We start from the raw sequence: 144,179 nt of genomic DNA, 5'->3' as shown, positions 1-144,179 counted from the left end.
CTGGTATAAAGTCCAAGTTGAATTGTGGGTTTTTATCCCCAAGAGTTTATACCAGCAAGGTAACTTGTGCTGGAGTCTACTGTGTACTCTGTTCCATGTCTTTGGGAACTAGAGTATAGCATTGTAGGCTTTCTTTGCATACTTTACTTTTTCTGTCATATTGTATTTTAGTCATTTGTAATACCATAAAGGGCAAAGTAAAGTTGATATACAGCTGATTCTTTTATTATCTTTAGTGTTTTACAAGAGTTTACAATTACAATACATTTACAAAGTATACAAGTAGCAATGGCAGCAGCTGTTAGGTTACTCTGGCAGAAGATTTTATACATTTAAGTATAAGTATCTCAAAGTATATCACAAAAGTATTGGACTAGAGCACATGTTTCAAGTATTATCAAAGTATATCAGTTAAATACGGGCAAGATACCTTTAGCAATTAATATTATGTAGTAGGTCCTATGTCTATCTCCAACTCGCTCCCTCGCTCCTACTCGCCCCTCTACCCTCTCTCCATCACGCTCACTCTAGAACGACAGAAAAAGAAAAAGCGCATAAAAAAGTAAAGGTGGGGAAGAGAAAGAAGCACTAAAGCAGACAGACACTAACAGACAGACACACCATCCCAGCACGTTCGGCTGCGCTGAGGACAGGCAGACAGGACAGACGGAGAGGAAGATGGAAGTGGAAGGAAGTCCCCCTTTCCCGCCTCCCCCCACCCCACCTCCCTCCCCAGACCCACCTACCTGCCACACCCAGCCTAGTATGCTGGGAACTAAACACACACACACACACACACACACACACACACACAATCACACCCTAAAGGAAAATACAAAGAAAAATACAACCTGTCACCTGTCCTGTCCGGCGCTCCGATCTCCCTGCAGACACTCCGGTCTCCCCTGGTCTCTCGGCCGTCTCGTCTCTCCCTCGCAGCCGTCCCTGCATCGCCTGGGGAAATACAGGAACATCAAAGGTGCCTAAGGAATGCAATGCCTACCAGAGTAACGCTATACAGGTGCCGCCACAGCTGCTGCTACCCTCCCTACCACATCACCTATCAGTACAAGCTACAACACACGCTGCACCAGTTCCTCTGCAGGGCTTGCCATGTTCTCGAGCGGCCATCTCGTCGTCTACAGCTGCCATTTCTTCCGTAGTTGCCACCCCTTCTTCTGAGGTTGCCATGTCTTCTGAGGTTGCCATCTCGTCATCTGAGATTGCCATCTCGTCTTCTGAGGTTGCCATCTCGTCTTCTGAGGTTGCCATCTTGTCTTCTGGGGCTGCAGCTTCGTCTTCCCCCTCGCCTGCAGTTGCCATCTCGCTGGCCAGGGTTGACATCTCGTCCTCCGTCGTTTCCATCGTTTTCTGTGGAGCAAATATCAATTAGGCCAAAGTACGCACTATATGCTACTGCTGAGCCTATGTCCCGTATTCTGGGTGGCATAGGAGGCTTCGTAGCGCATTTCCCTGAGAGATTTATTTTCCATAACACCAACATTATATTGCAAACTTACGTCAATGCCTTCTAACCCCAACTTGTCATCCAATTCCTTCCCATTCCACACATCCTTCCTTTAAGTTCTTCACAGCCATACTGTACCATCACCACACCCACACTACCACCACCACCACAACCACACTCCATCATCATACAACCACCAGCACAACTATCACCACTACCACAACCACGTACTACCACCACCATCACAACCACACACCACCACCACCAACACCGCTGACATCACCACCGTCACAACCACCACACAGCTATCAGTGCTCTCGTGCAAAATTTGAGAGAGAGAGAGAGAGAGAGAGAGAGATGTGTGTGTGTGTGTGTGTGTGTGTGTGTGTGTGTGTGTGTGTGTGTGTGTGTGTGTGTGTGTGTGAAAATCACTCTTTTAACAATAAACAAAATGCATGACTAAGTGTACGATGTGAGAAAAGCTCAGAAAAAAATATTTTAAATTTCAAAAAGTTTAAAAATGGTTCAAATACCTTTTACTTGGGGAGAAAGCTATTATTTCCCACTCCTGTCGTCTGTCGTGTCGGTGTAAATATCCTTTGCTTGCCTGGCCGTGTAAATATCCTCTGCCTGCTTGATAGTGCGAAAATCCTCTTCTTTCTTCGTGTCAATGGAAAAATTCAACCTGAGAGGTGGAGAGCAGAGGTGTGAGGGTAGGGGAGGTTTGACTGGTGGCAGGGAGATGGGAGGGGGGGGGTAGAAGGAAGAGGTGAGGGGGTAGGGAAGAGATGAGGGGGTAGGGAAGAGGTGGGGGGGTAGGGAAGAGGTGGGGGGTAGGGAAGAGGTGGGGGGGTAGGGAAGAGGCGAGGGTGTAGGGAAGAGGCGAGGGGGTAGGGAAGATGTGAGGGGGTAGGGAAGAGATGAGGGGGTAGGGAAGAGGTGAGGGGGTAGGGAAGAGGTGAGGGGGTAGGGAAGAGATGAGGGGGTAGGGAAGAGGTGAGGGGGTAGGGAACAGGGGAGGGGGGTTGAGGGAAGAGGTGAGGGGTAGGGAGGAGGTGAGGGGGTTAGAGGGAAGAGGTGGGGGGGTAGAGAAGAGATGAGGGGGTAGGGAAGAGATGAGGGGGTAGGGAAGACGTGTTGGGGTAGGGAAGAGGTGGGGGGTAGGGAAGAGGTGGGGGTAGGGAAGAGGTGGGGGAGTAGGGAAGAGGTGGGGGAGTAGGGAAGAGGTGGGGGAGTAGGGAAGAGGTGAGGGGGTAGGGAAGAGGTGAGGGGGTAGGGAAGAGGTGAGGGGGTAGAGGGAAAAGGTGAGGGGGTAGGGAAGAGGTGAGGGGGTAGGGAAGAGGTGAGGGGGTAGAGGGAAGAGGTGAGGGGGTAGAGGGAAGAGGTGAGGGGGTAGAGGGAAAAGGTGAGGGGGTAGAGGGAAGAGGTGAGGGGGTAGAGGGAAAAGGTGAGAGGGTAGGGAAAAGGTGAGAGGGTAGGGAAGAGGTGAGGGGGTAGGGAAGAGGTGAGGGGGTAGGGAAGAGGTGAGGGGGTAGGGAAGAGGTGAAGGGGTAGGGAAGAGGTGAAGGGGTAGGGAAGAGGTGAGGGGGTAGGGAAGAGGTGAGGGGGTAGGGAAGGGGGGAGGGGGTAGGGAAGGGGGGAGGGGGTAGGGAAAAGGTGAGGGGTAGGGAAGGGGGGAGGGGGGTAGAGAAGAAAGGAGGGGGTAGAGGGAAAAGGTGAGGGGGGTAGGGAAGAGGTGAGGGGGTAGGAAAGAGGGGAGGGGGGTAGAGGGAAGAGGTGAGGGGGGTAGAGGGAAGAGGTGAGGGGGTAGAGGGAAGAGGTGAGGGGGTAGAGGGAAGAGGGGAGGGGGTAGGGAAGAGGGGAGGGGGTAGAGGGAAGAGGGGAGGGGGTAGAGGGAAGAGGGGAGGGGGTAGGGAAGAGGGGAGGAGGTAGAGAGAAGAGGTGAGGGGGGTAGAGGGAAGAGGGGAGGGGGTAGGGAAGAGGTGAGGGGGGTAGAGAGAAGAGGTGAGGGGGTAGGGAAGAGGTGAGGGGGTAGAGGGAAAAGGTGAGGGGGTAGAGGGAAGAGGTGAGGGGGTTGGGAAGAGGTGAGGGGGTTGGGAAGAGGGGACGAGGGTTGAGGGAAGAGGTGAGGGGGTAGTTAAAAGGTGAGGGGGTAGGGAAGAGGTGAGGGGGTAGGGAAGAGGTGAGGGAGTAGGGAAGAGGTGAGGGGGTAGGGAAGGGGGACTGGAGTAGCGGGCATAGAGAAGGAGGGAGTTTAGAGATGGTGTGTGCAATTAGCCACTGCTACGACGCCAAATCACAAAAATCTTCCTTTGGAAATATATCAGTGTGGTTGTTTGTAAATGTTGGCAAATTTAACAATGGTATTTAACATATTTTCCATCGGCTGTTTAATTAGCAAGGAGTGTTTGGGAGTTTTCATAAACCTCAGGGCACCTTCGAAATAAACAGCTGTTAACCAGGATTATTGTATCTCCCTTGCCGGACGGGTGTGTGAATAATGAACATATTTCTTAGTAGGGATTGTCACCGAAAAAATAGTTTCTTTAGACCCAAGAGCACCAGCATTGTCAACAGCTGGTGTCATAGTGGAATTGCTGTGCCGTGTAAATATGTAGTTATAATACGTCCACATCCACGTCATCCAATAGAGTACACGCATTATTTCTTTTAAGTAATTTCTTGGGGGGTGGGGGTACAGACAATCTTCACCCCCTCCCCCCGTAGTTCACACAACGCACGACGTCAGAACGCATGCCCTGATCAAGGAAGGGTGTAAATTACTATCTTAATGCAAATATGTGAACGGTACATTCATGAGAGCCAACCTGAAAGCCATTATGGTCAAAGCCCCATCCTGTCACCGACCATGACTACCAAAATTTCAGTCAGTTATCGAGAAGGTGAATAAATCGGATAATGTCGGGGCAAATGATCATGTTAGTGTTAACCCATTCAGCCAGGAAATGTTGTTCATTATATTCTTGCAACAACCTGATGATTTTATTCAGCTTAGGGTACACTTTTCAAACTGGAGGAATCAGATACAGTACGAATAAAATCTTTAGTACGAGAGGCTGCTCGTAAGCTGAATAAAATGGCTTGATACCAATAAGAATAAAATAAGAATGATGTCACTCTGGTTCAGGGGAATAAACGAATCTTTACCTAACCAAGGTTTTCGTAGCCAACACATTTCGTACAGAAATAACAATGATTAGATGGACGTGTAGTTCTTACTTAAATGCTAGGCCTGGGTTTGGGGGGAGGCTAGGTTTACTATTGACGAATTAAGAGGAGGGATTGGGCAAAAGTGTATTGTTGTGATGAGGAGGGATACATTGAGATGTTTAGGACATGTAGAGAGGATGGAGGATGAAAACTGGGTGAGGAGAGAGAGGTGTGAACGTCGGAGGTAGGGCTGCGAGAGGCATACCGGAAAAGGCCTGGGACGAGGTCATAGTGTGTGACTTCAGGGATAAGGGAGTGAATAGGGAGGCTGCAAAAGATTGTGCAGTGTGGAGAGCCGCCATTATGTGACCAAGGCCGACGACGCACGCAAGCATGTTAGATCCTTTATAAAGATACGACACGAACGATTCGATGCAAGTAAGGTTCAGGGATCACCATTTTATATAATTCATCTCCTGCCACTTTTGCCTTCCATCTCTACAGTATCCCCGGCCATCCTATTGCGTTGACGAACAGGGGAATTTGGAGGAGGAACACGAACAACAACTGTCTACCCTCCTCCCTGCCTGACTTCCCTCATGTCCCTCCCCCCCGCTCTCTCTATCTTACCTCAAGCCTCCCCCCCCCCTCTCTCTCTCTCTCTGTCCTATCTGTCTATCTCCACACTCCGACACGTCAACTAAATATGACCCACCACCTGTTTAGTGGCTGTTTGTGTGTGTGTGTGTGTGTGTGTGTGTATCAGTGTGCGTGAACCTGTAATTCACCGTGTCGGTCAGGATCACTTGATGGTCGTGATCGTCAGCTTTTACCCTCCCGGAAGGGAGCTGAGAGCTCATATAGTCCGATCTAAGGGCAAGGCTGTGACCTTCACACACGCTCACACCCGTCCCCTTGCTCGAGGGAGACAGTAACCACCCACTTCGTCAGTGAAACTTTTCGCAACCTGAGCGAGGCGCGAACTCCCGTCTACCAGATGGCAAGCGAGAACGTTACCACTGCACCAGCAAGCGGTGTGTGTGTGTGTGTGTGTGTGCATGTGTGCGTGTATCTACTGTATTTACTCGTATCTGAATGTGCGTGTATCAGTGCCTGTGTATATCAGCGCCTGTGTGTATCAGTGCCTGTGTGTATCAGCGCCTGTGTGTATCAGTGTGTGCGTATATTAGTGTGCGTGCGTGCTCTGATCAGTGCTGGTATCAGTGTTTGCGTGAATGAATACGTGAGTGCATTAGTGTGTGTCTGCTCCGTGTGTGCGTGTTTAGTGCGTACATGCAGCAGCGTGTGCGTGCATCGGTGTGTGCGTGCATCAGTTTGTGCGTGCATCAATGTGTACTTGCTAAGTGTGTACGTAGTCAAATTGTGCGTGTTCAGTGTGTACGTGTTCAGTGTGTGTGTGTGTGTGTGTGTGTGTGTGTGTGTGTGTGTGTGTGTGTGTGTGTGTGTGTGTGTGCTCGTATTTGAGTGTGCTTGTATCAGTGCCTGTGTGTATCAGTGTCTGTGTGTATCAGTGCCTGTGTGTATCAATGCCTGTCTGTATCAGTGCCTGTGTGTATCAGTGTCTGTGTGTATCAGTGTCTGTGTGTATCAGTGCCTGTGTGTATCAGTGCCTGTGTGTATCAGTGCCTGTGTGTATCAGTGTCTGTGTGTATCAGTGCCAGTGTGTATCAGTACCTGTGTGCATCAGTGCCTGTGTGTATCAGTACCTGTGTGTATCAGTGCCTGTGTGTATCAGTGTGTGGGTGTATTAGTGTGCGTGCGTGCTCTGATCAGTGCTTGTATCAGTGTTTGCGTGCATGAATACGTGCGTGCATTAGTGTGTGCCCTGCTCCGTGTGCGCGTGTTTAGTGCGTACATGCCACAGCCTGTGCGTGCATCAGTGTGTACGTGCTAAGTGTGTACGTAGTCAAATTGTGCGTGTTCAGTGTGTGCGTGTTCAGTGTGCACGTGTTCAGTGTGTGTGTGTGTGTGTGTGTGTGTGTGTGTGTGTGTGTGTGTGTGTGTGTGTGTGTGTGTGTGTGTGTGTGTGTGTGTGTGTGTGTCGGTATGTGCTTGAACCTGTGTGTGTGTGTGTGTCGGTATGTGCGTGAACCTGTGTGTGTGTGTGTGTCGGTATGTGCGTGAACCTGTGTGTGTGTGTGTGTCGGTATGTGCGTGAACCTGTGTGTGTGTGCATCATTATGTGCGTGTATCTGTTCTCGTATCAGTGCCTATGTGTATCAGTGCCTGTGTGTATCAGTGCCTGTGTGTATCAGCGCCTGTGTGTATCAATGTGTGCATATATTAGTGTGCGTGCGTGCTCTGATCAGTGCTTGTATCAGTGTTTGCGTGAATGAACACGTGCGTGCATTAGTGTGTGCCTGCTCCGCGTGCACGTGTACAGTGCGTACATGCCGCAGCGTGTGCGTGCATTGGTGTGTGCGTGCATCAGTGTGTACGTAGTCAAATTGTATGTTTTCAGTGTGTACTTAATCAAATTGTGCGTGTTCAGTGTGTACGTGTTGTGTGTACGTGTTCAGTGTGTGCGTGTTTATTGTGTGCGTGTTCAGTGCGTGCGTGTTCAGTGCGTGCGTGTTCAGTGCGTGCGTGTTCAGTGTGTGCGTGTTCAGTGTGTGCGTGTTCAGTATGTGCGTGTTTATCGTGTGCGTTTTCAGTGTGTGCGTGTTCAGTGTGTGCGTTTATTGTGTGCGTTCTCAGTGTGTGCGTACTTACTGTATGCGTGGTGTGTGCGCGTATTTACTGTGTGCGAATACCAGTGTGTAACTCAAACTGTACGCATGTTTTTAAGAGTGAAGGTATGAAAAAAGTTAATGATGATGATGATGATGATGATGATGATGATGATGATGACGGCTACGATGGTGGCTGTGGTGGTGGTGATGGTGTGGTAATTTTGATGATGATGATGATGATGATTTTTTCTACTTCTTTTTAATCCGGAAACTTTTGTTATCAAGGAGGATTCTGTACTCTACTCCTTTCACCTTAACTTGGCCCAAATTTTCGTCCATTTCCAGCTTTCCACGTGTCTCAGTTGCGTCTTTGAAACAGCACTTTTTCGTGACTAGCATAATATTCTATTGTTACAACTCGGCATTTGAGATAAAGAGATTGCAATTTAGGCCAAGTTAGAGTAAAATGAGTATAGTGAAGGGGATGGGATGGAGGGATGGAGTTGGGAGGTATACGCGAGAGAGGGTGTAAAATGGGGATGGGTAGCGAAATGGCAGTGTGCAGGGAGACATGGAGGCGATTTGTTTATGGGCACCCCTTACGGGTTTAAGGCGTCTGGCTATAGATAACTAGACAATTAGGGCTATAGATATAAGTGACGATACACGACTATTAAAATTACATCCATTTCCCTTATTTTCTACAATTTCTTTGGCCTACAACGCTTCCTGGCTGACCGTAAGATATCCCCGTGTCCTAATTTAGTCACCTTAATGGCAAAAACAGCAAAACCCAACACTTGCAGCAAGAGGAGAAGCCTACACACCATCACTACCATCTAACCAGCAAAACGACGTCTATTGCCCTCATCTGTTGAATCTATTTGACCTATGTCACTTCCTGGTTGGTAGCAAGATACCTCTGTGTCCTATATGAATCATCCTAATGGCAAAAACAGCGAAATTTAACCCCAAAACAGTAAAATTTGACACTTACAGCAGAACACGGAGACGACGCAGCCTCACCCTCTTATCGTCCGAGTACCACTGACTGACCAATGGAATGCCATGCTTGTTCAGCCCAGAAACTTGTGTGAAACTTTACCCAACTACTTTTACGTCCACTAGAGGGTACGGAAGCCCTCTCATCTTCAGGGTAACTCTAGTATTTTATTCTAGCTAATACAAGAGGCTAATATGCACCTGTGAGCTATTTATAAATGTCTGAGAGCGTTCATGCTGTAAATATTAACCCTCCAATGATCGTGACAACTCTAGTACTTTTTTTATTAGACTCCAGACGATTTTATTCAGCTGGGAATGGGTCTTAGGAGTCTGAGTGCATAAGAGAAAACCGTCGTAGAGGAAGCATCAGGGACCGTAGCAAAGTCAGAAATTATTCTTAGATATTTACCATACTCTATTCACTTTCACTTTGTCTAATATTGCCATCTCCTCACCTTAAATGCTGAGCTATAAGGATACATTAACACTAGAATATAGAACAATACTCTCTTTTCCCTAAATGGACCTAAAATTACTCTCTCTCCATATTGAATGCTGAGTTGTAACAATAGATTAACACCAAAACATGATGCTAGTCACGAAGAAGTGCTATGTAAAGGATGTAGTGATATACCATTGTCATTTCATGGCACTGGGCTACGTGAAATGAGTAAAATGATCTACACAAGGATGGAAATCTGGCCCGTGTTAGAGGAAGACCGGCATAATCACGAAAAGGTGATATGGAATGGATACAGAACTTCACTTTAACTTGGCCTAAAATTGCCATCTCACCATCTTGAATGCTGAGCTGTAACAAGAGCCTGACGATACAATATGATGCTAGTTACGAAAAAGTGCTGCTGAAGATATGTAGAGCCGTGTTATCGTCTTCTGCCTGTAATTATGCTATGAGAAATAAGCAGCAAATATAAGATCTCAGCCATGTTAAGTCTGATAAGCTATACATACAGATTAATGGAACGCTCTGGTAAAAATTACAGCTATAAACTCATTCTACAACTCCCTAGCACATCTTCCTTAGCTATTTATTTTGCTTATTACACCTTGCTCTCCTACTGTGCTGTATAAATACTTCAAGCTTTACCATAATCTGCTTAAAAAACGTACAAAAGGATGTTAATCAGCCTTGTCCAAAAATATATCCCTAAGGAAGTCTTGGGTTGACTAGTGGGAGGTGCCTGTGTGTTACCATGGTAACCTCTCACACCACCAGTTACATACACACATTTTCCTATCAGCAAGTTCCATTAGTGTGTGTGTGTGTGTGTGTGTGTGTGTGTGTGTGTGTGTGTGTGTGTGTGTGTGTGTGTGTGTGTGTGTGTGTGTGTGTGTGTGTGTGTGTGTGTGTGTGTGTGTGTGTGTGTGTGTGTGTGTGTGTGTGTGTGTGTGTGTGTGTGTGTGTGTGTGTGTGTGTGTGTGTGTGTGTGTGTGTGTGTGTGTGTGTGTGTGTGTGTGTGTGTGTGTGTGTGTGTGTGTGTGTGTGTGTGTGTGTGTGTGTGTGTGTGTGTGTGTGTGTGTGTGTGTGTGTGTGTGTGTGTGTGTGTGTGTGTGTGTGTGTGTGTGTGTGTGTGTGTGTGTGTGTGTGTGTGTGTGTGTGTGTGTGTGTGTGTGTGTGTGTGTGTGTGTGTGTGTGTGTGTGTGTGTGTGTGTGTGTGTGTGTGTGTGTGTGTGTGTGTGTGTGTGTGTGTGTGTGTGTGTGTCACCGCAATGCTCCGCCAACACCCACGACACTTTTCTCCTTAATTTCTTACCACAGAGAACTCTTACATTCCTGGATCTTTTCAAAAACTTGCTTCAACGTCGTTCTTACATATTATGAAGGAAAAAAAAGGTAACGATATAAATGTTCGTACAAAAACATTATATATAAACTGCGGGAGATGTATTCTTTTCACTTTCACTTGGCCCAGATTTTCGTTCTTTTGCAGCTGATTTCACGTAGTTCAGTGGCAGAAAGTAGAATGCTATGGCTCTACAACCTTGTCTCAACAATTGCCCCAACCCCAGGTGATCAGGGAAAGGCAACTACATTGCGGGCGGAGCAACTGTCGTCAGAATAGGGGTGGGACTGAACAAGTTTCAGTCCCAGGTAACACCGTATTGACGGCTTTGTTACACCCTCTAGGGCAGGAGGCCCAAAGCTACGGCCTAACAAAGTTTACAAAGGGTAAGACGACCCAAGGCACCGGCCTTAGTACACCAGAGAGAGAGAGTTGCCCCAGTGCATCCCTCTCTTGCTGTTCTCCCCTTCAGGAGCAACACCGCGCCGACGGTCTATATACGTGGCGGGGAAGGGACGGCCTAGTACGCCCTTCAGTTGTTCCTGATTGGACAGATCAGCTTCCGGCTACGGCCAGAGTACGGACCTGGGTAAAAAGCCCCTGCTACCGTACGTGTAGCCCTTCCCTATTACGGGAGCAACACCGCGCCGACGGTCTATATACGTGGCGGGGAGGGGACGGCCTAGTACGCCCTTCAGTTGTTCTCAGTAAAACGGGTAGGCACTCGGCTCCGGCCGGGGCACGTACCAGGGTAGAGAAGCCCCTGAAGGTAGTTTCAGTTCGTACTGGAGAGTGTGTGGCCTCTGTGCCCCTCACTCCGGCTTGTCCCCTACTACGAGAGCAACACCGCGCCGACGGTCTATACACGTGGCGGGGAAGGGACGGCCTATAAAAAAAAGGGGAGGTCTGACTAGTAACCAAGGAGATTCTAGAGTATCATCGTTGGGGAGGTTTGAGTTGACAAATAACCATGGAGATTCTAGAGTATGATCGCTGGGGAAATTTGATTTGACTAGTAACCAAGGAGATTCTAAAGCTTGATTGCAGGAAAGGTTTAATTTCACTAGTAACCAAGGAGAGTGTACAGAACGATTGCTGGAAATAGGTTTGATTCGACTAGTAACCAAGGAGGCTGTTAATGAACTTAGCCTATAATATTTTTTTAACCCAGAAATTAATTTGGTTTGAATAAAAAAAAGACAGGTTATAAAATACTTAGCCACATAATAATAATAATAATAATAACAATAATGACAAGCTGCTCCTCCACTTATGTAATAATAATTATCATCATCATTGTCATTATCTATCTATCATCTGTCTGTCTGTCATTGTTCATTTATCTACATTAGTTTATATATCACTATCCATAAATTATCTATCACCATCTATCTATCATCACCACTACCTATCACAACTGTCTATCCATCATTATCACCATCTATCTATCATCACCATCATCACAACTGTCTATCCATCATTACCTATCACCATATATCTATCTATCATCATCACAACTGTCTATCCATCATTACCTATCACCATCATCACAACTGTCTAGCCATCATTATCACCATCTATCTATCATCACCATCATCACAACTGTCTATCCATCATTACCTATCACCATATATCTATCTATCATCATCACAACTGTCTATCCATCATTATCTATCACCATCATCACAACTGTCTATCCATCACAATTGTATCTATCACCTATCTATCAATCTATCTATCAGAGGAACTCAATTTAGTGGTGAAGCAACTCTCAACATATCTATCCAACTATGTCAGTATATCTATCTATAACATTTATCTATCTGCCTATCAGTCTACCTAAAAGGTGAAGAAACTTTTTACATTATCTATCCACCAATCTATCACTATGTATCTATAACATTATCTATCCTATCCTCCAATTTATCAGTCTATCTATTACATTTATCCTAGCCACCAATCTATCAGTCTGTCTATCTATAACACTTATCTATCCTAGCCACCAATCTATCAGTCTGTCTATCTATAACACTTATCTATCCTAGCCACCAATCTATCAGTCTGTCTATCTATAACACTTATCTATCCTAGCCACCAATCTATCAGTCTGTCTATCTATAACACTTATCTATCCTAGCCACCAATCTATCAGTCTATCTATTACACTTATCTATCCTAGCCACCAATCTATCAGTCTGTCTATCTATAACACTTATCTATCCTAGCCACCAATCTATCAGTCTATCTATTACACTTATCTATCTGCCTATCAGTCTATCTAAAAGGTGCAGCAACTTAACATATCTATTTCACAGCAGCTCATATGGTGGAGAAACTCACATCTATCTATCAATATATCTATCATAAGTGGTGGTGCAACTGTCAACGTACGTTAGCTTGGTCAAAGAAAACGCTTGTCACAATGAAGTGCTATGGAGGGATATATTGCATAGTAATAACACTAGAATATGATGCTAGTCACAAAGAAGTGCTATGGAGGAATGTACAGTATAGCATAGTATTAACACTAGAATACGATGCTAGTCACAAAAAAGTGCTATGGAGGGATGTAGAGTATAGTATTAACACTAGAATATGATGCTAGTCACAAAAAGGTGCTATGTGGGGATGTATTGCCACAAAATTACAATATATTGGCCAAGTTAAACTGAAAGAAAAATTGAATAATTCACGATTTTGACGCATTGTAGTGGTGGTGGTGGTAGCAGTAGTAGTAGTAGTGCTGACAATTTCATCATCGTCACTACACAGGATGGCCTTGCAGGAGTGCTCCTTGCCTGTGGTTGATGGGTCTGCTCCTTTAGACAACTGGGGTCACCAACAACTGAAAAAAAAATCTGATTTTAGCAAACAATATCAAGTTAAGGAACTCACTCTCTCTCATGGTAGGTTTTATCTAACCATCTATCTACGGTACCTATCTATCCATCTGATCTACCTTATCTATCTATTCATGTATCTATCGAGCAAACAATCACTCTACCTATCTTCTAACAATCAATTCATCTACTGAACATAATAAACAAACAATAACTTTGTGTGCAGGGAAGGCATCATTCATTCATATCGTTTCAGTAACATATTATTAACATATTACAATCTTTTGAGTAACATTATTAACACATTCCTATCACTGAGTAACACATTAACACATTCCAATCTTTTCAGTAACACATGAACCCATTCCAATCATTTGCGCATCACCAATAACACATTACGATCTTTTGCGTATCACTAACAACACATTACAATCTTTTGCATAGGGTGTGCCTGTTGAGACAGATGAGAATGGCAGTGCTTTAGTGGACATTTGTGACCGGGAGGGGGTTGTTGATAGCCAATACCCTCTTCAGGCACAAAATGATCCACAAGTATAAATGGCGAGTGATGATAAGGGTGGGTGGTGAACTGAATGAAATGAAGGCAATGATTGATTATGTGTGTGTGGATGAAAGGATGCGAAATGTGTAATGGATGCAAGAGCATATAGAGGTTGGGGGGAGTGGACTTTCTGACCACCACTTGGTGGTGGTCAGAATTAAGGTCCAAGTAAAATGGAGAAATAGAAGAAGAGAAGGACAGGAGGAAGAAGTAGGCACAAGGAGAGTGGAAAGGTTACAAGAGGATGAGAAAAAGGCAGATGATAAGGGAGAAGTGGAGAAAAGATTGGGTAAATATGGAATGGAGCAGATGGAGGATGTGGAAGGTGTGTGCAAGATATTTACAGAAGAAATCTGTGCAGCATGTGAGGTGGTGTGTGGGATGAAGAGAAGACGAAAGGGGGTGCAAGGAACAGCATGGTGGAATGAAGAGGTGAGACAGGCTGTGGCACAAAAGAAGAAAACATATAGTGAGTGGATAAGAAATAGGGTGTGGAAGAAGTTCAGAAACGGAAGAGAGAGTTATAAGTACAGAAGTAGAGAGAGGTGAAAGGATTAGTGAGAGAGAGTAAGAGGAGGGTGGATAAGGAATTTGGAGGGTCTGTAAGAAAATGTTCTGGAAAGAAGTAAAGAGTCAGACAGGGTGGAGATGAAGTTAGTCGGGGAGTGAAAGATGAAAACGGTAAATTACTAGTGGAGAAGGGAGAAAAAGTGAGCAGATGGAAAGAACCCTTTAATAAATCGTTGAACACAGAAAATGAAAGTAACGTGAGTATAAGTGGCTGGCGAATGGCTGGGAGAAGGAGGAATGTGAGAAGAGAGGAAGGAATCAATAGGATGGAAGTTGTAGAAGCAATGAAGGTCAAAATGGGGAAAGCCCCAGGAATTGATGAAGTGTGTTGTGAAATGCTGAAGCATGGGGGAAAGATAGTGCAGGTTGGCCCGGGAGGAAGGCAGAATCCCGGGAGGATTGGAAGTCAGGTATAATTATTCCCCTGTACAAAGGGAAAGGGGGAAAAAGAAGTGTGTTGTAATCATAGGGGCATTTGTCTTCTCAGTGTAATAGGGAAAGTATATGGCAGAATACTTATTGACAGAGTTAGGGAAATAACAGTGGAATTAGTTGGAGATGAACAGGGAGGTTTTAGGAAGGGAAGAGGTTGTGTAGATCAGATATTCATTCTTAGATCTTTAGTGGAAAAGTTTCTAGAGAAGAGAAAGAAGTTGTATGCGGCCTTCATGGATTTAGGGAAAGCAAATGACAGGGTGGATAGACAAGGATTGTGGAAAGTATTATATATGGAGTTGTTGGGAAGTTGCTGAATGCAATGAAGAGTATGTATTAGGGGGCTAAGACTGCAGCGCTTGTGGATAGTGAACTGAGTGAATTTTTCTATCTGAAGGTTGGGTTGAAACAGGGATGTGTCATGTCTACATGGTTGTTCAATCTGTATATGGATGGGGTTATAAAAGAGATACAAGATAGGGCAGTGGATGTTGGAGTGGCCTTAATGAAAGAGGGCAGTGTTTGGAAACTCCCTGTACTGTTGTTTGCAGATGATACCGTGTTAACTGGCGATGAAGGGGAGCTGCAAGGCTTGGCGGACGAGTTTGGGAGTGTGTGTAAGAAACGGAATCTAAAGGTGAATGTACGGAAGAGTAACGTTATGATCGAGAGAGAAGTGAAGTCAATGAATGTACCATACTAATATATTTAAAGATAAAATACAGTCCATTACGGACAAGGGGATCACCCATACACAAGAGAAAGATATTTGTGAAGCACTAAATAAAAATTTCCAATCAGTTTTTACAAAAGAAAATAATTTTGAGGGAGATGATATGGAACATGCATGCCCACATATATTACCAGATATGCAAATATCAGAAAAAGAAATACAGGAGGAGTTAAGTTAATTAGACAGGGGAAAAGCAATTGGTCCTGACAAAATTTCATATTGGATGCTACATGAATGTGCCAAGGAGTTAAGCAGACCATTATATTTAATATTCAAGGAGTCCTTAGGTCAAGGTAAACTACCTGATATTTGGAAGAAAGCAAACATTGTTCCCCTATTTAAGAAAGGTAACAGACAAAATCCACTCAACGACTGACCAGTATCACTAACCAGTGTTGTAAGATACTGGAAAAGCTGACAAGAAAAGTTTGGGTAAACCATCTAGAACACAGTATGATAACAGAAAGGCACTTTGGTTTTAGAAAGGGAAAATCATGTGTTACTAACCTATTAAGCTTTTATGACAGAGTTGCAGAAACATTACAGAAAAGAGAAAGATGAGTGGACAGTATATAATCTATCAAGATTTCAAGAAAGCATTTGACAGAGTACAACATCAAAGACTGTTATGGAAACTGTACCATCAAGGAGGAATCCAAGGCAACCTGTACTCTTGGATGCAAGATTATCTCAGAAAAAGGGAAACGAGAACAGTACTAAGGGGAAATTATTCATCATGGAGGGAAGTGACCAGCAGAGTTCCACAGGGCTCAGTGCTGGCACCAATTATGTCTTTAGTATACATAAATGACACAGACAGTTGACACAGACAGCAACAATGGAATCGGAAGCTACCTAAATATGTTTGCTGATGATGCAAAAATACAAAGGAGAATTACTAAGACAGACTCTTGTAGAAAGCTAGAAGAATTAAATAAACTTCATGAATGAAACAATAAATGGCAAATGGAATTCAATGTGGTCATGTGTCATGTTTGTTTGGTAAAAGCGGAAAAAGACCTGACTGGGATTATAAGTTAGGAAATAAAACCTACACACATCAGAATTGGGAGAAAGATCTGGAGTAACAGACTATCTCCAGCTGACCACATCAGTGAGAAGGTACAGAACATGTATACTATCTATCTATCTATCTATTGCCAGACGCCATAATCCCGTATGGGGTGGCCATTTGACTCTGAGTTATTTGTTTTACAGGGAGGGGCACTAACCCTCCACCAACCCACTTGACACGTAGGGAGCACGTATGGTTTAGTTATATGGTTACCACCCAGTGTTGTAAATGGTTTCTTGGCTTACATGAAACCATTTGGCTTGTCACTCAATGTAAAGCCACCTGTAACGGAAAGAAAAGCATTAAGTAGTGACAGGAAAGATGGGAGAAATAGGAAGAGAAGAGGGCAGGCACAGAAAAAGAATGATAAAGAATAAGGAAGAAGTAGGCAGCACTACATCAAGTGAGTGGATGATGGTCGCCACCACCTACCACTAACATGTATACACTGCCTGCAAATATGAGAATAGCATTCACATACACAGATCAAGACATGTTGAGAAAGATAATAACTTCATTCATCAGACCAACCCCGGAGTATGCATCAGTAGTCTGGAATCCTCACCTCATGAAACACAGATAAGATTGAAAAAGCTCGAAGAGCCTCTACAAGATGAGTACCAAGCTTAAGGGATCTAAGCTACGAAGAAAGACTACAAAAACTGAGTCTGCCAACACTACAGGAGAGAAGGAAAAGAGAAGACATGATTATGTCATATAAATGCGTCTCAAGGAAAAGGAAAATTGACATAAATGAGTATATAACCAATGGGGAAGCATCAGCACGAGGACACCGAAAAAAACTACATAAAAAGAGAGGTGATAAAGACATAAGAAAATTCTGTTTCCCAAATAGGGCAATTGATCTGTGGAATGCACTACCGAATTAAATAGTGTGTGCCAAAACAGTTCATAAATTTAAGGAAATGTATGATAAAAGTGGTTTAATACACAGGACAGTACGAGCTCGACTCATTCCTGTTAAGATATAATTAGGTAAGAACAATTAGGTAAGGTAAGAACACACACACACACACACACACACACACACACACACACTTGTACACAGAACGGGCCAAACCTTAAGTGCGACATCCGTTGACTTTCACAGACCACATGTAAATATTAGATTATGATGGGCAGATGCGTGGTTAGGTTAGATGGGTGGAATTGGTTGAATTAGATCATTTTAGGTTGGGTTGGGTTCACTTTGATTAGGCATAGCCGAATTAGGTTAGACTGGATTAGAATAAATCGGTTTAGATTTGTTTAGGTTAGGTTATATTATATTAGGTAGGCTGGATTAGGTAATTTTAGGCTTGAGTTTGGTTAGGTTAGGTATGGTTAGATTAACCGAGAATGGGTGAGATTAGGATGGTTTAGATATGGTTAGGCGGCGTTAGGTTAGGTTGGAGTAGTTTAGGTTAGGTATGGGACATTATGCGTGATTAAATAAAATTTGACTGGGTCAGGTGAGGTTAAGTTTGATTAGGTTGGATTAATCTTGGTGTGATTAGGTTATTCGAGGTTAGGCGGAGCTGAATAAGACCAAGGATGGATAGCTTTGTTTAGATATGATTAGGTTGGGCTGGGTTTGGTAAAGAAGAATTAGGTTAGGTATGGGTAGGTTTGGTGGGATTAGTACAGAGTAGACCTAATCTGACCTACACACACACACACACACACACACACACACACACACACACAGTGTCTGGTACCAGCAACACATACTGGAGGTAAAATAAATAAAATGGATAGATAGACAGACATTAGATAGATAGATAAATAGATATATGGATACATGGATGGATACAGACAGATAGATAGATAAAACAGGTGAGAGAAAGTCTACCGTTTACCTCTAACAAAGTGGAGAAGAGGAGAAATGCTGTGGTGCGGGAGGTATACCAACTTTCTCTTCAGAACGTAACATTATCGTCGCTCTCAGGATCCACCGTACCGATGGAAACTTTAGTGAAAGTAACTCAGCGCCTCTGTGTGAAAGTGAGGGAGGAGGAGGTTCTCTTGGTGTAGGTGTCAATTTATTCTGTTCTGGAATGACGACGAAAAACGAAATTCTCAGTCGTCTGTACCCCAAGTTCTGTCGCTTGTTACACAGCCTCTTCTTAAATTTTCAGATTTCCGAGAAAATGAAGCGAAAGCAACTGAATAAAGGCAACAGCAGTATCACCATAAAATGATAACGATACTGATGATATTGCTCAGACGCTACACAAGGAACTAACTTTATCCCATACAGACGTTGCTGTTTCAGTCTGTCTTAACGTGAGGATCTGGAAAGTACAGCACATTATATAAAGGGGGTTGTTGAGTGGGAGGGAAGGTGAATAGTTGGTTGAGTTGGTGGTTGGGTGGGTGGGCAGGGTGTGTGTGTGGGTGGGTAGACAGAGAGGATGGATAGGATGAGTGGATAGGCAGAGTGGGTGGGTGGGTGGATGGAGTGAGTGCGTGGGTGTGCACTGTGCAGGCAGGGTCAATGAGTGGGAGATGTGGGTGGGCTGGGTAGGTAGGCGTGCAGGATGTGGTGAATGGGTGGGCAGGGTGGGGTAAGGGTAGGTTGGCTGGTGGGCGCGGTAGGTTGATGGGTGGGCGGGGAGGTTGGTGGGAATGTGGGTGGGTGGCTGTGCAGGGCAAACGGGCGGGTAGGTAGTCAAGGCGGGTGTGTACGGGGGATGGATGGGTGGGTGTGCAGGGTGGATGAATGGGAGGATGAGTGAGTAGTTGGGTGGAGTAAATGGGTGGATGAGTGGACAAGATGGGCTTGCAGGGTGGGTAGGCTGGCAGATGGGTAGGTGACGTCCATAGGTGGGTAGATGGGTGGGTGGGTGATTAGGTGGACAGGGTGAGGGGGTTTGCAGATTGGTTGTGCTGGGTGAATGGATTGGTTTCAAGGTCGGTGGATGAGATGGGTGGAGCAATGGACAGACTGCCACGCAACAGTTATCCTCTCAATCAGCATGTCCACCGCGCAGTGTATCAAGCAGGAATCTGGACGACCAGCAGACAAACACAGCTTGTGGTTCCATCCCCACAGGATTTTGCCTGGACCAACAAGGTATCTGGGTCATGGGTACCAGTTTGGATGACTATTCCAGAAGTGTCCAGATTGTGCAGGGAACTGATCAAATGCTCTTGCAAAGGAGACTGCCCCGTCTGCAAGTGTGTTAAAGCAAATGTAGATTGTTCACCACTTTGCAAGTGCAAATGTATTAGATAAATAGGACAACAGTCCAGAGGAGAGGCTGACGGCACTGTGGGATATAGTGCAGGTATTTGCCTATTAGTTGCTGTGGGAGATACTGAATTGATTTCAACGAGTTTTCATAAACATCATAATTTACAATAAAAAAAAAAATTAAGTTCTTTCCCTACAATGATTGTTGTTATTTTTATAAAAGTTTAGTCAAGTACGTTTATTGTGAAAATATGTATTTTTAATGGATGTTTCAATAATAAAATATCACAGTACAGAATGCAATTTCCTTTCCATGTAATGCCTATAATGATGATAATCTTTAAAATGGGAAAATTTTATGAAATATTGACTCAACACCTAAAAAACCCTCAATATCTCGCAAACGGTGAATCAGATTAAAAAAAAAAAAAAAGTGTCACGAATAAAAAGTATGCAAAATGTAATTTCCTTTCTAACAGTGGTTTCAAATTCAATGTACCTTTAACCAGTAAAGTTTTATTACAATTCAAAAAAATTAACTCAAAAACTCAAAAAAAAACTCATTATCTCATAAACGGTGAATCGGATCAGAAAAGTGCATAGAACAAAAAAGATGTAAAATTAAATTCCTTTCAGAAGTGCTGTATCAAATTTCATGTTTCTTCGACCAATATCGTCTAATCATGATTTTTATTATCTTAGAAAAATGCCATTCTTCCACCTTCAGTGTAGGGTATCTATATATTTTTTAAAATTTTCCGGAGGGCATCCCCTCTAAAATTCATCATTAGACCCTAAGGAAGCCTCATACGAAATTCGGTGCTTTTATCCGCCGTGTAACGATAATGGCAAAATTTGCCGCTAAGCCACCTATTAGTCCTGTAAGGTACCGTACGGATTATCCTGCTTCTTCTACAAGTCCGTTCAGGGCTATTTTTAAAACGTAAACTACAGTATTACTGTATACTTCATCAAGATTTATGCAGGCTTACTTCAGAATACCCATAGTTGTAATTTATGAGTGGCTCAAGAGAATATTCTGTCGTTTCATCACATTATGCAAGCAGAATCAGGATTTACTGTATACAGGCTTTCTTCTGAATGCTCAAGATTCATCACATTATGCAAACAGAACTACAATCACGGTCGCCTATCTACAGTATCTATCTATCTATTGCCAGACTCCTTAATACCGTAAGGGGTGGCCACAAACAAATCGCCTCTATGTCGCCCTGACGCCGGCCATTTCACTGCCCTGCTCTCAGCTCACACACCCCTCACGGTTGTACAAACCCCTAAATCAGGAGGGCAACGGAAGTGTACACCGGCAACACAGTAAAAGGTACACCACAGTACACTGTTGTGGGAGCACCGGAGCATCCGTACCGTGATGAGCAAGATCTACGGTAATGCCTCCCTGTGCGCTGATGTCTGTAGGGAAGGTGAGCAGTGTGTGCTGGCTGACACAACTACGGTGAAGAGTGAGCTCCATAACTATAATCCTTTTACTCTAACTTAATCGAAAATTGCCACCTCTCCATCTTCAATGACGAGTTGTAACAAGAGATTAACACAAGAATATGATGCTGGTCACAAAGGAATATTATGGAAAGGATGCAGAGCTGTAGTATTGTCTTTTTCTGCCACTAAGCCATGTGAAATAAGCTGCAAAATGACGAAAGTCTTGGCCAAGTTGAGGTGAAAATAGCATAACATCAACCCAAACAACGTTATCATCCCATATGTGAACCCAGTCGCATATGTCTCACTGACATCATCTTGTCTTACTTCACCAATTTTTGTTTGGGTTCTTACTGTTACGCTGCCAGGATTAGCTTGTTCTGCAAATCAATCGGTCAATCAGGTTTTGCAAATTTTAGTTTATTCTTTACAGACGAAGGGTTGTGTGTTAGCGGTGGCAAATGATCAGAATTAAAGTCAACGTAAACTATGACCCAGAGAGGAGAAAGGTTCGGTTCTGCTACAAATAAAGTTTCAATCTCTGTTATATGGAAAATCTATACCAAATCATGAGAGAAAACGAAAGAATAATCGAAATTTTTTTTTCCCCACCCAGTTACCCGTCGCAGTACTGTACATTTATCGAGTGTATTTGCCGTGGTGAAACGTGATAAACCTTTCAGTCCGCCATTAGGCCTACATTACCTAGCCACTTCCCGACCACCACCACCGCCGACTTTCCCATCAAGTGTCATAAATCTTCGGCGAAAATGCGACCTGGGGACTGCTGACAGGTGCTGAGGTGTGCTTGTTTTGAGACACGTCGGGCATGAACTGAGATGTGCTGGTGTGTGCTAGTCTTGAGATATGTTGGCATGTATTGAGATGTACTGGTGTGTGCTAGTGTTGAGATATGTTGGCATTTATTGAGATGTGCTGGTGTGTGCTAGTGTTGAGATATGTTGGCATTTATTGAGATGTGCTGGTGTGTGCTCGTGCTGAGATATGTTGGACATGTATTGAGACGAGCTCGTGTGGAGATATGACAGGCATACATTGAGATGTGCTGGTATGTGCTATGTTGCGATATGTCCGGTATGTATTTAAATGTGCTGGTGTGTGCTGTGTTGAGATATGTCGGCATGTACTGAGACGTGCTGGTGTGTGCTGAGATACAGGTGAACTTCGAAATGTGACTACGTGAGCTGTGATATGACAATAAGGATGAGAAATTCTAAGAGAAACTAAGAGACGGCAGAATAAAATATACAAATTTCGTGGAATATGCGATTATTTCACTGCAAGAATTACAGATGGATACTAATAAAGGCCTTATACACTGCAACAATTAATAACAGAATCTTAAAAAAATAAATAAATAAATAAAAATAGCTGATACAGGGTGGCCCATTATAACGCTCCTCTTCCACTCCGACGGGCGATTTCTCGTGTGTAGTGGTGTAATCGGGTGTATAAAAGCCCGCGTTGCTCAGAGGAAATGTGGGGATTTTTGGCCCAGTGGTAACGTGCGCCCGTATCAAGTACGAGGGCCCGGGATCGAATCTCGGCCAGGACAGTATTTAATTTGTTAAGTTTCATTTCAGTTATTACATTGAGTGGCAGCGGTGTGGGATGTGAGGCGAGGCCTTGAGGGCAATGTTGTTGTTGACAGCCTTACATCCCGAGGGTGAGCTGTCTGGTATGGTCCGCAGCGCCCCTAGGTGGCCTCCAATGCTACGCTACCACGTGTGTTCAAAACTGATCAAATCAATCACCAGAGGGAGAAAAGAGTGATGTAAAAGGGTGTATAAAATCCCGCGTTGCCTCGAAGTTGAGCGGGGATCATTTCTTTGGCTCAATGGTAACGTGCACGCACATGAAGCGTGAAGACCTGAGTTCAAATCCCGGCCAGACCAATGATTAATTTGTTGAGTTTCAGTTTGGTCCTTTACATTATTTAAGTGCGAGGTCCCAGGACTGAATCCCGGCCAGACCAGTGATTAATTTGTTAAGTTTCAGATCGGTCCTTTACATTGGTTGGCAGCGGTGTGGGATGTGAGGCGGAGCTTAGAGGGCCATGATATTGTTGGCAGTATCTTAAGCCTTACATCCCGGGGATGAGCCGTCTGTGTGGTTCGCTGGCTCCCCCTAATGGTGGCCTCCAGTGCGCTATGCTACCAGGTGTGTGTTCGAAACTGACCAAATTAATCACCAGGGGGAGAAAAGAGTGATGTAATGGGGTGTATAAAAGCCCGCATTGCTTAGAGACAATGTGGGGATCCTCTCTTCGGTTCAGTGGTAACGTGCGCGCGTATGAGGCGCGAGGGCCTAAGTTCAAATCCCGGCCAGACCAGTGATTTATTTGCTAAGTTTCAGGTCGGTCCATTACAGTGGGGACGGCCCAGTCAGTGTTATTAATGTCTGTCTTGCATCATCAATTCATTACCTACTCCCGGTGCCACATCCACGCCCACACCAGCAGACTAAGCAATCCCCACAACACATAAGTTACCATTACGCGAGTGTTTAGTAGAATGTTATCTATGGACCACACTGTATTGGACTACAAGTGATACCGACAGATTCTAGAATATACTGGTAGCTATGAGGAACACGAGTGGAGGGAGGGATTCAGAACTGATGGAGGAAAGTACGCATGACGGGTGGAAGAGAGGAAGGGGAGGAGGTGTGAGAGGGGAGAGGGAAAATTTGATGTACTAAATGGAGGGGTAACATGTTACGGGTGGATGGGTGGAAGGTTCAGAAGGGAAAGGTGAGAGGGGAGAATTGACAAAGAGCTAGATAGAGGAATGACACAATAGGGGAGGGAGGAGTCAGAGGGAGGGGCGACAGGGAGCTACTAGAGAGGTGACAGTGCAACAACAAAAGGTGTGAGGGGAGAAAAAGGAAGGATGATTAGATAAAAGGTGACTGGGTAGAATAGGATGGCTGAGAGGCGACCTGCCAACCGCGTCATCTAGCACTGCAACTCCCCCCCACCCCCTTCACACCACTCCTTGTACCCTGTCACCCCCTCCATCTTGCACTGTCACCTTCACCTCTCAGCCATCCTCTTCTACCCAGCCACCTTTCACCTAGTCATCCTTCCTCTTTCTACCCTCACACCTCCTCCTCTTCCACTGTCACCCCTCCATGTAGCTCCCTGTCGCCTCTCTCTCCCACCGTTGTGTCTGAAACATATTCTTCATTAAGATAACGTCTTTTTATTTTAATGATAGTTACTTATTCTTTGCACCTAAGGTTCTATGTGACCATAACTTGAGTTTCACGTGTACCTTTTTATTAAGAAATCTGTTATTGCATATAATATTCGTGACAGATTAGTCTTAGACGCTTAATGTGGTTCTGAAGGGTTCGGCGGGCCGCAAAAGTGAAATCTACATCTGAGTGTGTATGCTTAAATCTTGTGTTACAAAGTAGAGTGCAAAAATCTTAATATTGTAATCTTCGGAGCAACTGTGTTTATTAGTTACCATCAGCCTGCATCCCATATTATTGAGTGCGGTCAGCTGCCATGTAGAAGGGCTAAACGTGTTCCATCTTACCCACTTGCTTCAGAATTTGTCGTAAAAATAGGGACCTTGCATTCCACTTACCCGGGTAGTGTTTAAGCATGCGATCATGAGATATTGCAGTACGTAAATACATATATCTGTGCACCTTACATGAACCATCAATGACCCTGAGAGATTAGTTACACCTCCACCTGACCTAAAAAGACCGTCTACCTCAACGCGCAATGCTAACTACAATTTTCAGAGCATGTTTCGGTAAACATTTTAAGCAGTACTTTTGCTTCATATCAGAATACCATATAACAAACTGCCTTTTTGGAAGAAGATAGGGCACTTTTTTGTCCATGTGCAGGAGTCCTCCAAACGGGACGACCAGCAAACAATAAAAGGAAGTGCTTTGGCAAAGATAACCACGGCTGAGGATATGGCTTGATATTTTCTGTGACGGATGGCAATCACGCCGTCACATCGTTCAGTTCAACCAGCAGGCTTTACCGTACCTTCACCTCTCCTCACTATGAGAATATCTTATTTTAACTACTCTCACTACCGACAAAGGCGTTTTACTGGTTTTAATCTGAATAACATCATCTGGAGACTGCAATGATAAACTACAAACAAAAACGACATCATACAGGTTAATGGGGCTAATTTCTCATTCCTTCATATATAAATGTAATGAAAATCATACGAGGACGGTATACTGTACATGAGACGATCTCGTAATTAAAAAGTACGCCGTGACCAGTGTACTTATCATAGGAGGGAAGTCTCGTAATAAAGAAAATAAAAACAATCCCTTTTTATTTTAACTTCCAGTACGGTGACGCCCATATCTTCTCTCTCTCTCTCTCTCTCTCTCTCTCACCTCCGAATCTTTTTTCATATTAAGGGGGATCTGTCACAGTGAAAGAAAAAATAAGGGGAAAGCGTGTCACCCTATTGTCCGACCTTGACGATGGCTCATATGCGTGATGACTGACGCTAAGAGAACGGCGGCACAATACACGGCTGCCAAATATAACGGAAGTATAACAAAGATTATACTTATATATATATATATATATATATATATAGCAGGGCTTAGTTGTACCCTTCATTAACATTTTCATTATTAGAAGTCTGTCCAAAGATCAATAAATTTGTTTAGCGGCTGAGAGAATGTACAGTTATATCAATTACTTCATGGAAGTGAAGCGGTTAACCTTATTCAACAACAATAATCCAAGCGAGAGTGAACCATTAAGTATTGATGTTCTGAATTAACCGATTTGAAACGGCGTATGCACCTGTAAGTGGATATAATTATCGGTCGCATGTGACTGAGGAAAATTAGATGATGATGGTGATGATGATGATGATGAGGAGGAGGAGGAGGAGGAGGAGGAAGAGGGAAGGACTACTACGAGAAAAGAAAATATGTGGTTAAATGTGTGTGTGTGTGTGTGTGTGTGTGTGTGTGTGTGAGAGAGAGAGAGAGAGAGAGAGAGAGAGAGTGTGTGTGTGTGTGTGTGTGTGTGTGTGTGTGTGTGTGTGTGTGTGTGTGTGTGTGTGTGCCTATTTGTGAGTGCATGACGAACATAGTGCTGCTCGTATTACGTACGTTTACCTGTGTTTCCACGGTGATTTATGTACGTACTCCGTGTGCGTGCACGGTGACATATGTGCGTTTACCAGTGTGTGTTTATCGGGTAGTGTGAGGCGGAAATAAGACACCGCCCTTACTCGTGACACACATACACTCACTCCAGAACTGTGCTGCTGTAACAAAGGGCTACGCTCTCACTCTCTTTTACTCCCTGCATCACTATTTATCCTACTCCCTCTTTGCAAGTATATGTCTGTCTGTCAATCTGCCTGTCTGTCTGTCTTTCCGTCTGTATGTAATGTATATGTGCAGGTATGTAAACGTGATTGAACGAAGTAATGGGTGTTGAAAATTCTTCCTGATTCTGTGTATATCTCCTAAAGTATTCATTAAGCCCTGAACATCGTTTGACAGTGACAGAATGATAAGCACATACTGAAAGCGTAGTAATTGCGATGATGCAACAGTTTTGGTCCAATTTGGACTCTTCGTGCTGACACTGCAATATTCCTCATAATCAAGATTATTTCAGCATTCAATTGCAATCTTCCCATTACATAATTTACATGAATGTGATATCAAAACACATCTGATGACAGACCCTTATGATTCAGCTACAAGGGAAACGCATTGTCTAATGAACGGTCTGTGTCAACTGTCTATTCTTCTTTCACTTACCAACAACTCTGTCATGAGAGGGTTCATTTACATAAAGGTATCATTCTCTTCTCACTGTACCAACAGACACTCAGGCTCGTATTTTCATCGGTTAAGGAGGCTCCCTAGCACCTCCTCCTTAGCGATTTATTTTTGGATACGGCCGGTTACTATCCGTTTGCACGTTATCTATGCAGAGTACAGCGATATTAGAATGATTTGTATAAGATAATGGACAGAAAGGTGTAATGTATCAAAGTAAGTTGCTTAGAAAAAGGTGTTAGAGAGATCCCTTTGCCGGCGAGAATACGAGCCTCAGATCCGTAAGTTTGGTGAGGCCTTATTCACATTATCCTTCTTACCTACGATTCTTTTTCAAGTTAACTAAGATTTCTCCTACTAATGGGGTCACTAAAAGCTGTACCTAACTCTAACATTTCGAAAAATCTATTAAAAACTGAAGACAATTGTCTAATGATACTAAAAAACAAGACAAAACGTCCTCGTTTGGATAGTAAGGTACCACGTCACTGTAGATGCAATAAACGTTGAAAAAATAGGTAGCTGAAATAACTGTATATATGGAACAGTATGTGTGACTGACCTGTAAGGTCACAAGCATTAGGTCCGGTGTGTGTGTGTGTGTGTGTGAGTGTGTGTGTGTGTGTGTGTGTGTGTGTGTGTGTGTGTTTTAGTGTCAGAGATACACAGCTCAGTGGAGGGGTGTTTTTTAACGCAGTGTAAAGTGGGGTCTTGAAGTAGGGAGAAGTCTCACAAATACACAAACATACACAGCTGCTGCAACTCCCTCACACACACACACACACACACTACTCTCTAGGGAATTTTAGCAGACTGAATACACAGCAAAACCTTTTATATGAGGGAGTTTATCTATTTATTTATTTACTTTTTATATGACTCTACGACGTCCATACCCAGTCAGACAGGCTTGTATCCACCGTCCAGTATTTCACCCACGACACACGAACAGCACTCACACGCAGCTGTGTCTTATTCTAGGTCGCACAATGGGCTTCGTAAAACCTCTTCCTTAGTCATTTTGTTTTGCATAATTTGTATGATACCGATGTTATTTTAATATCAACGTGGTTTGCATTCATAGAGTACAAGAGGACCCTGAGGTGTTATGTAAAAAAATCGTTAAGAAAAAGGTGCTACGAAACAATACGACACTGCTGTATGCTACTCACCGTTACTTCTGTTATACGCTAAAAATAACATATTTAGATTTGGAGGTACGGTGTTACTGGTGGTGGCTTAATGATATGTCAACTGGACAGAACTACATAAGACACGGAGGAGAAAAGATACAGAGTATCTTGCGGACAAACACGAGACCCGTGTAATGAGCTGGCTTGGTCAAGAGATGGCATCGTGGTCGCCGGTGTGTCGTCAGTTTGTTTACATAAGCTGACAAGTGGGATGAGAGGGGGCGTGGCGGTACAAAGAAACATGGCTCCAAACGCTGGACACAGCTGAGTTGTTTGTGGAGAAAAAACGACGAACTGTAACTAACCTACGGTTTCATTTCCTCCCAAAGGACAGAAAGGGGTGCGTAACACTGATGTGACAAGCTATTATGCATAAACAAGTATACTACGGCCATAAATGTGGGTGAAAATTAAGAAGTCACAACAGCTGAAACTGGGCCTCGGCACGTACGTCTAAGAGAGAAATATGTAGGGATTACTATGCTTCATTACACATGATTAAGGATACGTTGGACATCGACGTGGGACACGTGAATTTGCTGAGGTAATACCGCTACATTCGGAACATAGGATATTATTTACCGGCCCTCACATCATCAGTATTTATTGACAATATTCATATACTTTGCCCTATTATTGATCTTGTGAAAATGACAGTGAAGATACACACCATCTATTATTAAAGGATATTACCCGTATACCGATGACGGGACAATACTATTGCATGCAGGTAAGAACAATGTAATATATATATATATATATATATATATATATATATATATATATATATATAGAGAGAGAGAGAGAGAGAGAGAGAGAGAGAGAGAGAGAGAGCCTCTGTGGTAGTGTGTGCGTTTTCGTACACTGAAGAACGAGGGTTCGCGCCCCGCCAAGGTAATAAACTTTGGGAGCGTCCTTCTGGCCACGTACTGCATTGGCGGACATCAGGGGTGCTGTGGTTGAACCAGTATCGCATACTATAATGTATGCTTGCACCCAGTCGGCTTGCGAGGGCTGATTACACTTGGTTCACAGACTACACACACATCCAAAGCCACTCCAACACTACAATACACTTACAAGTACTTCTCACCCTACATACAGTCTCTACCAGACAGCCTAAGCCACTTGGTAGAGATACATTGGCTGTATCGTCCCCGCTTCGGTTGGGATAGGCCGGTCCTGCAGTGGACACTTAAACGGTTGATGAGATGAGATGAGTATATATATATATATATATATATATATATATATATATATATATATATATATATATATATATATATATATATATATATATATATATATATATACACACTATATTATTCTTGTCTGTATTATGAATACATCCATTATATTCCGAGTCGCATACTTTTATCATGGATATGAATCTTTGCCATCAAAATACAGTATATGGGACACTATTCACCCACATGGCATCAAAGGTGAAGGATGCTCAAGCACCATATAATTATCTATTGATAAAACTTAGTTTCACGTGGTGGGCCTATATATATGTTCCCGATTCAAAATCTAACCATTGTCTACCCTATAACTGTTTCCTTTTATTCCCGTTCTCCCTTATCTAGCTTGTGCACTAGATGGTGTGAAAGTAAGGGTCTCGCAATTTTAACGCTGAGTCGTTACTCCGTATATTTTCTCCTCCGTGACATAAGGATAGCAATGAAAAAGGCGGTATCGAATTCGGTCCAGTCACGATCGAATCCGCAAGTTCCGAAATCATACAGTCCTCATGTAGCCGTTTTATCCTATGCACCACCAGTTCCCCCTGAGACCTAAGCACCTAACACCGATACTCTTTCATGGTACATTTTTTTTCCCCTCATACTCTTCAAACACTCTTATTGTTACTGACTTGCAAATGGTAAAATATCACAATAGGTCCTATACGAAAATATACTGTGTGGCGGTAACGAGGACGAAATTGAAAAACAGGCATCATGGTGAATAGTGGAGATTTTTTAATCCCTTCAGTAAGAGAGGCCTTTTCTAAAACTGAATAAAACTGAAACAACAAAACATAAAGTAACTGTAGTGAATGAGTAAACGCCATCACAATATCTACTTTTGCTAATTGGTTTTGTTCTACAGGCGTAATGTCTTTTTATTACCACACATTTACAGCGACTCATTTTCACCTCTTCCCCACCATCCCATCGTCACAGTCACTACAGCTGTCATCACCATCCCCGACACATACACCGTAAATACCAGCACCATACTACTTAGCCTACATGCACCGTCACTGTTACGGTCTTTGCCGCCAACTCTATAGCATCACTTCGAATACTGTTACTTCACCACAGTTCTTCGCCACCACCACCACCACTACTACGAGTACTTTTATCCGGTCGGATGTGTGGTGTGGCTCGAAATTTATCCACCACTGCCCTATTATTCATTTCAATCTGAAAATGTATTTTATTTTATTCATGTTACCCAAAGACGATTTTATTCAGTTTAAGAAGGATTCTTGAACTGAATCTAGACTTCACTACACCTTCCACAATCATCACCACCACTACTACTACAGTGGTGGCAGGTAGTGGCGATCATCATCCACTCACTTGATGTAGTGCTGCCTACTTCTTCCTTCCCTTTACTATTCTGTCTCTGTCTGCCTTCCTCTCTTCCTTTTTCTCCCTTTCGTTCCTGTCACATTTTATTACTCTTCTTTCCACTTCAGGTTGCTATACATTGAGTGAAAAGCCCAGTGGTTTCCTGTAACCCAGGAAAACACTTACGACGCTGGGTGGTAACCATATAACCGGATAACAGGATGATGTGGAGCCTCCTATGATGCCCCTGCTAACTTAGTGGAGCGACGCAAATGTGTGAAATGTGGGCCAGTAGATTTACCATCAGGATTTCAAGTTACACCTACGGAGTGCAGTTGATCTCTCTCATACAAACTTCCAGGGTACAGGTAGTGAGTTTCCTCTGTGTGTTGCCCAATGTCATGACTACACTGTGTACTCATAGAACTGTCTCATCTGCAAATTTGGCAAGAAACAGCTGGCCTCTGCTGATTCATGAGATTCCATCCCGTCTGAGTCATAATGGATATGCAACAAACATCCTCTAGCTTATTTGTCTCCTCGGGAAAATAAGATGTTTCCCGACATGTTATAGATGCAGGGATTAACAGAAGACAATCTAAATAGTAAAACAACACCTATATCACTAAGGGAATGGTAAGAAAATTGTATGACAATATACACCCTTCATCTTAACTATAGCGTGCATTTGTATGAAGACGTGTGGACCCCTAACGAATTATGTGAACATTATTTAATTACGAGACCTTATCCTCTCACGATACCATTGTGATTCCTGTTGAACCAGCTGTTATGTAATGTTATTGCTCATCATTGTAACATATATTAGTACCGTATTGTATCATTATCTTATATATGTGCTGTACATTAGTTAGATATTCTCCCTGTTAACTAATATTCTCTTATTATTAATATAATACAGTATACTGTCATATAATTTTCTTAACATTTACTTATGATATCGGTGTTGTTTTACTATTTAGATTGTCTTCAATTAATCTTCGCATCAATAACATGTTGGGAGACATCTTGTTTACCAGAGGGGAGACAAATGTAAGCGAGAGGATGTTTGTCCTTATCCATCATGACTCAGACGTGGTGGAATCTCATGAATCGGAAGGGGCCAGCGGCTTCTTGCCAGATCTGCTGACAAGACTTTTCTATGTGAAAACAGTGTAGTCTTGACACTGGGCAACACACACAAAGGGAACTCTCTATCTGTACCCTGATTGTATGAGAGTTAGAGATCAACTACACTCCGTGGGTGCAACATCTGAGCCCCCTATAATGCATCCAGTAAATCTGCGGGCCCACATCTCAAATATGCACCGTCCATCCAGGAACCAAATTTCCACACTTTTCCTTCTCCCTCGCTGTTGCGAGTCGTTGTCATCCGCAAGAGAACTTCAGCTCAATGCACAGGACGGCGGTGTAGGGGCAATTGCTTGCCTACGGTTAATGTATTTGCTCGGCCAGACCGAGTAGGGGTGACCAGCAACAACAACCATTATTACTATCACCACAATCCTTGCAACCACTACTACAACCACTAACACCATAACTAAAACCCCTACCACTACCACAATCACCACTACATCCCACTACCACCACAACACCATCATTACATTCCTTGCAATCATTACAACCCTTCACCACCATCATCACACTACCACCATCATCACAGTCCTTGCAATGATCACCACATTTCAGTACCACCATATCACCACCACCACCACCCTTACCAACACAACACTACTTGCAACCACCACACCCAACACTGATACCGTATCACCATTATCAGCACCACAGCCTCCACAACCAGCTCAACCATCACCATCCACAACCACAACCCTCTCCTACAACCATCCAGTACCATAATACACTTTCTATAGCGTCCACCTGTCCCATACTCTCCATCCCATTCCTATACTTTCCCCTACCACAAGCCAACGCATCTTTTGGCGGTGTGGGATGGGGGTGAGAAGATTGCCAGGGGAGGGGGAGGACGGGTGGAGAAAGAAAAGAGGGGTGGAAAGGGAAGGGGGGAGAGAGAGAGTGGGAGGGAAGGGACGGGAGGAGGTGAGCAAGATGGAATTGCCAGTGCTGGTTTCCCTTTTCTTGCTTTCTCTCCCGTTTTCGCTTTAATATTTTTCATTATTATTTTACTTTTTTAACGGCAGGTATATCATTCTCTCTCTCTCTCTCTCTCTCTCTCTCTCTCTCTCTCTCTCTCTCTCTCATTCATTCCTTTTCTCCGTAAAGTTATTTAAAAACTCTGATCCTGCTTTTGATTTCTTTAAAACAATCAATTTCGTCGGGCCATTAAGTTTATGGAAATCGTATTATTTAGGTGAGAACAAGGTTATTTAAGGAAATGTTGTGGCATTAAACACACACACACACACACACACACACACACACACACACACAGAAAGTAAGTGATAAAAAAGGGAACAGTTTTCATCATTACATTTATAATTATTACGAGATGACACAGGTAATATTTGTCTATTTGATAATGAAAGTCATACCTAAGGAGTCATAACTAAGGAATATACAGCACCGTAGTAAAACTGTTGTCTCAGATTATGGAAACTTGTCGCCTAAAGGTTAATATAAGTTTGGCTTGTGCTGCAGAGTGATGTCGTAAGATAAGGGGTTGCTGTATAAGTAAAATCAATTCTTCATTTAGGCCAAAAACTGATGTGCGCTTCTCTGCACCTGCAATATTCACTAGCACATGGTAACTGCAGCTAGAACATTTTCTGATCCACAAACGATGCTCAAATGTCAAGTTACTGGTATTGTACAAGGGCATATGTAGTTCTACTTGAATAAATTTGTATCGATATACTGTACTGCCTCATAACTAAAGCTGTATCGGATAAGGAGTGCACAAAATAAGACTAACTCGCTCCTTTCCAAATTAATCCTGATATTTTTGGTTGTTGCTCATAACCTTCATAGCCCTGATATACTTAAGCTTCTAACACTTCTACAGCCGGTAATCCAAGGACCTGAATAGGGAATGAAGGTGTTGCTTACCTCACTATGTAGGTCTACTTTGTTGATAGTTTCTAGCCATGCACCTTCGAGTTTTCCTGAATTCCTTCGACTCCATGTACAGGATATATGGGTCAGAATAATTATGATACTAATTACGTCCACACCTTTCACGACTTCTAACCTCTCTCTACCGCCCCGGGTGAGTCCATCTACGTGCTGGCGTATGAGTGGTGAGGTCAGTGTTCCTGGCCCCCTTGACTGTTTCAGCTCCTGCACTCCCCGTTTTCTTCAACACAACACGAACACACCGAAGAGGATCCCTCAGAGATTTATTCTGTTCAGTTTAGAAGACGTTCTAGCACCTGTTTCTTAGCGATTCATCTTGAGTAATGCACCTCAGTATTCCCTTGTACGAACAGATAACATACAAAGAATACCAACACTCTTAATTATAAAATAAATCGGCAGGGACGAGGTGCTACGAAGCCTCCTTAACCTACGAGTATACAGGCCTTAATGACCACCCACTGCTGACGTCACACTCCATCCTACTTCTCCCAGCGTCAGCAGGGCTCGTCAGTTGACAGAGTCAGTGTTCGCCCAGACGCCCGTGGAGGAGGACGTGAGCTGTCGCCTCTCACGCGGTGACCGACGCACGCATTCTCACACTCTTCCCCTAATACTAAAGTGGCTCGTGTGTAATTTTGGAGTGAGAGGACGGGCTAGAGATACTGACTTCCTAGTTTTACTGGACTTTTCTGACGATGTGTTTACTGTCATCTTTTCTGCGCATAAAACCTGATAACTAAGACGGAGCATGAGACAGTGAGAGGACAACAGACAGTGAATGACTGACAAATTAGCAGATCCGCCCAAGGCAGCCGACCAGAGAAAACGAGGAAGACGTAAGTTTCACACATTGATGACAATTCAGAAAAAGGAGAAGAAAAAAAAAAAGACTGTATGGAAGACTTACTTTCAAAACCATCATACCATTTAACTGTCTCATCTATTCAGTCTACAAACTTGCCATTTTGCCAATTTATTCAGAGACCATTTCATATTACATTTTTAAAATCAGTACCGCAACCATGCGACCTACTGGCATCTTTAATTTACAGATACAACGATGAGATGAGCGAATTTAATGAGTGTGGGTATGGGAATAAGTGTGGGCAGGGAATAATTGTTTGGAAGCCGAAAAAAGGCTGGCGAAAACGTACCGGTATGAATATTACATTATACAAAGGGGAACGTACAGATACTAAAACAGATACTAAAACATGACATGAATGGCTACCAAAGGTGAGGTTGACGAAACATCAAGGGTACACTTCCCTTAGGCTTCTCAAACCAAATTCGTCCAAGTACTATATGGTGACAAGAGATAATGATTGACTGCCTTCAGAATGGTAACTGGGAATCAGAAAGCATAATCCAAAATAACATGTGCCACTCTTTTTCATATGCACACTAATTTAACACTTCCTTTCTTTCCGAGCATGACCATCTTTGTATCATATGGAAGAAGTAACAGGTTTCTTCAGGCTGGCTGTTTCTGTGGGAAAGTTAAAGACAGCGCGGACGGTCTCTACATTTTTATTCACCGATTTGTACTTTCAACCTACATCTGATGGAACTCACACGTAAAGTTTTTTTTTTTTTTTTTTACTAAACGTTCAGCTGCCCGAATTTCATGCTCATCGAGATAATACTCTGACTAGGTGTTAATAATAATATGAGTGCAAGATTTAATTAAGAGTTTCCAACAAAGCAATTTGCAAGATCGCTAAGTCGGTCTAATTTGTAAAGGTAGGCTCTATAATAACGTTAAGTCGCCATGTCCCTGGCCGCTTCCACACTCTCGTCGACACCGAGTGATACAGAGACGTGATGCGACAGTACATTACAGCATAACAGTTAAGACAAAAGGCTGATGAGTCTCAAATTACGGTAGTGTCTTTATCATTTCAATGTAACGTTTATCATGAAGTATTCTCCATTAAGACTTGGCACCGCTGACACGACTGAACAACTGAGCGACAGCCTTGAGCACATATTTCTTTTAGAACGGCATCCTAGGTCTCATTCTTATGTCAGAGTGCAAAGTGTAGTGACATTTTTTACATGCACTTTGTCCTTCATATTATAAGTCTGGTAGCAATTTAAGATAATTTCTGAGCACTCTATACATACACATCTGTCGGCCATGTTCATCGATGGAACCTATCAGAGGAGTATCAATGCAACGGGAAGGAGAGTTTCGTACAACAGCAAGCAGTTCTCCCACATTTCTCCTTCCTCGTTCCTCTTCTCACTAACGCATTCCCTCTCGTTTCCCTGATCATCAATGTCATCTCCCACACTTTCATATCGTTATTAAGATATTTCTGTTTATTTTCTTACGTCCCTTGCATCTCTCTCTCTCTCTCTCTCGCTTTCCTGCCCGGGTGGAGGAGTGAACACAGGGCAAGGCTGGTTACACTGGTCGTGTGTGTGTGTGTGTATGTGTGTGTGTGTGTGTGTGTGTGTGTGTGTGTGTGTGTGTGTGTGTGTGTGTGTGTACATAAACTCAAAACTCTGCCATGACTGCTGATGACAAGGGCAATGGGGGATCCAGATAGGGGAAGGGGTGGATTTAAGAACCTAGAGAGTGAATGGAATGTCAGAGTTAGAGGCGACAGAAGAAAAAGAGACTGTGGAAGATGGAGGCAGAATGTAAAACTGTGGGATATCAACGCGGACTAAGTAGGTATGATAAACAAAGTGAGAGGCACAACAGTGATAAAGAGCAACGGTGAGCGAGAGGGTATGAGAGGGAAAGGGTGACGGCGAAAACATGTGAAGACGTGGTAAGTGGAGGTATGGGAGTAGGGTGAAGGAGGGATATGGGGGAAGGGTGAGGTGAGGGAGTAGGGAGAGAGAAAGAGATATGGGGGTTGTGTTAAGTGTGGACAGTAGGATATGGGTGACGTGTGAGGGTAGGATATGGGTGAAGTGTGAGGATAGGACGAGGGTAAACTTATAGGATAAGGATACGGTGTGAGGTTAGAGTGTGAATGGGGCGAGTGTTAGATGAAGGTATAGGGTGAATTGTAGAGATAAGGGATAGGGTGAATGAGGTGTGGGGTATGGGTGACGTGTGGGGTAGGGTGAGAGTGAAGTGTGGGGGTAGAGAAAGAACAAAGTGTACTGGAGGTAGGGTGAGGTGTGGGAGTAGGGTGACGGAGCTGTGGGGGTAAGACAAGGGAGATAGGGGTAGGGTGAGGAAGTTGTGGAGATAGGACACGAATTAAGTATGAGGGTCAATGAAGGTAGAATAAGGGTGAAGTACGGGGATAGGTGAGGTGCGGAGAATTAGCCAAAGGGACAGACTGAGGGCGAGTATGTAGGGTGCGTGACGAGTGTGTGGGCCTCATGCAACCTCACTCACACTAAAAGGCGCAACCACCCTGCCAACACGAAGGCGACCCATAAGAAGGATTGTTAAGTTCCGTGTGTGTGTGTGTGTGTGTGTGTGTGTGTGTGTGTGTGTGTGTGTGTGTGTGTGTGTGTGTGTGTGTGTGTGTGTGTGTGTGTGTGTGTGTGTGTGTGTGTGTGTGTGTGTGTACCTAAAATAGTGGGAGGTGTTTTTTTAGGACTCAGATCACTTTTTGCATGGGAGGAAAATGTGGAAGCTACGAATCAAGTGGTAGCACAGCAACGTGTTTCACATTTACACAAACACACACACACACACACACACACACACACACACACACACACACACACACACACAAAGGCATGATTCAGTTTCGTTACCTGTAGCAGGCTTAATTTTTTTTTTCTCCTCACTTTACATTTTCTTGAATTTTCACTGAGGTGACGAGATGCACTTTAGATGGTATTTCCAATAATCACCATAAATCATACGTTAAAATGCATACTTAGGTGGCAGAAGGCATAGTGTTGCGCTGGTGACCACATGCGAACGCAGTAAAAATATATACTGTCTCCGGTGAAGACAACGTCAGCCGGGTAACAACAGCACTTAATAACGACATAATTGTTCTTTCATCTTTTCTTTCTCCATCCTTCCCGCCCTGAGGCTACTGCTGCTGCTGCTCTCTCTCTCTCTCTCTCTCTCTCTCTCTCTCTCTCTCTCCAGAAATAGAAGGTTGTAGAATGAGAGGCCTGGGTGAATCCCGGACACAGTCTTCCACAATGATATCTTTTGCACATTACACCCCAGTATCCTCTTGCATGTTACTGCTGCAAACAATGTCTACTGAAAGCGACATAAACATGCAAGGGAATATTTAGGTGTAATATACTAATGAAATTGCTAAGGAAAGCGTCTTAAGAAGCCGCCTGTGCCACTAAAAATACAGGCCAGAGCCGCAGCCGCCACCGCTGGCAGGCCGAGCAGCGTTTTCCGATATTGTAAGCTATTTTTGAACTGCGCGCTAAACTATTAACTTTCCAAGGTAATCGTGCGTACTATATTTAGCCCCACATCTAGCCTAATCTAACAGACTAGCCACACCTGTTCCAACCTAACCTACTCCTAAATGACTAATCTAAGATACACTTTCATGGAAAAGAGAAATGTCTTAATATCGACTACAGTAAGGATGTTGCCGGGCAAGTCACCATCGTCACCAACATCACCGTTAACAACATATGTCCTCCACCTCTTCAGCTGTCAATTCATTCCAAACCCCATCTCCCGTACCCAGTTGGCAATTATACATCTATCTATCTATCTATCCATCTATCTATATAAAATTGTGTGTGTGTGTGTGTGTGTGTGTGTGTGTGTGTGTGTGTGTGTGTGTATAAAACTGCAAGGTTTTCCTTGGTGCTCCTCAATTTTTTCGTGCCATTTTCGGCTGGAACTTTCAATGAACACGGAGGTGCCTGATTATTATGTTGTCCTTGTTTTATTCGAATCTCGTCGTGCTCTATCTGAACAGGAACTAACTTCAACCAGCCGGAATACTATTTTTCTTGCATTAACTGTTTTGGGAGCAAATTTATGATTCGGTCGGCCACAAAAGCACACGATTCCTACGTAGTGAGATTCCATTGCTCATGAAAAAGAAAAAGGTCAATTTCTGAGGAATGGCAAGCTCAATGTAAGTCATTAACACCATGGCTGCTGCTGTAACGCAGTCTAAATTTCCACAGTCTAAGAGATCTCTCAGCTGAATAAAATCGCTTAGAGATAGCCAGAGTAGAGCTAAAATGTCATCATCGCAAAGAACAGGTGAAAATATCAGTACAAAAATTTCCTAATATAATGCCTATATTCGTTCTTACAAAAGCTAATCATTTTTTTTCTTTTTCTCATACATACCACTATGCTTGTCACGTCGCTAAGCTGTGCGGGAGCAACGACCTCAACCACCCTGCCTGCCTGGAAGACTTTTTGCCGTATCAGAGAAAGGGGGCGCCGTGGGGGGTAACAGGGATGTCATAGCCTGAGAAAGTGACAAGCTTATGAAAGTGAGAATGCCAGTCGAAGTGGGAGTAATTATGGATGTTTTACATTAACCTGGTTCGATTTTTGTCCTTTACAGGTTTATTTCACGTAGCCCAGTGGTCGAATAATAAAACACTCTGGCTTTACATCCTTTTCAGAGCAGTTCTTCATGACTTGCATCATTTTCTAGCGCCAGTCTCTTGTTACAACTCTATATTCAAGATGGAACGATCGTAACTTTAGGTCGTTAGAGCAGGACAGGTATAGATTCAGTTATTTTGACCGCTTCCATTCTCTTATTTTCAGGACATTAAACATGGACTGTCAAAAAAAAAAAAAAAATGGTGCTGTTATGGCCACTGTATAGCTTTAGTGCTATCGATGCCTCAAGTCCTATTGCTGACAACTTTGCGATGGTTGCCGTTTGTCGTGTGTCGCGTTTGAAAGCTTGAATCTCTAACGGGGTAGAGGGACGGAGGAAAAGAATGGTCGTTTTTGAGGAACGATTTTATTGAAACGGATCGTATGTGACCATGAAATCCTTCATTTTGAAGCCTACGACGGTGATGGGACAAGAGAATTTCAAATGAGCACCGATGAGAAAGCGTGTATGTATATTTCTGGTAGACGCAAATTCTTGAATATAGACAAAGTATCCTATTTTAAAATGTTATTGTTTTTTTAGTACTCAGCAAACACACACACACACACACACACACACACACACACACACACACACACACACACACACTTATAATATGGGTCGCTTGTGCCTACCTACGTTCCCGGAAGCCCACACAACAACTCCGCCATTATCTTCTTCTCTTGCCAGGCAGTCCCAGGCGCGACAGGCACAGCTGGCACGCACTTTTTCACTCACGCACTCTCTCATACACTCACTCTCTCACGTATTCACTCAGTCATCCATTCTTTAACTCATGCATTCTCTTACGCACTCACTCACGCACTCCCTTACTCACATTCTCTCAGGCACTCTCACTTACGTACTCACTTATGTTCTCACGCATTCACTTATGCACTCATTCACGCACTGTCTCACACACTCACACCTCACTTTTCTGGCCGCGTACTAAAACCATCAACTGGGAAGGACACAAACTCTCAGTTCTGACGTTTCAGGTATGTGACCAACTGCGGCAAGCAAGAAAGCACGCTCTCTCACATACTTTCTCACTCACTCGTGTTGCTTCTCCATTTACTGGGAGTCTGTTTGTGGCTTTTCAATATAATCTGTGAGAAATGAATCTTAATCCTCTCTCTTCTCTGGGAAATTAATCTTAATCCCCTCTTTCCTATGGGAAATTAATCTTAATCCTCCCTCTTCTGTGGGAATGGAATCTTATCCTCTATTCAGTGGGAAATGAATCTTAATTCTCTCTACTCTGTGGGGAATGAATCTTACTTCCTTCTCCTTTGTGGGAAATGAATTATAAACCTCTCTCTTCTGTGGGAAATTAATCTTAAACCTCTCTCCTCTGTGAGAAATGAATCTAATCTTCTCTACTCTGTGGAAAACGAATCTGAACCCTCTCTATTCACTGGAAAATAAATAAATCATCTCTATTCTGTGGGAAACGATTCTTAACCCTCTCTATTCAGTGGGAAATGAATTTTAATTATCTCTATTCTATAGGAAATTAATCTTTTCTCTTCTGTGTGAAATGAATCTAAATCCTCTCTCTTCAGTGGGAAATGAATCTTAATCCTCTCTATTCTGTTGGAAACTAATAATAATCCGCTCTCTTTTGTGGGAAATGAATCTTCATCCTCTCTATTCTGGGGGAAATGAATCTTAATCCACTCTCTTCTGTAAGAAATGATTCTTAAGCCTTTCTGTTCTGTGGAAAATGAATCTTAAGCCTCTCAAACACTGAATTTCCGCAACATACTGTATATCTTCCGAAGAATCTCTAAATCCATTTTTACCAAGAATTATTATTATTCCTGCTACTCCGAAAATATGCTTGTAAATGACCCTAAAATACTATTCTCCTTCACTTAAAGTTCATTTCGTTTTCATAAACGATGTCGACGGCGTAGCTACTGAGATCGAATCGATTTCTATGTACGTGTCTATTTACAGCATATACGATATATGTATGAAAGCATTTATGTACTGTACGTAAGCATGTATGTATGTATGAATGTCTGTATGTATCTACTGTATGTATGTATGCATGTATATATATATATATATATATATATATGTATGTATGTATGCATATATGTATGAATGTATTTATGTACTGTACGTAAGCATGTATGTACAGGTATGTATGTATGTATGTATGAATGAATGCATGCATGTGTACGTACAGTATGTATATATGTATGCATGGATAATATATATATATATATATATATATATATATATATATATATATATATATATATATATATATATATATATATATATATATATATATATATATATGTATGTATGTATGTATGTGTATGGATGTATGTAAGTACACCCGGTGCTTCCCGCATAAGGACTGAAGGTTTTGGAGTGTAGGGTGAGAGGGTCATGTGGAAAATATGTTACAGTAGGTGTGTTGGCAAGAGTCTATATAAACCATCGCTGGAACGCCGACAGGGTGCCAACCGGTCAGGACACGTTATAAGACATGCAACTGCACCTTGAATGTTCACCCCGGGTGTGGTTGATCCCAGATTTGGAGCATTGGTTGGTGCACGGAAATCCCACGTCTAACACTGAAGGGGATAACTGAAGATTAGATCAAATCTCTCCATTTTGAAAAGTTTCCTGAGGTGAGTACATTAAAAACACATAACCGTTCTGAAGAAGTAAAATTTTCCTCTTGTGTAAGTCAGCCAGACCCAGGAACATACTGGGCTCCGCAAACGCAGTCACAGAATAGCAGCTCTTGGGCACAATTTCTGCCCACTCTCACTGTTCGTATGTGTGCACGAGTAGGAATCAGTTTTGCTGCTCAAAAAATACTGAACTGACAAAGTATTTGCTTTAAAAAAAAAAGTATCAAAATTATGTCGCGGAATGCTCATTCTTGCCAAATAATAAGTATTGCCTTTCTGGTTACAAGGTAGAGAAAAACTATGTCTGTCATTTTAATTCTGAAATCTTATTCATCAGTAACATATGTAGTCAAAATATTCTACACCCCATGCCTCTGCGCCGTGTTGTCTTTCCATCGAGGATTTTTGTAGTTCATTTCTTAGACCTTGGTTAGTCATGCGTACGAACATCTACAGTACAAGCTTGAAATTCACCGCTCTTCACTCTGCCCATTGCTGGAATAGTGTTGCCGAAGTAGAAAGAGCAACCGTATCTGCTGCAGTGATCAAAACTAAAAAAATAAATAAATAAATAAATAAAGATTTAAACTCGATGGTGGTGCCACAGGTCTGGAGGTCATGGACATTGGTGAGAGTCCACACCTGACGCTGAAGGTATTTTAAGAGGCAGTGCAGCAATGGTAAGTGTTTATCTTGCAGTGCTTGTAGTCATCATCCTTCTCAGGCACAAGCAACTGTTTGATCCACTCATAATTAAATGGGTGGCGATGCAGGCGGCTGCAAGTATGTGCTGGTGCTGGTGGTGCCATGCCACGCCAGCATCTGGAAGGTGTCCATGTATCACCGACGATGCGTAACGAGTCCGCATCTCATACCATTTGTCACCTGACATCCACCTAACCGCATGACAGAGCACCTCGGATGCTCACTCCCATTATCTTGAATGCCGCTCGCCACTAAGGATGTGTTACTCGTCAAGAGAGAGTGAACAAAAAAAAAAATCCCCATCTTAACCTAGTTTGCTATTTTCCCATGGGGTAAGAACACTAAGAGAACGACCTATTAATATTGCCTGGGAACATGAATCAGAAGAGAAATGAAGGTTAAAGTACAGTCCTCATCTCACCCCTCTTCCTCTCCATTTCCGTGCAAGGTAAGGTCTCGTCTGCAACACAACTGTTTGGAGGATGAGATCACTATACCCATACGATAGTACATTTTTCCTTGTTTTAATCCTTTCGCTGCACGAGTTTCGTCTTAAGCTGAAGATAGCCGTCTGGCAGTGGCATGAGTAAAACATACCAACCGTACCGAGAGGAATAGTGGATAACGCTTCTAATCCCTTCATTACGAGGAGTCACAGAATGAAATCGTCTGGCAGTAACACCAATTAAATATAAAAGTCTTCAACTTGATCGGGTACAATATGAAAACGTTCGATGTTCGAATTATTTATACTTCCTCCTTCGACAAAAATTACAGTGGGAAAAGAGTACAGTGATAATAAAGCAACAATATTATACTCTGTAGCACAATGTAGGTTTGTACAAAGTAAGTGCGTTTAAATACTTGGGTTGTGTGATGAATAAGGATGGAAGTTTAGAGGGTGAAGTGCTTGAAAGGGTACAACAAGGAAGAAAGGTTGCTGGTTCCTTGAAAGCAGTTATAAGGAACAAAGGAGTGGGCAAGGAAGTAAAAAAGTCTCTGCTGACAGTATTGTGATAAATGTGTGTGTGTGTGTGTGTGTGTGTGTGTGTGTGTGTGTGTGTGTGTGTGTGTGTGTGTGTGTGTGTGTGTGTGTGTGTGTGTGTGTGTGTAGTAGTGTTTGCCCGGGTAACAAGGCTCAGACGGCGGTGCGTGTGTAGCAGTGTGTACACGAACAACACACGCGTCCCTCTGTACACACACCCGGTGACTCGAATAATCACACACTCAGCCCTTTTTCCACTCTCTCTTTGTCGGACACAGGATTACAAGGGGTCTGCCTGCTATTCTCGAGCTGTATAAATTTACCCAACAAACGTTAGTTCTAGTTAGTGCTCCGAGGGACACAGCCTCACACAATTAAATTAATGATAGGTAGATGTGATATAAAAGTATTTGCTGTTGTTGGCCATAGTAATATTAAACTATTTCATCTGATGCCCGCATATGGTGCAGCTATATTTCCCGCCACAGCAGCAGAGGGAGGGCAAGCTCACGTATGGCACAACTAAATTCCCCGCCACAGCAGCAGAGCGAGAGGGGTGGGGATGGGGGTTGGAGAGGTGAGGCGGTAGGGTCTGTGCTACTCGTCACAGAAACGAGGGAGACGTTACTGTTACCGTTACTGGCACAACCCGTGACCCTGCACCTCGCAACCCCCTGGAACACCGCCATCTAGATACACTTTTTTTTTTTTTCGATCTCCGGTTTAAATAGGAGGCCAACAGAATCCCGATGTATCACTTATCTACAGTTCCTTATTTTCCGTGTGTCTTCCTAGTATGACTGACAAGGAAAACACTTAACAAACATTCCCCCAGACTACGACACGCAACCGTCGCCTTGCAAATTCAGGTCCCTCTTTAAGTTCTAGGTGCAAACAGGCAGAGGGAAAGAAACCCTGGCCGGAATCGAACCCAAGTTCACCAATTCGCCTCTCACTCTTTCTTTCTTACCTCATAAATCTTCATTTATTTCCTTGTATATGAACTGAAGGTCGTTGCAGTGATGTTGGAGTGGGACGCTTTCATGTTGTGGCAACAATTCGACAGGGTGGTGGAGCTGCTCGGCTTTACAAACGTCCCTCACTGAACGGAGGATGGTGGGCTGCAAAAGAAAGGCAACTTCAGCCTGCAGTGCACTTGGTCCAAGTTCAGAAGGGTCTGTGGTTGCAGCTACTAATAGTAGTAGTAGTAGTAGTAGTTGCAGCAGTAGTAGTAGTGATGGCACCAATATTTATTTATTTATTTATATGAGTTTAATCTTACTTATAACCAAAATAAATAAATAAATAAATGAACAAATAACTAATATGACTGGGGGCTGGATATCAATTCCTCCAAAATAAAACTTGTCAAGCAGGTGTTATTGAGACAAGCAGCCGGTACACCATACATACCAGTAATAATATATCAGGCAATTTTTCTATCTATCTATCTATATAAAATGGAAACAATGACAAGACTGAATATACAGGTATGTTTTTGTATTGAGGGTGAGGAGCAGACTAGGTTGGGGAATACCTCTCTCTCTCTCTCTCTCTCTCTCTCTCTCTCAAACACACACACACACACAAACCCATCATCAGTGTTGTCTGCCACCAAGCAGCCTCAGATAACCACGTCGTCTCTTTTTACCATAATCTCCATCATATCGTTTCTTTCCGACGCCAGTGATGTCACAGTGGGAGAATGATAATAATAAAATAAAAAAAAATCCTGAAGGCAAAAGTGTGAGATGTACGAACAGAAATGTTACCTTCTCAAAGTCTGACATATACATAGCAAAAAACATGAACCATCGAAAACACCCGTAAGCAGAGACTGGATTTTTCACTGTATTTCGCCTGTTGTAAATATTTCTTCACACGACTCTGGGAAGACAGTTGTTTCATTGATCGTACGGTCAGCGGTACAAGTTCGCCTATTTACCCCTCTTCTACTTACCACTTCCAGCTCCTGGCTAATATTCCTAAGTATGTCCTTCATTTTCCTCCCTCTTGCGCATCAAAGCGGGGAGAATAATCTACAGACACTCTTCTAAACTTCTCTCAGCTTAAGAATATTTGTCAAAAGAGGAAGGCAAGCAATAGGGGCAAAATGTTAGACGGCTTTTGTCCCTGACTGTATTTGCCTAACACTGAGAAATGCCATGAGTGATGTTAGTGCTGACACTGCTAACACAGCCATACTTATAAATTTAAATTGTGCGCTTATTTTTCTTACGTTCGGTGAAGCTTTTTTTTTCCCCCTTCCAAAGACCTACAGACAAATAAAAATACGCGTTCAGTGCCATGACGTATAGTTTAGTCTCCACCTGTTACATAGGTGGAGACCATTGTTTTCACTGGTATTATTATTATTTCCGCCTCAGAGTCTTGCAACGATTCCAGAACGCAGACTACGCGAGGAATCTTAAGGGCCCAGGTTATATGTCCTAACATGGGCCATTGCTGATTTAAAAAAAAAAAAATCCTTTACGTGCAGTGGAAGGGCATGTCAGAAAGTCATATCAGTATTATGGTGTGAAGATAAGTTGGTTGTGTCTACTGGAGATTTCAATACGACCTGCGCAAAAAATATGAATGGTCAAGGTTATGTGTCCTGGTATGAGCCAATGCTGACAGGAGAAAAATCCAAATCCCCCCAGTGCAGTTAAGGTCATGGTAAAAAAAAAAAAAAACAGTAGGTGGAGACTAGTGACTGTCCGCAGGTCAGTTACAGTTCTAGTTTATTCTTGCTATCGCCAGACAATTTTATTGAATCAGTGGAAGGGCCTTTGTAGTGTAGGGGTTATTAAAGATACAAATGACCTCTCCCGTCCGAAAAATCTCTTCTTAGCCAAATAAAATTATCTGATGCTTGCAAGAATAACGTCTAAAAAGACGTCATCGTAGTAAAACATTTAAGAGACATAATAATGGTTCAGTACAAGCTACCATAAAAACTTCTTACCTCAAGGGCAAGGAGTAGCATACGTTGCATCCATGTTCAGTATGTTTTTCTCCTGTCGACCGGGATGATAGAAGGGGAAGGGTGGCGGACGTAGTGAACACCACAACAGCTCATGTACAGTTTCCCGGGTCCATTCCTCACACTTTTCTGAAATAAGTATGCAGATGAAATGTATTTGGGCAATATTTTTTTATCAATTAATCTGATTCACTACAGCTCATACTTATACTGAATAAATTAACTGAGAATTACAATGAAAAACCGAGAATTATTTGAAGGATATTGAGAATGCACTCATACATGAATACTAATCAGCGCTATGGCATGGCATAATCTACTTTCTAAAGCTGTTAACAACTTTACATAATGGGAAAGCTAGTTCACTTCCTATTTTCCTGTAAGAGAGAGAGAAAGAGAAGGGGTGGAGCTCGTCCACTACAAAACGCATACTTGCTGTGTGAAATTAATGCTGCTCATTAAACTTTAAGATGCATATGTGCGCAGTTACGCTCTAAACACCTGACATTAAGCACTTCCATGCTCACGGTACGGTAAATTGTAGCAGTTATGAATTAAGAGGGGCACTCACTGGAGCGCAGCTCTCCAACAAGGGCAACGTAATTTCCAAACCACTCTTCATAATGGGTTAGGTTTTCTCGTCATGGGTAAAGGTTTCGCAAAGTGTTTTCCGGATCTAGAAACTGTAATACGATCCGGATCGTTCCTGGAGTTAATCGATTGTTTCTTGGGACAGGCTATCTAGCCACCAAATTTGGTCCAAATCTCTCTTTTAGCTTTTGAGTAATCCTGCTAACAGACAAAGCTTTTGAGTAATCCAGCTAACAGACAAATAAACAAACAGGGGTGAAAACATACTCTCCTTGTCGAAAAGAATAATACCGATACCAATTACCCAAAATCATCATTATTTTGCCTCTTCGTATCATTGCTTCATTATTCAGTTACATTATTTACTTGGACTACTGGCTCTGATAGTCACAGAATGTATAGGATATATTTCTTAATTACACATTAAATATTCTCATTTATGTGACGCTGATACCAAAACGAACATTTACTGTTTGAATGGATACGCTTTTAACAAATGCTAAATCTATTTCTAACTGTCAATATGACTCTATCCTACAACAAATGAATGGATGGTTTGTCTGAGATGAAGCGGAGAATTTCGAGGGCCTGAATGATAATGAACGTAAAAGTGACCCGTTTCACTCATATTTACAAGCAATTATCTCTCCAAACACTTACGTCTTCCATCTTCCCAGCCATCACACAGCCACCACCACCACCACCATCATTTACCGCGAATACCAGTCACCATCATAACACTCACCACCACAACCACCTCCATTACTTTCATCATCACTCTAGCCACCTGCCCTAACACCTCCGTCAAAGCTTCTGTCCCTGTTACCTGCATGATCACCACTCGAACCGTCTGCCGTTACACCTTCATCAGTAACGCCACTCCGTTTTTAAACCATGAGCCGTGTTTTTGTCGTCCAAGCTGGAGCTTGGGATTCGAAGCGCATCTTGGGGAGCTTGGCTTCTATCCGCAAAAACAGTCCAGGATATGTAGAACTGAAAAATTACGTGCCAGTCGCAAAATAAACAGAAGGGTTCGCCGAAGACAATCTTCTGACGAATATGCAACTTACACGCAGCCGTTATTTGTGCTGAACTGGCTCTATATGTCGTTAATATTAACCACCTGCACTCTAATTTTATGTACATCGTGCTAATTTCAGGTGCGGGTAAGGGGATGAGTCTGTTATGATGTGGCAGGGGTAAACCAGCTCTGCTGTCGGGCCCTGCTGCGGATGTAACTGATTGCATTGCGCAGCTGACCCTTGTGTGGTGTGGTGCGGTAAGGATCTGTCCGTTCTCCACTTTGGGGCTAAGATGCGAATGAATGTGTTTGAATGAATGAGTAAATGGGGAGTGTGTCGTCCTGTCTCGGTTACCTCCCTTTCCTTGGGGGAAGCAGCCTAGGTATATAGATAGATAGACAGACATGAATGAGATAACAATACAGCTCGTTACTAAAAGCTACGCCATACAGAGAGAGAGGTAATGACTTCCTGTGTAATGACTTCCTGTGTGTAGGAGGGTCATTGAGAAGATAAACCCTGTTTTTAACGGCATAGGAGATTTCGGAACACTGTCTTCTTAATTAGCGATTAATTTTACATAGCGTGTAGCGTCTGAATACTTTTTAGAATCCTGTTTACGTATTTCCAGCACCAACAGTTTGCATCAGTGCCAGGCAGAAGGAGCCCGATATGTAAAAGGCAAAATAAGTCGCTAAGGAAGAGGTGCTACGAAAGTTAAGCCAGGAACGAGACTGTAACGCAGTGTGATAGGTGATGACAACGTAAGTGGCAGGTAATTCCTAACGAGGTACTTTAAAGACATTACTGAATGTTGTATTGTGCGTGTTATGCTACATGATGCTTATATTTATATAACGATAAAATTCTCTTTATGGAAATCAGAAAAACCTATAATTTTATCCCTATGAGCATATACGTATCGAGTGAGACAGATCTAAGTGAAAGAATGTAAAGTTTGCTTCCTTGTCATTCATTCATTTCGCCTATATTATCATTGGTTAAATATGACTTTTTAATTCATCATCATCTAGTCCTAGTCTGCACCTGGTGTTATTTTCTTCATATATTATTTTTTACTCAGTTTAAAGTTCGCCTAATATATCACCTCTTCTAACGGCTGTTTTCATTTTTCCAGACCTATCTTCTGCTAGACAACACCAGAAGTCAGGGAGGACAAGATACAAGCAAGAGATAACACTGAAACATGTGGTCGCATCTTGAAATCCCGCTGGTCTCTTCCTTTCAAGCATGAAACTGAAACCAGGGAGTCTGAAGAAACAAAAATTTCCTGGAGGAGAGTGAACGGCAAATCCAGTCAGTATTAAAAACACGGACAACTTGTAAAAAAAAAAAAAAAAAATGTTACATATAAGACTGTCAATGAAGGAATAAGAATCATTGCGCCAATGAAGTAGAATGACGGAAAAAACCTAAATTCCCGCCACGACTGAGGCAGCGACTGGGAGCGAATGTTCAGGAGCATCGTAGGAGCGAGTAAAAGGCGGTGAAGGAGGCAGGGGCGACGCTAGGGAGAGGTGTCAGCACTATCATGACCACGTCCACCCTGCTGACCGGGGTGCTGTTGCTGTCTCACTCACTCACACTCACACAGGTCAGCACTGCCTTCTGCACCCCACCTGACTGACATATAACACCGTCGCATGTTATACTATATACACTGAAGCAGCCAGCTACTGACACCCAAAGTTGATTTGATACTACATTCGTAATATCTTACCAGTATAATCTCTGGGGGAAGAAGCCTGGGTAAAGTACATTGAGAGATAATCAAGAGATTACCCAAGTGAAGAGTTGGGACCAAACTGTATTAAGTTAGCATCCTGAAGATGTCTGTAAGCAGAAATTTAAAACATTAGCTTCCGAAGAAAGGTTGTATAGCTAAACGTTGAATAAATTTTGGTCCCTCCTCTGCACCTGTTGCTACTCTTCATGAGTGTCACAATTATGATGTTGGATGTACAGCACACGCGTAATATCTATAGTACCAACCATCAATAATCATGACCACACACACACACACACACTCACATAGGCTACACACACACACACCATTAACATGTACCACTTTTCGTCACAGGGCCATGTGTTCTGGAGCAACCTGTTCAGCGCGACATCTGGCGAGGGTGCCAAGCGGTGCGCCTGTTGTGAGTACCTCCACCTCAGCCACCTCCATCCCCATCTCAGCTCTCCTCACCCTCACTCTAGGCTACACGTCTATTTTAATTTGACCTAGGAAATTCCATTTCTGTCTTGAATGCCGAGCTGTAACAAGAGATTATCACTAAACTATGGTACTAGTCAAGAAGGGCTATGTTAAGGACGTACGAGTAGAGCCTAAGTAGTGTCTTATTCTGCCACCATACCACCCAGCCCCACTCCTTCCTATCCCCTCGCTAATCTCTGTTCACTTTAACCTGGCCTAAAATTGCCGTCTCTCCTTCTTAAAGGAACAATAATTGTGACAAGGGATTAACATTAAAATATAGTGCTAGTCAAGAAAAGTCATGGCAAGTCTGTAGAGCCGTGGCATTATCTTATTCAATCACAGAGCTGCAGGAAATAAGCCGCTAAAGGACGACAGTCTCCGCCAGGTTTAGACGGGCAGACTTTAGCACTCGCCCTTACTCACTCCTGCTTCACTTTCCATCAACCTGACTCGCTCCATCCCACTGTTATCCATCACTACATCCTCATCATAGCATCTCACAGTAGGGCCCAATCTAGAGTCATCCCAGTATTCCCCCCTGTCCTTAACGAGGGGTATGCACGATAATGTTTATGGAAGATATACATCTCACGTAAATTAAGCAAACATGAATCTCAGACCGCTTTTATCTAAGTTATACCAAACTCTTCAATAAAAAGGTCATGAATTATTAGAGACTGCTATTGGCTACTGTAGCCTATGATACTTATGTACGAAATAGAGAATGAGCTAAATGAATATACAAGTCATTCAGGCGTGGTGGATCAAGAGGAGGTAACTAGGAAAAGCAGTGTGACCCGAACGGACGCCATCACTAACCAGGAGCCACGGGAGGCAGGGTGGCCAAGCAGTGGCGTCTGTGGAGACTAGGGTAAGGCAAGGAGACATACATAACGCGGCTTTGTAAATAGCGCTCGTACACCACCTGTACTGTACATAGGGTATTGTACGTAAGGAAGTGTAGATTGCGGGTTTCTAGGAAAAAGGTAATAGTTTACAAGTCTCTGAGTTACCGGATGTTGTTGTTGCCTGGACAATATAAATCACTGTCCAAAATGGTTTTGTGAATGCGTGCCACACAAACGTCTCAGAAGAGCTGAGACATATTCGCCATTAAAGTCACTTAGCGCTTAAAGTAAAGCGTGCAGAGCTAGCTTTTTTTTTTTTTTTTTTTTTTTTTTTTTTTTTTAACACAAACTGAATATTCTTGACCCCTATGGATTTGTCATGCTCCTTATTTCCATCAAATTTAGTCTTGCATTATTAGCTGTCATGTGAACAACAACGCCTGCACCATAAAAAAGATGACACGTATGTATAGAACTACAGAATAAACACAAATGACTTCCTGTATATATATATATATATATATATATATATATATATATATATATATATATATATATATATATCGGAAATTGGAGATTAGTACCTTTTTCAGAAGTATCAGTATCATCATGTATAAAATGTTTGCAATATAATTCCTACCCATCCTCATCTGTGTATGGTCGTGAGCTAAGTTCCCGATCGGAAGGCGAAATGAATCTGGGAGTGTCTCTGCACAAACGCTTACATCTTGGAAATGCACAAAAGAACACAGTCCAACAAATCATACAGTTCGAATGGAAACCATCTCTAAGTAAGCTGCTGTGCAGAAACAATCCTGGATTAACCTTGCCGTCCGACCAGGGTAGAACAGAAGCCATGCACCACGATTGTTTGTACAGTACATACCACTGTTTAAAGGTGCCTTGTGTCCTAGTGCTGGTAGAACCTGTGCTGCAGCTTGCAAGGAACAAGACCACTGCATGTGAACTCTTATCAATTTCTCTGTGTAGTTCGGCTTCTCCTGATGACAACTTGAGATATCTGGTATGTTCTCTGTAAAAATTTCATGCACGTCACAACCACACGGGGCTGTCTCCTGTATATTTTCTTTTTTCGTTTCAAGAAATTCGTGTCACTGGACCTGAACAGGAGCTTCGCTTCCTTCATCTTGACTTTGTTCAAAACTCTATGTAGTTTAGTGCACAAGGTGAGGGGCAAGGTAAGTTCATTGACCGATAGCGCAGCAGTTTCTAAGCCCGTGTCTAACCATTCTGAGAGACTTACGCCTGAGTCCTGATGATGAGCAGCTATTTATAGTTAATAATTACGTCCCTGGTGAAGTACAGTACCACTGCATATCTGTGAACGATATATATATATATATATATATATATATATATATATATATATATATATATATATTTAATACCATCTTTTAATCACCAGCATAAAATGGCATTTGATATATGTAGAATTTTGCTCACGCTGGACTGCATCAGCAGCATTCCAGAAAATAATATAAATCTAGAATTCCCCCAAACGGGATCTTGACCTATATATTCGAACCTGACTTACTGTAGGCATGACTCTATCAACCAGTCTCCAAAACTGAGGTTCATAGGCAATCAAATCTTACAGCCTGAGTAGATGGACAAACACACAGACGGACAGATTGACGCGACAAAAAAAAGATTACTAAGCCGCTACGCGGGTGGTGATTATTTATTTCATCCTTAATTCAGAACCAGTGCTAAGTCTCTCTAATGTGCAAGAAATATTGACTGAAAGGTCAGGTGTTATCTAGTATAGTAGTATTTCACACTAAATCACATCCACAGATTGACTAGAGAACAAAATGCACACACACACACACAAAAAAAAAAGCAAATGTGTTCTCTGTACTCTGCAATAAAACTGTCGTCAGGGATATTTTTAAAACTCTTGATATTAAGGATGTATAAATCGCAGTCTTCCCTTTACTAGGAATGGTCTTTGTGTAAATTCCCCTGTTACACTGCCAAAACCAGTTAGCCACTACCTGACGCCCCCAGCGTGTGGCCTGTCCAACCGACGATCGCGTGTGGTGGGGGGCAGCTTCGCGGAGTTCAACGAGTACCCGTGGCAAGTGACGCTCATGTACAAGGGCCACTTCTACTGCGGCGGTACCCTTATTAGTGACAGATACGTCCTCACGGCCGCTCACTGCATCATGGGGTGAGGCTCACACACACACACACACACACACACACACACACACAGATCAAGGAGAGTGAAATAGTATGATAGAAATAAGAGATCTTGAAGGCAGGACACAACGGAAGCGCATCAGCGAAATTGTTGGTAAAAGAACAGTACATAGTTTAGATAACGGAGATTAAGACGACCGAGTGGGGATGGGGGACAAGGACAAATCACTGGAAATATCTAGGGGAATGGTGAGGGGAAGGTAGTTTTGCTGTTGACATCAATTAGTATGTAGCCACAACGATATGAGACTTTGGTGACCTTTAGTGGTAAGTTAAACAAAACACAAGGCAAGAATTCAAGGATCCAACAACTGACAAATGTATATGGTATAAGCCTGTAGATACTTGGGTATATAAGAATATCTCTTATGGCACGATTTCCAAAAGTTGTGAGGGTGACGAGTCCTCAGCATAATAAGATGAAGACAGTGATGATGATACCAACGATATTGATGATGATTATGATGATACCAGTGGTCTGAAGTAATTATGATTATGATGATACCAGTGGTCTGAAGTAATTATGATCATGATGATATCAGTGGTGTGAAGTAATTATTAAGTGTGTTAACCCCCAGGGTAAGCGTGCACAACCTACGCGTGACGGTGGGCGAACACATCCGCAGCTTCCCCATCGAGACCCCCAGCCAGGAATACCAGGTGGTGTACTCCGTCTTCCACCCACACTTCAACCGAACCACCTACAACAATGACATCGGCCTATTGAAGCTGGGACAAAAGGTGGAGTATATGTGGTACTCCCGCCCTGCCTGCCTCCCCATGCCCAGTGAGTTTAAAGGATCCAGTTTCGTTGGAGATAGCGCATTTTCCTTAGTGATTTACTTGGCAGTTTAACACCTCGGTATCTCCTTGTACGTTACTGATGCAAGCTGTGTCAGTACTAAAACAATATAAATGTACTAGTGAGTGTTATGTCTAATATGCAAAATAAATACTTAAGCTCGAGGTTTTACGCGGCACACATCCACATCACACCCAGCCTGCTTACAGCGTCACCTTTATGACTGGTAGCTACATTTACGTGAAACTGTTTCAAGAAAAAGGGAACTCCCCCCCCCCTCCCTCAACACCAAAAATATTTCTTTACTTTATATTTACAGCACTTACCGGTGACACTATGCAACAGAACACCGAGTTTGTGCACGGAAGTATATACTGGCAATAAAGTTACTGGAATAGCCAGAGCTGGAATAACTAAGACCTTCATTTGTTCTACTGAAAACTGCATATTATGCAAATGCATAACTCTGACTGAAATCTAGAATTACTTTGAGATTATAATGTAGCTCCAAGATTATTTTACTGACAACTGGTTGGGATGCAATAATCTGTAGAGACTACATTATGATATCTACCGAGAGCACCCACATACATCACCAGACAAACAGTGGAAAACGCCTGCACAAGTCAGGAAGGACATGGTCTACGGGAAGAATCACTACTCTCTTTTCCTCATCCTCGCTGCATATTTGAGTCTAAGTGACCACAAGGATGTTGATCGCAAAGTCTGATGGTGAATCTATGTGCGAATCGTGTGGTTCTGAGTGCGATCCGGGTCGGCACACTGACCCATATACAGGGAGTGTCGCCGCAACACTTTCACTGGGTAATGTAGAGCACTTCCCGCGGGAGCCTTGACGGAGGCTCCCCACGGAATTTGTTACGCTGCTGCCTTGTTGTACACCACTGTGAAATCATTGTTATCTGCTACTGTATATGACGAGGTGTATTTTACGCTACTTTAATGCTATCAAAAACATAATGAACATTGTTATAGCTAAAGTTACAAGCACATTGTATGATGAATTTACTTCTCCTCCACTGATGATTTTATGCATACTGTTGAAGACATTTCACAGTAAAAGGGGCTAGGTACAATTTCTGTTAACACAAGTACGATGACTATTTTGCTTGCGCCGCATGACGTTAGGCAACGCAGGCAATTCATGTTGTTGTTGTCTGTGGAAATTCTTAAGTAAAGTTTCACTGCACTTGTAATGCTAGGTGTTTTAGGGTCGGCTTCCCGTCCCTCCAACGCCTAGTGTGTAGAATTGTTTAATCTCATCCACCTGGTAAAGCAACCAACCAGAATACCTAATAATCCTGACCATAATGCCCATCTCTTGGATTTATTCATGACAAATAATCCAGATCAATACAGGATAGAGGTACTGTCACCACTTGCATCCTCTGACCACAATCCCATCAAAGTCTCATTAGTTAACCCCCCCCCCACCTCCCCGTTCTGAATCTGTTAGGGTGACCCGATAGCACTTTGATAGGACAAACTGGGATGGATTTAGAAATTATCTTGCGACATTCCATGGCAGTCTTTCTTCTCTAGTGATCCCAATTCTGCCCAGTCCCACATTTGCGACTTAATACTAGCTGGTATGGATTTATTCATACCAAGTCAACAGTTCACTAAAAGATCGAACTCTCCAAAATGGTTTGATAGCAACTGTGCCAGAGCAACAGCCCAAGTCATTAGCATATAACTCTTACTTAAATTCAAAAACATCTGAATCACTCCCTCAATTTAAAATTGCTAGAAATCATGCAAAAGCTGTATTAAATCTATCTAAATCAAACTTTCTTCAAAAGCAAGCACCAAAACTACTTAACAATCCAAATGACAATACTGTAGAATATTCTGGTCAACTCTTCTTTCAACAATAACTTCAACAAGTCATCTTCCATTCCCCCACTAAAAACTTCAAATGGCAACATTACAAATGACCCGCGTGTGAAAGCGGATATTTTTGCCAGTACCATCCACATACTTGATGTAGTGCTGGTCTCGGATGTCTGTCCTTTCCTCTCCTCCATCCTTCTTTCCATCCATCCTCTTCTGTCTTTCTTTCCTTCATTCTTTCCTCTTTCTTCTGCCTGCGGGTGACTTTACACTCCCTCTTGTGTCTTTCTTTCCTTCATTCTTTCCTCTTCCTTCTGCCTGTGGGTGACTCTACACTGAGTGACAAGACAAATGGTTTCCTGTACACCAGGAAACCATTTACTACGCTGGGTGGTAACCATAAAAACCAAATTTGGCTGCTGGTGGTTTAGTGGGTAATAAATGTGCTCCAATAGGATTAAGCCGGTGAAGGTTTATATCCAAGGTGTGGTTGGGGTTTATTGCTCACGTTATGCCACTCAGGGATGAGTGAGGCTGGTCACTGTCATCTTAAATGCCAGGACCAACTTTCCTACCCCGGGCTCCTACGCTCCTCATGGGGCAACGTAGGATTAGATGATGGATGGATGGATGGACATTTACCAGAAACTCTACCAGCCAGAATGTCCCAGTACTAGAACTTGACTCTCCCGAAATTGCCCCACTTAAAATACAGACAAGATACGTAAATTCCATCCTAGACAATTTACCCACCAACAAAGCGCCAGGCCCAGATGGAATTCCGCCAATTGTTTTGAAAAAGTGTTTCCCTGAACTTGCCTCTGTCACGGCCGTCTTGATATACAGGCCTGAGGAGAGACTGATGACGTCACAGGCGGTGGCCACAAATTCCCTCTGCCTTTGCCCCTCTCATGCGTACACATTTAATATTTGCTTACTTACGTATGGCCATTATTATTTATGTTTGATTATTAGTGGTAATACTAATATTAATTATTTATTATGATAAACATTAAAAATTACTGTTCCCGAACTTAAGGCCTAAAACACTGTAATAAATAGATGTGTTCAGATGCAAATTTTATAAGATACTAGGATACCTGTCTGTGTAAAGATTATTTATCACTGTACAAACTGAAAATAACTGTTTTACTTGCACGGTAAAATAATACACACAAATCCGGGTTGACAACAACGTCGGTGGCCCACCTTTTGTCCACCTGGATTTTGAATAAAACCCACTTGAATAAACCCAATATTATGTCCACTGTACTGTTTTTAATGCATCTATTAACATAAAATCTGCAAGAATTCCCTGGGAATTTGAAAAATAAGGTATAAATAACCTACACACAGGTGAAAAACTCAATTGCTGAAGAAAGCAGAAACAGTACACCAAAGGAAGAAAATATAGACACTACAGTATATGTATATAATCAACCAATACTGTATAGGTTAAGCTTCTGACTACAATTGCATTGCATCGCATACATAATGTGCCTTTTTTTCTCAGGCTAGGTATAGGTAAATATAGCTATATATATAATTATATAGGCATATTGCTATATAACTCTATTGCAATCATCGGTAATGTTTTTTTTTTCTCTCCTCTCCTTGTTAGGTAAGGTCAGATTAGTTTATTATCCATCAAATAGCTTCTACCATACAACTGCAACAACTTTACCTAACCGTAATGGGGACTAAATTAATTTTATACAAAATTATGGGTATTAGTTTGGAGACTTGACCAACAGCAATTTTACCGGACTGATACTTGTAATTTAAATAACACGTTTCTTGTATCATATTTTCATTTCTATTTATGCTCTAACCGGCGCAAATCTCTTTTTAAGTCCCTCTCTTCAAACTGTAGGAAACATGAGTATCAATAAAACAGACCCCGGCGTGGCTAAAATTCATATTTAGCTAAGAGTTCATCATTTAGGCATAAGATTTAGACAATGGCATACATTTGCCTTTGGGCAGACCCATACACATTTCTTCTTGGCATAGGCTAGGCCTATGAACATTTTTCCTGGCCTGGGCTTGGCCTATGCACATTTTTCTTGGCATGGGCTAGGCCTATGCACATTTTTCTTGGCATGGGCTAGGCCTATACGTTTCTTCCTGCCTATACAAGGCCTATAAATGTTTTTGGTTGGCCTGGGCTGGGCTTATAAAGGTTTCTTTTTATCCTTGGCTAGGTCTATACTTGTCGGTTGATATCCTTGTTACCTAGATATTTCAATGAATACAGAGAATTAAAAGAATACTTCAAACTACCACTGAGTAGCCTAGGTTATTTTGCATGGAATGAAGGCATCAGTAACCAAATTAACATCTCAATACGATTGTGATCCACCAAAATATATTATGCACAGTTAATAAAGAACACTGAGAAACTTAGGCCGTGTTGTAATTTCGTTGCCTGACGTATTTACGAAAACTACTTTACTGTAACCTAGATGATATCCACTGTCGACAGTCTGATACCTCTAATTTCTCATTTAAAATGTTTTCAGTAATAGCAGTGATGCTTTTCATGCATTCTAGTATGGCTATACATATTTATTAATATGTGTATGGCTTACCGTGAACGAAATCCAGATGGGAGAGAGGAAAAAATTGAAATAAGTGGGCGAATTGTTGGCGCGCCTCACTGTTTATAGCGTGGCGGGCGGGCTGGCGGAATAATACAATGGCCACCGATTGTGACGTCACAGTCAGATATTGGCGGGAGACCCGGGCCCGTTCAAATCAAGACGGCCTTGCCTCTGTCCTAGCTAAATTATTCAGACTATGCCTACGTACTTCTTTATTCCCAAATTCATGGAAAGAAGCCAATATCCACCCAATTCCGAAGAAAGGAAGTTCCTCTGACCCCTCTGTGGGTTATTATTTGGCAGCGTATTCACTGTGATGGACCCGTATTTCATTGCATTCCCACATTCACTGTTTCACTGTTACTCTTTTATATTGTCACTGATGCTTTCCTCACTGACTTCCTTTATACTGCTAATGCACTGTTCTGCCTTTATTTCACTGTCACAGACACTGTGCTTTCACTGTCACTCCTTTCGGGTCTGGACGTCGTGGCGGTCACATACAAGGGCAGCGGAGGCGACTCAGCCTCACTACTGACGAGGCTGGGTTCCACCAGGGGCCTCAGTGTTCAGGGGCCATGGGATCACGCATAGGGGCATCCTCTCTCATCCAGGGCTGCTGATGGCGAAGGGTCCCGCGCTTTCGGGGCTTGGGGTGGGAATCTGGCCCTCAGGGCTGGGGCCAAATAGCTGCCTGAACTTCTCGCTCAGGCGACTGATGTAGGACAAAGATATCCGGGGTCTGGGTGTAGGGAGGTCCCACCCAGGGGTCCTGGGGGCAGTCTGGAGGTCCCGAGGGCTGCGGTCCCCAGTGTGCGAAGACGCCACCAGGAGGGGGCTGCGGCGTCGGCCTACGTCGGGGTCTGTCAGGCGAGTCCTCTCAGGATCCGGCTGCAAGGAGAAGAGCCCAGTGGGAGTCACGCGGCCTCTCCAGTACTCCTCCAGGCCTGGGGCTCCCTCTGGGTCGTAGGTTGATGAACGGGAGTCAGGACCTGATGGAGGAGCGGCTACCGGCCGTCTCCTGCCATAGGGCCCGGCTACTGGCCGTGGCCTGGGGGAGAAGCGGCTACAGGCTGACTCAGGGGCACCTTCAGAGTGGCTACAGGTCGTCTCCTGACGAAGATGGGAGAGGCTACCAGCAGTCTCCTGGTTCCCTTGGGAGCGGCTACAGGCCATCTCCTGTAGGAGGGTCGAGCAGCTACAGGCCGTCTCTCGAGGGGCACCTTCAGAGCGGCTACCGGCCGTCTCCTGACGAAGGCGGGAGCGGCTACAGGCCGTCTCCTGTTTGCCTCTGGAGCGGCTGCAGGCCATCTCCTGTAGGAGGGTCGAGCGGCTACAGGCCGTCTCGTTAGGGCTGTCTCCTGACGAAGGCGGGAGCGGCTACAGGCCATCCCCTGTTTGCCTCCATAGCGGCTGCAGGCTGTCTCCTGTAGGAGGGTTGAGCGGCTACCAGCTATCTCAGGGGTGCTGACTGAAGCTGGAGTAACAGCTCCACCCCGTGGTTGTTGGTGATCGGCTCGCCCAGAAGGTAGTCTTGTATTCCTGCTATGGTGGCGAAGGCAAACTCCGGGTCATAGGGGCGCACGGCCCAGGCGGATTTATGTCCTTGTCGCCAGGAGTCCAGGTGTGCTGTATATGCTCCTCAGTGAGCTTCTTCTGGGGGTGTTGGGTTGCCCTCCATGATATTATACTGCATTTTAGCACTAAAACCATTTATTCTACACAACACGTTTTTGTAGGGTGGACCCTTGTGGATCCTTCCGACTCCCCCCACCCACACACACAAACAATCCCGGTTCATTCCACCCACTTCTTTATCCCTCACGTTCATTTCTTTACCTCCCTGACAATTATATTTTTGGCAGGTACTTTGAAATGCATCTTTACTGTACTCAGATCACCAATTCTACACCACCCATTTTCATAGGGAAGTGAGCATGAAAGTGAAAAAGTTGCTGCATGACAATATTGTGATATCAACTCTAATGTATGGAAGAGAAGCTTGGACCTTGTTAGAAGGACAGAAGTCAAGAGTGAGAGCAGTGTAAATGAGTTATTTGAGAGGAGCATGTGCAGTCACATGGAAAGATAGGCTGACAAATGAGGAAGTGAAGGAGCATTGTGGTGTGGTTGTGGATGTGATGGGAAGCATTAGGAGAAACACACTGAGGCGGTTTGGCCATGTGGAGAGGATGGAGAGTGAGAGACTGACAAGGAGACTGTATGTGAGTGAGGTGAAGGGGGGGAGAGGGTAGGGGAGGCCAAGGATGAGATGATGGGATGGAGTGGAGAGGTATATGAGAGAGGGAGGTGTGAGCTGGAAGCAGGTCTATGAAATGGCAGGGGACAGGGCGACATGGAAGCGATTTGTTTGTAGCCATCCCTTACAGGATTGGGGCGTCTGGCAATAGACAGATAGATAATATGGCTCAATGCTGTTGCTCATGCAGTATTATACTTTACAAAATCTGAATAAACATAAATTATGAAAGTTTCAGCTTTCATTACATGTATTATTTACAGTTTCAGCTTTCATTACATGTATTATTTACACTAACAACATGAAGCTGTCTTTGGGATTGGAAACCACTCTATAATCCTACTCGTACTGATACCCACCCACTCATGTACACACATTGCAACTCCAGCAACAGGCTGATATGCTTAATCTCCTCCCATTAAGATTTTAGCCAATGGGAGGCATCAAAACTTGTGACAGTACTCCCTTATGCTCTTCCCACGAACACATGGGATGTGCCAGTAACTATTATAATCTCATCCCTTAACCCGTACCATGCTGGGCAAAAAAAAAAAAAAAAAAAAAAAAAAATCCCTCTACGCCGGCCGATTTTGGATTTATTTTTTTCTCACTAAATGGGCTCAATACATCAATGCAGGATCCCTAGCACTAATAAAAGTAATCACTGAAGCCAGAAAACTGGTTGAATCAAGTCAGGTTGGTGCCACTCTGCCTCTGGAATCTTTGAGGTCACTGAGAGATCAGAGTGGCTGTGAGCTTGTGAACAGAGTTTGGATTTTTTTCTCTCTAAATGGGCTGAGTACATCATTATAAGATCCCTGGCACTGAAAAAAAATAATCACCAAAGCCAGAAAGTTGGTTGAATTAAGTCACGTTGGTGCTACTCTACCTCTGAAATCTTCAAGGCTACGGAGAAAGCCCAGCGTCTGTGAGCTTGTGAACCAATTTTGGATTTTTTTTGTGGATAAACAGGCTCAATACATCAATATAAGATCCCTGGCACTAATAAATGTAATCACCAAAGCCAGAGTGAAGGTCGAATCGAGTCAGGTTGGTGCAACTCGACCTCTGAAATCTTCAAGGTTACAGACAGAGCAGAGCAGCTATGAGCCTGTGATGACTCAGTCACCTCCTGCACTCATAAATCAGTGTTGTAAACATAGCAGAAAAATGTCTGAAGTTAGCAAGATACGATATTACTTTCCACTTTACTTCGGTTTCTTGCAATGACTTCTCAATGCTATAGGACGTAGACCTACATTACTGGTGTTTTTGAAGGGGACATAGATCTACATCACTAGAACGGTATGGGTTATTTCCTACAACTCTGATCAGCCAACAGGGGGCACCATCCCTCCCTTAAGCTCCATCACCAAAATGATTAAGTTCCTAAACACAAACTGAGACAGACACAGCAACTTTAATACTGTATATGGAAGTGTTCATACACTGTACTGTACAATTTCCAAGTACTGTACTGCAATACCACTAAACCCTACTCAATGTGTTCCAGATACAGATTATGTGGGAGAGCTCGGAATAGTGACTGGGTGGGGACGAGTGGGTGAGAAAGGGAACCCCACAGACACCCTGAAAGAGGCCCTAGTTCCTATCTTCTCCAACAAAGTGTGTCGGGCCCTACGCTACCTCCCGTACGAAATAACTGACAATATGTTCTGTGCAGGTTACATCAATGGTGGCACAGATTCTTGCCATGTAAGTTGCTTCCAGAGGTTGCATGATTATAATCATATGATTATAATAATACATGTAAGTATTTTAATTAACCATAATATCTCCTTGCAATTATTACAATGCTGAAGTATTATACTGTATATGATGAGGTGGAGGGATGGAGTTGAGAGGTATATGAGGGAGAGGGGAGTGAGTTGGAGGAGGGTAGTCAAATGGTGGGTGACAGAGCAACTTGGAGGAGTTTTGTCTGCAGCCACCCTTTGCGGGATTAGGGCGTCGGGCTATAGACTGATGGATAGATAGATCTGGGATTAGGTTATAGAGTGTGACCTCAGAGATAAGGGGCTGAACTGGGAGGCTGCCAGAGATCAAACAGCATGGACAGCTGCCACTAAGTGACCAAGACCAATGCGTGCAAGCATGTTGAAGCCTTTATAAACAATGCAAGACAATATGATACATTTCTTGTCTGTAGTTTCGATGCAAAATGCAGTAAACTCTCAATTATCTGTCATCGCAATAACAGTCTCAACGCAATATCCAGTGCTTTTTGCTTGGCTCTATTAAAGCAATATCCGGTGGAATTTGGCAATATCTGGTTCTGAAATGGGAAACAACCAGTGGCTCTATGCAATACCCAGCAGCAAGGTGTATCATCCGTTTCAGACGCAAGAGCCAACCAGTGTCCGGAAAAGCCCTGCAATGCACCAGCCAATCAGAATGCATTGCAAGAGCGACCCACAGGGCTTGCTGAGCCCACCATCACTCTCACATTCTCTCTCATGGATCTCATACAATGAAGACGCATAAATCCACTCTGTGCTTGTGACCATGTGTTGGCAAAACCCTAGTGCTGTGACTCCTTCCATGTCTTGCATGTTGTTGTTGCAAAGCTTGTAGCTTCTCAGTGGTTCATGTGCTAGTGATCTATTGTAATTCTGAAATTACTATACATGTATTTACTGCCACTAGACCACACAGGAATAAGTGCATTACTGTACTGTACTGCAAGATGCACAACTCTACCCTCCACCGATGCCAACACTAGGTGAGTATATAGTACACTATTTACTGTACTGTATCAATACTGTATTGTATTTTATGTTTAATTTTCATCTTTTACTCATGGGCAAGTTTTTAGGATAGAGGGTCGAGACAAATAGTATCACATTATCCAGCTCGACACCGAATGCTGAGCCAACATGAGGGTACTAGACAATATCTGGCATTCTGCAATAACTGGCGTGGGGGTTGGCTAAATTATGCTGGATAATTGAGAGTTTACTACAGTAAACATTTTAACCCATTCAGTATGATGGCATATTTAAATAACTATTGGATAATTAGGGATAGGGTTTTTTTTCAAGAACACTCCCCCAGTATCCCTGCTTGTCGTAAAAGGCGACTAAAAGGGTTGGCGGAGGGTTAGTGCCCCTCCCCGGAAAACAACTAACTAAAAAAACAAACAAGAAGCCTCGGACAAGGACTGACCAAACGATGACGACCCAGGACCGGACAAAGGACTTGGTAATGGCTACGTGGAATGTAAGAGGAGCGAATGATGAGGTGAAAGAGAGAGAGATTGTCCAGGTGCTTGAGGGTGCAAAAGTGGATGTATGTGGAATGACTGAAACAAAATGGAGAGGAGAAAGTGTGAGAGAATGGGAGTATGAATGGGGTATATGTGCAGGAGTAGGTGAGAATGAGAGGGCAAAGGAAAGAGTATGTATAGTTGTAAGTAAAAGATGGAAGAGGAGCATAAGACAGTATGGATCAGTTGGGTCAAGGATTGTGTGGGTAAAGTTGAAAGATGGAATACAAATGTGGGCGATTGTGTGTGTGTATGCACCAATGCAAGATCGTGCTAGCAGAGTGAGAGAAGAGTTCTGGACAAATGTGGAAGTGTGCATGGAAAAGTTTGGAAGGAATGAGAGAGTGTTTTTGATCAGAGATATGAATGGTAAAGTTGGGAATGTGAAGGTGGATGGAATAGTTGGTGAGTGGCATGTGCAAGCTGCGATTGATGAGAATGGCAGTGCGTTAGTGGACATTTGTGCTGGGAGGGGGTTGGTGATAGCCAATACCCTCTTCAGGCATAAAATGATCAACAGGTATACATGGCGAGTGATGAGAAGGGTGGGTGGTGAACTGAATGAAAGGAAGGCAATGACTGATTATGTGTGTGTGGATGAAAGGATGCGAAGATGTGTAATGGATGCAAGAGCTTATAGAAGTTGGGGGAATGGACTTTCTGACCACTACTTGGTGGTGACCAGAATTAGGATACAAGTAAGATGGAGGAATAGAAGAAGGGAAAGACGAGAGGAAGGAGTAGTTGCAAGGAGAGTGGAAAGGTTACAAGAGGATGAGAAAAAGGCAGAGTATAAGAGAGAAGTGAAGGAACGATTGGGCAAATATGAATTGGAGCAGATGGGGGGCATGGAAGGTGTGTGCAGGATATTTACAGAAGAAATATGTGCAGCATGTGATGTGGTGTGTGGGAGGAAGAGAAGACGGAGGGGGGTGCAAGGAACAGCGTGGTGGACTGAAGAGGTGAGACAGGTTGTGACACAAAAGAAGAAAGCATACAATGAATGGATGAGAAATAGGGGCGTGGAAGAAGTTGAGAGGCGGAAGAGAGAGTTATATGTAGAAAGAAAGAGAGAGGTGAAAAGATTAGTAAGAGAGAGTAAGAAGAGAGTGGATGAGGAATTTGGAAGGAATTTGAGTGTAAAGTGGAGGGACTGTAAGAAGATGTTCTGGAAAGAGGTGAAGAAAGTAAGACAGGGTGGAAGTGAGGTTAGTAGGGGAGTGAAAGATAAGAATGGTAGATTACTAGTGGAGAAGGGAGAAAAAGTGAGCAGATGGAAAGAACACTTTAAGGAATTGTTGAACATACAGGATGGAAGTAATGCGAGTATAAGTGGCTGGGGAATGGCTGGGAGAAGGAGGGAGGTGAGAAGACAGGAAGAAATCAGTAGGATAGAAGCTGTGGAAACAATGAAGAAAGTTAAATTGGGGAAAGCCCCAGGAATTGATGGAGTGTGTGGTGAAATGCTGAAGCATGGGGGAGAGATAGTAGTAGAATGGATGTGGAAGATGTGCAGATTGGCCTGGGAGGAAGGTAGAGTCCCGGAGGATTGGAAGTCAGGTATAATTATTCCTTTGTACAAAGGAAAAGGGGAAAAGAAGTGTGTGGTAATCATAGGGGCATTTGTCTTCTTAGTATAATAGGAAAAGTGTATGGTAGGATACTTACTGACAGAGTTAGAGAAAGAACAGAGGAATTAGTTGGAGAAGAACAGGGACATTTTAGGAAGGGAAGAGGTTGTGTAGATCAGATATTCATTCTTAGATCTTTAGTCGAAAAGTTTCTAGAGAAGGGAAAGAAGTTGTATGCAGCTTTCATGGATTTGGAGAAAGCATCTGACAGGGCGGATAGACAAGGATTGTGGAAAGTATTAAGAATATATGGAGTAGATGGAAAGTTGTTGAATGCTGTGAAGAGTATGTATGATGGTGCTAAGGCTGCAGTGCGTGTGGATGGTGAACTAAGTGAATTTTTCTCTTTGGAGGTTGAGTTGAAACAGGGATGTGTCATGTCTCCATGGTTGTTCAATCTGTTCATGGATGGGGTAATAAAAGAGGTACACGGTAGGGTAGTGGATGTTGGAGTGGTCCTGGTGAGAGAGGATAGTGTTTGGAAACTCCCTGTATTGTTGTTTGCAGATGATACTGTGTTGTTGAGTGAAGACGAAGGGGAGCTGCAAGGCTTGGTGGATGAGTTTGGGAGAGTGTGCAAGAAACGGAATCTAAAGGTGAATGTAGGGAAGAGTAAAGTGATGGTATTTGAGAGAGGTGAAGTCGGTGAATGTACAGCGAGGTTGGATGGTGAGGAATTGGAAAATGTGAGTACGTTTAAGCACTTGGGTAGTGTGATGAGTAAGGATGGAGGTTTGGAGGGTGAAGTGCTTGAAAGGGTACAGCAGGGAAGAAAGGTTGCTGGTTCTTTGAAACCAGTGATAAGAAACAGGGAAGTGAGCATGGAACTGAAAAAGTTACTACATGACAGTATTGTGACACCAACTCTAATGTATGGAAGTGAAGCTTGGACATTGTTGGAAGGACACAAGTCAAGAGTGAGAGCAGTGAAAATGAGTTATTTAAGAGGAGCCTGTGGAGTCACATGGAGAGACAGGCTGACAAATGAAGATATAAAGGAGCGTTGTGGTGTGGATGTGGATGTGATAGGAAGCATTAGGATTAATACACTGAGGTGGTTTGGCCATGTGGAGAGGATGGAGGGTGAAAGACTGACGAAGAGAGTGAATGTGAGTGAGGTGGAGGGGGGGAAGAGGGAAGGGGAGGCCGAGGATGAGATGGAGGGATGCGGTGGAGAGGTATATGAGAGAGGGGGGTGTGAGTTGGAAGCAGGGCAGTGAAATGGCGGGGGACAGGACGACGTGGAGGCAATTTGTTTGTGGCCACCCCAAACGGGATTGAGGCGTCTGGCAATAGACAGATAGATAGACTACGGTAAAATTTTTAACGCATTCAGAATGATGACATATTTAAAAATTATTTACTTTTGCTAACACCAGACAATCATATTCAGTTCATGGAAGACCTCTTTCAGTAACAGGGGTACATGAAGTTCCCTTCTAATCCTTACACTGATATGAGAAAAAAAAAAAAAGGATAACAAGATGATAATGTAAAATATATCACTGAATCAGTGACCTGTATGTTTATCATCAGGGGGACAGTGGTGGAGGGCTGCTGTGGCAGGGGTCAGATGGCAAGATGGACATAGTGGGTGAGTATATTGCTTAAACCCTTCAGTCCAATGATGTATTATTAATTTTATTCTCCCTGTCTCTAGATTATTTTACTTAGCTTAGGAGAGATTTTTCATGTTGGAATGGTTAAATTCAGCCTTCATTTACCTCTTCAGTATAAGAGGTTTCTCCTGCACTGAATAATATCATCTGGAGATAGCGGAATACAACAAAGTACATCACCAGAAGATGAAGGGGAACTGCAAGGCTTGTTGAATGAGTTTGGGTGAGTGTATAAGAAACGGAATCTAAAGGTGAATGCAGGGAAGAGTAAAGTTGTGGTCTTCGAGAGAAATGAAGTCACTGAAAGTACAGTGAGGTTGGATGATGAGGAAATGGTAAATGTGAGTGCATTTAAGTACTTGGGTAGTGCAATGGTTAAGGATGGAAGTTTGGAAGATGAAGCGCTTGAAAGGCTGTAACAAGGAAGAATGGTTGCTGGTTCTTTGAAAGCAGTGATAAGAAAGCGGGAAGTGAGCATGGCAGTATGAAAGTCGCTGTATGATAGTGCTGTATTGTGATATCAACTATAACATATGTAAGTGAAGCTTGAACCTTGTTGGAAAGACTCAATTCAAGAGTGAGAGCAGTAGAGATGCATTATTTGAGAGGAGTATATGGAGTCACATGGAAAGACAGACTGACAAATGAAGGAACATTATGGTATGAATGTGGATGTGTACACTGAGATAGTTTGGCCATGCAGAGAGGATGGAAAGTGAGAGACTAGCAAGGAGAGTGTATATGAGTGAGGTGAAGGGGGGGAGAGGGCAGAGGAGGCTGAGGATGAGATGGAGGGATGGAGTGGAGAGGTATGTGAGAGAAGGGGGTGTGAGCTAAGAGGAGGGCAGTGAAATGACAGGTGACAGGGTGACATGGAGGTGATTTGTCTGTGGCCACCCCTTGCAGGATTAAGGGGTCTAGCAATAAATAGATTGATGGATAGATATCACCAGAATGAAAGGGTTAACAACCTGTACTTCTGTTGTTGGTGCTATGACAGCTCACTGATTACCATGTCAATGTGCCTGAAACTTTTCCATGGTATACATTTAAAGTGGGTGCTCAATATACACTTACATACTCTGTTATTCACCTTTTTTCAGTTTATACTGATGATGTACACACACTGACAGATACAGGTATATCCAATGTAGGACAACTTTCACATGTTTCCCTGAACTACCGAGACCACTTACTGATTCTTCTTTGATTAGGATGGAGAAGAGTTAATTCAGACTGTCACTCTCCTCCAGATCACATGTGAACTTACTCAAACAAATAAGTCCTAAATTTATCTGTACTAAGATCACACCAGTAAGCTATACTTCTAACAGTCCATCCAATTCTTTTAACAATGACTTAAGTTTTTAACATACCATTACAGCATTTACTGCAGGAGGTAACTGCTTGAAGAGTACCAAATGCTACTAGTTTTCACCAAATGAGATGCTATATGTACAGGTGTCGTATCCTGGGGCCAAGGATGTGGGCGGCCTGGCTACCCTGGCGTCTACACACGAGTTACAAATTACTTGTCATGGATTGAGGAGCACACACGGGACAGCTGCTACTGTGGCCGCAGGAGAGGCAGACTCTGACCATCCATGTTTATTCGAGAAGCAGAAACTACCCCAGGAACCAACAGATTCAAATACATCTACAAGCAGATCATATACAACATAACTTCATCATAAGCAACTTTTTAAATGTTTTTGCAATCAAGTCCATCAAGAGTTGCAGAAAATTTGGCTAATAAAGTTCCACTGTTACTTATAAAGATGCTCTGGCAGTTCCCCCAGTTAACTGAATAATTTATATGGATAAAAGCTGCGTTATTTTAAAACATCTCTGACATACAACAAGGACGGCCTGTACAACCATAAAAAAAAACTGTACAATACATAATATATCCTCGTTATCATCCCTAGTCACATGCTATTTTTTTCACAGTATTTAATACAGTACAATGAATATGGTAATACAAATATTCATGAGAACATTGTCAATATATTCTCATACCATATACTGTACATGCTATATTATTTCTCCCTGCCTATGGAGTACATGCAAATCCCCTGTAATGAAGGGTATGTACAAATGTTCCTTGAATGTTTGTCACAATACTAGTCTTACAGCAGTCCCTTGTAATATATCAACTATTAGGCTATAGTTTTATCATTGCAGTTTTCCCATACAGTTCCAATAAGACAATTAAAGTTGCTTGGAAATCTCTTATAAGTATTTCTCCATGAGAAACATTTATAAGATTAAAGGACTATATCAATATATATTCTAAATCTATTAATACTTGGACAGCAAGATGTCTTAAAAACAGCAATAGTATTCTTGTTACATGATACCTATATTCTGATGATTACCTCTCTGTGCCATACAACAAAAACGAATGTTAAATAAATTAATAGGTAAATAAATAAATAATAAGAGTTGGATCTGTTGCGCATAGCTTTCTTGATATCAAAAACTATAATAAAAAAACACATTTTGTAAATAATAGACAGCATTAATGCCATCCATCCATCCATCATCCAATCCTACGTTGCCCCATAAGGAGCATAGGAGCCCGGGGCTAGGCAGTCAGTCCTGACATTTAAAATGAGAGTGACCAGCCTCACTCATCCCTGAGTGGCATAATGTGAGCAATAAACCCCAACCACCCCTTGGATATAAACCTTCACTGGCTCAATCCGATTGGAGCGCAATAATTACCCACTAAACCACCAGGTCCCAAAATTTGGTTATATGGTTACCACTCAGCATAGCAAATGGTTTCCTGGTGTACAGGAAACCATTTGGCTTGTCACTCAGTGTAGAGTCACCTACAGGCAGAAGGAAGAGGAAAGAATGAAGGAAAGATGGAAGAGGGAGTGTAGAGTCACCCGTAGGCAGAAGGACGAGGAAAGAATGAAGGAAAGTAGACAGATGGGGATGGAAGGGAAGAGGGATGGAGAAGAAGAAAGGGCAGACACCTGTGAGCAGCACTACATCGAGTAAGTGGATGGTGAACACCTCCATCGACCCGGCTAAATAAATTACAGCATTCAAATGTCTTTATTCAATATCCTGCCATCTCATTTTATCAGCAGACTGTTTACCAATTAGAAATAAATTTTGGGATATTACTGTACAGGTAAAGGCTCTTTATCAATGTCACTCATTACCTGCAGAGAAAAGTGCTTTATGTGATACTGCATTCCACAGCTGTACTAGGCACTTCAGTAGCTAACTTACATCAGGAATTCTACAAAAATTCCATCCCCTCAACTCCGAAGAATGTATGCCCATTTCAATGTTCCTGAATCCCTTTAACAATTCCTATTATTCATATTACAGTACTATTATATGTAGTTATTCTGTATCAAACAAAACTGGCAGTGCTGAAATGTGGGTCAACATCTTCTTCAGTTGTGCTATCTTCTGTTCACTGTACCTTCACAAATGTGAGGGTTCAGGGGATGGTAGTGCGAACTGCTTGACTTGAAATCTAATACGCTATAGTAGTAACCATGTGTGTGTGTGTGTGTGTGTGTGTGTGTGTGTGTGTGTGTGTGTGTGTGTGTGTGTGTATTTTGGGCAGCAGAAACTACACATTCAAATCACACCCAAATCGGAGAAAGGGAGGCAAGAGGGAGGGGGGAGGAGGAAACTCGCACCACCGCTCTGTCTATTTACGTGAGTAATGGAAGAAGAAAGTTTTTCATGATGAAATAAGTGCCTTATTTTTTTTTTTTAATTTCTGTGTATGTATATTTATGATGATGAAAAAGTCTAAATGACAGTAAAAAATTCTGTTATAGTGGAAAATACAATATTTTTGATTATGGACTAGGTGTATAACTATTTTGTTCACAATATTTTTTTTAGGTTTTATGAAGTAGTAGTAGTTGTAGTAGTAGTGGTATTACAGTCAATCCTCGTAAATCGCGTGTTCATAAATCACGGCTAAGTGGCTGTCAGACTGCTGGCAACCTTAAATCACTGTTAAGTCTCGAAAATCGCGGACCTAGGCACCCAAGTGGGCCTTTTCCGAGGAGAATTGTACACCGCAGCATTCAAATTGAAAATCGTGACCCAACAACCAATCACCACGCATCCCTGGTGGCAAGTGTGCATACTAATGCTACCACGTTGTTGTTGTTCTTCCCGCCAGTCTGCACACTACAGACCATCGCCATGGAGCTACCTGCATTTTTTTGTGCACCTTCCCCCCTGCCTCCTACCTTCCATGGCCCCTCCCGAACCCCCGATGAAGCGCTCTAAGCAACATGGTGTCAAGAAGCTGCCGCCGTTGTCATACAGTCAACGTTTGGAGCTCATTTGTCATGTTGAGAAGGGAGAGAAGTTTTCAAGGCTGCCGAAAGAGTTAGGGAAGGACGCGGACGACGTAGCATCTGTCATCTCTGAGGCAGACTTTGAGGGTTTCCTGAGGGAGGCAGAGGAGCTGGAGAAGGGAGAACAACATGAGGGAGCACCCCCACCTCATGCTGAGAGGTTCTAAGTTCTTCCCAACACCACCCCACTCCATTCACTTAAGCAATATCGTCATAGGATTAAGGTGAGATCCCTTAACATTGCTTATTTCTATTAAATACATGCACTGAATATTCCTAAATTTGTATGTTTGTGTTTGACGGTGCCTAGATAGGTGTAGGTAGGGTGCTGTGGGGGATGGTTGGCCAAAGTCCAGACCCAAATTCATTTTTCACATAAGATTTATTATTTATAAACCACGGAATTTGTAAATCACGGCAGTGGTCTAGACCCAAACCGCCGCAATTTACGAGGATTGACTGTATTTGCAACAGTGGTAGTAGTAGTTGTAGTTTTAGTAGTAGTAGTAATAGTAGTAGTAGTAGCAGTAGTTATAGCAGTGGCAGTTGTAGTATTAGTAGTAGTTGTAGTAGCAGTAGTTGTAGTTGTAGCAGTAATAATAGTATTATTTGTAGTAATGGTAATACCCAGACTTCTAGTCGCACAACGGTGCCAGAATCGAGCAACAATGCAAGCCAAACATACATCTCCGTGTGTGTGTGTGTGTGTGTGTGTGTGTGTGTGTGTGTGTGTGTGTGTGTGTGTGTGTGTGTGTGTGAGAGAGAGAGAGAGAGAGATAGCATGAGAGTGTTTGTCTGTCTGTAAAGTGGGGTGGTGGCAAGGCGAGCAGGCAGCCTGCTGCAAGGTTGTTGCTATGGTTACCAGCCTCCCAGCACCAAGTACAACCAATTATGGAAAATTTTTAACGCAAATAGTGTTTGTGGTGGATTTTGGTCTTCTGGAAGCATTACTGAAGTATTATTATTGTGGTGGGTTAGTCTAAGCCTTAGTTGTCACGAAACCTCTGCCACGCATACGGACACCGACAAAAAAACAACAAAAATTGCTCCCATTCCCCACTCACTCACTTTCCCTACACGCACTTCACGGACGATCTGATGCAATCAGCTTGAAGTCGAAGGATTGGAAGGTATTACGACACCTAGTTTTTTCTATCTGGTTAAGTATTAACTGAGATATGAAAGTTTAAAGATAGATGATTTTCACGTTTTCTCTCGGGAATGCCCAGCCATGGGAAGGGTTCAAGGGAACATCTGCCGGATGGGATGGGTTAATTAATTTTCCTAACAGCTATAGTTCTGAGATACTAAGGTTAGAATTTTTTTTTTTTTTCCCCTTCTGTACTGAGGCATTGTGGTAGGTGGTGGCGACCATCATCCACTCACTTGATGTAGTGCTGCCTACTTCTTCCTTTGCCTTTATCATTCGTTTCTGTGCTTGTCCTCCTCTCTTCCCATTTCTCCCATCTTTCCTGTCACTTCTTATTGCTTTTCTTTCCTTTACAGGTGGCTTTACACTGAGTGACAAGCCTAATGATTTCCTGTAAGCCAAAAAACCATTTACTATGCTGAGTGGTAGCCATATAACCAAACCATATGTGCTCCCTATGTGTCAACAAGTGGGTTGGTGGAGAGTTAGTGCCCCTCCCCGTAAAACAACTAACTCAAAGTCAAATGGCCACCCCTTAAGGGATTATGGCATCTGGCAGTAGGTAGGTAGGTAGGTGTACTGAGGTGAGACGTGAACAGATTTTAGCTTGGAATCCATGGATTAAGGACTGGTGAAACTGGTGTGAAGAGTGCAATAATGGCTACAGAGTACAAGTACTGTTTCTAAGCTGAATCACAATTGGGCTTCAAGGAGGTTTTCCTTCAGGGACATCTTAGCTAAAAGGCTTCATGTATCATTATGCACCATGCACAAAGAACAAAATAACCATGAATACTGAGATAATGAAAATGGCACAATGGAAACTTTAAATTCTTTAAACAATAAATTATTTTAATCTTACACCACATGTTACAGAAAACAAGTCTGCACATCAATTACTGTACTAGGAAATTACAGTACTATAATGTCATTTAATCTATCATGTCTTCATTAAGTAACGATGCTGAAAAGCTGTCAAAACAGCATCTAAGAAATATTTCAGAAAACAGGTAAAGGTAACAAGTAACAATCAGTTTTATATTACTGTATGTATGGTGAAGCAGCCGAGAGGTTTGGCTACTGCAGTCCAAAAAATTCAACTCTTTCACACTATGATGCATCACTTTATTACGGCTACCTTCAGATGATTTTGGCCAAGTTTGGACAGGTCCTTCACACTTCTGTTGTTGTTGTGGTCATCAAACTCATCTGGATATGAACCTGATGGACTACAGGGTGAAGCTATATTTCTTCTGTAGTCCACCATCCTATGGAGGGTGGGAGTTGAGGAATGTATGTACAGTATAACTGGGCAGTACAACTGCCCCACAATATTGGTGTCACCACATTAAGGTGGCCCTCTCCAGCACCAGATCTCATACTGATACAGTTGATGAAGGCAATATCTAACCCCTGTACCTTGAAAAGTGTCCTAAGCTTAATAAGATAATCTGAGGGTAGAAAGAATAAAATTAAAATACAAAACCATATTCAAAAGGTTAAGAGCAAGTGACCAGCTTAAACCCCCACTGGCATTTTATGAGCAAAAACCTCCAGTTGTCTCATAAGGACTCAGGACTTCATTCTAGATGATAATGAAGGCTTTGTAGTACTTTTTCTTAGTGATTTATTATACTTAATACACCATAATTATACCTATTACACCATAATATTCTCTCTTATGTTGTTTACAATTTTTTTGTACCACCACAGCTTGCCATTGTCATACAGAAGATACAAAGGTGTAGTATGCAATACAAATAACTGAAGGGGCACTGCAATGTCTTCTATATCATTTAAAATTGCATTTTCATACTGGTGTGCACAGTGCCTGACCTACAACACAAATGGCACCTCAGGTAACTTGAATAAGCATAAATTAACCATATCAGGTTTCTGGGCCGGGCAGATTATGTCTGTGCTAGAGTCAGCCACTCTCGCACTGACCCACATTGTGCGGCAATATTTATCTTTGATCACTGCGTAAATAAGCTTTTCATAATAGAATGTTGATTCTGGTGTTATTTTAAAGCTGAATAGTTGTACTTTATCAAAGTAAGTTCAAAAAGGGAAAACAAAGAAAATAAAAAGTCAAAATGACAAGCTGAAGTTTGGCAAAGACCAAAAATTTTATATTTTGCCGTAGAACAATATTTGGAAAAAAAAAATAATAAAGATATATGAATTTGGTTTAAACCATGCAAAACTACAATCAATTACTTTTACAATTATGTACTATATTGATTATGGGTATTTCTGCATTTTATTGTGCGATAAAGCGAAAGGAAAAAGATGCACAACTTCTTATGATTCTAGGCCTCATATTCACTTCGCGATCTTTTTCTTTCATCAGTTAGTGAAAATACACTTTCTGCAATACGATGATGGTTGTGGTGTTATTTTGAAGCTTAATTGTTGTCCTTTATTGTAATAAGTTCAAAAAAGGAAAACAAAGAAAATAAAATGCCATAATGATGAGTAGAAGTTAGATGAAAACCAAAAATTTTGTACCTTGCCATAGAAAAATTTTTGGTAAAAAAAAAAAAAACTAATAAAGATATACATACTGTATAAATCTGGTTTAACCCTTGCAAACCTACAAAACTACTGCCCACCATGCACAGAGCAAACATTCCATGATGTCATGCCCAAGTCTCTATTATGCCACAAATGCAATTTATGGTGAATGTTTTACAAAAGTAACCAAATTTTGGCGCCTGGTGGTTTAGTGGGTAGTTACTGCGCTCCAATCGGATTGAGCCGGTGAAGGTTTATATCCAAGGGATGGTTGGGGTTGATTGCTCATGTAATGCCATTCAGGGAAGAGTGAGGCTGGTCACTCTCATTTTAAATGTCGGGGCCAACTGCCTACCCCAGGACTCCTACGCTTCTCATGGGGCAATGTAGGATTGGATGATGGATGGATGGATGGATCTTAAAATGACACAAAAAAGCATCATTGTTATCTCAAAAGGTTAAGAAATAGTGACTAGTACACAGACATGAGTATTATCAGGTCCAGTCCATTTCTGGATTTTTATGAAGGGGTGGCCATATCCTCAATACCTCACCTTTCAATTCCTTGTTTTGAAGCCACTGAAGGTACTCTCTTTGTAGATCTGATGACAGAGAGGAAGAAAAAAGGATAAAATCAATGCATGACCTAACATCATTATCATCAATGACTGAAAAAAAGCATGTCAAAAATTATTTATGATAAAACAGTGATTTCAATCATTGTCATGAATGTCATAAATCTAAAAAATTTACATCGCTACAAATGTGCAAAATTATAAATCAAATACATCGCTACAAATGTGCAAAATTATAAATTAAATACAAAAGTTTTACCTGCACATAAAGCTCCGTTTTAATTTATCTCCCAAATTATTGTGCAGTATAAGAGGTCTGTCCAAAAAGAAATTCAAAAATCAAAAAAACATATTTATTGTTTTCTTACGATTTAATCTACCCTATCTCATTCAAAACACTCCACTTCAATGTTCATACAACGTTCCCAACACTTTTTTTCAAGTTCTGGAACACGTCCTGAAACTTGTTTTCAGGGATGGTGCGCAGTTCTCATAGCAAATTTTCTGCAATCCCTTCTGTTGTCTGAAATGAGTGATCTTTCAGGGTGGGTTTTAACTGGGAGGAGGGGAGGGAGTCCACCTGCTGGGGCCAAAACTGGAGAGTAAGGCAGCAGGAGAATGATAGCCATCTCATGCTTCACCAAAATGTCAACGATAAGGAGCGACGCATGACCATTGTCATGATACAGCATCCAGGTTGTGTGTCCACACCTCAAGCCTCTTCCTTCACAATGCCTCCCTCAAACGCTTTAGGACATCCAAGGAAAACTATTGACTGTCTGACCACGTGGCACAAACTCATGATGAACAACGGCTTTCCAATACCTGTACAGTAAAATCTCGATATAACAGATTTAAAAATACCGGAGTTCACTTTTATCAGACTTGAGAAGCCTACCGGAATAAATTCATATACAGTTTATCAGGAAAAGTCCAAGAAAGCCAGAAGTGGCCTGGATTGTCTGATCTCAGTCCTGCTTAGGCAGGGGGATGGTGGAGGATGAAGATTTTTAGGAAGGTTGTGACCTTGATGATGGGCTTTGGGTGACTGTCATGACCCTGATGATGGGCACTGAGAGGCTGCTGTGACCTTGATGATGGGCATTGAGAGGCTGCTGTGACCTTGATGATGGGCACTGGGTGATTGTTGTGACCCTGATGATGGGCGCTGGAGAGGGTCAGGACCTTGAGGATGCAGATTGCTGGATATGAGCTGAATAACAAGTAATGAAGCAACAGTGCTAATGAAAAAAAGAAGTTGGTGCAATCCAGGCTACTGTCTGGTATATTGGAAAAAGTCTGGGTTAGCAGGGGGAAGTCCGGATGTCGCTTTTATCAGCATTTTGCTTTTCGGAATGGCTTGGGCCCCAATTAGTCCATTATACAGTACAATCCCTGCTATCCGGTATCCAGACAAACGGAATACTCAGAAAAACGGGAAAATTCAAGGGCTGGTAAAAATGTCAGTAAGTTATAACTGTGCGCCATTTTGAATGGACCGCCAAACCGCCGTTTTATCGTGTCACGCGAGGCTGGGTGAAGTCGGACTAAGCGAGGTGAAGGCATTTCTGGCTAATGTAAATCCCTAGTAAATCCTCTTAACCAGCCCTCCTCCTCCCTCTTTCCCCTACTTGAATTCAGTCATCCTCCACACCCTCCACAATTTCCACAAATCACCAGTCTGCTTTTTACCACCAGACAGTAAACAAGCTCTCTTGCTGTTGTGTTGCTCTGATGGATGGTAATTTCAACATTCCATAATGCCCAAAGAGCAAACTAAACGTAAGCGTGTCGTGCCTACCTTGAAACAGAAGCTGGACATATGCAATAGACTTGAAAAAGGCAAACATTATAAAACACTGATGACCGAATATAATGTAGGAAATCCAACGATTTATATCAAGACCCAAGCATCCAAGCTCAATGAATTTTTCATGAAAAGCGAGACAAGTAAGTCCATTGAAAAAAGGCATACTCTTCATCGTTCGAGTGGTTTTGCTTAGAAAGATCTAGGGGAGCACCTATTTCTGGTCCTCTTAACCAAGAAAAAGCAAGAGAGTTTCACAATAAAATGAATACAGAAGTCTAACGTGATTTCAGTGTTGGATGGTTAAATCGTTTCAAAGACAGGCATGGATTTTGGAAGCCAGACATCTCGGGAGAGAGCAAATCAGCAAAACGCTGGTGTTTTTCTTCCTAACGGACCGACTCTAACTTGCACCACATAAATTCATCTTAGAACGCATGTGTGCTGGCAGAGATGAAAAAAAAAAAATGTTAATAGGAATGAAGGTTTATTTTGTTGGAAGAAAAAAACATATATATGCTTGCACTTCATAAGTACATCATGTATTTTATTTTGTGCAAAACAGCTGATTGGTGGCAGGTGAAGGGTGGAATGATGGAGGTCAGTCGGGGCCGGGACCGTAAACAAAACTTTTGTGGGGGCACAGGTGTGATAATTCTACAGTGCAGTCTTAACATCAGTTCACCAATAAATGATCAAGATTTTATTTCTTTATTTTTCCACTTTTATGAGTACAGTATATACAACGAATACTTCGGTAGTTAACAGCTTGGTGCAAAACAGTGGCGGAATGGTGGCGGTCAGTTGGGGCCGGGATCGTAAACAAAGTTGATGTGGGGACACAGGTGTCGTGATAATTTACCAATAAATATTCAGGATTTTATTTCTTTAGTTTTCCACATGAGTACAGTACAGTACATACAAGAAATTATTCGGTAGTTAACAGAATGGACTTGTGCATTTTGCAGTACCGGTACTGCAAGGCATTGCATGCACGTGCATTATGACCATGGTGTGTGTTTACGAGGCAATTTTTCAGGTGGAATCTCTTAGTGTGCCCTCTGATGTGAGTGGTGAGTACCTGAATTGTATTTACTGCTGTGATAATTATCGCCTTTGTATAGATTTGAATATCAGAACTACGGGAAAAATCTGTAACCGGGAAGGTGAATTCCCCAAGCCGCCCGGTTAACTGGGATTGTACTGTATATATATATATATTTAATTCAATCTGTACATGGATGGGGTAATAAAAGAGGTACAAGGTAGGGTAGTGGATGTTGGAGTGGCCCTAGTGAGAGGGGGGAGTGTTTGGAAACTCCCTGTACTGTTGTTTGCAGATGATACTGTGTTGTTGAGTGAAGACGAAGGGGAGCTGCAAAGCTTGGTGAATGAGTTTGGGAGAGTGTGTAAGAAACGGAATCTAAAGGTGAATGTAGGGAAGAGTAAAGTGATAGTCTTTGAGAGAACTGTAGTCAGTGAATGTACAACGAGGCTGGATGGTGAGGAATTGGAAAATGTGAGAACGTTTAAGTACTTGGGTAGTGTGATGACTAAGGATGGAGGTTTGGAGGGTGAAGTGCTTGAAAGGGTACAGCAGGGAAGAAAGGTTGCTGGTTCCTTGAAAGCAGTGATAAGAAGCAGGGAAGTGAGCATGGAAGTGAAAAAGTTACTACATGACAGTATTGTGCTACCAACTCTAACGTATGGAAGTGAAGTTTGGATGTTGCTGGAAGGACACAAGTCAAGGAGAAGCTGGAGGGATATGATGGATGAGTATGTGAGGAAGTGAGGTTTGGAAGTTGGTGAGGCTAGGGGAGTGACAAGAGATTGAACTGGCTGGAAAATATTTTGAGAAGAAGCGCATGATCAGGGATTTGGCACCCCTTTTAAACGTCGCAGCGTCTGGACTGACTCTATCGGATACGTTTATGTGAGGCTACAGAATTTCGTGAATGTTTTTGATGTATCAGATAGAGCCAGGATTCCAGGTGCTTGAAGGGTGAGTGAATGGAAGTGTGGCCCATTGGACTGGGCAAATCTGGGCTGTCTGGAAGCTGCTACTCCTTACCCTTCCCTAGGGTGGGAAAGGAGGTCCAGATGATGATGATGATAATAATGATGATGATGATGATGATCTTTGATGCCTTGCTCCCTCATAAGAACCCTCCAAATGAGATGAACATACAGAATTGCCCCTAAACCACTTCGTCATCCTACAGTACCTCTTTCTCTCTCTCTCTCTCTCTCAAACAACCCTCTTCCTTTTCCTTCTCTCTCACCAACATACTGCTCCACCCTCTTCTTCTATACCATTCCTCATTATTCACGTTCATTCAGAATGGCCAGCCAATTCATAAAATTTCAGTTTACAATGTTATTTGTTAGACACCACAGAAATGCCAACAGGAACTGGTACTGACATTACAGTGCAACATAAAACAAGAGATATGATCATAACTACCTGTCATGAAACATTAGGCCTGCATGCAACACACAAAATAATAAAACTCACACTTGGGATCCTCCTGCCATATTTGTGTGAGGCACGTCAGGTTAGTGGCACTGCGACTCATCAGTGCCCTCAGCAAGTTTTCACGCTGTTCCCGGAACCTGTTAAGTTGAAGTTACGTTGTATGTATTACCATATATTATCCTCTCATAATCATCTGACTGTGGTGATAAACAGGTATTTCAAATTCTAGCACTGTCACCACAAGATAATCTTATTCTGCTTTCGAGAGACTTTTTGAACAGGAGGTGTTAGATATGCCTTTATCAATCTCTATAGTACTATTGGTCTGTCCTAAATTTTTAAAAAATCATCAGATGGTAGCATGAACAAATATGTCTCTGCACTGATGGGGTAATACTTCTGCAAGCAATGTAGTACACAAAATGGCTACAGAGAGATGACATCATGGAACAGAAAAAAAACCCTAGCAGTAAATAGGTTAATGCTTTTTTCATTAATGTAATCAGCTTTATTTTCCATAAGTTTTTGGTATTGTGACCCTAGAACCTGAAGTATCCATGGGAAACAACAGAATATGATGCCATTGCTAATTCATACCAACATTTTCCAAACATCCATCTATTTCACCAATCTGTTTCACCTTACATGACAATGATGGTGATTCTGATACAGAGTAAATATACTCTTGCTACAACCCATGACACAATATATGACTTTAGGCACTCTGTTTGTGCGATGCATGCTGTGCAATTAAAATGACTTCTCTACCTGATGGCAACTGGGTTAACAAGAGTCCTAGGTTCATGGAGATGCTCGACAAAAGGGCGGAGAGGTTTGCAGATGTGACCAAGCAGTAGGTGGTATGCAAACCAACGATACAGGTCACGACTCTCAGGAAACTCCACCTCAACCTCTGGCAGCTCCCAGCATGCCGCACCTAATGGATAAAATTATCTAAATCTGAAGCTGTACCTTACATTAGGCTCACGGGAGCAACAGCAGTCTTTCAGGTATTAATTTCAACTGTGTGCTCATTTGTCAGTCAGTACAAATACACACACACACACACACACACACACACACACACAAAATACATAATGAAGGGTACAGTACACAAAAACACTGCTGTTGTCTGCAAGTTACTTAGTTATCATTCCAAATGCCATGCCTCTTCTTGGATTTCCTATGGACATTAGCTTATATAATAGAAATAAAAATAAAAAATCTTTTTAGCAAAGAAACTATGGAAATATGTAGAGGGGTTTACTATTAAAGCAATAATCATTTACCTCCATTTTCTTTTCAGTCAGTCATGACTGCTCTAACATGATGGCTGTGTTCACAGTGAAAACACATACCCACACACTGCATCATGCCTAATACCACCATATGTGTGCTGAAGCTTTACTCTGGAGTATACAGCTCACTTACTATACAGGCATTATTTCCATGTGAACATTATGCAAATCAGCAAGAACTTGTGACTAAAATATTATGAAGAGTAACACATACACCGTAGTTGCAATACTGCATTTGAAAATAAGAAAGGGTAATATAATACTGTACAAAATGTACATGAATGACATTTTCAATAATTACCAAAACTGGTTTTCCTGTGGCACACCATTCTGTCACCATCAGCATCATAACGAGGCTCTGGCATCTCTAGTGGTGGAGAGAAGGTGCACATATTTGGGGCGAATACTGCTAACCACTCAGGTTCAATAGCTGTCACATCTGTAAATGAAGTAATGCTTTACTATCAATTATCAGTAAAAGAATGAGGGTCCAGCCAAACTTAACTCCTTCAATCCAGTGATTTAATATCGTTGCGTTCGCTAAGCAACTTTTATTCAGCTTAGATTTATCTTGCTGGCAAGGTCACATACACATTTATTTCTCCCTTCACTGCTAAAAATGTCCCGTATACTGGGGGGGGGGGGAATCCATCCGTCCATCCATCATCCAACCCTACGTTCCCCATGAGAAGCATAGGAGCCCGGGGCTAGGCAAGTTGGTCCTGACATTTAAGATGAGAATGACCAGCCTCACTCATCCTTGAGTGGCATTACATGAGCAATAAAAAAAAAAAGAGGAGGGGTGAAGGTGGGCAGGTCATCAGATTCAAGAAGTTAAATACTCACAAACAAACTATGAAAGTCACTTTACATATCCCGCCTATTTCTTCCTTAGCCTTTATCATTCTTTTTCTGTGCCTGCCCTCCTCGCTTCGTATTTCTCCCATCTTTCCTGTCACTTCTTATTGCTTTTCTTTCCTTTACGGGTGGTTTTACATTGAGTGACAAGCCATATGGTTTTCCGTAAGCCATGAAACCATTTACAACGCTGGGTGGTAACAATATAACCAAACCATACGTGCTCCCTACGTATCAACAAGTGGGTTGGTGGAGGGTTAGTGCCCCTCCCCATAAAACAAATAACTTAAAGTCAAATGGCCACCCCTTACGGGATTATGGCATCTGGCAATAGATAGATAGATAGACTTTAAATATTCTTATTTTACACATTCTCATACAGATATCTCATTAACCCCATTCAGTACCAAAACATCATATGTTTTCTACTACTCCTGGACGAATTTTTGCCACAGTCAATCTATATATATCTCCATATACTCTTAGTCTCACTCTCACATCTATACAGTGTTTTTTTAAATTCTTAAACTGTGAATACAAACCTATTCCACAAAAAAATTTCCTGGGCTAGTATGTCTCACCAAGGTATTACCAGTAGATTTAAAGTTGCTGCTACTATAACCCATTATAGCTCTGATTTGCTTATTAAGTCCACTGTTGTAACCCAGATATGTTGTGTCATTAACTGTACTCCAATACCATAAAATTAGGGGAAGTAATGCAAGCAATCAAACTACTACATATATAATCACCACAAATCAAGTCTATCTATCTATCTATCTATCTATTGCCAGACGCCTCAATCCCATTTAGCGAGGCCACAAACAAATCGCCTCCACGTCGTCCTGTCCCCCGCCATTTAACTGCCCTGCTCCCAACTCACACCCCCCTCTCTCATATACCTCTCCACCCCATCCCTCCATCTCATCCTCGGCCTCCCCCTCCCTCTTCCTCCCTCCACCTCACTCACATACACTCTCTTCGTCAGTCTTTCACCCTCCATCCTCTCAACACGACCAAAACACCTCAGTGTGTTCCTCGTAACACTTCCTATCACATCCACATCCACACCACAATGCTCCTTTATATCAAGTGAAGCTGCATTATTATGTATGAATAAAATACTGAGAAGAGGGATGCACAGCATTTCTTTAGCATATGCTTACATCTTTCCATTTACAAAGCCATAATAACTGCACTAGGAAATACTTCTGAAGTACAGCAAGGTGCTACAAGTGAAAAATTATTGCATACTCACTCCTCATAATCATCTTATGGGTCTCTTGCACCTCCTGGTAGACAACCCACTGTGGCATATCTGATCGCAGCACACTTGAGGCACCAAGAAACACTGGTTCTTCCATTTCCTGTGTCCTAGATTTGAAGAGGCATTTGCTGAACCCTTTAACTACTGTTCTAATTAGTACAAGTTTACAGTTCCTTAAAAAAACTCATGAAAAGATTCGTTCATCTGTCCTTTCTTAAGAAGTACAGATAAATGACATGCTGGCAATACAGTATAAGCAAAACTTAGGATTATATGTCTAATTCTACTCAAAGGACATTATTACCAATGAAAATACAACAATTACTAGCTATGACTCAAAGTAATAAAGACACAAAATTACACTGCTTGGTCTACTTCGAATGGACTCAGAAGACTATGACCTTCAATGGTATTTAAATAGGGAAGTAAATTTGTTGGCTCAATGTCGTTGCTGTGGCAGGAACCTTAAAACAGACATGAACTCATATTACAGATATCCAACCACCTCAACCGAGTACTCTGACTTCTAAATATCTTTTGAAGCGGTCACACAAAAGGAATGCCTGAGTTGTATGAATGTGATGTTTGGAATGAATATGATGTGGTATGAGGCGTTTTGTCTGCGGCCACCCTTTGCGGGATTAGGGCGTCGGGCTATAGATAGATAGACAGATGAGGAGCTCTCTTACAGTGAGAGCAAAGTAGGGCATAGTTCTATTTGCAGCAGTATTAATAATCCATACACCACTGGGCTATAAGGGAGGGGAAGTGTTTTATGGTCTGTCATGTGCAGACTATTAATTATTATTATTATAATTATTATTATTTTTTTTTTTCTCTCTCTCTTTTTCTGGGTGTGCTGTAAGCAAGGAGTTACAATAAAGGGTTAGATCTTGTGAGAAAGTGAACAACTGAGAGCCTTTTATGTTCATGTGGTCATTGACAGGTGGCACGGTGCTGGGTTTCCTGATGCAAGTGGTTCATAGCTGTGGTACAGTATTTGCATGTAAAACCATCATTTTACTCTATTCACAATCCTTTTGTAATATGTAAATTTACTGAGGCATAACTTTCACCAGTCAGCTTCACAGTAGATCCATAATACCTCCCCAAATTCCTCTCTAATTACCTAATATCATTAATATTCAACTGATAGAACAATTAGCTGTATCAAACAGCATCTTCATATATCTCTGTTAATTTCATAATGGCCTCCCCGAGTCTTCGACAGTGACTGAGAGGGCAAGTTCTACTGCCAAACTGAGTGGTACACAATATGGATCATACAGATCACAAACAGTGAATTAGTATTAAGAAAGCTAAACCAACTTTCTATTTTCCTAAGTGTATCAATGGATGCCCAGTTCATGTGATATTAATGGCAATGCCCATAACATACAATATTACCCCTTTCAAGGTGTACAAGTCCCGTGACAACTACTGTAGTCTAGAACATTTATGGGTCAGCTGGTTCCATACTCTTAACTGATTTGGATTACAGTAGTCTTGTGCAGCAGACCCTCATTATATTATGATCCAGTATGCAATGAATTGCTTACAACATGACGAAGTTAGGACCTTCTTTTTGATATACAATAGAATTTTGACTTATATGATGATTATGATCCTATATGAAGCCTCACTGGTTGATATATGCTATTTTGCTTATATGATCAACCTCACACAAATCTACAATCACTGGTTCCAAGATGGCATTTGGACTCATCACTATCAGGTATGTTAATTTCAAAGATGGAACAATAGTGTGATGCTGGAATTCAAGCGGCAAGTGAAACACAGTGATGTAAAATACAGTAACTACCATTATAGGTGAGTTGGAAACGTTTTTGGTAGTAAGCAACAAGTGATATGCTGTGAAGTGAAATCCAGTTAGGTAAGCTGGAAGCTTCTTATTAGACTTTGCTGGATGGGTGACCCTTGGCCAAAAATGTATACCCATTGAACTCATACCTTAAATGACTCGATATACAATAAATCGTTAGGCAATGAATTTTTTTCAATTGCATCATCTAATACGGGCATGCTGCAACTGGCTCATACACCCTGAAGGGGTACTGTAATACAAACTGCTATTATTGCTGCAACTTTCATACAATTGTAACTCTGAAAGGAAATTTAATGGAAAAAGAAACAACATGGGTTTGATCCATGCTTACTAACATACCTGTAAGCATGCCGCCACTTAGCCTTATCCTCCGCTGTTTTCAGTTCTGTGTTATCTACTCGTCTCGCTACATGATCTACTGAGCCTGCAAGCACCACCTGTCTCAGCAGCCTTGCCTGACAAGCAGCACATAATGAATAAGAGCACTCAAAGGCCAAAGTAAATGTACAGTAAAATCATTCAACAGGACCCTCTTAACCCCTCCATTCAACAGGACCCTCTTAAGCCATCCATTTGATGACTATACTAATTTTTGCTTCCTTCAGATGATTTTATTCAGCCTAGGGAAAGAAATCAGGTACTGAAAGGGTTCATGGAATTTGTTTCTGACCCAAATACTACAAATGATAGTCTCAAAATCTTAACACAAAAGTCTGGAGGAAGCAGGGGTTAACAAGTATTCCATAATAAGCTGATGCCTCAGGACATCCATTTAGTCTTACACTGACTGGCACCAGTCAATTTTATTACTTTTAGAGGACACCCTGAAGAAAAGTAGTAAGAGTCTGGCTAAAAATATTAACATTAAATACCCATGAGCATACGTGTACTTACCCTCTCAATATGCATATTATAACCAGTGAAAGCCTGGTGATCAGACAACCCTAATCCCTCTTTCTTCACAGCTGTTCAAAGACAGACTGGTTGAAGTTATGGCTAGCTGAAAGCTCTGCCCACCAATTTATCTTGATAAAGTTCAAATATTACACATTCTGATTCTACATACATCACACCTTCTTATTAGAATACAAAACAATTTATGACGACTTTAGTATGAAGAAAGTGTTTCAAGACTGACATGTGGCAATACAGGCGGGTACCATTGCACATGTGGGACATGTTAATAAAGGGGTGCTCAGGTACTGAAAACTCATATAATGGAATACATGACTCATGGGAAAAATATAGGAATTTTCCATTTGTGCCAAATCATTTTCTCACAACTTTGGATTTTTGTGCTCATACCACCAAATTTGGGACTAAGTTGCCCATTCTCATATCATCAGTTTCTTGTTTAGCAGATGCTCATATAATTGGACCCGCCTGCACAGAGTGGATAAAGAGGTAAATTCTAAGGTGATATGGACACAGCCAAAGACTGTACACACAAAATTATATGTTAGAAGAATGACTGTGGGAATAAAAAAAGCTGTGGAAGAAAAGAATGGAGTAGTACATCAGTGGAAGACAGGGAAGAGGACAGAGTGTTACTGAAGAAGTAAAAGAGGTATACTAAGACAAAGTATGCTGAAGAAGTGGCTCCCTAGATGAAGCAAGGTGTAGATGATGATGATAATACTAACAGAATTTTAAGCACTTGATGGCATCTGGCAATAGATGACTGTCTTAATAACTATAGGCTGTTGAAACTGGAAATCTGCTGCATACAGCATAACAGATGTCATGCATATGATATACAGTATATCATCCAATCATATCTTTACCAATTAACTAAAAAACATATGGTGTGCTGACCAATTAACAAAAAACAAATAGTATGCTGATGTTAATAGTGGTGCATTAGATTCCTCATGAGGTATGATGACTACAAATAGTTAAACTGAAAAATGTGTATGGAAAATTTACCTGTTCATCTGTGGGAGGTGGCATCTGAGGATCTAGAATAAGACTGCATGATGGAATGATGAGATTGATCTCGTTGGTCAACTGCCTACGTAACTTTCGAATCTCAGTTACTGCCTTGTGTCTGTGGAAAACCAGTGATAATTTGTATTAAAAAAAAGCCAATACTGTATATCATTCTTATCAATATGCTCCTAGAAATGAAAGAGCTACAGTGAACCACACAAAATATGAAAAATGATGCATGAAGGATTAGCAACCACCTACCCTACAAACTGGGAAGAAACTTCATGCTGACATAAAACTATCATTAAACACTACAGTATCTGGTATCCTGACCTGAGTCCATTCTTGACACACCAGTCTCTGTCACCTTTCTGGTACTCCGCAGCCCCAACCCCTCTCAGCAGTACCATCACATCCCCCAGACCTCGTAAGTTGCCTTGTCCCAACCAGGTCTCCCTTACTTTCTGCCACCTCTTGCGTAACGCTGGTGGAAGGAAAATTTATAATAGAAAAAGTAGCACAGCGGTGTGCTTGCATTTTTAAACAGTTTTGTACAGCAAAAGTCCTGTAATCCAAATGGCAGCGGACCGAGGGTCTTTCGGACTACTGATTTTTTAAGACTACTGGGAGGGACCTCTGAAAACATTAGAAATATGTACACTCAAGATAACTAACTTCTGCCCAGGGGTGCCCCTGTCCTACCCCTGTATACCAAGGGAAAAGGTAAGGGGGGGGACAAAATGAACTCCACCCACTACTACCCCAGCTCCTGACCCTCCCCCATACCCCTACCCACCCACCCCACCCGTCATTCTTAACTGGCAGTTGCATCTCAAGCTGATTTCATGTTTAACGCTCTTGGTTCCAATACTAATACAAACACAGGACACTAGGATATGTTAAAGCATATCTATCTATCTATCTATTGCCAGATGCCTCAATCCCATTCAGGGTGGCCACAAACAAATTGCCTCCATGTCGCCCTGTCCCCCGCCATTTCACGGCCCTGCTCCCAACTCACACCCCCCTCTCTCATATACCTCTCCTCCCCATCCCTCCATCTCATCCTCGGCCTACCCCTCCCTCTCCCCCCCCTCCACCTCACTCACATACACGCTCTTCGTCAGTCTTTCACCCTCCATCCTCTCCACATGGCCGAACCACCTCAGTGTATTCCTCCTAACGCTTCCTATCACATCCACATCCACACCACAACGCTCCTTTATAGCCTCATTTTTCAGCGTATCTCTCCATGTGACTCCACAGGCTCCTCTGAAATAACTCACTTCCACTGCTCTCACTCTTGACTTGTGTCCTTCCAACAATGTCCAAGCCTTACTTCCATATGTTAGAGTTGTTATCACAATACTGTCATGTAGTAACTTTTTCACTTCCATGCTCACTTCCCTGTTTCTTATCACTGCCTTCAAGGAACCAGCAACCTTTCTTACCTGCTGTACCCTTTCAAGCACTTCACCCTCCAAACCTCCATCCTTACTCATCACACTACCCAAGTACTTAAATGTACTCACATTTTCCAATTCCTCACCATCCAACCTCGCTGTACATTCACTGACTTCACCTCTCTCAAAGACCATCACTTTACTCTTCCCTACATTCACCTTTAGATTCCGTTTCTTACACACTCTCCCAAACTCATCCACCAAGCCTTGCAGCTCCCCTTCGTCTTCGCTCAACAACACAGTTTCATCTGCAAACAACAGTACAGGGAGTTTCCAAACACTCCCCTCTCTCACCAGGGCCACTCCAACATCCACTACCCTACCTTGTACCTCTTTTATTACCCCATCCATGTACAGATTGAACAACCATGGAGACATGACACATCCCTGTTTCAACCCAACCTTCAAAGAGAAAATTTCACTCAGTTCACCATCCACATGCACTGCAGCCTTAGCACCATCATACAGCATTCAACAACTACCCATCTACTCCATATATTCTTAATACATTCCACAATCCTTGTCTATCCACCCTGTCATATGCTTTCTCCAAAGCCATGAAGGCTGTATACAACTTCTTTCCCTTCTGTAGATACTTTTCCACTACAGACCTAAAAATGAATATCTGATCTACACAACCTCTTCCCTTTCTAAAGCCTCCCTGTTCTTCTCCAACTAATTCCTCTGTTATTTCCCTAACTCTGTCAATAAGTATCTACCACATACTTTTCCTATTACACCACAAAGACAAATGCCCCTACGATTACCACGCACTTCATTTTCCTCTTTTCCTCTGTACAGGGGAATAACTATACCTGACTTCCAATCTTCCAGGACTTTACCTTCCTCCCAGGCCAATCTGTGCATCTTCCACATCCATTCTACTAGTATCTCTTTCCCATGCTTCAGCACTTCACCACACACTCCATCAATTTCTGGGGCTTTCCCTATTTTGACTTTCTTCATTGCTTCCACAACTTCCATCCTACTGATTTCTTCCTCTCATCTTACATCCCTCCTTCTCCCAGCCATTCCCCACCCACTTATAATCACATTACTTTCATTCTCTATGTTCAACAATTCCTGAAAGTGTTCTCTCCATCTGTTCACTTGTTCTCCCTTCTCCATTAGTAATATACCATTTACATCTTTCACTCACTGACTATCGTCTTTAACACCCTGTCTAACTCTTTTTACTCTTTCCAAAAAATGTTCTTACATTCCTTCCACTTTACACTCAAATTCCTTCCAAGTTTTGTATTTAAGGTAAGAATTAAGGTATTTACAGTTTTGTTCAATACTGTATCAGACTGTGATTAATTGAGTATTGTATAAGGTCTACCCAAAACGAAACCAAACTTTTTAAATAGTGTACCAACTAGCCAGCATAGCACAGTCACGATGGGAGTACTGTGCGATGGCAACTTTGAGCTTTAGTCTACTAGCCACATCACGTCATGTCACTTGGTCATCAAGGTACAAGCTCTTGAAGGAATATGTGTTTAATGCACTCGGAGAATTTTCTTCTATCTTTTCTATCATCTGTCTCACGTTTTGCCAAAAGTCATGAATAAAGTGCGATGTGAGAGCAGGTGCACTGTCATGGTGCAGTGACCAAGTTTTGTTTGTCCATGCTTCAGGCCTCTTCTTTCACACTGCCTCCCTCATATGCTTCAGAATGTCCAAGCAACACTGTTTAACGACTGTCTGATCATGTAGAACAAACTCACGATGAATGACGTCCTTCCAATTAAAAGATAAAGATGATCATCACCACCTTTGTTTTTGAGCGACTCTGATGTGTTTCTTGTGGTCGCAGTGATGATGTTCCAACCCCCTACGACAACTGCCTTTTAGTTTCGACATCATAGTCTTACACCTACAGAATTTCGTCACCTGTCATGACATCATTCAGAAAGTTTTCATCAGTATTCAAACAATCAAACAACTCTTAACTGACGGTGACATGGTTCTTATTTTCCTCACTAACAGCAGAAGTGGTTCAAATTTTGCAGCAACACAATGCACCTCCCTATGCACTTTAACATATGGATGTGAGACTATGGTGGCATGAAAATGAAAAGTCAAGAGTGAGAGGAGTGGAGATTGGACTGCTTAGGAATGTGTGTGGTGTACAGAGAGTGGATAGGATATGAAATAATGTGATTCATGAAAGATGCACTGTGAAGAAGTCTGTGGACACAAGAATCAAATAAAGTGTACTAACATGGTATGGACATGTGGAGAGAATGGATAACAAAAGCGTGGTGAAAAAGGTTTTATCTGACTGAATTTGAATGAGGGAGGAGACGAGGTAGGCCATGGAGACGGTGGAGGGATATGGTGGATGAGATGTGTGAGGAAGAGAGGTATGGAAGTCAGTGAGGCTTGGGGACAGACACAAGATTGAGCTAGCTGGATGAATGTTGTGAGAAGAAGCACATGATCAGGGATTTGGCATCCCTTTTAACATGACAGCATTCGGATTGACTCTATCGGATACATTTATGTGATGCTACAAAATGTGGTGAAAGTTTTTGGTGTATCAGAAGGATTCCAGGGGTTTCAGTAATGAGTAAGTGGAAACATGGCCCGTTGGACTAGGCAAACCTGGGCTGTCTGGACGTTGCTACTCCTTGCCCTGCCCTAGGGTGGGAAAGGAGGTCTGGATGATGATGATGATGTCTTCTCAGTGAGCCATGCAGTCACTAAAGTTAAGGAAGCAACTATCATACTTACCACTGAGATCTTCATGTGTCCCTATTGGTGTCTCTGTCAGAACTTCAGGTACAGTGAGAGCAGCCACCAGGGCCACTGTGTAGGGTAGGAGGTCATGCTGATGACTCAGGGCAAGCATCTTGCCATATCGTGGGGCTAAGGGAAATGCTGACATTGCCTTGCCCAGTGGAGTAATACGGCTTAAATCTGCACAATGGGATAAGGAAGAAGTAAGTGCTATTGTGAATTCCTCGATTATCCATCCATATGAGCAGTGTTAGTACCAATATATGAAACTTTTATAGAAACTTACATTAAGACAAACTAAAACCACCAATTATCTGAAAGAAAATGAGTCAACAGCCAATGCCTTAGCCTAACATGCGACAACTATGATCTCAACACAACCAAAAATGCCAATTCTGGAGTTATTTTATAAAGTTTTCTACAACAACAACATGCAAAGGTGTCTTGTTGATAGAAACATCTGATATCAAACATGTTCAGTGCTGAGATGTTTTTCAGTATTTATGCTTGTCTGACGGTTACCAGGTAAGATGTTCATTAGCAAAGGGGACCTTCCACTAACAAATACTCCCCTTCCATATTCATCAGATTCCACCATCCACATCATTTCTTGAAATGGGGATTCAACAGCAACTGGATACACTTAAAGTGAAGAACATGACTACAGCAAAAACAAACAAGCTCTAGCAAACTATGTTCTGAGTTACAAAAAATTATGTGTACCCTGGTAGGGAAGTGGAGTATTCTTCTTGGTCAGTGGTTTACATTTCACTCAGACTGCATGGGGCCTGGGTGCAAGTCATACCATGAACAATGTTTAATTTGCCAAAGATCATTTCAGTCATTACAGTTGTCACAGAGGCTTCTAAATAATGTATCTCATTGTAATTCATTGCTATTAAAAATAAATACATGAAGAAAAAATTCATAATCATCATCATCATCATCATCCAGACCTCCTTTCCCATCGTAGGGCAAGGCGAGGAGTAGCAACGTCCAGACAGCCCAAGTTTGCCCACTTCAATGGGCCATGCTCCATTCACTCATCATTCACACCCCAAGAATCCTGATTCTATCTGATATGCCAAAAACTTTCACCACATTTGGTAGTTCCACATAACATATCCGATGTCAATCAGAACGCTGTCATGTTAAAAGGGGTGCCAAATCCCTGATCATGCACTTCTTCTCAAAACATTCATCCAGCCAGCCTGATCTCTTGCCAGTCCCCTAGACTCACCAACTTCCATACTTTTCTTCCTCACACAGTCATCCACCATATCCCTCCACCTTCTCCTTGGCTTACCTCGCCTCCTCCCTCCTTCAAATTCGATCAGATAAACCTTTTTCACCACTCTATTGTTATCCATTCTCTCCACATGACCATACCATCTCAGTACACTCTCTTTGATTCTGGTGTCCACAGGCTTCCTCACTCCGCATCTTTCATGAATCACATTATTTTGTATCCTATCCATTCTCATACTCCACAAACATTCCTCAGCAGCCCCGATAAATATAATAAATATCAGGCAGAGCCAGGATTCCGGGGGCTTGAACGATGAGTGAATGGAAGTGTGGCCCATTGGAGTGGGCAAACTTGGGCTGTCTGGACGTCACTACTCCTCACCCTGCCCTAGGGTGGGAATGGAGGTCCAGATGATGATTATGATAATAAGGAGCATGCAGAAACCAGACTTCTCCAGTAACATTGCTCTACTACTGTTTTTGCAAATTTTGCTCAAAAGTAAGGTCACTGTAAGTACTGCTGCTAATAAAGTAGCATTCCTAAGCAGCATAAGTATTAGTAATATGCTGCTAATAAAGTAGCACTCCTAAGCAGCATAAGTATTAGTACTATGCTATATCTTGTGTGTGGTAGGTGGGGGCACTCATCATCCACTCACTTGATGTAGTGCTGCTCTTGGGTGTCTGCCCTTTCCTCTCCTCCATCCTTCTTTCCATCCATCCTCTTCTGTCTTTCTTTCCTTCATTCTTTCCTCTTTCTTCTGCCTGCGGGTGACTTTACACTCCCTCTTCTGTCTTTCTTTCCTTCATTCTTTCCTCTTCCTTCTGCCTGTGGGTGACTCTACACTGAGTGACAAGACAAATGGTTTCCTGTACACCAGGAAACCATTTACTATGCTGGGTGGTAACCATATAACCAAATTTTGGCTCCTGGTGGTTTAGCGGGTAATAAAGGTGCTCCAATCGGATTGAGCCGGTGAAGGTTTATATCCATGGGGTGGTTGGGGTTTATTGCTCACGTAATGCCACTCAGGGATGAGTGAGGCTGGTCACTGTCATCTTAAATGCCAGGACCAACTTTCCTAGCCCTGGGCTCCTACGCTCCTCATTGGGGCAACGTAGGATTAGATGATGGATGGATGGATGTATCTTGTCTGGTTTTACTGGTGACAATAATGATAATGACACTCTCAAAAGTACTGTACTGAATAATGTTTATAATGAGCAATATCTTAGTTCTATTAAATTAAAAACTATTGATATCATACCTTTAGGCTTTTGATTCCTCGGTCTCTTTTTGAGAGGAGCTGAGTCTTGAGAAGGGTCTGGCAATTCTTCTAGAGCACCTAGGGTTAGTAGCCGCTTAATAGAATGACGAACCTGGAAGCAATGGATTATATTACACCTTCTTTCATTGACCATTCAGTCCAGTACTGTCCCATCAGGAGCTGAATGGCCTGGAGAAAGGCTACTTAGTCCTGACATTTCTGCCATGAGGGATCAACTACTCACCTAATAGCAATATTAGAGTATTAGAGTACAGTATTTACATGTAACTCTAATCATCCCTCAAAAGGGCCATGAGTGAGTGCCCAAATTTACAAGACCACCATATCACGTTCAGTGGGTAATTAAGGCACTCCACTTCGACTAAGCCTGTGTAGGTTTATATCCAAGGGGTGGTTGAGGTTTACTGTTATGGGAATGCCACTCAAAGATGAGCAAGGCTGTTCACTCTCATCTTAAATGACAGGACCAACTTCCCTAGCCCCAGACTCCTACGTTCCTCATGAGGCTACATAGGATTGGATGATGGATGGATAAATTTTATTGGTATTATATACATACATACAGTTTGCAAGGTAGTTACATACTTAAATGATCTTTTTTTAAAACCTGACAGCTGCTTTCCAGGCTTCATGATCTTCAACATTCAAGTCCCCTAGACCTAAGGTAACTTCTCAGGACTTTATCCCACATTTTCTTTGGTCTTCCAGTAGGGACTGTTGTCTCTACAATCAGGTCTCTACAGCACTGTAAACTGATAGATTCACATATCCTCTCTACATTTCAAAACTATCTGAGCCTACTCATGCACATCATTTCACTAACACAAGTGAGCTATAATGGTTTTGCCATACATAGGGAGAGTGTGAGAGATGTTGCTGCTTAACCACAGTCTGTCTGTTTGGGCACAACAATGACCACAGGTAAGCAACTGCTTCTGTGGGGCCATCCTGCAAGTACATTACAGTACATACACTGTGTATGGAACCAGCACTGAATTGTACTAGACAGTGCATCACCAGGGTTGGGCCAGGTTCCTGTCCCATGGCAAGGTGCAGGGAAATATAGAAGGTTTGGCTCCCAGGTTGACACCATAGTTGCTTCACTCCACCCAGGGTGCACAGTGTCACCACATGTAGGCTCAACAGCATCAACAACAACAACAATAATCATCATTATCATTCTTTACTTTTTTCCATCAACGAAACATTGAGGTAGAATCCAGAAAGCATCTTGGGGTGGGAATAAGTACTATTTGCTGATTGTAGTACTGCTTTGTTTCTCTGTTCCTGGCTCCTGCCTCACCCTACCTTTAGGTGGTAATAAGGGTTGGATGATGATGATAATGATGTTGATGATTATCATGGCATACAATAACCTCCAACACTGCCATACCCCCATATTGTCTGTACTTCATTTTAATGCAAGGCTCTACAATACACTACTCAGATACAGAATATTCAATGCACAACTCACCTGGAGGTAGTCTGGAGGTGTGGGAAATGGAAAATTAACCACAGGCAGATTCATGGCCTTCATCACTAGAACCAAATCATCTATTGGCCGCCGGACAATCTCAGCCTGGGCAAACTTGGGACATTCATTGTTGAAGACTGCAGATGAGTAAAGGCGATAGCAGTGGCCAGGGGCAGTACGACCAGCTCGACCAGCACGCTGATTGGCAGAAGCTTGGGAGGTCCATGTTACATGAAACATTGACACACCAGTCACTTTGTCATATATCTGCAGGAGAAAGTAACAAATCACATCTGTAAATGAAATGGATACTGATCATAAGAACTAAAACTAGAAATGAATGTGAATTTGTTGAAAACTTTCAATATAATTCAAATGACAACTGAAAAGAGAGTACTGAGGAGACAAGTTACTGTACAAGAAAGAGCGTTAGGGGGTACGGTATACAGCAGTAACCTGTGTGACAAAGCAGAATACAGAATGGACAATTCTGAATAGTGGTGGGAGGAGGAGTTAAGACAATAATGATGATGGATAAATAACAGAGATTTTAGATTTCCTTTTCCCAACAGTTTCCAGCAACTGTTCTGATATAAAATTAGCTGGTTATGACACTTGTTTAAACTTCAGCTGGTTATGGCACTAAGTTAAACCATCAGTCCATGAAACATCATCAGTTATACCATGCTCTGTGTAATGTTAAACCTGTGCAATGCATTCTAGTCTATTAAAAAGTCTTCATCATCACTGTCATCCAGACCTCCTTTCCCACCCTAGGGCAGTACAGTACAGAATATGGTGTGAGACAGAGGGAGGGTAGCCTCAGGGGGGGGGAGAGGAAAACATGGAAGCAATACATTCATGGCCAGCCCCTCTGAGATTAAGGTATCTGCCTATATACACATAGACAGACCTACCTTTTCTTTAACCTTGCCAGAGTCCACAACGTATTTGATGGAAGGTATGGTAAGAGAAGTCTCCGCCACATTTGTTGCCACAACACACAATCGTGTACCTTCAGGGGATGGTTGGAACACCTGCAAGTTACAATAGTCAGCCAGAAAATTTGGAAAGACTGATCATCTATTTAACTAATACAGTACAATATTCCTTGGTTCTGACAATAGCAGCCCATACCATAAGGAATATTTAGGTAATTATTTTTCGGTAATCAAACTTCCAGGTTATTATTTTTAAAAATCAAACTAGCAGATTCATTGTACAGCAGTTTAGGAATTTTTCATATCACATGGCCAAAGTGACATGGAGAAATCACAAATGTGACTTTATAAAAGATAAAGTATCTGCCATTCCAGGAACAGTTTAAGCCATCCCACCATCTTCTGTTTCTCAGGAGGCAGCATGGAGTACATTGGCAGAACCCACAATGGCTGCTCAAGTTCCCTGCCCTCTGCATGCACACACTGCCCATCTTCATCCTCATCTTCAGTGAGGTCAGGGTCACTACCACCTCCTGCACCATCACGGTCATCTAACTCAGTCACTATTTCACCCTCTCCATCATCTGGCAGACTTGAGATGAAGCTGCAAAATAAATTGGTCTTCTTACAACAGCATATTAACCAGAAACTTCATTACAGAAGTGCTGTGAAGAAGCTATACCAAGAAAAGATAATACTATACAATAAATGAACAGCTTTATCATGAAAAACATGCTAAGAGAGTCTTAAACTAAGACTTACTGTGCTGTAGTAATATTCTGTACAGTAATCAATTATCCGATATAACACACCAAAGGCATATCCGGATGAGGGCAAAGTTCAGATATGAAGCAATATCCTTGACTGCACCCATACCCTACCTATACCCAATCCTGCACCCTAATCCAACTTATATGCACATTACCCCTCCTAATTTTGGCAGCGTTCTGTGGTCTTTCGGCTGTTTTTTGACATCAAAACACACATTGGAATATGCAATATAATCCTAAACACTAAGAAAACTATGCATAAACAATAAAAATTATTTAAAAATCCACGGTACTAACCACCCACTGAACGGTAGACAGGCGTCGTAACCCGGGAGGCTCCAGCAGGTGTACAGGTATCCCATGTGGTCTAATGGCTAATACTGTAACTTAGCAAAGATCAAAGAACTCCTCCTCCTCCTCCATCTGCTTAAGCTGGCCGATGAGCAGGCACATGCGGCGAGGTGATGGAGCCCTACCCACCTCAGAAGACTCTGAATACAGCCACAAACGCACGTCTAACGGTGACTCAATGGCTGTTAATGTGCTCGGTCGTGGGTCCGAAAATGAAAACTTAGGTCAAGAGAGTGGTGGTGGTGGGGAGAAGGGGCTGGCACTCATGGGGGTGGTGGGCTTGAAGAAGGAGTCGATCTTCATCTGACGATAGGTGTGGCGATTCTGTCTGAGGATGACAGCGTCCCTGACAGCCTGCAGATCCATTGCCAGTTTGAGTGGCACCAACTGCCTGTCACAATGAGGGTGCTCAGCATATTCGAGCACCTACTCGATGCCAGCCTGCAGTGCACCAAGATGAGGGACTGACGGAGTGGTTGGGTGGCCTGAGCCAGGGTCCTCGTGCTCATTGCTTTCCTCTGTCAGCCCCGCAGAGACAGCAGCAGCAATCCCCTCATCAAACATCATCTGATAACCTGGATCGCCGCCATCGTTGTCCAACCAATCCCTCTTGCTGTCGACATTCACATCCTCACCTGTTTCATAGGAGAAGGCGGAAATCACATCCAAGACGGAGGTGAGACCAACCACTATTCAGGGTTTTGACGAAGACTTCCTTCCAAGCATTGGCCCAGTTGAGCACCACAGACTTGATGTTGTAACGCCGCAGATTCTCTAAGGTCCGCTACCCACGTGTATCAACCCCTTCCTCGTCCTCAAGCACCACCCTCACCTCGTCGAGGAACCTCCAGCGGTACAGTCTCTTGGCTGCCATGATAACACCTTGGTCCATTGGTTGAATGAGAGCAGTTGTATTAGGTGGCAGAAACATGCACCTAATATGGCCATTATCAGCAACAAAATCCTTCCCTGATGGATATGCAGGGGCACTGTCAAGGAACAGGAGTGCCTTCACCTGGTCACAAAGGATACCAAGTTCCTCCACTTGATAACGGATAACCTCCTTGACAAAGTGTCAGTGGAACCAATCTCTGAAGATCTTTGCAGTAAACCAGGCCTTCAAAGAATGGCACCACACAACAAGCAGGCAATCCATTAACCCACGGAGATAACATGGCTGCTTTGCGTGTCCAACAATGATGGGTTTGAGGCAATGCATCCCGCTGGCACTGGTACTGCACAGGACCGAGACACTTTGCTTGGACAACTTCTGACCAGGCAAAGTCTTCTCCATCTCTTCTGCCAGGGAGTTGATGGGCAAGGAGCAATAAAACATGCCAGTTTCATCAGCACTGTGCACTTCATCATGAGCAAAGCCCTCCTTCTCAGTCAGGCGCTGCACTTTCTGGCAAAACGATTCAACATCCTCCACTGCCGAGTCCAAAGCCTTGCCATGTTTCATCTCGGTCCTATGTACAAGCATGCTGGCACCCAGTTGCTAGCAGAACCAAACCAAAGTCGACTGGTAGATGCTGGCATGGCGGGGCTGGGACATCACCTTCTGGTTGCCTTTTTGAGTTGTGTCCCCATAGTCCTGTCCGTACTAAGTCAGCTTGTCCCATGATTTTTTATATTAAACATGGCTGAATGAGCCAAGTCATATTCACGCAGAATGCGTGAAGTTGGCCAGTCCTCGTCAACCTTGCCCAATATTTCAAGCTTCTTCTGAGTCAAAACTCTTCTCTTTCATTTCTCGGGTGGTGGTGGGACCATCATCACACACATAACAATACCACAGAGGAAGATTATGGCCTGCAGAAGGTAGGGCACCACCACAAATGCAACAATAGAGGCTGCCATTGTTTTACCTTAGCCAAGCACCTCCACAGGTGGAGACACAAGGAGGGAACTGTGGTGTGGTATTGCTGGGGAGAGTATCGTGTTGCCATGTCTCTACCGACGCTTGACTGTGAGCATACAAGCAAAAAGCGGCACAATAACCTACAAGTGTCAGGGTCCTTTTCCCTCGCCCAGGCGAATGTCGGAACATGGCAGTAACACTGAGTCCCCGTACATCATGGGCATGAGGAGTGCCCAAGTAATCCGGATGGCGATGCGACCTTTACCATTTGGTAACGAGGCGGATTGCCATGTGAGGCCAGGAGTTTCCGACTAATCAGGGAGGCCGGGGGGCTTTGACCACTCAGTTGGAAGCCAGATAGCCATTCTCGCTCAGCAGTTACTTCAACAAACATGGGATGAGTCTATAGCACACCTAATGTCGGACTTGGCTCGTATCGCTGACTGGGGTAAAAGTAATCCTGTTGTTTTTAATGCATCAAAGACTCAGTTCTTACACGTACCATCCCGACAAACTCTTCCACAGGAGTACCCACTAATGTTTAATAATATCCAGCTCAATCCTGCATCATCCTTAAACATACCTGGGGTTTCATTCTCTTGGAAAGATCATATTACATCTCTTGTAAAATATGCTCCCAGCAGATTAGGTGTGATAAGCCGACTCCGTACCTTCTTTTCCCCTGCACAGTTGTTAATTTCATAAACGGGTTTTATTCTCCCTGGGGCAACATAGGATTGGATGATGGATGGATGGATGGATTTATTCTCCCCTGTGTAGAATACAATCTCATGTGTAGGGAGGTTCCCCACATACAGCTCTTCTCAAAAGGTTGGAGTCAAACGCTTTTCATCTCATTAACCCTCCTCCTCTTACTGGCTCCCTTCAACCTCTGTCTCTTCACCGCAGTGTTGCATCTTTATGTCTTTTCTATTGCTACTTCAATCGATACTGCTCCTCTGAACTATCTGCTTGCATCCTTTCACCTCTACAACAGGTGCGAAGCATCCGTCTAGCAACAAACTCTCATCCCTTTTCTGTCCACCTTTCAAATGCACAAGTTAACAGTTAATTCCAGTCCATCATTTATGCAACAGGTCAACTCTGGAACTGTCTCCTTCTGTCTGTATTTATTACGCAGTGTATCCAGGCATCTCGAAATAAACGGATATCGAATTTGGCTCTCTTTTGTACTGTTTTTGTTTTCTTCTCGGAAGGAACGGTTTGTGGCCTCCTGGCCATTGGTTCCTTCTTCCTTGTTTAAAAGAGAGAGAGAGAGAGAGAGAGAGAGAGAGAGAGAGAGAGAGAGAGACAGACAGACAGACAGACAGACAGACAGACAGACAGACAGACAGACAGACAGAGAGCTTATGGGTTACAGTCTGTCTTACTCGCACACTGATGGCCGTTTCCAAGTTCATTGGGCACCTGGGGGACTTTTACCATTTGCCTGGAAGCTAGATATGCATTCACACTCAGCTTGTGGGTTACGGTCTGTAATACTCAGGTGCTGCCAGTAGGTAACCGGTGATCAGGGGGGCTGAGGAACTTTGACCATTCATTAGGGAGCCAGACAGCCTTGTTTGCCCTGCTTGTGGGTTACGGTCTACTACCTGCACGTGGACAGAGAGGCCAGTGAGCCACCCAACAGACTTTTTTTACTTTGTGGGTCAGCCGGTCGCCAATCCTGGAACTTTTATATTTGAGTTGGTAAATATATCCGGATATGGACCTAATAGAGGCAAGCCCTAACGTCCGTATGTGGAGTATGACCTGATACAGAGTGTCGAGATAACTGAGTGATTGATTTACAAATACCAATGCCGTAACCCTTTTACTGACAAAGTTAATTTATTCTAGCATCAATATCACTGGTGGGTCAACAACCAAAACCAGTTTTAGTTTTGTTTATAAAGGCTCTAACATGCTTGCATGCATTGGCATGGTCACCTAATGGCGGCTCTCCATGCTGCTTGGTCTCTGGCAGCCTCCCTATTCAGTCCCTGATCCCTGAAGTCACGCTCTATGACCTCATCTCGTCCCAAGTCTTTGCATCTGGTAAATGATAGATACATATTCGGCTGTTCAGACTGGAGACTATCCAATGCCCTGGCACTTCCAAAATGACATGATAGCGCTTAGACAACAGAAAAGCAGCTTTGGACTCCACACAGTCGGCCGGTGTGCGGAAATATAATGTTGTGAAGTTATTGCTATTTTGACCAAACTGGAGTTTTTCTTGGGCCAACGGCCATGCCACGTTGAGTACACTGCTTCCCGTCCGATAAGCGAAGTTAAGCAACGTTGGGTCTGGTTAGTACTTGGATGGGTGACCGCCTGGGAACACCAGATGCTGTTGGCATAACTCCCTACGTGTCAAGTGGGGTTGGTGGAGGATTAGTGCCCCTCCCTGTAAAACAATTAACTCTAAGCCCTTGACCACCCCGTTTGGGATACATGGCGTCTGGCAATGGATGGATGGATGGACAATTATATGCTATGCTGTTTACTGATATATGATTCCTTTCAACTCTCTCAGACACCAGTCCATAATCTTTTATCCCTAATTCCTAGTTTTAAAGGATCTGGATAGGCATGGTACTGTACCTAGATCCAAGATTTCTGTCAACTTATTTGGGTAGTTATCTAGAAGGTATGGGGATTTCTGGTCCACACTGTTCCCCCAATTTAGTCAAATCCTGAGGCACACAGGAAATATGGTGGTTAGGCCTATGCTTTTGTTGCAGACACCAGGTTGAGAATGAGGCTTACAAAAAGAGATTCTTCTTTTCCAGGGGAGCAGAAATGAATACTAACTGAAATTACTGCTTAAGAAACATTTGCAACCTTTGTCACTATAACAGCCATATAGTGCAGTAACTGTTATTAACCTTTGGTACTATTATAAACACAGCAAATATACACTAGTTTCTTTACTTCAAGGAAAATCTAGTAAACAGTGTGTTGAAACTATCTTGACTAACCATTTTGCTGTTAACTGTTACCTCATTCAGGCTAAAACCAGGTGACTGTATACAATTGATGAAACTTTCATTAACCAAACATATTTCCAAATGGTATAGTACTACAAATAATGCTTACTCTTCCAGCTTTACTTCTGGTAATATAATTTTCTTGGCAAATTTCTTCATTGTCTTCTTGCCTGCTTTATGCTCCAGCTTCTTCTTTCGGAATGCAGCCAGGTGTGCAGCTTCTTTATGGTCGTTATTCAGCAGAGGAAATGTTGCTCTCAGCTTATGCACCAAAGCATTAACTTCCTGCTGACCTGTCAAAGTGTAAATTTTTGACAGACTTTAATACATAGTCTCAAGTTAGTTAAGAATTTTTTCCATCCCTAGGACATCCTGATAATGTCTGTAACCATTTTTTTGGAATGGCTCTAATGTTGATGCAAAAATTACTTGATTATTATGAATGGAATATTAATCTATCTATTGCCAGATGCCTTAATCCCATAAGGGGTGACCACAAACAAATTGCCTCCATGTCGTCCTGTCCCTCGCCATTTCCAAGACCTGCTCCCAGCTCACACCCCCCACCCTCACATACCTCTCCACTCCATCCCTCCATCTCATCCTTGGCCTCCCCCTAACCCCCCTCCACCTCACTCACATACACTCTTCTCGTCAGTCTCTTGCTTTCCATCCTCTCCACGTGGCCAAACCACCTCAGTGTGTTCCTCATAATGCTACCTATCACATCCACATCCACACTACAACTCTCCTTCAATTCCTCATTTGCAAGTCTGTCTCTCCATGTGATTCCACATGGTCCTCTCAAATAACTCATTTCCACTGCTCTCACTCTTGACTTGTGTCCCTTCAACAACATCCAAACTTCACTTCCATGCGTTAAGAGTTGGTATCACAATACTGTCATGCAGTAACTTTTTCACTTCCATGCTCACTTCCCTGTTTCTTATCACTGCTTTCAAAGAACCAGCAACTCTTCTTCCTTGTTGTACCCTTTCAAGCACTTCACCCTCCAAACTTCCATCCTTACTCATCACACTACCCAAGTACTGTACTTAAATGCACTCACATTTTCCATTTCCTCCTCATCCAACCTCACTGTACATTCACTGACTTCATTTCTCTCGAAGAGCAAAACTTTACTCTTCCCTACATTCCATTTCTTACACACTCTCCCAAACTCATTCACCAAGCCTTGTAGCTCCCCTTCTTCTTCACTTAACAACACAGTATCATCTGCAAACAACAGTACAGGGAGTTTCCACATACTGCCCTCTCTCATTAGGGTTGCTTCAACATCCACTGCCCTACCTTGTATCTCTTTTACTACCCCATCCATATACAGATTGAACAACCATGGAGACATGACACATCCCTGTCTCAATCCAACCGTCAAACAGAAAAACTCACTCAGTTCACTGTCCACACACACTGCAGCCTTATCACCCTCATACATACTCTTCACAGCATTCAGTAACTTCCCGTTTACTCCATATATTCTTAATACTTTCCACAATCCTTGTCTATCCACCCTGTCACATGCTTTCTCAAAATCCATGAAGGCCGCATACAACTTCTTTCCCGTCTCTAGTAACTTTTCCACTAAAGACCTAAGAATGAATATCTGATCTACACAACCTCTTCCAATTCTAAAATGTTCCTGTTCTTCTCCAACTAATTCCTCTGTTATTTCCCTAACTCTCTCAATAAGCCACTAGTCAAGCAGAATGACAAACAAAAAGAAATATGTTACATTACGTTGGTGGGGGCGCTCACCATCCACTCACTCGATGTAGTGCTGCTCTCGGGTGTCTGCCCTTTCCTCTCCTCCCTCCTTTCCTTCCTTCCACTTCTGTCTTTCTTTACTTCATTCTTTCCTTGTCCTTCTGCCTACGGGTGACTTTACACTCCCTAGTTTGTCTTTCTTTTCCTCATTCTTTCGTGTTCCTTCTGCCTATGGGTGACTCTGCACTGCATGGCAAGACGAATGGTTTCCTGTACACCAGGAAACCATTTACTATGCTGGGTGGTAACCATATAACCAAATTATGGCACCTGGAGGTTTAGTAGGTAATTGTGGCACTCCAATCGGACTGAGCCAGTGAAGGTTTATATCCAAGGAATGGTTGGGGTTTACTGCTCAGGTAATGCCACTCAGGGATGAGTGAGGCTGGTCACTCTCATCTTAAATGTCAAGAGTAACTTGCTTAGCCCCGGGCTCCTATGCTCCTCATGGGGCAATGTATGATTGGACGATGGATGGATGGATGGATGAATAAGTACCTGTGAGGAAGATCAGAATTCCTCCTTCTGGTAACTGACGATGGATCTTACAGGCCTTCTTGTATGCTTCCCCTGTGTAATCTTCTACAGTTCTCTTGTTGTAGTGAATGGTCACATCAAACATCCTTGCATCAACCTAAAATCAAATTCTTAGTTGTTCATCTCTGTGATAGGTAGCATTTTAATGGGGGTGTTCACAAACTCAGGAGTGACCTGTGATTGCCAGGTACTGTAATTTTATTAGGAACTCAGTCAACTTTTCCCAGCATCCAGTCATATATATATTTTCTAAAATGCCTTCTATAATATTTAGTGATGAAGAATACATAAAGTATTCAATACTGCAATCATTGGTTATTATACCAGTTTTCTGTATATGATTTACTAAGTGAAATGTTGCAGAAATGCTACTAGAATGCACAAAATGACAAGTGGTCTATTAGCATTCATCACACAATAGTAGGGGTTTTGCTGCATGTTTAATTCAAAACAGTTATCAATCGCCTATCAAAGAGATTAATGTTTCATCTGGTCAATGATGAAGAGAATGTACCAACTATGAGTTATAAAAAAATGCATTATTTATGTAACCGAAATCATGCAAAGACGAAGCAACCAACCAAAATCGCAAGTACCGATGTTTCCAGGAAGACAATAACAAAACTTGACACTGATGTGTGCATATATTCTTCATCTGATTCCCATAAATATTTTGCAGCCAAACAACTTCATGTCAGTATTACATAAAGACATGTATGTCTGAAAATTTTATTTGATTAAAACTATATTTAAGGACATGGCTGAGAAAGTGAATACAGTAATCGCTTTTAAGGTACGAACAATATTTGTCTCAAAGTTTAGATGATACACAGCAATCCCTCAATTATACGGATGTTCATTATCCGAACAATCCAGTATCCATATGCTGTGATCTGGCTGTTTGAAACCATTATTCATACATTTTTCTATTTAATCCGGGAAAAATGCTTGTGTCTGGGTGGAAATTATGGCCAAACGAACATTTTTGCTCAGCAGGACCAGTTTTACCATATTTTTTTCATGTCACTGCAGAGTATGGCCCAGCAGTGATGAGTGTCTGTCTGTGGTTGATGGGTCTGCTTGAACATGGTAATTGCTTGGCTGTGCTTTATAGGTCTGCTTGACGAGTGTTGTAAAACACCGGAAACAATTGCTCAATGTACTGTAGTAGCCTTTTACAATGGCTTTCAAAGTTAGGATATGTACCAAGGGGGGCCAGGGAAGAAGTCCACTATCCAGACGTATCCACTACCCAGACATGCCTTTGGCTCCATTATGCTGGATGATCAAGGGATTACTGTACTAGGTTCAGTTTAGTGATTACCTTCAACTTCATCATACTGAAGCTTCCCTTCCTCATTTTATTGAGTAAATACTGTATGTTCTTAAAATTGTACTTTTGGACAAAGTGATAATGAGAATACTTAGGGAACACTAGTTTAGCTGACCAAGTTTTTTTCAAAACAAGTTATCAGGAGATGATTGGCAATTTTTGGTAGTCCGTGAATGCTCCCATTTCACAGATACAGTATTACAGTAATACTGTGCCAACAGTAATTTTACAATTAAATGGACCAAACCACATTTAGAGAGGATTAAAATATATACTACATTAACTTTCATAAGCATCTGGCAACTCATCCTAAATTATAATTATTTAGTAAGCAGTATTTTATCTCCTGATTCAATACACAACAGTTTGGAAATAAGCTAAATTTCATGAGGTTCTCAACATTACTCCAAGTTCCCTAGACAAGATTCTTGTTAAAGCTAGGCAGTATTTTGGCAGGAATGGCAATGAGCGTTCAAAATTCATATATAAAACAGTGAAAGAGGTCATACATGTACAATAGTATCATTCACACATTATTCAGGTACAGTACCTGGAATACTGGCTCCACCTCAAGAACAACTATCATTATTTTTTAGTTTCTTTATAGATGTGCTTCACATAAACATGGAAAATACACACACAGACTGAGAAAATACTGGTCCAAAATATAAAACTCTTAATTACACAACCTACCTTAATAACAGGAGGTATGGAATTCTTAAAGAGTTTCGCATTTTCTGTAAAATCTTCAACTTTGAGTGTAGCTGACATTATAATGAGCTTCAGGGGCTTTCCTTTGGCTTCTCGTCTTGGTATGATTCGGGATAAGATACCAATCAAAATATCAGAGAAGACACTTCGCTCATGAGCTTCATCAATGATAATGACTGAATAGTTCTTAAGCGTGGGGTCCTGTTGGAAAAAGTATAAAATAAGGTATAATAACTTTCATTAAATATAAAGAATAACATGATATGTTGCAAATGACTTTAGATCACAGTGCACTTCGGTGTTTTCATGATACAAACAATGCAATATGGTACCTGTACTAAGATTCATCCAGAAAGGAATACTCGTACAGTGTTCTCTAAGATGACACTAGTGTACTCACAATAATAATAAATCATTGTACAAACAACCTCAGGTATGAGCAAGTCCTGACAGCTGTTAGCTGTAAAAATACAACTACAATCAAACCTCCTCGATTACTGGATGTTATTGCATTTTTTTTCTTGATCACAGTCTTATAAAAAAAAATGCATTACTGGGCAAAACTGAGTTGGCTGCAGTTAAGCTACAAGAAAATCTGAGGAAAATCAAAGGGAGCCACACAAATATTGCACTCTTTCCTGCAAGGAAAGTATTAAAACAGGAGAAAAAAAAAAAACTTACAGGCACATTCAGCAGTAAAAACACCTAAAATGCTTTACTTATGTTTTTGCTTGGACCTTGTTGGAGGGACACAAGTCAAGAGTGAGAGCAGTGGAAATGAGTTACTTGAGGAGCATGTGGAGTCACATGGAGAGACAGACTGACAAATAAGGATGTGAAGGAGCACTGTGGTGTGGATGTGGATGTGATAGGAAGCATTAGGAGAAACACACTGAGGTGGTATGACCACGTGGAAAGGACAGAGTGAGAGACTGACAAGAAGAGTGTATGTGAGTGAGGTGGAGGGGGAAAGTGGCAGGGAGAGGCCAAGGATGAGATGGAGGGACGGAGTGAAGAAGTATATGAGGGAGAGGGGTGTAAGCTGAGTAGGGTAGTGAAATGGTGGGGGACAGGATGATGTGGAGGAGATTTGTTTGTGGCCACCTCATATGGGATTAAGGTGCCTGGCAATAGATATATAGAAATATGTTTTTGCCATATTGAAAATGTCTTGCTGCATTAAATTTCTCCAAACAGCTGTAAATACATCATTGTGACCAGACAGGTGAGTGAAAATCTACATGAAGATATGAGCAGCAACTGCGATAGGTCACTGGGTAACTACTTACAGTATCAGTTCCTACGATAAAGGCATGCCTCGCGGCGACTAGCTTCCATGTGTAAACAACCCCAAAATCTAATAGAGTTTTATGCACTCCACATTCACTTATAAAGTGCCTCAGTGGATACCAGTGATGGAAATATGCTTTTGACTTGATTGTGATGGTAATTCAGAATACTCTGAAGTGTTCGTTTGTTTACAATGGCTCCAACATGCATGCATGCACCGGCCTTTGTCACCTAATGGTGGCTCTTCACACTGCTCAATCTCTGGCAGCCTCCTTAGTCAATTCCTTATCCCTGAAGCCACACTCCAAGTCCTTGTCCAAGGTCTTTTTCGGTCTGCCTCTTGCAATACCACCCCCAACATTAACACCTCTCTGTTTCTGCATCCAACTGTCATCTCCCATCCTCTCCACATGCCCAAACCATCTCCATCTACCTCCCCTCATCACAACATCAATTTACTTCAGTCCCACCCTTCCTCTTAACTCTTTCATCATAAACTAGGCCCCCCCCCCCCATGCCTCACACGCAAGGATGCACTGCACATCCACTTAATCATTGTCACTTCTGTATGTCTGATCCTGTGAATATTCTCTTCCTTTACTGTCCTGGTCTCACTACCATACAGTATTACACTCCTAACACATGCTGCATACAAAGATCCCTCAGCATGGAGGGAAAACCCTCTCAATGGCAGAAGCAGCAACAGCTCCCTGAACTTCTTCCAACCACTCCTAACTCTAGCCACAGACTAGCTCCAGCCCCACCTTCAGCACATAACATGGCTCCTAAGTAACAAAACTCTTCCACACACTCACCAGCATGATAAATCCTTTCTCACCTGACAATTTCCACATGCTCTCCCCAACACACCGCATGCATGAAAGCAGCAATATCTTGCAGTCTACCTCTAATACCACTACATTTCTTCCGCACCCACTTATCACAAACACTGCACAGGATGGAATTACTTCCAATGCCCTTGTAGCAAACCACACATGACCACCCTCTCTCTTCTCTGACAGTACAGCAAGTGCTTGCATAACGCCTGTCTCACCTCTTCATTCCACCATGCTGTTCCTTGCATACCCTTTTGTCTTCTCTTCACCCCACACACCACCTCACATGCTGCACATATTTCAAGAAGTACAGCATTGATAATGAGAGCTAAAATTTTTCAGCTCTAACAGCCTCCTCACAGCAGAGATCTGAGCTACAGACAGCATTAGCAACATTGAAAAACTGTACTTGAAAACAACATCCTGATCTTTTCACCTACTGTAACTGATAGGAAGATTATAATACTACTACTATACAAAGCAACACACCCAACATACCATCTGGATTTCTTTCAGTAACACTCCATCTGTCATGAATTTGAGTTTTGTGTCTGGAGTTGTGTTTCCTTCAAACCTGATTTGGTATGAAACTTCTCTTGATGTCATATTCATCTCGTGTGCAACTCGCTGTGACATGGAAATAGCTGCTACTCGTCTTGGTTCAGTGATGCCAATCATTTTTCCACCACTGTAAGAAAAACTGATATGTGTTAAATGAAAACATAACTGAGTAAGTACAATAAAGGAAAATGAACTTACAATTAAAGCACTAACAAAATGCCACAATTCACACCAACGCACATTTATTCATTTTACACACACTTTACTCTCACAATATAATTCTTCAACTTCAAGTTAACCCAACGAGATTCCAATGATGTGTTTTCACGTCATTTCAAATCGCATTTATGTCATTTTCAGATACTTTTGTAAAATATTCACCAGAGATAATATTTTTTATGCAAATCAAAATGCCAGAAGTGAAGGAAAATTATAAGAAAAAGTATAAGCCTAGCCTAATATGTGACATGTGTCAAGAAGTGAATGAAAATCAACATCATTTATTCATATGTGAAGCATACGAAGATATGGTTCTGAGACAATTCACCGCCAAGTCAATTCGCAGTCAGATAATTCCCCATCAAAACATGGACGCAGCCAAATGAGAAATGGCAATACAGGAAAGGGCAGAAATACACCAAGTATACACTTGCTGACAAGGCAATATACACTTGCTGACAGTATGGCAATACAATGCAGAACTACAGTTACTTAACCACAATTATAGTTCATAAAGTTTACAGGGGGTGTCGGCAAAAAATCATGATTTTACGTAGTTAGGTTTGGAGGCCCCAGACCCAAACTAATTTTTCCTGTAATAAGTTCAGTTTAAATTTTGATTATTTGAATTTCGCGGTGATTTTTAGGCACCTATGCCCATCAAGAAGCTGGGATTTGCACTCTTAGGTGCATCTGAACTTTCTCTTCAATATGGCAAGAAACAAATATCAATTTTTGAAACTTCAAAAAATGGCCCCGGTGTCAGTCTGGTGTGCACGGAAAATTCCGGGCCTTCGGCCACGGAAGGGTTAAAGATGATGTAGGACTGAGCTGGATATTGTTAAATATTAGGGGATACTCCTGCACAAGATTTTGTCAGGTTGCTAGAGGTAGGAACTGAGTTCTTGATGCATTAAAAACAACAAGATTACTTCTACACCAATCAGAGATATGAGCCAAGTCAGACATTAGGTGTGCCATAGGCTCATCCCTTGTTTGCTGAAGTAACTGCTATGATGGATGCCGCAGGAAGCGAATGGAAAGGTGAAGGGTGGAGTCATCAGCATATGAATGGATAGGGTTAGATGTACAGCTCAGAAGATCATTTATGAATGAAAGGAAGAGAGTTGGTGATAGGACAAAGCCCTGAGGAACACCACTACTGTTAGCTCTACGAGAAAAAATGGTGGCCGTCTACAACAACAGAACAGAAAAGAAGCTAGAGATGAGGGGACAGACAGAAGGACAGAGACTGTAGGAGGGTAGTTTGGAAATTACAGATTTATCCCAGACTCAACTGAAAGCCTTTGAGATGTCAAGTGCCATGGCAAAATTTTGCCAAAGTCCCAACTGGAGAATGACCAGGAGTCTGAAAGGTAGGTGAGATCACCAGAGGAGCGTCCCTGGCAGAACCAGACTGACCATCAGAAAAAAGGTTGAGGGGAAATATGCTTTTAAATTTTTTTGTTAATAATAGACTCAACAAATTTTGAAACACAGGATGTTAAAGCAACTGAGCGATAGTTTGAAGAATGGGAATGGTCACCCTTCTTTGGGACAGGCTGAATGAGAGCAAACTTCCAGCAAGAAGGAAAGGTACAAATTTACAGAAAAAGGCAAAAGAATTTGCCTAGGCAGAGTGTAAGCACAAATGCACAGTTCTTGAGGAAAACAGGTGGGACCCCATCAGGTCCATACGCCTTGTTAGTATTAAGGCCAGTATCCTATCCACTCTCTGTACTCCACACACATTCCTCAGCAATCCCATCTCCACTGCTCTCACTCTTGATTTTTCATTTTCATGCCACACCATAGTCTCACATCCATATGTTGAAGTTGGCACTAACACTCCTTCCTGTAAGCCTCGTGCACCTGCAACACTCAAGCCTCTGTTTCTTATCAAGACCTTCATTGCACCAGCTACTTTCCTTCCTTGTCACTCTACTTTCCACTTTTTTTGCACATTATCCTCTCTTTTCCATCACTGTACCCAAGTACCGTATTTGAACTCTCTCACCAATTCCCGTCTCTCTCCATTCACTGTAACATCATCAATATCCATTACTTTACTTTTTTCTACATTTACTCTCAAGGCATGACACTCACAGGCATCAGTAAAACTCTCCACTAGTCTACCAAGTTCTTGTCCAGGATTGCAAGTAGTACTGCATCATCAGCATACAACAAATTTGAGATGTTCCATCCATCACCATTCATTACCAATGCCATCCCCCTCTCCATTACTTGTGTTTTTACTTCTCTCATCACCCCATCCATACATATATTGAACAACCATGGGGACATCGCGCAACCTCCTTTATCAGGAGAAGAAATAGTTACAGAGCCATTTGAGTGGAAAAGAGGAGGGAAGGATGATGATTTAGAAAGGTTTTTGGCAAGGTGCCAGAGGGTGTGGGAAGAATCTGAGTTGGAGAGTTCAGAGCATACTGTATGAATGAAATTATTTTTAGCACAGCATAGAACAGACTTAGCACGATTCCATGCAGAAACATAAAAAAGATGAGATTCAGACATGGGTTGGCTCTGATGCCTTAAGTAAGCCTTCTCCTTGTTGTGGACAGCATTAGAACAAGTGTGATTAAACCATGGTTTTTTGCACTGGTAACAGGATATGAGAAACAAATGTATGCTTCCATGCCCAAGAGAATAACCTCCGTAATGCGCAAGACACACTCATATGGCTCTCAGCCATGGAAGCAATAACTATTCCAGGGAAAATCAAAGAAGAACTGCTTGAGAGCCTCCCAATCAGCAACTCCAAAGTGCCACAGACACCACTTCTTGAGAGGGTCCACAGGCCTTACTGGAGCGATAGGACAGACTGAGGTGATAAGGTTGTGATCCGAGAGGCCCAACGGACAGAAAAGATTAACAGCGTAAGCAGTAGGATTTGTTATAAGGAAGATGTCAAGTATGTTGGAACTCTCTCCAAGGCAGTCAGGGATACAGGTAGGGTGCTGTACAAGCTGCTCTAGATCATTAACGATAGAAAAAAATGTATGCCTGTTCACCAGGTGGATCAGTTAAAAGAGAGGAGAGCTATTGGTGATGGTGAACACTGAAATCTAGAATGGAGATTTCAGAAAAAGAAGACATTGGTAGGATGTACTCCATCTTAGAAGTAAGATAGTCAAAGAATTTTTCACAGTCAGTAGAATCTGAGGAGAAGTAAACAGCACAGATATATTTAGTCAGGTATTGACAGGGAAAGCCGAAGTCACTGAGCAGAGAATTCAGTAGATTCAAGTTCAACAACACGAGACCAAGATACGTTATTGCGTACATATACAGGCAGACACCAAGATACGATTCCCCTAGACGCGATGGGGTAGAAATACCAACCTACCCCGCAAAACGATGGACAAACCCCAGTATAACTTTTTTTTTTTTTTTTTTTTTAACAACTTCAATATTTTAGACTTAACTTTTGTGTCTAGGCTGATTCATTCATTTATTCATCATTCAATCCTACATTGCCCCAGGATGAGCGTAGGAGCCTGAGGCTAGGCAAGTTGGTCCTGACATTTAAGATGAGAATAACCAGCCTCACTCATTCCTGAGTGGCATTACGTGAGCAATACACCCCAACCACCCATTGGATATAAACCTTCACCAGCTTAATCCGATTGGAGCACCGTAATTACCCACTAAACCACCAGGTGCCCTAATTTGGTTATATGGTTACCACTCAGTGTAATAAATGGTTCACCGGTGCACAGGAAACCATTTGGCTTGTCATTCAGTGTAAGTCATCCACAGGCAGGAGGAAGAGGAAAGAATTAAGGAAAGGAAGACAAAAGAGGGAGTGTAAAGTCACCCACAGGCAGAAGGACGAGGAAAGAATGAAGGAAAGACAGAAGAGGATGGAAGGAATGAAGGATGAAGAAGAGTAAAACGCACACACCTGACAGCAGCACTACATCGACTGAGTGGATGGTTGATTTATAAACTACTTTTAGACTTAATATGTTTTAGCCACAGGCAGGGTGAACAATGTCATTTCGGAGAACAGTTTACTAAGTCTGATTTTTTCCAGACTATTTTTTACGATTTTCAGATTTTATTTTTGGGTTTAGGTGAGTTATAAACTGCTTTTAGGCCCAGTTTAGCTCTTTTAAAGCAATTTGGGGGATTAGGTTAGCTAGAAACTTGTTTTTGGATTCATTAAGGTGGGTTTAGAACTTGGTTGGGAGGGAAACCCAAGGCTGAAAAATACAACCCTATACTTTACACGTTAAATCTACCCCAAGATACAATAACCAGCCTAGCAATGGGTTCTTTCTTGGCCAACTGCATCGTTAAACCAGGGTATGCCTGTACACAACAGCCACCCATGGCTTTGAAATGAGTATAGAGAAAGTAGAAGGATACAGAGAAGGGTTTGCTATCAGTCGCCTCAGACAGCCGAGTCTCAGGGAGGAAGAGAAGGTGCCTTTTAGAGGAGAGATGGTGTTCAACAGAGAGAAAGGTAGAGGAAAGGACATGAATGTTGCAGAAATGAAGAAAAGGTGAGTCAGACAGTGGTTCCAAGCATCTCGCCTGGATGTCACTGGGAGAGGGATGGATGGTTGGGGCTTTGATGGCCCCACCCCCTCCCCAGGAACTACTTGTTAATAATGTCTTGGCAATAGAGATCAAACTGGCTAACTGCAATGTTAAATGGAATAAAAGATGTTTACTAATCAATACTTATGTTAAGTAAAGTATAATTTTACCACCTACTTACTTTGTGTAGCCAGCTTCATAGAGGAACTGTGGTACCTGTGTAGTTTTTCCACTCCCTGTGCTTCCAACAATCACCACCACAGGGTTGTACCTGACTGCCTCCATGATGGTTTGTTCTTCTGCCAGAATAGGGAGCTTTAACCTTCCTTCCTGTACCTCAGCTGATCGATTTATACTCATGAACACTGTTGGTGTTCTGCACTCGTCTTTCTCAGATGACCATGGTTGTTTTTTCTCAGCTGGATCTGAGTGCTCTTTGTTTTCTAATAATTCCTTGACAATGCTGGCTGGTTCTTCACAGGCAGACTTTCCTTCATTTGGTTCTGTGGAAACTTCACTTTCTTCATGAAGATCACTGCCCACTCTGGTAGCACATGATTCATTCTCTCTTACATCTGCTTCATCTTCACTCTCATCACTGCTACTTGATAATTCCTGATGGAAAGAGCAACATGGCATCATTTAAAAATATATTACAACCCTGCAGTCATAATATTAATACTTTTCTGACCTTCAGACAGTGTTTTGTATTCAATAAAAACTTTCCTTTGAACCAGTGGAGGTAAACCTGTCACCAAAACTACTTGTGTGCCCAAGCTTTTAAACTATGTAAACAACCTTGAAGGTATGATGATGATGATGATGATGATGATGATGATGACGATGATGATGATGGAAGTCTTGTGGGTTACACCAAGTCAAAACCTTTTTAAATTACTACATTCTGTATGATATTCTGTAAAAAATGAGGCATGTAACAGGCCAGTACTGTATGTTGTTGCTGATAAGCCTGTCTGTCTGGCCAAGCAGATCCATCAACCACAGGCAAGCAATCACCCGTGCAGGGCCCTCTCATGCAGTGTAAATCAGTATATTAATGGTATTAAATTTCATCCATTCTTCATTTAATCATCATCATCATCATCCGGACCTCCTTTCCCACCCTAGGGCAGGGTGAGGAGTAGCAACGTCCAGACAGCGTAAGTTTGCCCAATTCATTGGGCCACACACTCATCATTCATGCCCACAGAATCCTGGCTCCATCAGATAGACCAAAAAACTTTCATCACATTCTGTAGATTCACATATACCTAACTGACAGAGTCAATCTGAATGCTGGCATGTTAAAAAGACGTGCCAAATCCCTGGTTCTGCACTTCTTCGCACAAAATTCGTCCAGTCAGCTCGGCCTCTTGTCAGTCCCTTAGCCATGCCAGCTTCCATACCTCTCTTCCTCATGCATTCATCCACCATATCCCTCCACTTTCTCCTTGGCCTACCTCGCCTCCTCCCTCCTTCAAATTCACTCAGGTATACCTTTTTCACCACTCTATTGTCATCCATTCTCTCCACATGACCAAACCATCTCAGTACACCCTCTTTGTTTCTGGTGTCCACACTCTTCCTCACTCCACATCTTTCACGAATCACATTATTCCACATCCCTTCCACTCCCTGTACTCCAGATACATTCCTCAGCAGTCCCATCTCCACTGCTCTTACTCATGACTTTTCATTTTCATGCCACACCATAGTCTCACATCCGTATGTTGAAGATGGCACTAAACCTCCTTCATGTAAGCCTCGCACAGCTGCAATACTCAAGCCTTTGTTTCTCATCACAGCCTTCATGGCACCAGGTACTTTCTTTTTTTTTGTGTCACTCTACTTTCCACTTCTTTTGCACATTTTCCTCTTTTCTATCACTGTACCCAGGTATTCCAGTCTCTCTCCATTCACTGTAACATCACACCGGGGGTCACCTTTCTCAATAACCATAGCTTGACTCTCTTCTACATTTACTCTCAAGGCACGACACTCACAGACATCTAGAAAACTCTGCACTAGTCTACCAAGCATTTGTTTGGTATTTGCAAGTAGCACTGCATTATCAGCATACAACAAATTTGAGATATTCCATCCATTCCTGTTCATTACCAACGCCATCTCTCTCGCCATTACTCGTGTTTTTACTTCTCTCGTCACCCCAGTCATATATACACTGAACAACCATGAGGACATCACACAACCTTGTCGCAAGTTCACACTGATCGTAAACCAATCACTTAGATACTCATTTACCCTTACACACGCCTCACTACTATCATAAAAACTCTTGACAGCACCTAGCAGTTTATCATCCACACCATGAATGCACAAAACCTTCCACAATCCTTCTCAGTCAACTTTGTTGTATGCTATAACCAGATCCATAAATGCAATAAACACCTTATAGTCCCTCTCACATGCCTTCTCCACTATCTGTCTTACTACAGATATTTGATCCACACATCCTCTGCCACTTCTAAAGCCACCCTGTTCGTCACTCACTAGGAGTTCTGATCTCTCTCTTACTTTCTCTATAATAATTTTTCCATATACCTTCCCAACTACACTCAACAGACTTATGCAACAATAATTCTTGCACTCACTTCGTTCACCTTTATTTTTGTACAGGAGCACAATCACTGCCTTTTTCCACTCTACTGGCACAGTTTCACCCTTCCATGCCTTCTTACATATCTCCAACAAGCACTTCATTCTGCTCTCTCCACTACACTTAATAATCTCTGCATACACCTCATCAACCCCAGCTGCTTTCCCATTTTTCAGTCACTTCACAGCATTCTTCACCTCTATGCGTGTCAGTTTCCTGGCACTGCATTCCTTCTCTGTACACCCCCAAAACCAATCATGTTAACAGTCACTTTGCTCTCTCTATTCCCATCCATCACTTTCAAAATATTCATTCCATCTGGTCCTTACTTCATCCCTATGGGTTAATAATCTACCACTTGCACCCTTCACACTTTCACATTTCTTTCCATTGTCACTTTACATTTCTGCACCTCTTTCTAGAATAACTTCCTATTTTCAGAGTAATTTGCATTCATTTTTCTTCCTAGATCATCATCATCATTTACCTCCTTCTTTTTCCTCTTCACTAGACTCTTTACGTGCTTCTTGATCTCAATATATTCATTTTCTATTTCAACTGAACCCCTGTCCTGTACCCACTCTAGCTACTTCTTCCTTTTCCTCCACTGCTCTCTTAACCTTTTCATCCCACCAAGCCGTACCTTTCTTCTTTGTTGTTACTCTTGCCATCCCACACACTGCTTTAGTATTCCTAACTAAGCAATCCCTATATACATTCCACAAGCTGTCCAGATCCATTTCATTCCAATTCACTGATTCTAATCCCTCCCCTACTTTGACCTTGTATTCATCTGCCATTTCTTTGATCCTCAGCTTCTTGACTTTCAGTCTCTCTCCCTGACAGCTCCTCTCTCTCCTGGTCCACCTCACTCCTCTCAGCTTGACCTTGCACACCACAATCATATGATCTGACAAACCTCCACATCTTCCTCTTACTGCCCTCGTTTAAGCAACACTACCCAGCATCGATTTCTCTACGAGCACGTAATCAATCTGGCTCCTTTCAACATGATATCCATTCCCTCTATACCACATATATTTAAGTGCATCCCTGTGTTTAAAATAAGAATTACAAATGCACAACCTCCTTTCTTGACACATGTCCTTCATTCGCTTCCCATTATTCTCTCCTAATACTCCATTATTATCCAATATATCATTCACAGGACCAGTGCCTACTCTGCCATCCATATTGCTCATTACAATCACTTTATAGCTCCTAGGCATTTCTCCTACTACTGTACTTCATCCTGCCAATCCCAAAACCTGTATTTCTCTGTCTCACTCCCGTCCTCACATGGCACATACGCTACAATCAATGCCACTTTCATCTTCTCAAACTTGAATTTGACATATATACATCTCCAGCTGACACATTTCTAATCACTCATTCATTCCACTCATAAACTATATAATACTCCTTCATTTACTACACATTATCTGATTACTCCCCATGATTCTGATTTACTACATCCTTTATTGTATAATCCTACAGGAATACACATACTGGTACTGTATATTTTAGGAATGCACATATATTATCTGATAAAAAATAAAATAAAATAAAAATTGTGGTCATGAGTGCTTAGATGAGCTATTACCCTCAATCAGGAAAGTGTTAACTATATAATACTGCATTATACAGCATAGTTAAAGGTCATCTAGAATACAAAAATATATATATTTTGGTACAATGCTGCATTTCATCATTCTTGACAAGCAACAATGTTGTCAATAACAAGCCCTCACCCCAAGTTTTACAATATTAGGATCTTCTACTTCCTCTTGCTTTTCTTGTTGTATTCGCTTGCGCTTGTGGCCTCTAACACTGCTCACTGCATGTCCTTCATCATTATCGTCCTCTGTGTTGTTATTCAGCAGGGTAAACTCTTCAGACAAAAACTTTTTACGGCCTAGAGTCTGAGTCTCCTGCAGCCGTGTAAGTCTTGCCAGGTCTTTTGGGTCTGCTTGAACTTCTTGAAGGGCAGCAAGTAAACTAGCATGCTAGAAAAAAGGAAAAATTGACTATATAAGTCACTGGTAACTACTGTATTGGTCTTTCAGCTGGAATAGCAAGGAAAGATATTTAGAGAGTATTGGTTGAAACAGCTTTCCACTTACATTATAATGCCAGGGTAGATGGGATTCATAGAGTGAAGAGGAATATATTGCACTAAGGTACGAAAAACTATCAGCAGAGTGCCCTGCAAAATGGATTAAACGTCCACTCACTCACCGTTCAAACCATCACAATTCTTGACTCCAACCCATAGGCTGATAATGAAAACATGTACTTATAACCAAGGGAGACACTATGGGATTCAGCAGTTAGTTTTTCATGTTACTTAGGAACATTTTCTAGGTGCCATAGCCTAGAAGGCTTCAAACACCTCTTTGGTGAGTTACATTTAACATTCTGTGGAAGCCGGTTCATTTCAATATCAACAAAGTTTGTACAGTACATGTACCAATTTTAGTACCAACATACTGTAGTAACTTTTTCACTTCCATGCTCACTTCCCTGTTTCTTATCACTGCTTTCAAGGAACCAGCAACCTTTCTTCCCTGTGTACCCTTTCAAGCACTTCACCCTCCAAACCTCCATCCTTACTCATCACACTACCCAAGTACTTAAACGTACTCACATTTATATTCATTCATTTTATAGATAGATAGATTTTTTTTATTCATCATCCAATTGTACGTTGTCCCATGAGGAGCGTAGAAGCCCGGGGCTAGGCAGTTGGTCCAGACATTTAAGATGAGAGTGACCAACCTCACTCATGCCAGACTGGTATTACGTGAGCAATAAACCCCAACCATCCCTTGGATATAAACTTTCACTGGCTCAATCCGACTGGAGCACAATAATTACCCACTAAACCACCAGGTGCCAAAATTTGGTTACATGGTTACCACCCAACGTAGTAAATGGTTTCCTGGTGTACAGGAAACCATTTGGCTTGTCACTCAGTGCAGAGTCACCCATAGGCAGAAGGAAGAGGAAAGAATGAAAAAATGAGACAGAAGAGGGAGTGTAAAATCACCCGTAGGCAGAAGGACGAGGAAAGAATGAAGGAAAGAAAGGTAGACGAAGATGGAAGGAAAGAAGGATGGAGGAGAGGACAGGGCAGACACCCAAGAGCAGCACTACATTAAGTGAGTGGATGGTGAGCGCCCCCACCTACCACAACATTTATATTCAAGGAATATTATTACTGTATCTTTAATGTTGTTATTCGTAAATGTAAGAATCACTTGTTAACGTCCGTCTCATGTACTCGCATGGCGGTGCGCTCACTTGTTTTTTTCCAGCTGGAAGACACAAGCCGAACCATTTGTGTGTCCTTGCTGGCAGATTTTCCTTTTCCGGGCAAATTAACAAGCAAATTACTTCTTGAAAAAAAAAATCCTTGTCTGACCCTGGCCATAATGTATAAGATTTGTTGATCTCAGATCATATAAGACTGGAAAAATATCGGAGGTAGTATGTAGTCTGCTCTGTTTATGTCTGGCTAAGCATCTCAGCTGACATGGATAACACTGTTAAAGAGACACAAATAGCACTTTAAAAATCAGTACATTAATACCTCAATATACGATACCCCTAGATGTGATACCCCGGTTTAACGAGGGGGGTAGAAATACCACCATACCCCGCCTAACAATGGCCAAACCCCAGTTTAACAATGGGTTTTGATTTTTTTTTTTTTTTACCAAGTTTGATAATATTTTAGACCAAAATTGTGTGCTATGGTTGATTTATAAAAAGTTTTTAGACTTAGATTAATGTGTTTTAGCCATAGAATGGGGTGAACATTGTCATTTTGGGGTACAGTTTACTAAGTTTGATTTTTTCCAGACTAATAGCTGACGATTTTCAGATTTTATTTGTTGGTTTTAGTGAGTTATTTGCAGGTGTTAGGCATAGGTTAGCTTCTTTTACAGCTGTTAGGCCATTTAGACTGGCTTTAAACTTGCTTTTGGGCTCATTTGGGTGGGTTTTGGACTTGGTTTGGGGGGACACCCAAGGCTGATAAATGCTTCCCATTACTATGAAAGTTAAAAGTACCCCAATATACGATACCCCACCTAACGATAGGGTTTTACCTAACCAATTACAGTACTGTACATTGTTAAACCGGGGTATATCCGTACTGTATATCGTTGTAAATCGTATTAATAACATTGTACAGTACCTTCCACCAATATTTTAAATACCATGTATTTATGACAATAAACTATAAAAGAATGCACAAAAACTGCGAAGGGATTGTTGAAGAGACGGGCAACTGATTCCGTCGTTCCAATAATTTGGGCTGCTCAAAGGGAAGACCTGCCTTTCCAGCAGCTCAGACAGAGAACGATTTCTTTAAGAATACCAATTCAGTGAAGGATGACCTTCCCATGCATGTAAAGGGGAAGGAAAGGTTGAAGAATACAGGCATTAGTAATCACTACGAAACTCTAACAATAACTGAGGAGTAGAGCCATATAATCAACTACAGTATTTACCCTTTAAGTACAATGATACCTTTTGCATTTTATTCTTACTACCATTACACTGATTCATCTTAAGTAATGCCTTGGAGTGAAATTATATGAAACAATCTTTATTAACCTCTTTAGAATGGTGGCCTCTTAAAATATTTTGCAGCCATACTATCATTTTATTCAGTTTAAGAAGATGACTTCAACTGAAAAGGAGGTTAAAAACAAGGATGAAACCTTTATCATATGCATACTTCAACCATCTGGCTGAATTATTTGTCAGCTTTTTCACCTCTTTAACTCCAATACCTCACTCAATCACACACACAAACATGCTCTTTGACTTATTAAGCTAAACCAAAGCATCTGGTATTGGCTGGAAGTGGAATTATTCTGACAACAAAGAGTTAACACTAATACTGTCTCTTCTTCCTTGACCATGATCAACACTACTTACCACTCCCTGTTCACATTTCACTCTAGTATCAAAAACTTTACCCAGGTACCCGAAAATCAGCTGCCAGTTCATGTGGTTCTTTAGTCACCACTACTGAGCTACCTTAAAATAAATCTTATTTTCTTTTGCTACCAAATAAAAATTTTATGTTATATGACCCTTACCTTGAGATTTTATTAAGCTTATTGCCAGTTTCATAATTTACAGCTCAGAGTAAGAGTTGTCTGCAAAAATATGTGATGGCTACAGTATTTTGAAACACATTACCAATATATGCGAGTATATAACATGACCTACCAGTACAGTATATGGCAAAGAGCTACACCTATAAACTATTTTATGTACTGGTATGTAAAGCTTTAATGCTGTTAGGTGTGTTTCATTATGGGCTTTATGGTAGCTGCTGGTAAGGTACTAATAGTTACAGTACTTACATTTGCCTTCTTGTTTTTCTGTTCAATTATTTTTTCCAGTTGCTTCCGCTTCTTCTTTGATAAAAGCTTAACAGGAGCTGCATTTTTATCTCGAAGCTTCCTTGTAGCACGCTTTTTTGATGGCAGTACCAAAGCATTGCTGGCATCATATTTTTCTGATGTTTCAAACTCAACCTTAATCTGAAACACAACAAAAAAATTATAAATCACTGGAAGAAAGCATAATGAAGCTACAGTACAGTAAGTTAAATACACTTTTTAATTTTTATTTTTATTTTTTGCAAGGGTTAGTGCCTCACCCTGTAAAAAGAACCAACTAAACAAGCGAACAAAGAACCTCGGACCAGGACAGCCCATACGTTCACGACCAAGGAACGGACAAAGAACGTTCTAAGGATGGGAATGTTGAATGTGAGAGGAGTGAACGATGAAGTGAAAGAGAGAGAGATTCTTCAGCTGCCTGACGATGCAAGAGTGGATGTACTGTATATGGATTCCATGAAACTTTGGATGTATGTGGATTGACTGAAACTAAACGAAATGTGAAAGAGTGAGAGAATGGGAGTATGGTTTAGGAATACAGTAAAACCTCTACAATTCGTCATCCTTCAAGTCGGAAACCTCTACAACTCGGGAAGGCTCCAAAATATTCATTTTAAAAATCAAAATTCAAAAATTCCCAAAAATGCACACGTGAGAGGAAGAGAGACGGCAAAAATTCCCCCAACTCGGTAAGATGCTGAGTTGTACAGTAATGTTTGAGTGTTTAGTGTTTAGTTTCCCAGTACTGTATAGTACAAGTGATAAATACATTACAGTAATGGCCTTTATAGTGTTAATTGTGCTTTACATAGTATCAAGTACAGTAGAGTAAAGGTGTGCCCAAAAGTGATCTTGAGCCCCCTTAACACCTCCAAAAACTACCAAAAGTCCTCCTCCATGCCTGGAATACACCCTACAACTGCATGGAATCATAGTAAGGCAGCTTTTACTGCCTGTTGTAAAAACTTTTAATTTTTTTTCATTTTTTCCTTTCTTGTGCGTGTGTGCTGGAGGGAACTTAAAGTTCATCCCTACAACTCGGCAAATAGGCTAACTCAGCAAGGCTTGCACATGTATTATGCCGATACAACTCAGCAAATAGGCTAGCTCGGCAAGGCTTGCACATGTATTATGCCGATACAACTCAGCAAATAGGCTAACTCGGCATGGCTTGCACATGTATTATGCCGATACAACTCAGCAAATAGGCTAACTCGGCAAGGCTTGCACATGTATTATGCCGATACAACTCAGCAAATAGGCTAACTCGGCATGGCTTGCACATGTATTATGCCGAGTTGTAGAGGTTTTACTGTATGTGCGGGAGTTAATGAGAATGAGAGGGCAAAACAGGGAGTATGTCTGACGATAAGCAAGAAGTGGAAGGAGAATATAAGAGAGTATAGAATAGTGGGTGCATGGATTGTATGGGTGAGGATGAAAGTAAGCATACAAGCTTGGGCAATTGTATGTGCGTATGCGCCAACAGAGGATCGAGTGGCAAGAGTGAAAGATGAGTTTTGAGCGAGTGTAGAAGCATGTATGGACTACTTTGAGAGGAGCGAGAGAGTGTTTTTGATGGGAGACATGAATGGCAAAGTTGGTGATGTACGAGTGGATGGTGTAGTTGGTCAGTGGGGTGTGCCACCTGAAAGAGATGGGAATGGTAGTGCTTTGGTGGACATCTGTGCTAGTATGGGGCTGGCAACAGCCAACACTTTCTTCTGGCATAAGATGATCCACAGGTATACATGGAGAGTGATGAAGAGGATGGACGGTGAATCTGTTGAACGAAAGGCAATGACAGATTACGTGTGTGTAGATAAGCAATTGAGAAGACATGCGTTGGATGCAAGAATGTGGAGAGGGTGGGGGAATGGAATCTCAGATCATCACTTAGTGATGGCCAAGGTAAGGCTGCAAAGAAAATGGGTGAAGAGATGAACCAAGACAGGAGGAAACAGCTCCTGCGAAAAGAGTAGAGAAGTTGCAAGACAGTGAGAAAATGGCAGAGTATAAGAGCATAGTAGAAGAAAGACTGGGAAATATGAAAGCAGATGGAAGGGGTGGAAGAAGTATGCAAGATATTCACGGAAGACATAGGCGCAGCGTGCGGGGTGCATTACAGTACAGTACCCTCGTGTCCAACACGCGTTAGTCCAGCACGATTCGGGTCCAGCACGGAGAGCAATTAATTAGTATTATTTAATACGATTTAATTACTGCAACACGAGTGTGTTAGCATAACACACACAGAGCTCCGAGAAGTGGGCGAAATCCGCAGAGTTCACTCTAGCACGATCACCCCCGGTCCAACATGGTCATACAGGACATTCCCATGATGATGATAGCCAATGAAAAACTTCTGATCAAGTAGCCTTCCCCGCCCGCTATCGTGACAAGATCGTGATGCCGCGCAATTAACAACGCTTCTGGTGTCACTTGACACGTAGGTCATACACCCTCATAATTTTCATTGCTTTCACAGTGTTTTTTGGGGGGAGTATGGATTCCAAACTATTTGAGAATCATAGATTAGTGTTTCTAGTGATAATATCAGGCTGTGGTAATCATATTACGAGTTGTCGGGAAGTGTAAAGTGGAGACTTCATTACCCAACTTCAGAGGTCTCCACAAGTCCTACGGTACTCAACGAAGGCTCAACAAACACCCAAGGAGAGAGCTGAAGGTATGTGCCATAAGTATATGTGATTTTAATATTCTAGGACTAATAACTGATTTTTGGCAAATATTTTTAAAGAGTGTCGGAACGCGAATATGCCCGCGGAAGCCGAAAGTCAAAGCAAAACAAGCCCGCGGTGTAAGGGTTAAAGGTCACTTGTACGAACTATAAATAAGAAAATTGGTAGAAATCACAACTTAAAAATTAATAAAAAAAAAACTAAAGCTCATAGAGTGTTGAAATTTTCACAGTTTTCTATCCTCTTATTAATAGTGTGTTAGATTGCATAATTTGGTACAACCAGTAATAATTTATGAGGACAAGTTAGGTAAGGGTGTTGAATAACTGCCGTAAAAGAAAAAAAAAGAAAAGAAAAAAAAAAGAATACATTGTGCTGGAAAGTATTAGCCGAGACGAGTCTATAGGTATCATAATAACATAATAATTGCATCAAAATCATGATGAAAACGGTTCATCTACTTTAAACCGCTATAGTGAAAAACCATGTTTTTAGGTTACACCCCTCTGGTACCAGACGCCTCAAGTAACTTACATCACTGTGTATTACACAGTTTTATAGGTTTTGATATTGGTTGTTAAATTTACCCGTAATCTGGTACTGAGTAAACAGAAATAAAACATGCAAGCGAACTGCCTTCAGTGCGGGCAAATAAACTAAACATGTGGTCAAACAAACTTATGAGCTAACCAACTGATAAAATCCTCCTACAAGAATGACTACAAAACTAGCGATACTTCTGGTGTCAGATGCACAAGATTCCCCCGTGCAGAAAGTTCTCCTTCACTCTAGTGTGGATGTGTAAGACAGTCTGCGCATGCCAAGTAGCAGCCGCTTGAGTGGTTGACGTTGTTTCTTTCCTTCCCGCAAGGAGGAAGGAACCAAAGGCCAGAGGTCCACAAGATTGTTCCCTCCAAGCAAAAACAAAAACAAGACAACAGTGAGCCAAATTGAAGATCAGTTCATTTTGAGATGCCTGGAAACACTGCATCTGAAAGACTGCAGGTAATGAGCAGTGGGAAATACAGACAGAGGAAGAGAGTTCCACAGCTGACTTGTTGCATACATAAAGGACTGCGAGTAACAGTTAACTCTTGCATTAGAGAGTTGGACAGAAAAGGGATGAGAGCTTGTTGCACTTTCCTCTACAAGAAACCTACCTAACAATTCACCCAAACCTACACGAGCTTATTCTAACTGGGGGCTTTGCCCCCCGACCCCCCTGGTTTTAACCACCAAGGAGAATTTTCATAAACTTTCTTTACGGGGGAACTTTATGCATATGACACCTGTCGACAATGAGAAGCATTGTGCACATTGTACACATACCCTACTCCAGAGTTACCTGCGGGTACACAAACACTGTTAACTATACCTTCTTTAATTCGGAATCGTCGGTGACAACCGTTGGCCTAGGTTTATATTTCTGCCTTGCTCGGCCCATGGTGTGAACTTATAGATCGAATAAATGCCAGTGAAGTCCACACATCATTTTCCATTCGTCGAAGCACATGGGTTTGTTTACCGTCTTATGATACCTTGGTGACAACCAAGAAATTATAACTCTTTAACAGTAAATTATATTGAATTAAAGTTTTATGTGGTGAAATGCAGCTTATTTTTTATTATTTTACTAAAACACAATTTGGTAAACAGCAACAAGAGAATATAATATAAAGCCTGGTTGCAGGAAGATCCGGGCAGCATTTAGTAAGACCATCAACAAACTGCAGGCCGACGCGAAGGGAAGGTGACGTTTAACACCAAACTATGGCTAAAGAAACGAAAGGAGGCGTTCCTAGAGAAGCACAAGTAATGGCAGCAATCCTGAAGGACATGGGTATTACCGAATACGAACCGGGGGTAATAAATCAAATGCTGGAATTCACCTACCGTGAGTAGAATATTGGTATAAATCTTCAGCAGCATTGAACTATTTATAAGGATTTTCATATAAATAATTAATGTAGTGGAGTGGAGCTAAGTGGCGTTATAGAGCACCATGAAATAATGAGTCAGTTACTAACTTAACGTTAAGGCCAATGATGTCTGCGGAGGTCGCTTTCTTCTTTGGCAGGGGTATAAAAAATAGTATAAAATGGGTCAGGTTTTCTTCTTCTACCTGGCACAGCTTACATATTGTGTGTTCTCCTTGGTGCCTCTTTGTGTTCTGGAGGGGTAAGCAGTTACTTCTAGCTCTATACCATATTACTGAAGAGGGTCTGTTATCATAACATGGTTCTTCTTTTATTTCTTCCTTCCACTTTCTATATATCACTAATGACTCTTTAATTTCCATCTGTTCTTTCCACTTTATTGTATCTTTCTCTCTAATTCTTTGCTTTATTTCCACTACTTTAATCTTTTTCAGGTTTCTAATTTCTATTCCACTTTCTTCCATATATTTCAGTGATATTTTTCTCCACTGGTAGTTTTGGGATGTCAGGCAAGTCGACTGTCAGGTTGAATGTACGAATTTGGTATTTCTTTACCAAATGGGTGCTCCAGTTCCACATATATTATAACAAACTCGTTATCCCAAGGTAAAAAATTTTGGTACTTATGCAACACAGTTAACTGCAGAATTGTGACTGCAGGAAGTAATGGGGAAAAGACAAAATATACCTGTTATTTGGTATTTTAGGAAGCGGCCAGGTCGCCAGCGTCAAATATAAGTGTTATACAGTAATAGAAATATAAAGTGTGTGTTTTTATGAATAATAAATGACAGAACACCAGCGTCGAACGAACGCAAGTGGGAAGGTCATATGCGCTCGTAATTTTCATTGCTTTCACAGTGTTTTTTTTTTTTTTTTTTTTGGAGTATGGATTCCAAACTATTTGAAAATTATAGAATAGTGTTTCTAGTGATAATATTAGGCTGTGGTAATCATATTACGGGTTGTCGGGAAGTGTAAAGTGGAGACTTCGTTACCCAACTTCAGAGGTCTCCACAAGTCCTACGGTACTTGACGAAGGCTCAACAAACATCCCAGGAGAAAGCTGAAGGTATGATCCATATGTGTATGTAATTTTAATATTCTAGGACTAATAACTGATTTTTGGCAAATATTTTTAGAGTCACAGAACGCGAATATTCCCGCGGGACACGCAAGTCAAGCCAAACAACCCCGTGGTTTAGGGGTTAATATGCAGGAGGATGAAGAGCAGCTGCAGCCAGAAGTAGCACGTGGAATGCCACTTCTTGTAGTTTGTTGTGTCCTTGATAAGCAAATGACTGTTTATTAAAAGAAGCAGTTGATGTAAATCAATGCAAATAACACACAATTCCACCAAAGTAATTGTACATCCTGGACACGCCTTTGGAAATCATGCCAAAAGTAAAACGTGCATTTGCAGCATTGTTGGCGGAATATTTATGAATTCAAAATCCTAAATAACAACCTTCAGAGGTAAGTTTTAAAAAATCCCCAGTAAGTACGGTATGGTAATCGGGAAGAGGTACAGTACCAATTACCCTGTGAAAGACCCATTTCAATAGAAGATATGGAAAGGCCGTGCCCGTTTGGTAAAGAATTACCGGTAATACAAATTTTATGGATGAGTGCCTGTTTCATACAGAGTGAATGCATGATATGAACTTTAGGCACCACAGTTACAAGGACCGTAAGTCATAGCTGCTGCGTTTCTCTACATTATACTTTGCAAATAGAAGTTGGGAGGGTCTTGTAGTTAGAGCATTAAATTTCTTGACTGGAACCTGGCATATAACCTTATATCTTGGTGAAAGAATGTTAAATAGTTGTTTTCCATTAGCCTACTGGTAATATGCTTGTTTGTTTTTAAGATAATGATGATAATTTGGTGTGGCTTTGTCATGCTTTACATTATTGCAGCTAGTGATTGTGTAATTCTTGTTGTGGGTTGTTTCATGTTACATCCATATAAAATAATTTGTATTAGCTTGAGATAGATAAAAAATGCAGAGTACTGTATATGCTATGCTTGTTATAGAATTTAGAACTTGTATTCACTCTCATCTTAAATGTCAGGACCAACTGCCTAGCCCTGGGCTCCTATGCTCCTCATGGGGAAATGTAGGATTGGATGATGGATGGATGGATGGATCAGTACAGTGGAAAACTGACACCCACATTTAGAAAGGTATTAACTGGAAAGACTATTTTGAAAGCCTAATAAATTGGAATTGAGAAAGCAGCGTAGCTGTAAACATGATTGGTTTTGGGGGTGTGCAGAGGAGAAATGCAGTGCCAGGAGATGTGACACTTGCACAGGTGAAGACCGATGTGAAGCGGCTGAAAAATGGAAAAGCAGCTGGGATTGATGAGGTGTAGCTATGCAGAGATGATTAAGTGTAGTGGAGAGAGCAGAATGAAGTGCTTGCCAGAGATATGGAAGAAGGCATGGATGAGTGAAACTGTTCCAGCAGAATGGTGAAAGGCTCTGATTGTACACCTGTACAAAAATAAAGGTGAGTGAAGTGAGTGCTGGAATTATCAGGGCATAAGTTTACTGAGTGTGGAAGGGGAAGTATATGGAAGAATTATTATAGAGATATTAAGAGAGATATCAGAAGTCGTAGTGAGTGATGAACAGGGTGGCTTTAGAAGTGGCAGAGGATGTGTGGATCAAATATTTGCAGTAAGACAGATAGCCTAGCAGAGAAGGCTTGTGAGAAGGACCATAAGGTGTTTATGGCATTCATAGATCTGGAAAAGGCATACAACAAAGTGGACAGAGAAGGATTGTGGAAGGTTTTGCACATGTATGGTGTAGATGGTAAGCTGCTAGGTGCCGTGAAGAGTTTTTATGCTGGTAGTGAAGCATGTGTAAGAGTTAATGGGTATCTGAGTGAATGGTTCTCGATCAATGTGGGCGTGCGACAAGGTTGTGTGATGTCCCCCTGGTTGTTCAATATATATGCGGATGGGGTGATAAGAGAAGTAAAAACATGAGTAATGGAGAGGGGGATGGCACTGGTAGTGAATGGTGATGGATGGAATATCTCAGATTTGTTGAATGCTGATGATGCAGTACTACTTGCAAATGCCGGACAAGAACTTGGTAGACTAGTGCAGAGTTTTGCTGATGTCTGTGAGCTTCTTGCCTTGAGAGTAAATGTAGAAAGAGTAATGTACTGGTTATTGAGAGAGAAGGTGATTCCCAGTTTGATGTTACAGTGAATGGAGAGTGACTGGAATTGGTGAGAGAGTTCAAATACCTGGGTACAGTGATAGAAAAGAGAGGAAAATGTGCAAAAGAAGTGGAAAGTAGAGTGACACAAGGAAGGACAGTAGCTGGTGCAATGAAGGCCATGATAAGAAACAGAGGCTTGAGTGTTGCAGCTGCACGAGGCTTACATGAAGGAGTGTTAGTGCCAACTTTAACTTATGGATGTGAGACTATGGTGTGGCATGAAAATGAAATGTCAAGAGTGAGTGCAGTGGAGATGGGACTGCTGAGGAATGTATGTGGAATACAGAGTGGATAGGATACGAAATCGTGTGATTCATGAAAGATGTGGAGTGAGGAAGTCTGTGGACACCAGAATCAAAGAGAGTGTACTGAGATGGTATGGTCATGTGGAGGGAATGGAAACTGGTAACAATAGAGTGGTGAAAAAAGTATATCTGAGCAAATTTGAAGGAGGGAGGAGGCGAGGCAGGCCAAGGAGAACTTTGAAAAATATGTGTGAGGAGGAGAGGTTTGGAAGTCGGTGAGGCTAGGGAACTGACAAGAGATCAAGTTGGCTGGATGAATATTGTGAGGAGAAGTGCATGATCAGGGATTTGGCACCGCTTTTAACGTGACAGCATAGGGATTGACTCTATCGGGTACGTTTATGTGAGGCTACGGAACGTGGTGAATGTTTTTGGCGTATCCAATAAAACCAAGATTCCGGGGGCTTGAATGATGAGTGATTGGAAGCATGGCCCATTGGATTGGGCAAATTTGGGCTGTGTGGACATTTCTACACCTCACCCTACACTGGGGTGGGAAAGGAGGTCTGGATGATGATGATGATGATTTACTGGGGAGAGTCTGGATGTGATAGCAAGACTTACACTTTTACTGTTGAATATATACCCTAGTTCTTTACACCTACTGGATTATTTATTTCAGCAAGTGGGTTGACGGAGGGTTAGTCCCCCTCCCTGCAAAACAACTAGGCCTTCTCAAAGACAAACGGCCACCCCTAGCGGGATTATGGCATCTGACCTATAGATAGGCTAGATACCATAGATCATTTATGTAATTTTAAGGGAGGAACTATAGCTTTGCATTTCATGTTAATACAGTGTGTATAAATTACAGAAATACTAAGAAAAATATTTAAGGTCAAGAATGACATTTGTTTAATGTGTTTTCCTTCATTTTTGAACCTGTGCAGTACGGAAATTCTCCCCTATCACATATGTATTTTTATTTCAGGCTATGTCACTAATATCTTGGATGATGCAAGAGTATATGCCAACTATGCTAAGAAAATCAAAATGATAGAGTTGGATGATGTGAAACTGGCAGTACATATGCAGATGGAGAAGTCTTTCACAACACCACCTCCCCGTGATGTAAGTGCACATAGTACAACAGTCATGTGGTGAGTTGTCTACTGGACAATGTGCACATCTGTGGAAATTGGGGGAACATCTGACAACAGCCAGGGTGTAATGAGTTGTCCCCCTGTGGTGAGTTATCCTGAAAACAGTACTAAGGTATGTCATATGTACTCAAACCAAACCCTACCTAACCTAATGCAGCCCAACCTGACTTACCCTAACCCAAGAGTCAGCAAGATGTGGGAAAGGGAAATTTTGACCACGACTTCAAGTTTATCAGCTTCCACACATATGCACAATGCCCAGGAGCCACCCTGCCACAGGGGACGACTCGCAGCATTACACCAGTAGCTAGTTCTTTGAAAACATGTACTGGTAAGTTAAGGATAGTTTACCATGAATTAGTAGGTTTCATTGTAGATACTTATACTTGTTTTTTGGTTCAGTACTCCAGATTTTTAGTTCCTGTACAGTAGATACTTCAGGTTTTAAATGATTTAATCAGTTCCAGGAACCTGGAAATTTAATAAATCCATATTCTCTGCAGACCTGGGCAAAAAGGAGTGGCTTGGCAGGGATGAGAGTTCACTGACCCTCAATTTTTTCTTGTTAGCAAAACTTCAGCTTTAGCTCATCCATAGATGGGGAATGACGTGTGGATGATGATGATGATGAAACTCAGGTTCCAAGTTAACAGGATATGAGAACTTACACTTATCATGTGTTCACAGCTACTCTTGGACCTGGCACGAAACCGCAATGCCAACCCTCTTCCAACCATAAAGCCAAACCAGCATGGCGTCAGACTTCCCCCAGACCGCTACTGTCTGTCTGCCTGTAACTACAGACTCAAACCATCAAGAAAAGTGAGTAGAAAGAATGCTTTATGATGTTTCAAAGTAAATTATTACACTGGATTCACCTTTACTTTTTTAGTAGCAGTAGCAGTGTTTATCAGTAATTTATTTTTCATTATACTGTATATTGTTATACTCTACAGCTATGAACTGGATTCATGTATTTACACAAATGGTATACAAACTTTCTGAGTGCATGCAATGAATGTTTGGTTAGGAATGCACAGGTTTCTGTCAAATGAAAAATGTTTGGGACAGATGCAAGAATTTAAGATGAATGAAAAGAAAATACGTTGAGAGTAAGAGGTGTGTAAATAGTTAGTAGATAATGAAAAACAAGAAAGTTGCTAATGCCGATTCTGGAAACAAAATGAAATTAAAAATCTGAAAAGAGGAAGTTGTTTTGGAAAGTGGTACAAAAACAAGGTCCTGCTGATTTATGGAGTATCTCAGTTACTTCACTCATCTGCTAGAGATCATTGATAGCAAGTCAGACCACCAAAAGGCACTTCACATGATTTTTTTTTTTTTTTTTTTTTTTTTTTTTTTCCACACCACTCACCCTTCTAGAGTACTGTATTGTAAATGTGTCCAGATTAAATTTCATTACTTATAACTGTCATCACAATTTAGTATAATTTCAAGTAAAACAAGTGCATTACTCTTTAGAGGAAGATTTTTAAAGTTATTTTAATATTAGGTATAGAGAGTACAAATTATTTCTCTGTGCTGTTAACGTAAGTACTGTAAATGAAAACATACTAATAGCACATAGTTTTATTTTGTTTTGTTTATTAAGACTCCAACATGCTTGCATGCATCAGCCTTAGTCAGATAGTGATGGCTTTCCATGCTACTCGACCTCTGGCAGTCCATTATCCCTGAGGTCACATTCAGTGACCTACCCAGGTCTTTTTTTTTGTCTCCCTCTTTAAACGCTACTCCTATCATTAAAACTTCTCACCTTCTGCACCCAGTTGTCATCCCCAGTCCTCACATGCCCAGACCATCTCAATCTACCTCTCCTTATCACAACATCAATACATTCCAGTCACATCCTATCCCTTAACACTTCCATCATAAACTAGTTCCCCTGGGCCTCACATTCAAGGACACATTGCACGTCCACCAGATCATTGTCATTTCTGTACATTTGAGCCTGCGATTATCCTCTTCCTCTGCTGCCCAGGTCTCATTACCATACAACATTACACTCCTAAAACATGCCACATATAAAGATCCTTTAGCACAGAGGGAGAGCCCTTTAAGTGTCAGGAGAGGCAACAGCTCCCAGAACTTCTTCCAAACACTTCTCACTCCAGCCACAGAGCTAGTTCCAGCCTCACCTCCAGCACATAACATGTCTCCCAAATAAGAAAACTCTTCCACACACTTGAGAGTCTCACCAGTAAGATCATTCCTTTCACTCGTGACAATCTCCACATGCTCTCCCTGACACACCACACACATGAAATCAGCAGTATTGCACAGTCCACCTCTAATACCACTTCATCTCGTGTGCACCCACTTGTCACAAACACTGCATAAGGTGGGATTACTTCCCACACCCTTGCTGCTAACTGCACATGGCCACTCTCCCTCTTCTTTGACAGTACCACCACCAACCCTAGACACCATCACCTTTGTTTTATCTGCTTTTACTTTCAAGCCCCTGTGCCACTTAACATCTCTCCTCTTTCTAAATCTTACCTCTGCCTCCCATCATTCTCTGCAGTCAGCACCAAATCTTTGGCATACAACATCTCCCATGGGAGTCCATTTCTGAAGTCACGTGAGAGGGGCTTCAAGCACCATGGTAAACAACAAGGGGCTCAAGACTGACCCCTGATGCACACCAACATTCATGGAAAACTCATCTCTCAAATCTCCATTCACTCTTACTTTGATGTGAACACCTACATACATAGCCATTACCACACTAACCAGCCACTCTTCGATCCGAAGTTTTCTCATTGCCCACTTCACCACCTCCATAGGGACTCTGTCAGATGCCATCTCCAAATCAACAAGAACAAAGTACAGATCACTTTTCTTTCCTATATATTTTTCCTGAAGCTGACGAACAATGAATTTGGCATCAGTGGTCCCTTTGCCGGGTGTAAACCCAAAGTACATCTCATCAGTATTCACTCATTCTCCAATCATACCTTCTAGAACTCTCTCCATTACCTTCATTATCTGATCCAAAAGTTTTATGCCTTTATAATTTCCTCTTTTCAGGGCATCACCCTTTCCCCTTGTACACAAGTACAGTCACACTCTTCAGCCACATGATTACAGTAATAATTTTCAAGAAAATAACACAAACTTCAGTATTGGATGCAGATGTGCAGGTTTTGCTGTATGAGCACTGCAGCTACTGGTACCAGTTTATTATATATATATATATATATATATATATATATATATATATATATATATATATATATATATTTTTACTGATAGCTGTAAGCTTTCTGTGATTTACTGTGTACTATAATGTACAGTATCAGGTAGTGGGCATGGATAAGTTTTTAGCATTTAAGAGCCAGAGTAGATTTGTGTGTGTGTGTGTGTGTGTGTGTACCATTATTGACTCTGTTGGATATGTTTATGTTTAAAGAATGTGGTAAAAGTTTTTTGGCTTATCAGATTGAGCCAGAATTCCAGGGACTTGAATGATGAGTGAATGGAAATGTAGCCCATGGAGTGGGCAAACTTGGGCTGTCTGGATATTGCTACTCCTCACCCTGCCCTAGGGTGGGAAAGGAGGTCCGGATAATGATGACGATGATGTCTACCATTATTTTGATACTGAGTGACCAAGTTGCTGGTGTCATTTAGAAGGTTATATGTTTGATCCAGGATCCATGTTTTAGAACTTCATTTGTTAGCTAATAACAATAATGGTTTTAATACTATATTGTCATAGAGTCCTTTATTTATATTCTGGTTTGTTTACTTTATTATCCCGATCATCCCAACTTTTCACCTGTTTGAAGCTGAATTCATGAAAAAGTTGTCAAAATTGGATAAGCCAAGGCAGACCTCGTTTAGAGTATATCTCCACTGAAAGTAATATAGTAGCTATATAGTACAGCTTGCCCTTGTAGCTTTAATTTGCTTCTTGATTGCAGAAAATTTCAAACTTGCCGACACCCCTGGGGACTGGGAATCGTATCAACCTGGGTGGTGGTGGGGGTAGCATGAAACTTGGAGGAAGTGGTATGAAACCTACAATTTCCATGGTTACTACCAAAACTGGCAACACACAGACAGTGACCTTAGTACAGAAACCAGCACCTGCCCTCCCCTCGGGACCTACACAGAAGATAGTCAGTGTCAACAGGCCTGTCATTAAAGTTACACCAGGTCCCCCAGGTAAAAGATTGGAGTAGGATAGTCTGCTTGAATTTTTTTTTTTTTTCTTTGCCATACAGTCCTGTATTGTCTCTTTCAGGAGCATTGGAGCCCAGGGCAAGGCTACTTAGTCCTGATATTTAAGAGGAGAATTACAAGTAACTATAGTCGGAATCCCGGCCGTTTGCGGGTGAGGTGTGGCTCGCACCTGTTTACAATGGTGCCACGTTTCCTCAACTTGCGATGTGAAACGGAAGCTATTTATGTACAAGGCATCACAAATTCGATAAATTCAGATGAATAAAACTTACACTTGTGTATTTTGATGGATGAATCAACAGTAATCTTATTATGCATAAAATATTTATACAGTAACACAGAAACATGGCATACATATTGTACAGTGTTGCTAAAAGATATTGTAGTCACTTTTAATGTTTTTTAGCGTAGTTTTAGGGTGGGTAATAATATCACAGTTATGGATATAAGATAATGAGCCTGAAAAAAGAAGAAATATGCCAATATCCAAAGTAAAAGAAATAATTCATGTAATTCTTGTGAGTGGCAATACACATCCATCTGGCCTAAAATAAATGTCCCAAGGGAGAATGAGGAGATTCAATGTCCCAAGAGAGAGAGAGAGAGAGAGAGAGAGAGAGAGAGAGAGGCATGCATTGAATGCATTGTCGGCATCACTAAATATAACAAAACCAAATTAACAAATGAAAGCACAATTATAAATAACTTATAAAAAGAATCAAAAGTACTCAAGGTAGCTCACATTTCCCACCACGTGGTAGGTGAATCCAGCCCCCCCTTCCCCTTCCCTCCCTTCTTAATCCCTCCTGGGTGTCTCAGGTCAAATCCCCCTTCACACTTCCCCTCCCCCCTGGACCACCACCCCAACAAACCCACATCCACACTCCCACCCACACCTACACCCACACCCCACTACGTCGGGGTGTATGAATCAGTAACGTAACAAACCTCTCAGCAGACAGTAACTTTGACACTCCATCTACTACTAAATATAACAAAACCAAATTAACAAATGAAAGCACAATTATAAATAACTTATAAAAGAATCAAAAGTACTCAGGGTGGCTCACATTTCCCGCCAGGAGAGAGAGAGAGAGAGAGAGAGATAACGGTATAGAAAACGTGGCAACACTGTACACAGGTGCGAGCTACACCACAGCCGCAAACGTGCGCGAGTCCTACTATAGTCAGTCATTCCTCAGTGGTATTATGTGAGCAGTAATCTCCAACACCCCAGGAATGTAAGCCTTTATGGGCACATTCAGTTGGAGCACCAATACCCATCAGACCACCAGGCAGAGCAATCTACTGATCCTAGAAAATGTTGTCAGTATAGTATGGAAATTGTATGGGAGCTATTTGCAAGTAAAACAGACAGGAAATGGTATATGATAAGTTTTGGGGTATGTCATATTGGAGCTATTTGCAAGTAAAACAGACAGGAAATGTAATATGATAAGTTTTGGGGTATGGTATATTGAGCCAAGATTCTCACTTTGAATGATTATCCCATTTGAATAGGCATGCTGTCAGTAGTTCTCCCACATGTGTTGTCTCTTACCTTGTTTCTTGATTGTACCTTGCTTCATTATTAGCTACAGTCTGTTCACTCTGGATATCTCAGTAAGCCACGGCTCCTCTCCCCGGCACCTAAGTTATTGTACGGCTGGCTGGGTTGTAGGCTATCACTTACTGTCTGACCACGGAGCTGCTGACATCTCATAAAAACATTGATTGTGAGATATAAGAATGTTTTAATACCTGTAGATTTACAGTTATTTGTGCTACATAATTTTCCTTTACACCTCTATACTCATTAATTTTTTGTTTATGGAAATTAATTTTGAAAAGGTAGAGAGCGGCTACAGTATTAGAGTGAGAATAAGTAGAAGAATGGTTAAAAAATTTTTATACCACTTTTTACTTATCATTGATTTTTACAACAACTATCATGTCATTTCAAGAATAAGGTAAGAATTCTAAGATAGAAAATTATCCTTATTACCATGGTCACTTCAAATTTTATGAAAAGTATGGCAGAGCTGATATATAGAGCTTTTTATGCAAAGATTTGCGAGCACATCGACTTGTATGCCTCACTGGCATGATTTTGGCTCCATTTCGTGTTGCCAACCATCGCTCAGCACAACTCAGCCTCAGCCGCCTGGACACCACAGTACATTGTGAGAGAGGGGTGGGGGGAGGACTGCAGTACAGAGACAAGGGAGGGAGAGGTGGTAGGACACACCACTCAAACATACAAGTCGATGCGCTCGCAATTCTTTGCATAAAAATTTCTCTACCTCAGCCCTGCCATAGTTTTCATAAAATTTGAAGTGACCATGGTAGTCAAGATAATTTTCTATCTTAGAATTCTTACTTTATTCTTGAAGTGGTTTGATAGTATGTGGTAGGTGGGGGCGCTCACCATCCACTCACTCGATGTAGTGCTGCTGTCAGGTGTCTGCCCTTTCCTCTCCTCCATCTTTCTTTCCTTCCATCCACTTCTGTCTTCCTTTCCTTCATTCTTTCCTTGACCTTCTGCCTATGGGTAACTTAACAATCCCTCTTCTGTCTTTCTTTCGTTCCTTGTTTCCTCTTCCTTCTGCCTGTGGGTGACTCTACACTGAGTGACAAGCCAAATGGTTTCCTGTACACCAGGAAAATATTTACTATGCTGGGTGGTATCCATATAACCAAATTTTGGCACCTGGTGGTTTAATGGGTAATTATTGCGCTCCAGTCGGATTGAGCCGTTGAAGGTTTATATCCAAGGGATGGTTGGGGTTGATTGCTCATGTAATGCCACTCAGGGATGAGTGAGGCTGATCACTCTCATCTTAAATGTCGGGACCAACTGCCTAGCCCCAGGCTTCTTCGCTCCTCATGGAACAGTGTAGGATTGGATGATGGATGGATGGATGGTTGCTGTAAAAATCAGTGATAAGTAGAAAGTGGTGTAAACATTTTTCAACCATTCTTCTACCTATTCTCGCTGTAATTCTATTACTGTGCAGTAGCTGCTCTCTATCTTTTGGAAATTAATTTCCTTAGACAAAACATTCATGAGTATAGTGGTGTAAGGGAAAATTATGTAGCACAAATAACTGTAAATCTACAAGTATTAAAACATTCTTATATTGTGGGATTGATGTTGTTATGGAATTTTAGCAGTTCTGTGGTCAGACAGTAAGTGATAGCCTATAACCCAACCAGCCATACGATAACTTAGATGCCGGGGAAAGGGGGCATGGCTAACCAAGATATTCAGATTGAATAGACTGTAGATGGGGAAAATAGTATTGATGATGATGAAGTGGCTAAGTGAGTAGCATTGCTGACTGTGGAGCTGCCAGCCCATTAGCACCAAGGTTTGAATCCTGGAGAGGGAAGCTGGCATCATTATGATTGAGGTGTCCATCCACCCTTTGTGGGTTGGTAGGTAAAATGAACAAATAAGATAACACCTAGGGGAGGTAACTGTGGTAACCTGGATGATGAAGTGGCCTTGTGTTCCAGGATATTGGGTGAATAACCCACCACAGGGTCAAAGGCCTGTTTTACAGCGATGAACACTGCTGGTAAATGCTTAATGGCATCTGCCCCCACCTTTATCTTTACTATTATAGATATGAAGATGCTTTAATGTCCTTAAAACAAAGAAATAAGAGTTTTATGCGGTCAAAGAAATAATGATATATGTAAAAGTATTGCATTATGTTTTACCGTTGTAAATCAGTACTACTACCATCTAATGAACAAATGTCTTCTATGAGATAAAGAATGTCAATTTTTTTTTTTTTTTTTTTTTTTTAAATGCAAAGAAGAAGGAACCAAGGGCTGGAAGCCTGCAAACTGCTCCTTAAAAAAAAAAAAAAAAAAAAAAGAATCAAGGCCCTTAGAGAGCCAATTTCAAGATCTGTACATTTCAAGATGCCTGGATGCATTGCATTTGAAAGACTGCCAGTCAAAGGCAGTAGGAAATACAGACAGAGGAAGACAGTTCCAGAGTTGACTGGTTGCATACATGAAGGACTGGGAATAATGGTTAACTCATGCATTAGAGAGCTGGACAGAAGAGGGATGAGAGTTCAATGCTAGACAGGTGCTGCACACCTGCCAAAGTGGTGGAGGGGATGCAAGCTGACAGTTCATAGGGGCAGTGACCATTGAAGTAGCAATAGAAAAGAGATAAAGATGCAACAGTGCAGCAAAGAGAAAGAGGTTGAAAGGAGCCTGTAAAAATTTGAATAACATAATTCTTCACAGTTTTATCTTTCAGAAACTAAATGTGTGTAAGTATTATAACATTGAGTTGCTTTCATTCCTTTTATATTTTACCAGAACTCAAGTTTTGAAATTATAAATAGGTTCTTGGAGGAAATGCAGCAGTGCAAAGTGGTTTTGACTTCCGCAGGATGGCTGCTCCTTCTGTCTGTTGTGAGTACTGTACTGCAGTCACAAAAAAGTGCCAGACAAAACTGAAGATGTTACACCTGGATGTAGTATCTTAATGTGACACGGTTTCTTCAGAAATGTAAAAATATTTGAACTAATGTATGATCTGTCTGTCTGTTTATTATGCATTCCTTTATTGCTCAGTCACTGGATGTGGCACCAGCATATTTTCCTCGGGACAGTAAAGTAATACAGCAGTTAGAGTACCAGTACTGTTTATACACAGTAGTTTGCTGTACATATTCTTCTGTAATTTTATATTATTTTGGTAGAGTTTGTTCTTTCATACCCAAAAGCACCACAGTCATGATTATATGTACATAATGTAATAAATAATGTAGCAGTGCAGTATTTACATTAATAAACTGTCAGGCATGACTCTTCTTATGTCAAGTTGTAAGGGATGTGTTTTTTTTTTTGTTTTTTTTTTTTTTTTTTTGTGGGAAGAGAAAAGGGTTAACATGATGATTGGTGGAGTGGATGCAAGAAAGACATTCGACAGGGTATATATACAGTATATACACACACACATATATATATATATATATATATATATATATATATATATACAGTACATGTGGTGTGGTAATTGAAGTGAAATGGTTAATTGTGTATTGCCAGAGCTAACATACCTATACTATACTCATGCACCCATGATCATTTAAAAGCTCAGTGTACCAAAGAAATTAGATGTTAACCTCGTTTTTTTTTTTTTTTTTTAGATAGAACTAATAAATTTGAAATCTTCAGTTATATGCAAAGAGATATATGGTCAGTTTCATGAGGCACTCTTATTAATGCTACTTCTTCTTTATTTCCTTCTTTATTTTTGGATACTGCCTACCCTTTTTCACATAAAGAAGGGGAGGAGAGTGACAGTGATGCAGTTGGTTTTCACTTAAAGTTTAGCATATATCCAGGCAGAGTACTACGTTGAAGTGAAACAACTTTATGTGTGACATACTTGTGTTTGATGATTGGAGTATGAAAAGTGTGCCAAAAGAAATACACTTATTACTGGCGTCATAGCAACTGTAATAATGAATCAGGAGAAAAGACTTTACTTCATCTGCAACCTATTAATGAAACAAAGTGAAACACTCTTGCATGAGAACTGGCTGTATTTATTATTTACATTTTACAGGTGGTGTTACTCCCAAAATCCAACTTTCTGCTGGCAACAACAGTATGACTGGCAATCTGGTCAATGTGACATCTGCAACTGGAATCAAGATGGAGCCAGACCTTTCATCACTTAAAAGGAAGAGGGAAGATGAGGAAATGGATCAAGGACAGTAGCAATAAGTTCAGTGTTATAATTAGTAGAATATACTTGTAAGTGCACTCAGTGGATATGCAGAAATAAATTTTTAATGACATTGACAGTTTTTCTAAATAATTCTAGCAATGACTGCTAGACAGTAATTATTAGTGATTGATTTTGTTGAATATGTTTCCTTAGAATCTGCATGCTGGTACCTGTGTTTCCATTGCCTTACAAAAGCTCATGCAGTTACTGCATCAATATCAGAAAGCATATACCATTTTTGTTTTGTTTTTCCACTCATATTAAGATGAATTTATTCAGGTACATACCATACTAATACTGTTTTGGAAATCTTGGCTGATGTGCAACATATCCTTTGGTGCCAGTTTACTGCTCCATTATCATGAAGTTGTACTGTAATTTAATTCTGCTCATTGCTGCAGCCATAGAAACTGATACTGATTATACACTTGTGGTATATGTAGCTACACCAGTAACCTGAGATGGTTGTTGTATCCACTCACTTGATGTAATGCTGCTTACTTCTTCTTTCATCTTTCTCATTCTTTTTCTGTGTCTGCCCTCCTTTCTTCCTGTTTCTCCCATCTTTCCTGTCACTTTTTATTACTCTTCTTTCCTTTCAGGTCACTTTACGTTGAGTGACAAGCCAAATGGTTTCCTATAAGCCAGCACATCATTTACAGCACTGTGTGGTAACTATATAACCAACCCATACGTGGTCCTTGTGTGTCAACAAGTGGGTTGGCGGAGGGTTAGTGCCCCTCCCTGCAAAATGACAAACTCAAAATCAAACAGCCACCCCTTATGGGATTATGGCATCTGGTTGTAAATAGATAGAGAGCTTTGTTCACTTTTGCAGATGATGACATATTGAAAAGAAGTGTGGTAATTTAAAAAAAATGTTTGTTGTAGCTGTTGCTGGGAAATGATAACACCATCACTTACCATTTATGGCACAACCATCCCCTTTGTTGTCATTATATATGTTGGGGTGATTGGAACTGGGGGTTCCCTCACCTCTCATATATGTCCCAAATATAATCAAGGAGCTTTATTGTAAACTGTCAGCCTCAAGTGGAAAGTGGTAAGTTGGATTTAAATAACAGTGAATGATAATGATAGACAGTATAAGTGATACTGTAGTAGATATTGTAATCCATCCATCCATCATCCAATCCTATATTGCTCCATGAGGAGCGTAGGAGCCCGGGGCTAGGCAAGTTGGTCCTGACATTTAAGACGAGAGTGACCAGCCTTATTCATCCCCGAGTGGCATTACGTGAGCAATAAACCTCAGCTGCACCATAGATATAAACCTTCACCAGCTCAGTCTGATTGGAGCACCATAATTACCCACTAAACCACCAGGCACCATAATTTTGATCTATGGGTACCACCCAGTGTAGTAAATGGTTTCCTGGTGTACAGGAAACCATATGGCTTGTCACTCAGTGTAGAGTCACTCATAGGCAGGAAGAAGAGGAAAGAATGAAGGAAAGAAAGACAAGAGGGAGTAAAGTCACCCATAGGTAGAAGGACGAGGAAAGAATGAAGTAAAGAAAGATAGAGGAGGAAGGAAGGATATTGTAATAGCAGAATATTTGCAAGAATGAAAGATTTATTATACTGTTATTCCCAGGGTATCTAGGGTATGGTATGACAGAGACTCTAGAAAATTTTGAATCTTTTTCAGGAAGCTTGGCTCCTATTTTCAAGTGGTCTTCCAGACAAACCATGTATTCAGGCACTTAACCAGTACAGTATCTTTATTAAGGGGAGTGCAGTATGAACCATAGTAGATGTGTGTGTGAGTGTTTTGCTGTTGATGAACTCCAGTCTCTCTGGCTGGGCAGACCTATCAACCACAGGCAAGCAGCTGCCCCTGCAGGTCTGTCCCATGCAGTGAGCCAATATTCGCTTATGGTTGATAGTGCCTTACCACAGCGAGGCACAGTGAATAGTGTGGAAGTTTGGTTCCTGAATGGTTGCCACATTTGCATATCTCCACCTAGTTAACAGGGGCACCACAGTAGGCTCCACATCACCCCATTGTCTGGTTTTATGGTTGCCAACCAGCATTGTGAATGGTTTCCTGGCTTGTAGGAAACCATTGGCCCTATTACCTGAAATAGAAAGAAGAGCAATAAAAGTGACAGGAAGGGATGGGAGAAGTTGGAAAAAAAAAAAAGAGGGCAGAGACAAAAGTATGTAAAGGAAGAAGTAGCCAACGCTGACTAAGGGAATGGGTGGTGGTTGCTACCATGTACCACACTGTGTGTGTGTGTGTGTGTGTGTGTGTGTGTGTGTGTGTGTGTATGA

At 41.9% G+C, this 144,179-nt stretch overlaps 3 protein-coding genes and 1 non-coding gene across 5 annotated transcripts; 3 read left to right on the top strand and 1 right to left on the bottom strand.

Annotated features, from left to right (window-relative positions):
- Positions 1-50,247: 50,247 nt before the first annotated feature.
- Positions 50,248-69,124, top strand: LOC145400236 (trypsin-1-like). The gene is made up of 6 exons (XM_080272750.1): positions 50,248-50,335; positions 53,277-53,439; positions 54,050-54,258; positions 62,504-62,706; positions 67,444-67,501; positions 68,988-69,124. Exons 1-6 carry the CDS (start codon positions 50,248-50,250, stop codon positions 69,122-69,124), a joined length of 858 nt encoding a protein of 285 aa, XP_080128876.1.
- Positions 69,125-76,037: 6,913 nt separating this feature from the next.
- Positions 76,038-126,814, bottom strand: kz (putative ATP-dependent RNA helicase kurz). Its single transcript, XM_080272643.1, has 21 exons — positions 126,692-126,814; positions 122,573-122,752; positions 118,940-119,194; positions 114,753-115,186; positions 109,724-109,913; positions 107,082-107,300; positions 105,017-105,152; positions 102,843-103,026; positions 97,155-97,362; positions 96,735-96,854; positions 95,818-96,084; positions 94,323-94,434; positions 91,801-91,986; positions 87,932-88,082; positions 87,596-87,716; positions 86,009-86,124; positions 83,815-83,930; positions 82,000-82,137; positions 81,169-81,337; positions 80,440-80,537; positions 76,038-76,144 (listed from the first exon to the last, which is right to left on the bottom strand). Exons 1-21 carry the CDS (start codon positions 126,758-126,760, stop codon positions 76,038-76,040), a joined length of 3,576 nt encoding a protein of 1,191 aa, XP_080128769.1. The 5' UTR covers positions 126,761-126,814.
- Positions 101,984-102,102, top strand: LOC145400308 (5S ribosomal RNA). The gene has a single exon (XR_013897415.1). It is a non-coding gene; the product is annotated as a 5S ribosomal RNA (ribosomal RNA).
- Positions 126,815-127,042: 228 nt separating the features above from the next.
- Taf9 (TBP-associated factor 9) lies at positions 127,043-143,159 on the top strand. 2 transcript variants are annotated; one of them, XM_080272641.1, is made up of 5 exons: positions 127,043-127,210; positions 131,731-131,870; positions 132,590-132,724; positions 135,853-136,096; positions 141,717-143,159. In XM_080272641.1, the coding sequence occupies exons 1-5, from the start codon at positions 127,087-127,089 to the stop codon at positions 141,869-141,871; spliced, it is 798 nt and encodes a 265-aa protein (XP_080128767.1). In that variant the 5' UTR covers positions 127,043-127,086; the 3' UTR covers positions 141,872-143,159. The 2 variants fall into 2 exon arrangements, with proteins under 2 accessions (XP_080128767.1, XP_080128768.1); XM_080272642.1 differs by lacking the exon at positions 141,717-143,159 and adding an exon at positions 140,485-140,529.
- Positions 143,160-144,179: the final 1,020 nt, after the last annotated feature.

This window comes from Coenobita brevimanus, chromosome 51 (genome assembly GCF_032717465.1).
Source record: "Coenobita brevimanus isolate Jiangsu-jjx chromosome 51, ASM3271746v2, whole genome shotgun sequence".
Taxonomy (NCBI): Eukaryota; Metazoa; Arthropoda; class Malacostraca; order Decapoda; family Coenobitidae; genus Coenobita; species Coenobita brevimanus.
Note: the sequence above shows the minus strand (reverse complement) of the source record. Positions and strands in the feature narration are given on the sequence as shown.

Excerpts from the sequence above, each read along its gene's own strand:
- kz (XM_080272643.1), bottom strand. The coding sequence starts at position 126,760 with ATGGGCCGAGCAAGGCAGAAATATAAACCTAGGCCAACGGTTGTCACC. Across the intron at positions 103,027-105,016 it reads AATTCTGATCTTCCTCACAG|GTCAGCAGGAAGTTAATGCT; the intron begins GTACTTATTCAT and ends ACACTTTGACAG. Across the intron at positions 96,085-96,734 it reads CTGGCAAGGTTAAAGAAAAG|ATATATGACAAAGTGACTGG; the intron begins GTAGGTCTGTCT and ends TTTCTCCTGCAG.
- LOC145400236 (XM_080272750.1), top strand. The coding sequence starts at position 50,248 with ATGTACCACTTTTCGTCACAGGGCCATGTGTTCTGGAGCAACCTGTTC. Across the intron at positions 53,440-54,049 it reads GCCGCTCACTGCATCATGGG|GGTAAGCGTGCACAACCTAC; the intron begins GTGAGGCTCACA and ends GTTAACCCCCAG. Across the intron at positions 62,707-67,443 it reads GTGGCACAGATTCTTGCCAT|GGGGACAGTGGTGGAGGGCT; the intron begins GTAAGTTGCTTC and ends GTTTATCATCAG.
- Taf9 (XM_080272641.1), top strand. The coding sequence starts at position 127,087 with ATGGCTAAAGAAACGAAAGGAGGCGTTCCTAGAGAAGCACAAGTAATG. Across the intron at positions 127,211-131,730 it reads AATGCTGGAATTCACCTACC|GCTATGTCACTAATATCTTG; the intron begins GTGAGTAGAATA and ends TTTTTATTTCAG. Across the intron at positions 136,097-141,716 it reads AGTTACACCAGGTCCCCCAG|GTGGTGTTACTCCCAAAATC; the intron begins GTAAAAGATTGG and ends TACATTTTACAG.